This window comes from Benincasa hispida, chromosome 7 (genome assembly GCF_009727055.1).
Source record: "Benincasa hispida cultivar B227 chromosome 7, ASM972705v1, whole genome shotgun sequence".
NCBI classification, from domain to species: Eukaryota; Viridiplantae; Streptophyta; class Magnoliopsida; order Cucurbitales; family Cucurbitaceae; genus Benincasa; species Benincasa hispida.
In genome coordinates this window covers 42,211,427-42,355,605 of record NC_052355.1, presented here as the reverse complement: position 1 = coordinate 42,355,605, position 144,179 = coordinate 42,211,427, and the positions used below count along the sequence as shown (strand labels likewise).

General features: G+C 34.2%; 6 protein-coding genes and 1 long non-coding RNA gene across 15 annotated transcripts; 2 read left to right on the top strand and 5 right to left on the bottom strand.

Annotated features, from left to right (window-relative positions):
- Positions 1-29,082: 29,082 nt before the first annotated feature.
- LOC120082188 (protein PHYLLO, chloroplastic) lies at positions 29,083-47,398 on the bottom strand. 7 transcript variants are annotated; one of them, XM_039037448.1, is made up of 29 exons: positions 47,072-47,393; positions 46,782-46,982; positions 46,416-46,627; positions 45,716-45,830; positions 45,473-45,589; positions 45,128-45,223; positions 43,839-43,898; positions 43,201-43,266; positions 42,430-42,534; positions 42,165-42,359; positions 40,712-40,810; positions 39,547-40,113; positions 38,377-38,601; positions 37,705-38,007; positions 37,197-37,264; positions 36,131-36,289; positions 34,389-34,514; positions 34,129-34,260; positions 33,894-34,017; positions 33,551-33,706; positions 33,212-33,454; positions 32,895-33,062; positions 32,542-32,685; positions 31,600-32,061; positions 31,108-31,416; positions 30,871-31,028; positions 30,680-30,790; positions 29,541-29,824; positions 29,083-29,428 (listed from the first exon to the last, which is right to left on the bottom strand). In XM_039037448.1, exons 1-29 carry the CDS (start codon positions 47,237-47,239, stop codon positions 29,424-29,426), a joined length of 5,178 nt encoding a protein of 1,725 aa, XP_038893376.1. In that variant the 5' UTR covers positions 47,240-47,393; the 3' UTR covers positions 29,083-29,423. The 7 variants fall into 7 exon arrangements, with proteins under 7 accessions (XP_038893376.1, XP_038893377.1, XP_038893378.1 ...); XM_039037449.1 differs by having other exon boundaries at positions 30,680-30,787; positions 47,072-47,392; XM_039037450.1 differs by having other exon boundaries at positions 46,782-46,965; positions 47,072-47,209.
- A 6,892-nt stretch (positions 47,399-54,290) lies between these two features.
- Positions 54,291-60,187, bottom strand: LOC120081325 (ruBisCO large subunit-binding protein subunit beta, chloroplastic). Of its 2 annotated transcripts, XM_039036078.1 has the most exons (13): positions 59,883-60,187; positions 59,681-59,806; positions 58,393-58,530; positions 57,604-57,699; positions 57,202-57,444; positions 56,889-57,123; positions 56,309-56,478; positions 56,062-56,139; positions 55,887-55,958; positions 55,711-55,815; positions 55,444-55,536; positions 55,239-55,331; positions 54,291-54,987 (listed from the first exon to the last, which is right to left on the bottom strand). In XM_039036078.1, exons 1-13 carry the CDS (start codon positions 60,069-60,071, stop codon positions 54,805-54,807), a joined length of 1,821 nt encoding a protein of 606 aa, XP_038892006.1. In that variant the 5' UTR covers positions 60,072-60,187; the 3' UTR covers positions 54,291-54,804. The 2 variants fall into 2 exon arrangements, 1 of the variants encoding a protein (XP_038892006.1); XR_005482788.1 differs by lacking the exon at positions 54,291-54,987 and having other exon boundaries at positions 55,276-55,331; positions 55,444-55,622.
- Positions 60,188-62,376: 2,189 nt separating this feature from the next.
- Positions 62,377-66,208, bottom strand: LOC120081327. The gene is made up of 2 exons (XR_005482789.1): positions 65,845-66,208; positions 62,377-63,092 (listed from the first exon to the last, which is right to left on the bottom strand). It is a non-coding gene; the product is annotated as an uncharacterized LOC120081327 (long non-coding RNA).
- Positions 63,760-65,838, bottom strand: LOC120081326 (basic leucine zipper 43). Its single transcript, XM_039036079.1, has one exon. The coding sequence runs from the start codon at positions 64,494-64,496 to the stop codon at positions 63,894-63,896; it is 603 nt and encodes a 200-aa protein (XP_038892007.1). The 5' UTR covers positions 64,497-65,838; the 3' UTR covers positions 63,760-63,893.
- Positions 66,209-88,134: 21,926 nt separating the features above from the next.
- Positions 88,135-88,860, top strand: LOC120081820. The gene is made up of 2 exons (XM_039036993.1): positions 88,135-88,561; positions 88,720-88,860. Exon 1 carries the CDS (start codon positions 88,400-88,402, stop codon positions 88,541-88,543), a length of 144 nt encoding a protein of 47 aa, XP_038892921.1. The 5' UTR covers positions 88,135-88,399; the 3' UTR covers positions 88,544-88,561; positions 88,720-88,860.
- LOC120081818 (peroxidase 11) lies at positions 88,425-97,196 on the top strand. 2 transcript variants are annotated; one of them, XM_039036991.1, is made up of 5 exons: positions 88,425-88,561; positions 94,007-94,099; positions 94,884-95,075; positions 95,742-95,907; positions 96,576-97,196. In XM_039036991.1, exons 2-5 carry the CDS (start codon positions 94,022-94,024, stop codon positions 97,004-97,006), a joined length of 867 nt encoding a protein of 288 aa, XP_038892919.1. In that variant the 5' UTR covers positions 88,425-88,561; positions 94,007-94,021; the 3' UTR covers positions 97,007-97,196. The 2 variants fall into 2 exon arrangements, with proteins under 2 accessions (XP_038892919.1, XP_038892918.1); XM_039036990.1 differs by lacking the exon at positions 88,425-88,561 and having other exon boundaries at positions 93,072-94,099.
- LOC120081819 (serotonin N-acetyltransferase 2, chloroplastic) lies at positions 88,662-89,828 on the bottom strand. Its single transcript, XM_039036992.1, has one exon. The coding sequence runs from the start codon at positions 89,376-89,378 to the stop codon at positions 88,797-88,799; it is 582 nt and encodes a 193-aa protein (XP_038892920.1). The 5' UTR covers positions 89,379-89,828; the 3' UTR covers positions 88,662-88,796.
- Positions 97,197-144,179: the final 46,983 nt, after the last annotated feature.

Below are 144,179 nucleotides of genomic sequence, written 5' to 3'. Positions count from 1 at the left end.
ACTTTCTTCAACCGCCTCTATTCCAACAGCTAGAGATAATCAAAGTTCATGTTCTTCCTCTTCCTCAGCTAATTCTTGACCGCTTTGCCACCTTAATATCAAGGAAGCCCACCCCAATATCATGAACGCAGAGCGCCGACTGTAACACCCATGATGCTGTCGCATAATAGAAAGACAAAGAAATGAAGCTACCTCAATATCTTTTTATCAAGGGTGAGGTTAGGAACCTAGTCACTTTACACCTAGTTGTCTTTGCTGTGATCAGTTAGGACACCTGGGAATTGACTAGGTACGGTTCCCTGTCGTGGATCTAGTGCCCTTAGGTAAAATGATGCAAGTTTAGGGCCATTTTTTATTGAAAAAAAAAAGAAGAAAAAAATAAAAAGACAAGGCATCTTATTGGACATATTACACTCTTGAAATGTGTGGATGCTTGATGATTGGTGCATGACCCAAAGTAGGGGAAAGCTGGAGAAGCTCTCTTGAACCTAACTTTAGTTCTTGTGTTTTGAATTAAATGTGAATTGCACACACACGTGGGAGATGATGAGATTTGACCTTGGAATCTTTTAATGTTGGGATTGTTGGGGTTGATGCCCTAAACTCTCATTGGGTCTTGTAGTTTATAAAAACTATATTGAACAAACGTTTGTGATGTAATAATATGAGATATTTTCTTCACTGTTGTCTATGAAACATGAGATGTTTTATTTGCTTTACCACAAACCAATAAACTAAGACCCCTGGTTGTCGTTGTAACTTAAGCATGTATATGGGGAGACATACAGGTGGATCATGCCTTAAGTGATGACTAAAATGGCCTATAGTTATCCTGGTGACACAATAGATACGGCCCGTTTTGTAGATAGTTACAAATGTTGTGACGTGCTATAGATGGTCTGATTCTGATCATTCATGTGGAGACATGTGAGCAGAGGTCTCCTATACAAAGGAGTTTGTATAAGACCGGACTACGAAGTGTGTAGTCTCGTTATATAACGTTGTTCATGACAGAGACTTTACTTCATTAGGATGATCATAAGTAACATGACCTTAATCCTGAGTGAGTTGGGAACTCTTGCCTTTGAGGGTGGTCCTATGGTTTGCATGGATATGAGTGGCCAGATTGTCGACTCAAACCTACCACTTTGGGGATTCGTCTGATTTAGAAACTGGAAACTTAGCTACACAAGATGGAATTCACTCATTCCCTGAAGTAGAGGTAAGTAGATAGATTGCTCCCTTAAGGGCTGATTCCGGGGCTTGAACGATGTGGCATCACACACTTTTTCATGGTTTGAGAGGTGTCCATTCATAGTAGGACTATAAAATATTGTTCACTATAGAGATCAATGGTATTTAAGGAGTTAGATGTAACTACAGGGGCAAAATGGTAAATTGGTTCAACTGTACTTACGAGGATCTGTGAAGGGTTATCGTACTGTTGATTGGTTATATCCAATGGACACAGAAATATATATGTGGTGAGAAGAGTGCAGTTGTCGATCTTTAGTGGAGTGCCCGACAGTTAACGGATGGTGGATCTTGTGGTTAAAGAGTTTAGTTAGCTATTCACATATCGTTGGAGTTTCAAGCTACAGGTCCATAAGGTCCCCTTGATAGCTCAATGGATTCAAGTTGAGAATCAGTTTGTGGGTCAGTTTGAAGTGTTCAAATTGACAAGAGGAAGTTTGATTATATATGATATGATTAAACTGGTTCAATTATATATGATATAGTTGACATGATGTATGTGATATATTACCTGGAGGAAAATGATGTAAAGATGATTTATATCAAGTAAAGGAGAAAATGACTATGGTTTAAATGTTGCATATGATGTGATATCAAAACTATATGTCATAAATATAATATGATAAGTTAGTTATTATATTTGTTTATAATTAAAACAATTATGAGATAATTGTTGGTGGTTTTCTCCATAACCATGCGTGAAAGTTGGAGTTTGAATTCAGTTTTCATAACTGAAAGGATAAAATGAATTTTTTTTTTTATTTATAAAGAATCGGATAATCACTTCATAAGTTGTACACTGTTTATCATTTAGCTTATGAGAGCCTACACGACAGCTCAAGTGATTCTTAAACGATCGTGTACACATGCAGTTTCCTAAACGATCGTGTAGCTTTTACTAAGCGATCACATGCCTGAGCGAGATTCACTAAACGATCGTCTAAACGATCAGACCTATTTTACTAAATGATCGTGCACCTTTACTAAACAATCAAGCACCAGTCTATACGATGGACTCTAAACTCTCCCACTTGCTTGGTCGTTGAATACGATCGTTATCTTCTCCTTCTCTCTACCAAATCCAACAGAACCCATACCTCCTGGATTCTCACTCCGAGAATACCAAAGTCACTAAATGGTGGTGTCCAAGTTGCTGCTTGTTCGTGTAAAAGACTGTTTGTTTGCTGAGCGACAGCAAGATTTGCGTAGACGATTGGCTTGGCGTTGCAGCAACAACGAGAGGTGTTGTTCTTGACGAAAGTGAGAGAAAGGCAGAAGAAGAGTTCTTCAAAGGTGAGTCTCTCGGTCCTTTGTATTTAATTTATTGAAAGCATGCCGTAACTTATTCTGAAATGCATAACTTGTATGTATGTTTGTGAATGCTTGTAATTCTGTCACAATAAATTTGGAACGCTCTTGCTTCCTCTCATAGGTTCTCTTTGATAAAAGTTCCTTCAATTGGTATTATCAGAGCCAGGTTCTGATATTTCAAATCCGTTGATGTATAAAATAGCATTTACATTCTTGGTGGGTGAAGCATGTCTACATTCTGTTTAAGTGTTAAATAGTTTTGTGGATGTAGATTAATGGATTTTCTGGGATGATGCCTCTGGTTGTTTAATTCTTTTACATTCAAAGTTAATTGTAAGGGCCATTGTGTATTTAGGCGTATTAACTTGCTATCGAGTCTGTAATTCAAAGAGTTTGAGTCAGTGTGAGTCGCTCGTGATGAAGCTTCAAGGCCAGGAGTTGCATTGTCCTTCGAGGAAGAAGAAGACCAAGCGTTGGTTAGATCATGTAAACGATGGGGTAAGCGATTGTTGAGTATGGGTTACTCGGCAGTAAGGAGATGCGCACGCACTAAACGATCATGTAGCTCAGCAAGCTTCATCGCTTAGTTACTGACTACACGATCACGGAATAAAGGTTATTTAAGCACTTGCTCTATGATTGTTTACACAATTGTGCTTCACAACAACATCGTCATTTAAACGGTCGTTTAGACTTGCGCATTTAATGTTAGTGCGCTAAACGATTGAGTGCTTCATGCTTCATCGCATTGTAAATGGTACTCGATCGTTGCTAAGCGATCGTGGATACTCGGCTAGTTTACTAAACGATCAGGGAGGCTTTGTCCTGGCAGTTCAAGGCTCGGTTTGCCTGTGAACCGATTTACTCGTTGGATTTATGTAATAGATAGAATTTTAATTTCCGATTTTTTAGGCTAATCATCTCAGTCCATTAGTCTTTGGTGAATGTACATAGGATGTATGTTTGATTATATGTCATATGGTACGCCATATAGTTGAAATCCCACCTTAGGTTATACATTAGTCATGCATCATCTCTATATTGTAAGTGTTATGATATAGTAGTTTGTATGACTTAATTACATAAGAGCATACTCATGCATCATATAATATAAGAGTTATATTTATGCATGCATTAAGCATAGACATGCATCATCTTTATATTATAAGTGTAAGAGTATAAGGGTGTACAGAGGCATGTTTGCTTAGTTCACTACCAAGTATAAGCGTTATATATAGTAATGAATGAACATTGCATGAAGCATAACGCATAGATTAAATTTATAAGAGTTATAAATACCTAGTTGTGCATGGCAATGTGTATGGGTTTTGGTTGTTTCTTTTATAAGTGTTATAAGGGAAATTAGAACTAAAATCTATAAGAAAGACATGCATGCGAAATTAAGCTTGAATCATGGTTTTAAAAATGTTTTAAAACTTGGTGGAGATAGATATAAGATCACAGTTCTAATGAGATTAGCAACCTAAGGTTTAATCTTTTAATCAGTTTAATAGGATTAAATTGACTAATAAAATATTAAAGGTGTAGCAAATCTATCTATAAGAGACTTTTTGTCTAAGACAGGTTCTGTCTAGGTTGGGGTATTTAAGCTGACGGAAGCGAAATACCCCTACCTGGAAAGGTGAATTAGATAGATTTGATGCATGCATGAAAATTTGAGGACAGTCCGTTAAAGAGTTTAGTGAGACTACTTGAACTTGTTTAATTTCAAAGATAAAAGTTGTTTTTTTTTAGCAAATTAAGACTTAGATAAAATCAGTAGTTAGATGGTCTAAGTTAATGAACCCCTAGGTAGAACATTCAGTGGGAGGTACTTGGAGTATATGATGCTTCATTTAAACCTCTTCGCGTTTCTCCCTTTATGCTCATACTGTGATATCTATCCTTGGCCTCGTGGCACCCTGGGAGTGTCCCCCCTAAAGGATGGTGTTTAGGTAGGTCAATATCCAGGTGAATAGAGAGAATGTTTATAGTAAGTGGGAGCGGGACGTGTGATAGCATATCCCACGGTCTTTCTCATTAGGTTAGATAACGTTTCTGTGTATCGCCTTGAGGCACCCTGGGAATGTCCCCCTATAGGATGACAGTTTTGCACGACTCTTTATCTGCTTCTGTATAGGATAAAGTCTCTTTAGTCTCTTGGTCTAATCTGTTTTTTCCTTATGGTGGGCGCATTAGGGCGAACTCTAGGGTCGAAAATGAGAGGTTACACTTACGTAGAATTGTTAAAGGTTAACAGTTCTGGACCCAAAAATGGTGACTATTAGGATCAGTTACAAAAGTTGTTTCTGCCTAATGGTTGAGAATGTCTCATCCCAGTGAAGGAGCATCTGATCACCCCACCGGTGATGTTTGTCCTGCCTCGTTGGGGCATCATTGCGAAATAGATGTCTTTTCACTTAGAGTACATGGAAACTATTTTGCTAAAACTAAAATTGGTGTTAAAATGTGGTATTTCATAGACTCATTAAGTTTGTTCGTTTTTCAGCAACGTAAATATGGCTATAGCCACATTAGCTCTTTTAAGTATCGAAAAATTGACTGGCGAGAACTACGCTAGTTGGAAACACACGATCACTCAATTTTGATCATCGATGATCTAGGGTTCGTCCTTACAGAGGAGTGTTCTCCTATTCCACCTCAAAACGCCACTCGAAATGTTCAGAAGGCCTATGAGCGTTGGACACGGGTGAACGAGAAAGCTCGAGCTTACATCTTGGCCAATCTGAATGAAATTTTGGCCAAGAAGCATGAGCCTATGGTCTCAACGCGTGAGATCATGGAGTCCTTACGGGGAATGTTCGAACTGTCATCTGGATAGCTCAAGCGTGAAGCTCTAAAATGCATCTTCAACTCCAAAATGGAGGAAGGCACCTTTGTTCGTGAACTGTGCTGAATATGATGGTCCACTTCTATGTGCAGAGATGAATGGGTCACACATCGATGAGGGCAACCAGGTTAGCATCATTTTGCACTTGTTGCCAGATAGCTTCTTGCACTTTGTTAGTAACACTATACTGAACAAAATGGACTATACCCTTACAACTCTCCTCAACGAGTTGCAGACATTCCAATCCTTGTTGAAAAGTAAAGAGAAGAAGGTAGTTGAGACAAATGTTGCTTCATCTTCAAAGAAGTTTCATAAGGGTTTGATCTCAGGAACAAAGTCTGCACCTTCTACTTCTAATACTTCTAAGTGGAAGAAGAAGAATGGTGGTAAGGGAAGGGGAAGGCATCTGTTGACAAGGAAATTTGTTTCCATTGTAATCAGGATGAGCACTGGAAGTGGAATTGTCCTCACTGGATAAAGGAGAGGAAGAAGGCTAAGGTCAAGGCAAAACAAGGTAAGTATGATTTACTAGTTTTAAAAACCTGTTTAGTGGAGAATAATAATTCTGCTTGGATTATTGAGTTTGGGGCCACTAATCATGTTTGTTCTTCTTTTCAAGGGATTAGATCCTGGAGGCAGCTAGAGGCTGGAGAGATGAAGATGCGATTAGGCACCGAGCACGTCGTCTCAACTGTGGAAGTGGGAGGGCTTCAGTTGACTTTACAGAACAAGTGTATCATTTTGAATGATGTTTATGTAGTTCCCGAGTTAACGCAGAACTTGATTTCTGTAAAGTGTCTGATTCGGTGTAAATATACTCTTAATTTTGATTTGAATAAAGTGTTTATTCATAAAGATGGAGTTGAAATCTATTCAGCAAAAGTGGAAAACAACTTGTATGTGTTAAGGTCGTTAGCAACGAGTTCCCTCCATAACATAGAGATATTTAAAACTATCGTAACTCAAAATAAATGCAAAAGGTTTCTCCTCAGGAAAATGCCCATCTTTGGCACCTTCGATTAGGGCATATCAATCTCAATGAGATTGAGAGGTTGGTGAAGAATGGATGTCACACCCCACACCAGATTACCCTCCTAACCTGGATGGAATGGTGACTGCAGCAGTTACCAACCCTTTTGCTGGCACTTATTGCCTATCTTACCTGTTAAATTTTGCTCAAACCCTGAATACATACATATTAACTCAAAATTTAACACATTTACATTACAGAGTTTCACAACATTATTTATACGTGGATATTACAATTAATGAGCCCCATCAAGAATACTAGTCTCTAGAAAGATACATGTGTACTAACTATTACATATCTTCAAATACGCTTCCTTCAACCTGTTTCTTTGAGTGGCAGAGTAGCAGCAGAAAAGTCTTTTGGGAACTGACCACTACCTGAAAGGAAAACATTTGAAAACATGAGCTGGAAGCCCAGTGGGTGACTTAATAAAACATAAATCTCATGCTTAAACTGAAAACTAAAAAACATAATACTGGAACTAAAATATACCAAGCAAACGTGTACATAAAACCTTTAAAACCATTGTATCTGAAACCTGAATCTTAGTTGAGAATGAACATTCATCGCTCTAATTCCCAACGCCAAGCCATTGCTAGATGAGACCCCTACTTCGATCTCTTCATACTGAACTATGGCTAGGAGAGACCCCTACGTCGATTTCTTTAAATATACTGATGGGCATCTCAAGAAACTTTCTCTAAACATAAACATTGATAACTACACTTAACCACCATTAAACATCATTATTCCTTAATTGAGAATGAGCGTATATCGCTCTAGCTCCCAACGTCTGTTATCGGCCACGAGACCCATGCTTTAGTCTCTCTTTGCTGGTTTATGGCCTAGGAGACCCATACTTCGGCCTCTCCTTCAAAACTACCTACGTGCATGTGGAGGTTTCTATGTACCGTCAACACCTTAGGTACATTTATTCAGATACCTTTCTTACCTTCAGTATTCCTTTTCATTGTGTTTAGGAATACCAACGCATGTACTTTGGCAATCTTAGGTATTTAAGCATAGTACATCAAGCTTCACTCAACCTTAGTTTTAACCCTAACGCATGCTTCATACTTTGTAAAATAAATTGGTTTAAATTGTGTTGAACTAGCTTGTAAAAACCATTAACATGCGTTAGACATGGAATACATACTTGGAAAACTCATACATTAGTAACATCATGTGTTGATCATGCTTTCAATCATAGAAATAAGTTGCTTGGAATCACATAAAATTTAGCATGAGAATAACCTTGCTCAATCCCTCGACGTCGTATTACTTACGTGCACGTGCTCATAATTGAGTACCATCATACCTTAGGTACTTAACTAGGATACTTTCTCATTGTCCTTCAGTATCCTTAGAATACCTTCTCATTGTCCTTCGGTATCCGTTGTATAACTAGTTATAAGCATTTAGCTGGAAACTAAGGCTTAGTGCTCAAATCATCATACTAGTTCATCCATCATATTAGTTCTTCATAAAAATGGAGTTACAAAAACATGCTGAAAGTATTTGGACAAGATAACATGTTTAAATCATGTCAATTTCCATGGAAAACATGCTTTACTTAGCATGAGAAATAGCTTCAAACATACGTTGCTTAGCACTTCATTTAAACACATAGCATGAAAAATAACTTCAAAGAATTTATAGTTTCTAAATCATTAAAACATTAAATCATCACATAGTCACTCACAGCTCGTCAGGGCTCTTAACGGGTTTTACGCCTCTCCTAGCTCTTCTTGGCCTGAAAGGACATAATTCTCGGTTAAATTCCTTAGAATTCTTAGCAAAATACCTCAAAAAGTTCATTTACTAATGGAACTTTCTTCAACAAAGACAACATTACTAGCGAGATAATCATTATGAGTGAATTCATCATTCATGAGCGAGATCAAGCTTTTCCTAGCAAACTTTCATCCTAGCGATATTCATCTTACCAGTGAGATTTAGCTCAATTTCTAGCGAGATCCTTATCACAAAATTAGCGAATGTATCATCCTGAGCGAGATCCTCATCCTCCACATTTCACTCTCGCTCTTCACGGTGAGCTGTTTGCTTGTTCTTCCCAAGCAGCTGTCTACTTCTGCACAGATTCTCTATTTCAACTTCAAAAATTCATAAATCAAAATCCTGAAATCTTTTCAAGAAACTTTCTTCTAAAAACTTGTTTACAATTGAGTTAACATTCTTACCTCAAAATTTCAGCCAAAACTTCCTTATGGTTTGGCTTGGAGCTTCCAATCTTCACCTCGGGCTCTGATTAATCTGAGATTTTGTCTTTTCTGCAAATTCTTCACTTTTTATTCTTCCCTTCTTGCAATCTTTCTCCGACAAGAAACCTCGAAAACTAGATTCTCACAACTTTCAAATGGCACCAATTTCATTAAATTTGCTTATGGCAATTTTCGAAACCATGCTTTTGAAGTTTCATTTCCTTTTAATCTTCCTGCCGCCTCCCGAGTTCAAAGATTAAACCGCCACATCACCCCATGTTTAATGCCTTCAGCCCAAGCCAATAAGTGAGCTTCCCTATTTAATATGTTTTTATTTTCCTTTCTCCACCACTCCTATAAATAACATGGATTTTAACTTATTAGATATTTAATATATCATTCATTTGGCTAAACATACTTGTCTAGGAAATTTAGAATTCGGGGCTTACAATGGACTTCTAAGCGAGTTAGAGCTTTATCGGTGTGAGAATCTTGCTTTGAAGGTAAGATGACTAAAATACCTTTTATTAGAAAAGGTTATCGAGCCAAAAAGCCTCTAGAGTTAGTGCATTCAGACCTTTGTGGTCCGATGAATGTGCGAGCCAGGGGAGGCTATGAGTATTTCATCACTTTTATTGATGATTACTCTAGGTATGAGTATGCTTATTTGATGCAACGGAAGTCTGAATCCTTTGAAAAGTTTAGAGAGTTCAAGGCTAAAGTTGAAAATGCATTGGATAAACGGATTAAAACACTTTGATCGGATCGGGGTGAAGAATTTTTGGATTTGGAGTTCCAGAACTATATAATAGAACATGGAATCATTTCCTAACTCTCAGCGCCGGGTACACCTCAGCAGAATGGTGTAGTGAAGAGGAGAAACAGAACCTTATTGGACATGGTTCGGTCGATGATGAGTTACACTTCCTTACCAGATTCATTTTGGGGTTTTGCAGTGGAGACTGTAGTGTATATCCTCAACTGTGTTCCTTCCAAGAGTGTTACGAGAACACCTTTGGAGTTATGGAACGGGCGTAAAGCTAGTTTACGTCACTTCCGCATATGGGGTTTCTCAGTACATGTGCTTGAGGTTAATCCAAAGAAACTGGAACCACGTTCGAGGTTGTGCCTCTTTGTAGGCTATCCTAAAGGTACACGAGGTGGTTACTTTTATGATCCTAAGGATAACAGAGTGTTTGTGTCAACGAACGCTACCTTCCTAGAGGAGGATCATATGAGGAAGCACAGTCCATGTAGTAAGATCATGTTGCATGAACTTTCCAACGAAGCTACTGAAACTTCAACAAGAGTTGTTGAAAGGCCTGTTCCGTCAATAAGAGTTGTTAATGATAGTTCATCTGGTAGGTCAGTTCCACCTCAGAAGTTAAGGGAACCTCGACATAGTGGGAAGGTTGCGAACCCACCTATTCGCTATATGGGTTTCACGAAAATCTTGGCTATGGTAGTCGATGGAGAGGTTGAGGATCCATTGTCTTATTAGAAGGCAATGGAGGATGTTGACAAGGATGAATAGGTCAAAGCCATGGATCTCGAGATGAAGTCAATGTATTTCAACTCAGTATTGGATCTTGTAGATCAACCTGAATGGGTAAAACTTATAGGTTGCAAATGGATCTTCAAGAGGAAACAAAGTGCCAATGGGAAGGTACAAACCTTCAAGGCTAGACTTGTGGCAAAGGGTTATACCCAGGTAGAGGGAGTTGACTATAAGGAGACCTTCTCTCTGTTGCCATATTAAAGTCTATTTGCATCCTTTTATCCATTGCCACATATTATGACTATGAGATATGGAAAATGGACATCAAGATTGCCTTTCTGAATGGTAATCTTGAAAAGACCATTTATATAGTGCAGCTCGAGGGATTCATAGCCCAAAGTCAAGAGCAAAAGGTTTGCAAACTAAATCGGTCCATTTATGGGCTGAAATAAACGTCTCGATCTTGGAACATTCGGTTTGATACTGCGATCAAATCATACGACATTGACCAAAACGTTGATGAGCCTTGCGTCTACAAGAAATCATCAACAATTCAATAGTTTTCCTAGTGTTGTATGTAGACGATATCCTACTCATTGGGAATAATGTAGGACTACTGACATCAATTAAGAACTAGCTAGCGACCCAATTCCAAATGAAATATTTGGAAGAGGCTCAGTTTGTTCTTGGTATTCAGATCTTTTGGGATTGGAAGAACAATGGTAACTTTGGTAGAATTTCTCCCAATAAGCTTCCTCGATAATCATCCAGATGAAGTATCAGAAGTTATTGCATGTCACACTGTCAGCATAGTGAAGTCGACAACAATAATATAATTGTTAAAGAAGTTGACAACTTAAAAGAAATGAAGCAAAGAGTTTTTGTCTTCGATCTATCAAACCTTCAATTACTTGATCTTCAGTCTTCCAAAGATTGAGTGTGACCATGGTAGAAGAAAAAAACCAATGTCCAACATCTACTTCCAATCGAACATCAACCTTCAAAAGGCTAAGTATCTCTACATCAAAGAAAGATCAACCTTCAACATTTTCTTTTGATCGTCTTAAGATAACAAGCGATCAACATAAAGGATGGATGAAAATTTTGAAGGCAACATCATATTATGAAGGAAATGATGGTGAGAAGATTCACAATCGTGTCTCTTCACGCATGAAGATGAAGTTGTCTGTTGATTTAAATGCAAAAGATTCCTTGATGGTGAAGCCAAAACTCATCATATTGATGAATCCTACAAATGAAGAGGATGATCAAAGTTATGATGGAATTAGAGCTTCTAAAATTTAAATGTGGAAGCTCCTTATTGCAAGAGCCTAAACTGCATGTTTCTCCTGGCCTGCATGAGCTTAAAAGATAAACGACCCAAAAAAAAAAAATCTCTTCATTGAACTACGTTATGACTTAATCCCTGTCATTGTAAAGGGTACGTAAGCAGCTTGAAAGAAACTTCAAGTTCAGTCCAAAAAAAAAAAAAATGAACTACGTCATGACTTGATCTCTTTCTTCAAGAGTATGTTGGAAACTTAAAGAAATTTAAGTTCAATCCATAAAAAAAGGTACCAATCACCCTGCTATGGTGCTACATGACAGATTAAAGATGTTCATCCCTATTTGGGGCAACACAACAAATTGAAGATGTTCATCCCTTCAAGGAGCTAATACAGTAAACTAAAAGCACACACTTAAAATGATGCTTCCTTTCCTCTTCGAAGTCAAGTTCGGAGGCTTCACCACTTCCTCTTTGAAGTCAAATTTGGATGTTTTGTTTCTTCCTCTTTAAAGTTCAAGTTTGGTGCGACTTCCCTACTTTCCCTAAAAACATATTATTCCCAGCAACTTCGTTCATTCTCTAAAAGTTGTTGTAGTTCTGCCTCATCTACAAAGATGTTGGCGCTACTGTTTCTTCATCTCCAAGTTCAAAGATCATACAACTGCTTTGATGGTTGCACCGCTGTTTCTATATCTCTGAATTTGATGGTTGCACTGCTCCTTCCCTGTCTCCAAGTTCGAGGGTTGCACTATTGCTTTTACAACTCTAACTTCGATGGTTGCATTGATGCCTCTTCATCTCTAAATTCAATGATTGCACTGTTACTTCTCCATCTTCAAGTTCAAGGTCGGTGTGCATGGCTCCACTCCATTTTCAAGTTCAAGGCGGTGTGCATAGCTCTGCTCCATTTTCAAGATCAAGGTCAGTGTGCATGGCTCAGCTCCATCTTCAATGTCTCCGTCTACGAAGTCATGACGTGGCTTCGCTTTATCTCCAAAATCGTGGCATGGCTTTGTTTCATCTCCAAACTGATGGCATGACTTCGCTTCATGTCCAAAGTCCGACGTGGCTTGTTTTATCTCCAAAGTCTGGCGTGGCCCGCTTCATCTCCAAATTCTAGCGTGGCCCACTTCATCTTCAAAGTCTGGCGTGGCTCACTTCATCTTCAAAGTCTGGCGTGGCCCACTTCATCTCCAAAGTCTGGTGGGGCTCGTTTCATCTCCCTAGGCTGATGTGACTCGCTTAATCTCCCAAGTCTGGCGTGGCTCTGCTTTATCTTCACAATTCATGTCGATGCAGCTTTGTTCCTTCTCCAAAAGGTTGGTACAACTTCACCCCCTCTCCAAAATTTTGGTGCAGCTTCACTTTCTCTCCAAAAATGTTGGGTTCCACCTCATATGCAAGATCAAGTTTGGTCTGCCTAGCTCTACCTCATATGTGATGACAACTCTAGTCCTTCTAGCTCTGCCTCATATCCGAGATCGACTATGGTCAACCTGACTCCACTCAAAAGCTTGATGACATACTCTCCCCATCTTTAAAGCTTGATGGTGGCATATCTGCCTCATCATCAAAGTCGGATAAAAAAGTGATATAATAGGATAGACCTTTCCGGAGTCATCCGTTGATCGAACGGGGGAGTTGTAAGCCTTTTTGGGGCCCCCATATTGATCGAGATATATAAGGGTAGACCTATCCGGAGCCATCTCTAGGTTGATCCAATGGGGGAATTGTAAGCCTTTCTGGGACCCATGATGATCAGGAAGCATGAGCACAAGCAACGATACAATAGGTAGACCTTTCCAGAGTCATCCCTATGTGTGTTAAGGAGATAATCATGCAGAGGGGCATTGCTGCAAAAAAGAAAACGAAACAGAAAAGATCAAAAGAAAGAAGAAAGAAGAAAGGGAAAAAAAAAAGGAAAAAAGAAGGAAATAAAGTAAAGATTAAAAAAAGAAGAATAAAGAAAACGTTGGAAGAAGAAGAGAGAAAGGAGATAAAGGAAAGTGTAGAAGAAGAGGAGGGGATGAGGATAATGGGGATTTATGTAGAGGTTTCTAGGTTCCATAGCAATCCAAATCAAATAAAGATTTGATTTGAAATATTATATTTTTATTGGATTTCCTAATTTCATTTTATCCTAATTTAAAATTAAATTTAAAAAATTAAATTGAACAAATTTCCTATTTAATTTAATTTTATTAGATTTTGTCTCAAATTTATCTTCAAAAGATTTGGACATATTCCAAATTTTATTCACAATCAAATCAAATGAGATAAAATTTGAATTTTTTTTCTTAAATTAAAAATTTGGTCATACTCCAAATTTCATACTACATTCAAATTTCTAGGCTTTTATCTCTAACCAAATTCAAAATTTTTCCTTAAATTAAAATTTAGTCATATTCCAAATTTTATTCAAAATCAAATTGTTTAATTTGAGATTAAACTGGATATAAAATCTCAAATTAAAATTTAGACATATTTCAAATTTTATCACAAATCTAAATCATTCAAATTTAGACTTTTATTCTTAGGCCAAGATAAAATCTCAAATTGATGTAAAATTCAAATTTTGGCATCTTCCAAATTTTATATCAAACTCATCCAAATTTAGGTTTTTATCTTTATTTCCAAATCAAACGGGAAAGATCTAAAATTCATCCAAAATTAAAATTTTGTGATATTCCAAATTCAAGTTATTCAAATTTGAGTTTTTATCTTCAATCAAAATAAATTGCAGATAAAAAAAATTTCAATTGATCTCTTATTAAAATTTGGGTATATTCCAAAATTTATCTCAAATCCAAATCCAATTGAGATAAAATCTCTATCTCAAATCCAAATCCAATTGAGATAAAATCTCAAATTAAAATTTGGTCATATTTCAAATTTTATCTTTAAGTAAAATTTAGCTTACTAAATTCATGATTTGATTGACACATCAATTGAGGTCAAATTCAAGAATAGATATATATGAATTTTGATTCCAATTTTATATTTTTCGAGATTCATCCACTACACAAATCTCAAAAAGGGTGTTTGTTGAATGAGAAATTTCGACGAATCACGAGTTGCCACATTATCAATGAAAGCCCGAGCCTATTGGAAAAATTATAAGTTGAATTGGGTCAAGTAATTAAAGTCGCTCGGGCACAACCCAATTCAAAACCATGGTGAAATTTTGGGCTAATTAAAAAGTAAATTCTTTGGGCTAATTAAAAATTAAACTCAAGTCCAGTATTTCGACCCAATAATAAAGAGCCCAAGCCCAACTTTAGCCCAAACCCAATTTGAGCCTAATAAAGTAATTAGACCCAAGCCTATGTAATGTCCATGAGAAACCTCTACTAAAGCCTGAAGCCCAGAAGATCTGAAGTTCTGAAAAACACAATTCCTTCAAAGATCAGAAGACATATCTACTAAAGCCTGAAGCCCAGAAGACATATTAAAGCAGAAGACTTAAGCTTCCAAGATCAAGTATTGAAAGAATTTAGAGGGAATTCAGACTCCTTTGACTCCTGAAATTGACCATGCTTGAAAACTGAAGTCCTTTGTTCCTTTGTTATTTGAAAATACATGCATTTTGAAGACTGAAGTCCTTAGACATTACTGAAGTCCTTTGAAAATAGCATTCTGCATTCTAAAGACTGAAATCCTTTGAAGTCCTCATATAGCATTCTAACATACAAACATTCTGACCACGCGCATTCTGGAGACTGAAGTTTTGAAGATACAAGAAGTACTAGAGATTGAAGCATCGCATCAAATCAACATCAACTCAAGTTCACAAGTTTTTCCAGAAATCTCGTGACCACTGAATAAATAAATTCATTTTTGATTTTGGTTGAATTATCGTTCATAATTCGTGGATCGGTTCCCTGATCATCTGAAGAGCGAGAGCAAGAAAGCCGCCATTGATAGAGCAAACACCGACCAACTTATCCAGCAAAAACTTGCCGGAAGGAAGGAGGCCGCCATTAGGAAGAAGATCAACGAGGTTAATACTGAACCGAATTTCTCAAGATTGTTTCCGAATCTCGGAAAGGAATTTCGAAGAAAAACGCCAGAAAACGAAACTCCAAAACTTATTACCATAATTACCACTGCGATTTGCAGGAATCGAGAATGTGGAATCTGTGAAGAGACGACCAATCCTATAGCGGCCTGAAAAGTGAGACTCAAATTCATCTCCCCGAAGCTGGTGTAGCGGTTGGTGCTTGGAATTGGATGGCTCTGGAATTCATGAACGACGTACAATGGAAGAGTGCGATGTTGCAGGGCATCGAATCTCCTTCGATTTGGTGCGATGGCGTGAATAAATCTGGTAATGATCTGAAATCGATTGGCTGAATTAGGTTGGTAGAATTGAGGTGGTAATTTGGATAATATAGAAGAAGTATGCGATAAAGCTTGTTTTATGAGAATGCGAAAGGAAAATGGGCGATGATGTGAAGGAGGAGGGGGTGAATGGGAAGCCATTGTTGTGAGTTTGAATGCTTGACTGCACATTGCAATCACTTATGAGATGATTAAAGCTCAAAGAGATGTGAGTTTTGGAATCAAAAGTTGAATCCTGCTTTCGGCTGTTGAAGTCGAGTCAAAAGAGGAGTCTTAAAGTTGGGGTTTCGTATTATCTCTCAAAACGTTATTGATAAAAAGAAGAAAAAATTTCTAGTACCATACTCCATTTGTGTTTGTACTACTATAAATTTTTCCAAAGAGAAGGATGGAACAAGAAGCTAATAAGTTCCGTTGATTATTTGGTTTTAGGCCAAGTTTACTGATTTGTAATGAAATTTAATATAATCGTCATATAATTCTATTGATAGATTAATTATAATTTGATCGCGTAGAATCATGAAGGTTGTCACATTTACTATTGTTATCGTTACATTTTACCTTTGTGAGTCAAACAATAGCAAAATGTTTCAAAACTCATAATTTATTTTATTAGAAATCATCGATGTAATTTCTAGATGTAATTGGATCGAGTGGATTTATTGTAGATTTAGAAGTGGGTCCTAGATGTTAGTACGGGTGAAGAAGATGTAGGATTGTATCAGCAATAGCGGAAGCAACAAAGATCATTAAGCACTTTAATTCATTAATTTCGACAGAAAATAAAGCATGCTCTTGCAGAAACAGGTGGGTTTCATGACATACCTTTGTAGAACTTCTTCAAAGTTCAATCTCCAGCGGCAAACTTCTCCAAATCTTGTTGCAAACTACCTCAAGATCTTCTCCACTATTTTCTTGGTGCTCTAGATTGCGTTATGGGACTCAAAAAAAAGCTTGAATCAAGGGATTTTAGAGAAGTGCTCAATCTAGTTAAAGAACCCCTTCTTCACCACGAATTTTCAACTAAAATTCTATCGATTGCATGCTTCAAAATCACTCCAATCTCTTCAATATATTGTAGCCCATCATGCAAGGAAGATAGTTGCACGAGGTGCAACTCATGCTTGGAGTAATTGAAGGCAAATGAATGAATTTTGTGTGAGCAACTAAAGAAGGTGATAATGGAATAACCAAAAATTCCATTTATGTGTTTTTCATGTTTTACCAACTTTTCAAATTGATTTCAAAAAACAATTTCATTTATGAAATTGGAAAAATTATTAATTTTACAAAATTAATTTTTCTAATAAAATTAATAAATAACAATTTAAATAATTCTAATTAATTTAATATACATAAATCCACATTCATATATTTAAATCATATTTAAATATTAATTCTCCTATTCCGTTTATTTCTCAAAATTAAACACGTAATTATATCTCATATAATTACTAATTCCCTTAATTCTAATTTGAACATTTTCAAATTAACTTATCACGCTACTCTAGAGCTAATCCATTTATGAGTTAGTAGGGGATCTTGCGGATCTATAAATCATGGGTTTCAATCTAAGATTAATTGACTATACTCATTAAACCAAATTAATCCTCATTCATTAACTAATGGGACTAAAGCCCATAGTATATATATTATGTACACATGATTTAACCATAATTAGTAAGTCGACCCTTCACAAGTTATTCGTAATAATGGTTGGGTCAAATATCTGTTTTATCCAAGAGATTACGTCTTGTTCCTCAAGTTCCTACTGATCCTCTAATGAACAATTGGTTTGTGATCCAATCACTAAACCAAAACTCTCCCAATAAGAGGGTGGGACCCCTTGTTCAAGATCTGGATTCAGTACTAGAGAACAACCTTTCTCCTATCCCTAAATCGGGTAGGCGTGAATTCCATCTTGCACCCTATGTCCCCAGCTATCTATTCAATCTTACCCTTGAAATAAGAGGCTTTTTGAGCCAGCGCTGTTAAGCTAACTCTCACCTATGCAAATCTAAGGATAACCCTAAATAAACAGGAGTTCATAGTTAACTCAAAATTAAGATCGAGTTACCTAGGTCATCTAAGTGAAATAGTCAATCTTATACAGTAAACAACGTTATAAAGTAAGAGTGACTTATTTTTTGGTCCGATCTTATGCAAACTCATTGCATAGGATGCCCCCTCATGTCATAATATGTATGAATTAGGATGACTTCATATGTAACACTTTACAACTCTTTGTAACAACTACAGAGTATGCCACATCCGATAGTATTATTAGAATAAGGTACCTAACCTTATTCATATACTATAAATCATTTTGACTATTTACTCGAATCTGATCCACTCTTATGTCTCTATATAAAGTTCAAGTACTCATGTAATAATCATGGGTCTTAGTTTATTGGATTTAGACTTTCATGTATACAATTTATAAAATCAATAATAAGTTTATTGACTATAGAAAATGTTTATCGTTTTACAAACTTCGAGTTTTAAGACATAAAACCCAACAATACTCCCACTTGGACTAAAACTCCAGTGGATCAATATATACAAATATATATAATGTTGAGTTTATATGGAGAGAATAAATGTACAAATACAATAAACTAGGGCATTACAATATCCATAAATTCTCCCACTTTCCCTAATGATGCAAAACTTGTAGACCTAGTCCTACTAGGTGACCCTCGAACACTTTAGCTGGAGGGCCTTTGTAAATGGATCAGCTAAGTTGTCTTGTGAAGCAATCTGAGTGACAATTACGTCTCCTCTGTGTACAATCTCCCTGATGAGATGGTACTTCCGCTTGATATACTTTTCCCTTTTATGGCCTCGTGGTTCCTTTGAATTTGCAACTGCTCCACTATTGTCACAATAGAGAGTGACAGGTAGGTGCATATTAGGAATTACTTCCAGATCTGTCAGGAATTTTCTGAGTCATACCACTTCTTTTGTTGCTTCACTTGCAGCTACATACTCAGCTTCCATTGTGAAGTCAGCAATACAACTCTGCTTGATGCTTCTCCACACAATTACTCCTCCATTCAGAGTGAATACTGACTCCAAAGTTGATGTCCTCAAATCAATATCGGTTTGGAAGTCAGAATCAGTGTATCCAGTAAGGATCAGATCCTTAGCACCATACATAAGCATATAATCTCCCGTTCTCCGAAGATACTTGAGAATGTTCTTAACAACAGTCCAATGATCATATCCAGGATTAGACTGAATTCTGCTGACTATTCCTACAGCATAACATATATCGAGACGAGTACACAACATTGCATACATTAAACTCCTTACTGTTGATGCATATGGAATTCGATTCATCTCCTCAACCCCTTGAGGTGTCTTAGGACTTTGTTCCTTAGACAGGTAAATTCCATGTCTGAAATGTAACATTCCTTTCTTGGAATTTTGCATTTTATACCTAGACAACATCTTGTCTATATAAGATGCTTGAGATTATGCTAATGTTCTGTTCTTGCGATTCCGAACTATTTGGATTCCAAGAACATATTGTGTTTCTCCCAAATCTTTCATTTGGAATTTCGAAGTCAACCATCTCTTAACGTCAGCTAGAAATTCTACCTCATTACCAATGAGTAGAATATCATCAACATACAATACTAGAAAAGTGATATTTTTGTTAACGATTTTCTTGTATACACAGGGTTTGTCATTGTTCAAAATCATAAGATCTGATCGCAGTGTCAAATCTCATATTCCAGGATCTAGAAGCTTGTTTCAACCCATAAATGGATCGATTAAGTTTACAAATCTTTTACTCTTGATCCTGCTATATAAACCCTTCTGGTTATGATATATAGATACTCTCTTTAAGATAGTCATTCAGAAAAGCTGTCTTGACATCCATTTGCCATATTTCATAATCATAAAATGTAGCTATGGACAAGAGTATTCTAATTGACTTTATCATGATAATTGGAGAGAAAGTTTCTTCATAGTCTACCGTCTCTCTTTGGGTAAACCCTTTTGCCACAAGTCTTGCTTTGTAGGTCTATACCTTACCAGCTTGGCCTTGTTTTCTCTTGTAGATCCATTTGCAACTGATGGGTTTTACCCCTTCAGGTTGATCTACAAGATCCCAAACAGAATTGAAATACATAAATTCCATTTCAAGGTCCATGGCTTTAATCCATTGGTCTTTATCCACATCATTCATTGCTTGTTTGAAAGACAATGGATCCTCTAAACCATCATCTGGTATGATGACTTGAGTTTCAGTCAAACCCATGTACCGGTCAAGCTGTTGCACAACCCTCCCACTACGACAAGGCATTCTTAACTATTGAGAAGGATGTGAAGTCCTAGTTTCATTAACAACTCTTGTTGATAGACCTACTCTATCAACAACTCTTGTTAATACATTTGTTGTTTCTCTGGACATTTCTTCTATTACTAGCTTATTGCGAGGTTGATGATTCTTCACATAGTCTTCCTCTAGGAACGTTGCATTTGTCGATACAAATACCTTGTCTTCCTGAGGATCGTAAAAGAAACCACCTTTTATTTCTTTCGGGTAGCCTACAAATAGGCATACAAATACCTTGTCTTACCAACTTTTTAGGATTTTACACCAACACATGTGCTGGGCAACCCCAAAATCTAAAGTGACGTAAATTTTTCTTTACGTCCTTTTCTAGAGCTCGTAAGGTGTTTCGGAAACACTCTTCAAGGGAACTATGTTCAAAATATACACTGCAGTTTCAATTGCATGTCCTCAGAAAGAATTTGGTAATGGAGCGTAACTCATCATGGAACAAACCATGTCCAACAAGGTTCTGTTTCTCCTTTCTGCCACACCGTTTTGCTGAGATGTGTCGGGGGCTACAAGTTAAGACTGAATTCTATGTTTTATCAAATAGTCTGGAATTCTAAATCTATATACTCACTACCTCGATCCGATCGAAGCGTTTTAATCCTTTTACCTAATTGGTTTTCAACGTCAGCCTTATACTTTTTGAACTTTTCAAAAGTTTCAGACTTTTAGTGCATTAGGTAAATATGCCTATACCTAGAATAATCATCTATAAAACTGATGAAATATTCATACCCTCCTCTTGCTCTAACATTTAGAAATCCACAAAGGTCTGAATGTATTAGGTCTAAGAGTTTTTTTGGCTCTAAGACCTTTTCCAAAAAAAATAAATCTTTTTTTCATTTTACCCTCAAGATAGATTCACAAGGTGGTAATAAACTGTCTTCTAACTTATTTAGATGACCGTTCTTGACCAATCTCTCAATCCCATTGAGATTTATGTGACCCAATCTCAAGTGCCAAAGATAGGCATTTAGAGAAATTTTCCTTTTCTTATGAGTCTCAACAATTTTAAACGTCTCCATGTTCAATACGGCTTTAACCTCAGTTGATTTTAATATATACAAGTTATTTTCTAATTTTGTAGAGCAAATTTGTTTACTTTTTGTATTGATGAACACTTCATCATTTTCAAAATAAACTTTATAATTTTGTTCTAACAAACAAGAGATGGATATTAGATTCCTTTTCATAGAAAGAATGTAATATACATTTTTCAAATAAATGTATTTATCTCCTATAAATAACTTCATATCTCCCACGGCTTTAGCTGAAACAACCTCCTCAGTCCCTACCTTAAAGATTGTTTCACCTTCTGTCAACTATCTCCAGGAACTTGTTTCCTATGAGATAGTACAAACATGATTAGCGACACCTGAATCAATTATCCAGAATTTATCGTTTTCCACTAAACATGCTTCGATAACAAGTAAATCATATTTATCTTGTTGTTCAAATTCTGCATTCTTATCTATATAATTTAAAATTTCAGATAGTTGGGAGATAGAGGACAATCCTATGTTAAAACTTTTTTGGTGTAATCAACTGCTAGTAACTTGTTTGTTGATTTGATTTTACTGTTATTTAATTTGGAAGTGAGTATTCTACAAGAATTCGACATGCTGATAAAATTTAAACAAATTCTAATTAGCAAATTGTAACTAAATCCAAAATAAAGTTTTAGCAAAAAGTAATAATGTACCCATAACCATTATTTAATTGCAACGATACTTTAATAAGTCAAAATATGTGCTCCTTCACTAAAGCAAACAATTTTGACCAAACACTATTTTTAGAATAACTCTTATTCATATAGACGTTTAGTTACGGTTTTCGATAAGAAATTACTAACACTCTCAATAATTCTGTAAGTGTAACCCTCCGTTTTCAGACGTCAGAGGTCGGCCCCAACTATGCTACCGAAATGGAGAGTCAAGGTTGGGAATGGACCTAAGAAATCCTATCTATTTCTGGAGTTTGAGTTGTTCTGAATCCTGTGTTATAACCCTTCGAGAGGATAGTCGTCGTTAAACGACTAGCAAGGGCCGCCTAAAGCAAACCAACAGGCACAACATAGGAATATCATGGTCCAAACTAACGGAAGAAACCGCAGGATATATTGACACATATCCTTCATCCACTTACTAGAAACAACTTCCTCCATTTACCTTGTTATTGACTCATACAAACACTTTCCGTATGGAAGTCACTCCCAGGGTGACACGAAGCGTCATATGAATCTCACGGTGTAAATTATGTGGAGATGTGGCAATTGAAATCTACATATGGAATAATTTATTTATGTTTGAACAACTTCCTCTTATTCACCGCAATCTAGATTTAAGCTAAAAAATACTTTCCGTATGGAGGTCACTCCAGGGTGACACGAAGTACCGCTTAAATCTTGATTGTGAACTCTCAGAGACGTGAGAGCTAAAAATAACATATCATATATGTTATTAATCTCCCACTGAAATGTTCTAATAACTTTATCATATAGAAGTTATTAAACTGCCACTGAAGTGTTCTATTAATGGGGTAGATTTATATTTAAGTTCTTTTTGGCTAATAAAACAACCCTAAGTCTATGTGGTTTATCCAAGTATAACACTTATAATTGGACTTTAACCTACGATGTCTAGGTGATAAACCATTTTATTACCTCACATCGCTCACGTATGCTCATAAAACTGGTTACCAACACTCAATAATTCGACCATAATCCCCAAGTATGAGGTGTTCCGTAGATCGTCAACTTAAGTACCCCCAGCCTTAGATAGGATTATATACCAATTGAGTTTGTAACCCGAGTTTTACAAGTTTTAATTATTAAAACAAGTGGTCAACCTACGTGAGTATGCAACTGTTCTTTATGGATTTTAAAAGTCTAACCCAATTTTATAACAACTTATAAAACTTTAGACATACTAAACATCCATAACATACATAAAGACATTCAATATTTAATATAACACTTATATTAAATACAAGAAATCCTAACATGTATACTATATATTATAACAAATTATAACATACTTTCAATACATGTAACATGATTCCTATGGTGGGATTTTAAATCTAAATGGCATACTGTATGCATATACAAGATTTATTTAATTATAACATATATCAAATACATAAATTATTAAACACAGACCGATATGGTTTCATTTTTAGCATAAACAAGCAAACCGAAACCTAACTATTACAAACAGCTTCAAAACTGTCTTTGAACTGCTCGAACAGCTCCAAACCAAACCCAAGCATCTTGAACCGGACTGTATAAGTCTGAACTAGACTAGCCAAAAACCCTTTGAGGCTGAACTGGATTGGACCTTGAGAAAACCGGTCGAACCAACTGCTCTCAGTCCAAACTCGAAATCTCGTTAAGGTCGATTGTGTAACACTAAAGGCTATCGTCTAACGCCATCGCCTTGTGTTGGGCAGAGGTACACGATCGCTTAATGTCTTCTGTTTATTGCATAGTGCAATCGTTTAGCTCTCGGGTAGAACTACATGATCGCTTAACACCATCGCATAGCGCTTCTTGTCATCATTTAGTGTCCGTCGTAGTTACACGATCGCTTAGCTCCATCGCATAGAACTTCAATGCATCGTTTAGCTCGCATTGCAGCTACACGATCGTGTAGTTCCATCGTATAGCACTTCCAACGCATCGTTTAGTTCCCACACAAAGCTACATGATCGCGTAGTGCTACCGTATAGCATTTTCAATGCGTCGTTTAACTCCTACAGGTACATGATCGTCTAGTGTCTAACATCACAACGACCAGTGCCCATTGCTAAACGATCGTCTAGCTTTTCTTCACATCGTGTAATGCCTGGAACTAGACAATCGTTTAGCATCTGAATCTCAACGACGATTTTGAGCAGAAGCTGAAAAACTGAAAACAGCAGCTCGACCTTCTTCAATTGTTTCTTCAATTACAACTTAATTTCAACTCTAATGACTCCAAATAAATTACAGACTCTTGGGAACACATATAAGCTCATCATACAAGAGCCAATTACAAATTTAATTGAGGAATCAAAGAGAAATTAAAAGTCAAAACTCAGAATACCATATCAGTGCAACAGTTTCATATAACTCATGAAAAAACACCCACCATACCAAAATTAAACCGAATTGAATGCTTATATGATGCTCTAATACCAATTGTAGGATTGTATCAGCAATAGCGGAAGTAACAAAAATCATTAAGCACTCTAATTCATATCTTTATAGAACTTTTTCAAGGTTCGATCTCCAGCTGTAAACTTCTCCAAATTTTGTTGCAGGCCACTTCAAGATCTTCCTCACTATTCTCTTGGTGCTCTAGATTGAGTTGTGGGATACAAAACAAGCTTGAATCAAGGGATTTTTTAGAAGTGCTCACAGCAGCAATCTAGTTGAAGAACCCCTTCTTCACCACGAATTTTCAGCTAAAATTCTATCGATTGCATGCTTCAAAATCACTCAAATCTCTTCAATATATTGTAGACCATCATGCAAGGAAGATAGCTGCATGAGGTGTAGCTCATGCTTGGAGTAATTGAAGGCAAATGAATGGATTTTATGTGAGCAACTAATGAAGGTGATAATGGAATAACCAAAAATTCCATTTATGAGTTTTTCATGTTTTTCCAACTTTTTAAATTGATTTCGAAAAACAATTTCATTTATGAAATTGGAAAAATTATTAATTTTACAAAATTAATTTTTCTAATAAAATTAATAAATAACAATTTAAATAATTCTAATTAATTTAATATCAAATATTAAATTAATTTTTACACAAATCCACATTCATATATTTAAATCATATTTAAATATTAATTCTTCTATTTCATTTAATTCTCAAAATTAAACACAATTATATCTTATATAATCATTAATTCCCTTAATTCTAATTTGAACGTCTTCAAATTAACTTATCACGCTACTCTAGAACTAATCCATTTACGAGCTAGTAGGAGGACCTTGCGAATCTATAGATCATGGATTCCAACGATCTGAGATTAATTGGCTAAACTCATTAGACCAAATTAACCCTCATTCGTTGACTAATGTGTCACTCCACTAAAGCCCATAGTTGTCTCATTCGTTAACTAATGGGTCACTCCACTAAAACCCATAGTTGCACTCCATTATGTCCACATGATTAACCATAATTAATAAGTCGATCATTCATAGATTGTTCGTAATAACGGCTGGGTCAAATATCTGTTCCACCCCCGAGATTACGTATTGTTTCTCAAGTTCCTACTAATCCTCTAATGAACATTTGGTTTGTGATCCAATCACTAAACGAAAACTCGCTCAGCCCAGTGAGAGGGTAGGGTCCCTTGTTCAAGATATGGTTTCAATACTTGAGTGAACAACCTTTCTCCTATCTCTAAATCGGGTAGGCATGAATTTCATCTTGCACTCTATGTCCTCAGCTATCTATTCCTTCTTACCCCTGAAATGGGAGGCTTATTGAAATAATCCCAAATAAAGTTCATAGTTAGCTCAGAATTAAGATCGAGTTACCTAGGTTATCTAAGTGAAATAGTCAGTTTTATACAGTAAACAACGTTATAAAGTAAGAGTGACTTATTTCTTGGTCCGATCTTATGTAAACTCATTGCATAGGACGCCCTCACTCCTCATGTCATAACATGTATGAATTAGGATGACTTCGTATGTAGCACTTTACAACTCTTTGTAACAACTACAGAGTATGCCACATCCGATAGTGTTACCAAAATAATGTACCCAACCTTATTCATATACTATAAATCATTTTGACTATTTACTTGAACCTGATTCACTCTTATGTTTCTATATAAAGTTTAAGTACTCATATAATAATCATGGGTCTTAGTTTATTGGATTTAGACTTTCATGTATACAATTTATAAAATCGATAACAAGTTTATTGACTATAGAAAATGTTTATCATTTTACAAACTACGAGTTTTAGGATATAAAATCCAACAGAACACAAATACACAATACCAAAGTTAATAAAATTAGGTTCAATTTCTAATATTACCATTGATTTATTACTACTAGGATGAACGTGACCTAGAAGAAAATGTTTCTACTAGGATGAACGTGACCTTAGTTTGAATTGATTCTCAAGTGCATTTCTTATAGTTACTAGTACACTACAATTGAATTAGGCTCTTATAGTTACTAGTACACTACAATTGAATTAGGCTCGATTTGATATAAACCATCTCTCACATATCAACCATCTCTCTCCTATATTTTCATAAGCTGAATGTATATATAACATTTTAAACAATAGTTTGCAAAATGTAAGTTATATATATAATAAAAAGTACAAATGTCATTGATAGTAGATTTATTTTATTTATTATATAAAATAAAATAATGTAATATTTATTTACCAAATACTGTGATCAATTGGTTGAGGTCTAAAGCTGAAATTTACCATATATCCAATTTTTCTACCAAAACACATTCCAAGATATTAAACCATGAAACACAAGTTATGATTTTTTCTTCCTTTTTTTAAAAAAAAAAAACAAAAACAAAAATCTCTTTTTTCAAAATATCTATTTTCATATTATTATATAAATCAAAACAAACACAACTCAACTGACATGTAATATATGTTAGCGACCAAGAGGTTCTGATTTGAATCCCTTCACTCCTATTGTACTAAAAAAACCAAACCCACAAATTAAAAATTAATTTCAGAAGCTAGTTATAAATTATAAATCAAAATCAAACTTTGAATGTCAAACGTGTTATTTTCAAAATCTCAATTACACTTAAATATGAAAGATAAAAGTTTTAGTTTTGAAAATTAAGGGTATGTTTAATAGAGAATTTAAAAACAAAAATTTAAAGACAAGGGATTAAATGATAACTGATATATATTTTCATGTTTTCTAATGTGTTTGGTAGCAAAATTTAGAAATTTGATTCTAATTTAAACAATTACAAATTAGTTGTAGTTACCCACTAAATATTAATTAACAATAAACTATTATTAATTTATTTACGAACATGTTTTATATTAAAAAATGTAAAATTTATTATTTTCTAATATTATATAATTTATAGGACAATTTGATAAAAGCTTCATAGAGACTATTTAAGAGGATGTAATAAATTATAGAAACTATATATAGAGTTATATCAAATCATAGGAACTAAAAATCTGAATTTTAAAACCACGTAGACTAACTTTTAAATTTATCCAAATCATAGGGGATCAAATTTGGAATTTAACCTAATTTTATAATACATTAAATAATAAATATTTTTTTAAAGAAAAAAGTTTGAATTGAATTTATAACATGACATCTTATATTAAATATTTTTATTTTCATTTAATATAATTCTACATTTTAAAATTTAAATTTTAGATACAGTGAAAACATAAAAATATTATTTTCAGAATTTATAATATTTAGATCATATTATCTTAAAATAATTTTTAAAAATAGAATTCGGGGTCTATCAAACAGATATTCACTAAACTCATTGAATCTAAAAGCAACCAAACAAGCCCATATCTCAAAATTTTCCTGCCCATTTGTTGTGAATTATGATATCACATTCTGAAGGGGAAAAAAGTTTGATTAACAGTGAATTTATTTAGGAAATTTCTACGTAATTTGCAAGCAAACAAGTCAATATTTTCTGTCGGGAGAAGGATACACATATTTCCATGGGCCATGGCTCTTAGGATTCTCTTTCATTTACTTTTCTTTCCATTTCCACTTTAACTCTTTTCTTTACACTTTACGTCTTCTTCCTCTCTTCCATCAATTCCCAGAAGCTTCAAAAATCAATAGCCATGCTTTAAGGAGTTTCCTGGAAGATTCTCACGAAGACTTTTTTTTTCTCCTCATGGGTCACGTCTATAAGAAATTTCCTACCAGAAGCAGCTTCAAAATACTCTTCTACAACTATAAAATATATCTACATAACACAGATTCCCAATGAAGGTTCCCTTATATTTTCTTGCAATGAAGAACGCTGGAGTTATCAATACAAGTCCAGAAACTTCTTTTGCCCAGCATTTCCATAACCTTGGTCAGAAATATTCAAGCTTGGACATTTCAACCAATCTTCTGCACTGTATATTGTGCTTCTCCTTCAAAACAGTCATCCTTATTCTCTTGTTTCCTTATGAGCAGGTGAATGGGAATCCTGTGCCTGCTATAATCTTCAAAGGCCTTCCATCAACATTTCATGGCTTTCTACTTTCAATTGTGATGGCATTCTCAGGCGCATCCAATGCGTTGATGCTTGCTACTAATAAGCCAAAAATTGCCAAGTTTTGCAGCTATTATTCTATGGGATTTATGGCCTCAGCTGTAGTTTTATTGCTTTGGGCTGTGTTGCAGACAGTTTTTAACTTGAGTCAATGGCAGGATTAAGATATGTTTAGACGTTTCCCCTACTTCGTTTCTTTCTTGACTAAATTGGTTTTAAGGGGGGGCATCTCAGACGTTTCCTGTAACAATAGAGTTCCTACAATCTAAGATTTGTACCAATCAAAAAGGAACCTTTCGAAGATTTTCCAATCCAAGAACTTGTGTTTGTCAATAAAACAGAAAGAACATTGACAGAAGAATGGAAATTCCATTTTCTAGTCAGGCAGAAGAATCTCAATCCTTGGAAAAAAAATTTCTACAAGTTGGATTACTGTTTTCCACCTTAAACTATGAGTACATTGTTCCTTTTGATATTTCTGCTCCAGCACTATATCCTATAATAAAGTTTCGTCCAACTCCTAGTCCAAGTATGCCTCTAAGAAATATTGTTTTTTTTTTTTTTTTTTTTTTTTTTTTTTTTTTTTCGGGGCATTCTATCAACTTAGTATGTTATTTTGGGATCTAACTACGTGATTCTCAAACCTAAATGTATATAACAAGAAACCCCAATACTTCACATCAGGAGGACGTGTTCATCTCTTAGGTGTACATCAAATTCCTTTGTAAAATCAGTTCACAGTAACATACAAGATTTTCAAGGCAGTTCAGAGAGATCATTCCCTTAGTAAAATAACAGAAAAGCAATCAATACTTATAGGCAATCAAAAGAAATTTGTATATGACTGACCCATATAATTGCCTACGAGGCTGTGATGATAAAACGCTAAAAATCTATACATTTTGGCATATGACGTGTCCAGGACTTGAGGAACCACCTAATTTGTAGAATCTGAATCCCTACTCTCTTATTTGATGCCGAACACAGGCAGCGGTGCCCTTACAGAAGGTGGCTCTCATGCGTAATTTCAACTTAGCCTAACAAATAAACGGGACAAATACCAAGCCATTGATTATGCTTGAAGTCATTATATTTATCATCATCAACGTCAAGATTAACTTTTGAATGTCAAAGATTATAAAATGGTACCTCTACCAGCGAAATCCGGATTGTAAGAGCACCGTGTTCTACTCCTTATTAGAAATCTACTCAATGCATTGATAACATCAAGAGGATTCTCCAGATGGGCAGCATGTCCCGAGTCCGGGATCTCAACTATTTCGTGGAGGTCAACAACTGGTTCATCTTTGATCTTCTTGCCCATATCAATTTGAGAGAGAATTTGCTGTGCAATTGTCTTGAATTTTGTATCCTTCTCCCCAACAATGATTGAAAGAGGTATTTTGCAGCATTTTAATTCATCCCACAATTGCCTATCATGCAGAAGAGGAAAAGAATACTTGATATAATTCATCCCACAATTTAGAATCGCTTTTGTTTCATGCATTATTTGGTGAAGTAAACAACCTTTTAAAGATTATAGTATTTCAACTTTAATTTGACCTCCCTTTATTTCATATATCAATGATTTTTTTTTCTCCCCCAAAAATTTAACAACAAAAACTTAACAAATCTGTGGGCAGTCAAGTCAGTATTCGATGCGGTGAGCTTTCTAGCCAAGAATCAGTGGTCAGAACCCCATTCGCTTCCTTCAAGGTCCTAATACGGCAGCTAGCCTACTATGGCCTTGTGAAGGACTAGGGGGAAAAAAATACTTCCATTCAGTTATTAGTTGGCTGTAGATTCAAAAGGAAAACTAGAATCCTTTGGATGAATGCAGTGCAAACATTCACACGTCCATATAGTTAGGAAGCAACTCGCAAATGTTCAATGAGAAGGAAAAAGGTCCAAGAGATGTATATAACAAAGCTAAGTACACTTTTTTCTGTAATTATCTCTACCTGGGGAATCTTCTTATAAACCCCCAAGGAGGTCTAAAATTTGTATTTAACTTTTCACTAAATCAATGAAACCAATGAAAACCTCCTTTCAGAGGGAGGAAAAAGATGCCATAGGTTCAAGTTTTTATTGGCATCTATAATCTACTTGCAAAATCAAAAGTGTTACTTTACGTGTATATCAATCCGTAGTTTGAATATGCATGCAGAACTGTAGCAATAAAGGAGCTTTGGTGCATTTTCACCAACATTGTCCCCAATTGTAATTTTGATTTATATTTTAGATGCTGAAAAATGAAAATATACGATGGTCACCCATTTTAAACTTACGGCTGCCTTCCGATGCTTAAATCAGATAGAGCTTTTGCAAGATGCTGCACGTCATCATGCTTCAATCGGCTGGCAATAATTTGACTATAATGTGGATGTTCTCTTAGACTGCTAAGATTGAAAGTACAAGATCATAGGTATAGGCTAGCAATAGCATTCAAGGTAGTGACAAATCAAACTAATAAACTCACCTTTTCCATAGTTCTCCACAATACCACGCCTCAAGAAATCTTTGTAAGCCATAGACCTTAAGGATTCGTGCTCTAGAGTCATCTTTAACTCTACGGATTCTCCTTGCCATCTTGTCTTTTAATCCAGGGCTTCCAGATATTATAACAGCTCTTCCAATCTTCAAAACAAATATCAATCTTTCTTAAGAACTAAAACATAAATGAAAACTTAGAAAATTAGTAGGGTTCATAAACAACCTTATCACCAAATCTCAGGGCCATGTACATGGCAATCCTAGCCCCCATTGAATATCCTACAAGGTTAACTATACCTTTACCAGGAGCAAGATGATGAATCAACTTGTACAGTAGATCAGCAATAACCTCAATTGAATAACTTGGTTCCTCCACACCATGAACATCACAATCATTCTTTTGTGTTGTTGATTCCCCATGACCAGGAAGGTCAAGAGAAATGCATCTGGCTGAACCTGAGATGCCTTTCATGATTGTAATCCAGTCTTCACCAGTTCCAAGAAATCCATGAAGAAAGAAGAGCACATTATCCTGCACAAGCTCTAAGTAGGGGGAATATAAGCAAATAATGATACAAGTCACGATTATTGTCAAGCAGGCTTAATGATAACAAATAAATGGATGATACAAATGCATGAAGATGCTTATGTTCTAGAAACTAAACTGCGAAACAGAACAGAAATTAAAAAGTACAAAACAAAAACTCTTACTTACGTTTGTTCTTTGTCCAACCTCTAGAACTTTTGTTGAATAAGAGAACCCCTTTGAGTCTACACTTAATTTGTACCTACATACTTGCTCTTCAGTAAATTTTTTACAAACAAACTTCTGGTTGATTTGAAAACCTTTTAGAAGACGATTAGCCTCAGCAACAGATGCTTCAACAATGCCACTATGAGGGTCACGGCTAATTCTGAGAGGATCAAGAGTTACATCTTCTTCAAGCCAACGGTAAGTTCCTAGACCATGAGCTATAGATGGGGCTGGTTGAATATTCATCAGTTTTCTTACTTCTGCATTCTGAAGCTCCAGATAACAGGATAAGTGTATATATCCAGACAAACCTACACCACTTTCAAATGCAGCACTAACAACAGCCATTTTTCCGTGTTGCTGTGCCCACCTTGCTACCAATGCTGCATTTTCAAATCCCCCAATGACACTTGGTTTTATAACCTAGAAGGAATTACGTAACAGACCAAAATCAAGATCAGTACATAATATATGCTGAAGTGATGCGAAGCCTCACAACAGAAAATCTTTAATAACAACACATTGGTTCATATATTTTAACATCATTTATATTTCTCCAGGTTATTCTAAATTGTTTTATAATGAGTTGTCTTGTGAACATATTTTCTTTTCTTCTACGCTAGGCATGAAGTCAGGCCATGAACATATGATACAGGGGACAACAATTCCGTAAGAGGAGAAGAAGAGGAAACGGTTAGCACAATCTCTATCCAAAATACACAACAAATGAAGACCAAGAGAGCATTAGAGGGTCTATAGGGGATCTTCAATATAAAGTTGATAGTACTTGTGTATATTTGACCACTGAATTAGTTCCGGAGAACTACTCATTCTAAATTTGAATAGCTGATTCCAGTCTTCCTAGTGCTCCTTGCAGAAATGGGGGTTTTACAGGTCACTTACTATAGCAACAATTCCTGGATGGGCATACTTCGCAAGTTCTTTCACAGGATTATCTTGAATATGATCGAGAGTTTCATCCAGTGCAACAGGCAAACCACTCTCTTCACAGAATTTAATAATAGCATCTTCATCCATAACTGGTTCCTGAATTGAGAAATTAAAGAGGAACATGACCACACGACGAAATAGTAACCAGATTAGCAAGAAATGCAAAGGAAGTATAGCAGGTACGAACATTTAAATACATGACGACTGTGTATTAAGATCTTAGTATCTGTTTAAAAGTTCATACAATTTAGATGTCACAATCATTTCAGATATATGAGATGTAATCAGACATTCACGAGTAGTACCTCAATATATTGCAGGCCACAGTCCTTCACCAAAGAGCTAAATAAAATAGCTTCTTCATAGCTCCAGTTCCGATTAGCATCAACACGGAGTTCAATTTGGTTGCCAAGCTTCTTCCTTATTTCCTGTACAACTGCAGCATCATACATTACATTCCCTTGTCTGGCTACCTGCAATTGTTTAAGGATTAAACTATTAGTAAGTCAACGTGGTTGCTACAAACCAACATATCTTGAGATACATGATAGAGAGAATACTATGGTTTCTGGTGCAAAAAGAAAATAAGAGAGAATCTTCAGAAAATGGTAATGCAGCTTGCCTTTAACTTGATAGTGGGAAATCCTTCTTCGGCCAGTGTCTTAGCAACATGAGCAACCTCAGATGGAGTTCCACCAGAATCCAACAGCCCACAAATTTGAACTTTTGACGAAGTTGCCAAGTTCTTTTCTTCATCTAACTGATGCTGGAGTACATCTAACAAGCTGCAACCTTTTCTCCCTGCTATGGCATTGAGAACAGCCATTTCCAAACCACATCTAACACTTGGATAGATTGAACTTGGCTGTATATGGTTCACATTGAGAAAGAGTCCTTTTATTGACTTAAAATTTCGATTTTAAAAGAAAAATTGGATGAGCTGGAAAATAGGAGCACCTACTGGTATTCCCAGTTCATGGAAAATCCAAGAAGAAAATGAACCCCGTAGCAGAGGAATGGAGCTCCTGATCTTCGCTCCCTTTAATATATGAATGAGACACTTAAGTTGCTCTTCCACATCTAGTAGGCTCTCTCTGTGGATGTCAAGGGGTGAAATCTGTCGAATAGCACCAGGAAATTAAGTAATTTAGTAATGTACTCACTCTACTCTTTCCCAAGGGGCTATTAGGGTAAAGTACGCAAGGATTGATAGGAAGCTTGAAATTGGCAGGCTCATATAAGGATCATCAATCTTAAATAAAGTGGCACTCAATTGCTTGCCACAACGAATAAATAGAACTAACCTCACCAAGGCCAAGACTCCCATCCTCCAGATACAAAGACAAAATAAAACCTTCTCTGAAGAACTTCCGACTGACTTGATCAATAGAACTAGATGCAGTTGTAGGTGGAGCACATAGTGGGATTCTATCACCCAAAGAAAGAGGGAACGAGGATTTAGTCAACCAAACTTCTCTAATTACCGTTATCCTAGCTACTCAGTGCATCGATAACCTAATATGGTGAAGGGGTAAACACCTGAACAATGTGCATTCCATTCTACTTATCTTGCAAAGGAAGAGTCCAGATGAAACAGATTCTTCAGAATGAAGTCCTGAAAATATGCGTAAACCATGATCTACTGCTTGACAAGTGAACTTCCTCAAGACACTGGCACGATGACCATAAAGTGTTAGCAAATAACAGTTGTAACCTTGAAAGATGTTATATTTTTTGATAACGGGAGGAAAATCTAACAACCTAAAGGAATTTAATTTGAATGATTATTTTTTAAAAACCTGTGGAAGGTAGTATTGGCATCAATGGAACTGTCGACCTCAATTATGCAGTCATTTTCTTCATGATGAGACTGAAATAAAGCATCTTGAAGTTCCATCTTTGTCCGTACATGTAAATGCTTCAAGCTGTATATCAATTTCAGGTTAAAATGAAGCAAGACTGACACAGAATATGGCAGGAGTTAACTGAGATAAAGGCAAACATACACAGCAAAGGAAAAAGGACAACTTCTTCAAACTTTTACCTAGTTGATCGAGTTACAATTCTCCTTTTTGCGAGTTTTTTTGTATGTCATTGTACATTCTTTCATTTTTCTGAATAAAAGTTCATTCTTTTTATTTTAAAAGGTTCCCTAAATTATCATAATGCCTGATGAATTTTTTTCACCCACATAATTTGCTTATTGGGAATTATCCAAGATTATGCTAGCATCAGTAGTATGACCTATTTATATGTAATCATTGAACGCCTAGTGCAAGTTTGCACCTAGGTTGAGGAACTCGTCTCCAATTTAAGATGTGATTCACCATCACTATGGTTGTTCGTCTGGTAATTGTTTCAATGGTAGATCTTTGCAAACCCCACACATGAAACCGAGAGCCTTGATTTGTTTCAATGACTAATTTTCCATTAAGCACCTGACCTTCAATTGAATCCCCAGTACAAAGAGAATCTGACATCAGATTATCACGATTCTTCGGATCCCTACCAGACCCCCCAAACCACCACCAGCCTTCCTTCTACTCTCTCAAGCATGCCACAGCAACTTGCACATTTATACTGCGTCAAGCTCTCGTACTTGACGTGGTTGTGCCCAAAGAAGTAAAATATAATAGAATTAACACTAATCGAGTGGCAACATTTTTTCAGAATCTGATAAATCTAAAAAATTAATTGTTAATTTTATTGCAAAGGAGGCGCAAAAAGAAAATAAAACTTGAGATACTAATGCTTCAGATTTTTAAATAAATGCCGATGTGTTTGACATAAGCCCTACTTTTGCATTATTACTGCATATTAGACGTCATCATGTCAGCATATCACGCTGCTTTCCATTTATTTTCTATCACACTTTAATGTCATTTACAAAATCCTACTAATAAAATTCGCATCTTCTCGAGGTGTCTACTATATGTTCATGGGATAACTATCCACTTGCAAACCAACCTTCTATAATCTTTTACTGTTATTTTAGAGGCTCTTCACCCATAAAATGATCCCACATCAAATGTTGAATTAGAAGTTCACAAGAAATATCCACAATTGAAAATTCAAGATCTAGTAGAAATGGGATCCACAACCCTGCAGTTCAGTACATTAAAAGATGCTAACTATAAAATTAGGCTTAGATTTGAATCTGACAATTTGCTCTAATCAGATACAGCAACAAAAAAGATAAACCCGATGTTAATTTTAAGCTTTTCAAATATTCAAGATATACTGATAAGATACAAAAGCTTAAAATTATTAATGTTGAATGTACAGTGAACATTTTCCCTTTCCATGTTAAAAAAAATAAAGCTTTTTGAATAATAGTTTTAGACTGCTTGTTGGAATCCTGCAGGACCTTATTTGTAACAGTATCGGAAGAATTTACATAAAAAATGTTGTAAGATCTACATAGACCAATTAACTTCCGTCCCAACACTTAAATCATGGTTATGCATGAACAACAAGAGACAAAAGCGTATTAAATGAAAAATTCAATTACAGTATATTTAGGTATATACATATTTCTTACCCATGTGCCATACATAGGCTTCGGAGTGAAACCTTGTGAGAGGTGTGGAAGAATTGGTCTAGTATTGCTGCCTCTACTTTGTCCTTGATAGGAAGGAGACTGAAGATTGCCCCACCATTATTATTGATTACAACTACAGTCACAGGTTTCCTCGCCATCCTTCAGAGACAGTAAGTAACTAAACAATTAGCATGAAACCGTTTTTTAATAAAAGTACAATGAAGGAAAAGTAATAGAAAAAAAACTTAGGTGCATCCCAGGCTGCATCTATCTTTGTGCATCTCACCAAATTGTCCAATCATAATTTACCTACATCAAATTCTACTTCTTGAAATATTTTAATTTATTTTTTTGTGTGTAATAGAAATTTGGATGCATAAAAATGGGTACATCCAGGTATTGCTCAAAATACTATAAGATGCTAAAGAGTGCAAACTTGGAAAAATACACACCCTCCTATAAAGGAAAGAAAAAGATATTGTAAAGACCTCAATCAAGAGAGCTAAATGATAAAATAACACAAAACCCAAAAAAAAGGAAGAGAGAGAGAGAGAGAGAGAAACCCAAAGCTACTTTAAAGGATGTTAATTCCTGAAAATAGAAGCATGGTTTAGGTCACATGTAAGACCCCAATTATGCACATGTAAGCAAGCAAGGGTCAAAAAGAGTCTTCACAGCTAACAAGTCGTTAGTGGAATGTAGAATTCTGTTACATGAGAAGTGTGGGGCTAGCTGGGAACCCGAGTGGTTTATGAAGGTTTAGGAGCCTTGGTTTTGGGGTTCGAAGAGTTCGTAAGTTCTGAACTTGGAGAGGATCTCATGCTCTCTGGAATGTGCCTGGTTTTTATGTTTCTGAATTGTCGTTTATTTTGTTCTTCTTTTTCATTGTGATATAGTTGGAATTGTGGAAAGCTTTGGTATCTTTCTCATACATCAATCTATAGACTATCAGGCAAGTCGTTATTCCCCCCTTTTCTAGCATCCATTGGGTTTTTCTGCTTGCAGGATAAATTGAAACCTAACATAACACAAGGCTAAGAGATATTTTTTCCTTTCATTTTCATACCTCTGGTTCAAAATTGCTAAGCCATTTGTATCATGCAGGAAAGAAATGTCTCCAACTAGACAAAGCACCTGATATTGATCGAAACATGAAAGGATTGAGGAGAAAGAAAGATGAAGAAATAACCATATATATTCTCATGTAAAAAAACCCACAAGATTCATGGAATAGCAACATAAGCAAAATGAAAGTATAATTATTACGTCAATTTGTTCCCTTATGGTTGTCATGCCAAATAATACTCACTCAAAAGGGAAGAAAAAATAGTATGCCCATGACTTGTTTGATATTAACAGAACAAAAGACTTCAGGTATAATAATGCAATATCTATGTAGATTTTGTACATGGCCTGGCCGTTACCTTACTTGAAATATGATATATGGAAAAGGAAACTTGAAACTGCATTAACATGACATATATAATGAATCGTATAGTCCTTTATATAACCCATAAGCCCAGTAAGTGATTTGTTTGCAAATAAAATTGTACAAACAAATTCTAGCGACATACTCGTTTGTTGCATCCGACAGAAAAACCAACTGCTGTGCTAAGAAGTCCGTCAATACCACTGGCTCCTCTATTCCCAGAAGTCCATGTCCAGCAAAATGGAAGTTGTAAGTTTAATTGTCTAGCCGCTACACTGTCGTTGCATTTTGACCAACCATATGCATACATATCTACATCACGGATTGGCATGCTGTTCCCCAGGAACAGAACAGAATCACATGGAAGTGCTTCTGAGATTACCTGAGCAACTTGTGGCTCAGACAGAGAGTAGTTAGCAGAAATTTGAAATTGTATTTCCCACTCAACCTGTAAAATAGGCGAAGTCATTCTGGAAATGAGAAAAATTAGAAAGTGCAACCATGAAATACTCAAGTATCACCATTTTCTTTGACAAGACAAAAATCCACATCTAATTATAACATCAAAAGATTATAAACATTGTCTTCACCATCATATAACACAACAGAAAATATTGCCTTGTAGGAGATGAATAACAAACTGAAGTTCATCTAGTTTGAGAGGAATAACAAAGTACGGATTGTGGCTTTCAGTTTAACAACAGTATACTAGCGTTCTATATTGTAAAACTTTATTCTCAGTTATGCTAGTTCCCCTCAAGATACGACTCCAGAACAAAAAAAATGGAAATCTACTGCTGGAGATCAGTTAAATTACCATCATGTTCAATGCTCGTAAAGTAGTAGTCCACTTGCTCCTACTGAGAGGAAAACCAGCTTTAAGTAAACAACCAACAAATTCTAAGACGGTGCTTTGGATTCTATGGGTTACAATATGTGATGGATCGTGACGACCTGGATACTTATCAACCATGATGTATGAACAGGGACTGCAGTCCTCAAGCATCTTCGAAATGCGTTTGCTTGTTACCCTGCTTCCAATCTGTAAACATTTTGAAATATTGAGCTAATTGACATATGGAAGGAACGTATCAAGGTGATTCTTGGAAGCTTTTTGTTCATCAAATATGACCTAGTGGTAAATTGAAAGTAACAGGTGCCACTGAATAGCTGTCTTCATTTCAGAACCCTAAAACTAACTCCCGAAATGGCTCTAGTTCACATTTAGATCAACTTTTCATGGAAATATATCATACTACTATTTTACAATTCTATATTAAATGAATTTAACGTTGAATCTTCTCATTTATTATAAGCTACCTTACAAAATGTGGATAATGATCAAAAAAATACTTTACTTACAATCATTATTTTCACCTTCAAAAAATGTACTTAGTGTACGTCATCATTATGCCAATACAACTTGGACGTTCGAAATAAGATATATCCTATACTCATTAAGTACATACATTTGTTACATTCCAAGACCTAAGTATTATGCCATGATATTATCCTTTCTCCTTTATTTTCACTCAGCATTCATTCAAGATCACATTTTTTAAACGAGAAGAACAATTTTATTTAAGAACAAATGAAAGACAAGGGCAATGCAATACAACAAAGAAAATCTCAAACCAAAAGGAGCCAAAAGAACAACAAAAAGCAGAAAAAACACATGATAATTACAAAAAGGGGCTCCAATTCAAAAGAATGAGAGATCAAGGGTAATTACTAAAGTCCTTGGTGACAGACACCCAATTGGACGCATTGAACCAAACCAATGCCCAAGCCTCCTCCCAAAGCCTTTCCTCATCATAAAAGACTCATTGTAAACCCACATTAAAAGCCTCCAATGTGCTTTTCCTTAATAATTAAGGGTCCTAATTTTTATTCTGGAAGATAAAGATGCACTACTGTGAGGCTTATGTTGGGCTTTAATTGAGGAGAGTGAAAAGAGAGTATAAGAAGAAAATAATGTAAGTATTACCTGAATAATCACGTCAAATTTTAGCCATTTTCTCACCAAATCAGAAAGCAATGCATGATCAAGGTGATCGACAAAGAAAAAGTTATTTTCCATTTCTAGGAAAGAAGTCAAACTCTTTCTTAATCGTAAACCAGATAATACATCAGCCACTATAGGCCATGAAATATGCTTGGCCAATAGAAAAGCAGCCCATATCTCATCCTCTGATTGAATTGATCCAAGAAGTAGAATTCCATTTTTGGCTCCATGGATTACTTTCAAAACCTCTGCCATATGACCAAAAGTATCAATAGACGTTGGAGACGCTTCAAGTCGAATATATTTTGTAAAAACTTCGGTGCTTGATAACCAAATGTGTAATCCATTTAAGCAACTCAAATTCCATGGACTTGGACTATTTTCCAGTGGCTCTCTAAATGGACAGTTTATGTGAACGGGGCCACAGGGTGAAGAGGTTGCCCAATGTACGGCAGAATCAAGAGTGGTAAGTACCATTCTAGCGGGAATTTGATCAGTTGGAGCAGGAAGACTGAAGAAGAACCTCACAAATGAACCAAAATGGTTTACCTATGAACAACTTCAAATACTTTAATCAGATAAACCATAAAAAAGTTGCAAGTTAAATCATACTGGAAGGCTGGGATCCACCAGACAAGAAATATAACATGAACCAAGCACACAACACTGGAAAGGTAGCCTTCTCAATATCCTGGAAGGTGGTAGAACATGCTATTGCCTCAAATTATAAAAAGAAAAAGGATAATTGATTTTAACTCTAAAATCATTAATCAGACACTAAGATCAGTATAGGTTAGAGACCAAATGAAATGTTAACGGAACTCTTGACAGATATTTATGTAGCCTTCTCATATACTTGTTGAAATGCTAAAGAAAAGTGATAATGAATCTACTATTATCGTTGCATCATAATTACGTAGCCTTCTCATATACTTGGTTGTTGCAGATATAACATTATCTTTTGTCACTACCACATAAGTGATTGTGACAAAAGACATCTTTTTAATAGCAATACAATTTGATCACAATGCAAACGTTAATACAAGGTCATGTTAAATTCTTTTAAACAAAAAACTTGTACCAGTAAGGGGATTGAACAATAAAAGATAGAAATAAAATAGGAAAATCAGCAACTTAGTATAAATACCTGATTAATAGCTTGATTTGCTCCTGCATCCTGTAGCTCCAGGGGACGATCAGCTGTGAGCAATAAAAGAGGAAGAAAATCTTGACTGGCTTCAACAACCTACAAAATTACCAATTATAAATTGAGACAAAATTATGGAACTTCCTCTCATGTAGGCTGCTCAAATAGCTAACTGCTGGCTAAAGAGCCTAGTCATCATAATAGCTACAGCTACATTTTAGTTCTGTTCCTCATAACCAGAAAGGTAAATTTTGTTAACCACCAAGTTTATTGGAGTTTTTTTTATACGAATGACCCATTCACAAGTCCCTTAGTGTTTAATGACCTACCTCCCACATATGTATGAAATCTAACCTTCTGCTTACGTCAAAATGCACTATCGCATTTTAGAACTTATTGCGTTAGGATAGCCATGTCCATCGTAGCCGTAACGCAATGGCCATCTTTATTTTTAGTTTTCTGTTGTGTTTTCCCCATTTTTCTCGAAATTTGTTGTGTTTTTGGGTGAGAAAAATACATATTGCGATAGAGATTATTATCGCGTGCTACATGGTCATCTCTAACGCGATACGTTATAAAATATTTGTTTTGTTTCTCCTATTTTTCTCTAGTTTGTTGGGTTTTTTCTGAAAAAATGAAGATTGTGATAGAGAGTGGCCATCATGTTAACACTGCGATAAACATGACCGATCCTAACGGGATAAGGTATAAAAATGCAATAGTGCATTGTGACGTAAGCAAAAGATTAAATTTCATACATTTGTGGGGGATGGGTCATCAATCATAAAGGTCCTTCTGCAAAAGTCATCCATACAAAAAACTCAAGTTTATTGGCTATTGAGCAATTATATATCTAACTCCCTAATTAGTAATTGTTAACATGTCTATAAGTCATTTTTCAATGTCCAGATACGAGAGTTTTGAATGTATTACTAACTGGAAAATACATTTAAAATCTAAACTAGTCTGATCTGCACCAAAACTGGTATTAAAAGATTCCATTTTGTAACCACTGAAAACGAAGATAGAAAAGCTTCAATTAGGCAAATAGAGCATCTTAGTTTCAAATTCCACTAAGACCAAATATTTAGTGCCAGGATATATATTTGACAACTTTTGAATTTTGGAGACCAAGCATTTCAATGTTAGTCTTTTCTTCTTCAACTTACATACATTCAAACTGATAAGAGACAGATGGAATGTTTCCCATTTAAGAAGAGAGAGAGAGAGGACAACTTTGTTTCTTAAGTATATACAAAAGTCGAGATCCTTAGGCAATGCAAACCTGGGCTTGAATTTGTCAAGCTCAAAAGAGCTTCCTGTCCTCGACAGGATTCAAAGCCTCCAAAGCATTGGAAAGACATAGGTAACTTCATTACATAGGTTAAAAACTGTTTAATTAATTTTCATAAAATAGTGAATATTATTTCATGATATGCTCAATGTGACTCACAGCAGGAAGAAGATTTGAAACAGCAGTGCCTGACGATGTGATTACGACTGCTGGGCTATGAGATCCTTTGGCATATCCAATCGCATGAAAAGCAAGAGAGCGTTCATCAAAGCATGCGATACATGTTATCAGGGGATGACTTGCAGCAGCGACGGCAAGAGGGGATGATCTTGATCCAGGAGCTATGCAAAAATACTAGAGTGAATAACAGTCAGATCTGTCTGCATCCATGTTGATGGAAAATATTTATGAATAGTATACATACCGTCAAACCAAGACGAGAACATTCTTCAACTATGAGCGATGCCCAGACAGCATTAATGTTGGCATGCTCTTGCTCTGAGTGAACATTTTCGTTGATATGATCCAACTGATGGTTGAAAGGGTCATATTAGATGGAGAATAAACAACTTTTTAACAATATTGAACAAATTAGTTTATGGACTCTTAGGCACAAGGATCAGTCTTGCTCAAATCCTCCATAACTGGGAGGCTATGATACTTAGTTCTTTTGGGGAGGGGATTCTCGCCTCTCTGCCTCTAGGCTGTTCATTTTGTGATTAATACATACCTTTCTGTTTCTTACCAAAAGAATAATAACAATAATAAACAACTTCATAACAATAAATCAATAGGTTATGTGCAATCTTGATTCAAAAATCTGGTTGGCTTGAAGCCTCATCCCATTGGGTGCACCAACATCATTGGCTCAGATAATATACAAAACTAACGCATTTTGTCAAAAACCACAGTGAAACACCGCCCAATTCAAAAGTTGGGGAGGCAAAGTCAGATGAGGAAGGGAAAATAACTGATCTCCGTAATAATTTTCAATGAAACTAAATAACAAAACTTTAAAAGAAAGTAGCAGCCACATGAGTACAGTATACAAGCATAAAAAAACCACTGGAAAGACAGAGAAGTCAGATCATATAGTAGTGAATCACTTGAGGATAATCTAAGTAACGAAGGACAGTTATACGTATTTAATCATAATTTTACACCGTTCTGCACTTTCAGAAGCTTGGAACCTCACCATATTACATGCAACGGCAACGTTTGGTGAAACCCTAATGCAGAATTGATGGGAGAGTGCAGACTCCTGCAATGATTGTGATAGTTATTAAAGAATTGAACCATAGACACATCTGTCATGTTGAACTAGCACAAACAACCTTACTTGAACAGGATCTATTCTATAGGTTGTACAACTGTGCCCTTGAATTCTAAAAAAAACTAGCATGAACAATGTCTGTTTTACTGGAGCATGTTCCATTTGTTCTCTTTTCCAGAGGGCTATAGTAGAAATTTTCATCAAAGCCTCATTATTTTTTTACTGTTATTCTTAACTGCATAGCTTAATGAAGAAGGATATGTGAACTGAACTTATTCATACTATTGATTTATGAGACTGGATACTGAAAAGCTATTAGATCCATTTTACAATTTGAAATATAAAAAACATAATAGTTTTCAATTATCACAAACCATCAGTTGCTAATGTGCTTTTGCTTTTGTAATCTAGATGGATCAGCAGACAACAAGCTATAAAACTGAGAGTAAGGTCCATAACTAAAAAAAATATCAGGTTTGAAAACTATAGCAGGAACTCTGCCAAATTAAATCAAGAATCCAATGATTGAAGGATGAAAGATTACCAGAAAGAGAAGATACCATTTCCATGATGCCAGTCCTGAAACTTTCACCAGCTACAGAAAGCACTTTCATGTATGCCTACAATATTTGTACTCTTAAATGAGAATGGTGAGAACCAAAACATACAACTCCATATAATTTCTATGCTTTCTAGGAAATATATTCTTTTGTCTAAGTGATTTTGAGGGAAAAGAAAAACCGTCGTTAAGTTCAATCAAAACCGGAATAGTCAGGCTACTTGTAACATGAAAGAAACATAATAATACTGGAGAAAATAACGTTGTTATCTATGTAACTTTGAGATCCACATGCAAACCCAGATCTCAAGGTAGTTGGACCCACACGTTGAAAGGAAAATGATACTCAGAGGGTACCATCATCTTACAATCATTTCCATCCTCCCAACGCATCCAACATATATATCTCCCTAGATAGAGGGAAAACAAGTGCAAAAGCAAGAAGATGCAAGTCTTGCATTGGCAATATCCGTCTTGAAAGAATCTGGTAGAGTTTTTCTTTAGTCAATCATAATGAGGTGCAATTACGATTTATATATTGTACTTTATAGGAAACAAACCAAACTATTTAATAAGTAAAAAGGATAATTACTATGGCACAAACAGATAGGGAAGCATCGCAAAGAAATACAAAATACATTTCATTTGCCAATCTAAAATAATGGGGGGGAAAGTTTACACTAAAATCTGAAGGTGATGCTTTAGTTTTCACATTGTTCGGCAAAAAATGAATGACTTCAATCCCCTACATGATCAATATTCACACGTTTATCCTCAAGAGCTTTTCTTATTTTCATTTTTACGAACCAAATAGCCAAACATAACGCTGAAACTGCATAATTCTACAATGCCCTCTTCTTTTCAGTGCCCACTTAATAAATCGACCAAAATCTCAACCTTTGTTAAGATAGCCAAACATGTCAAAGTTAATACTACAATTTGTAGTCTCCTTTCCAATCATTTTTTTCGTATAGGAATAGGGCAGGAAATCTAGGCAAAAGATAGGGAAAATAACAAATATTAGTTTTAATTATCTATAATGCACACTAGAGAATTGTGCCTAAAAAATCTACAACATGTACAGTACACACCACTCGCTGACTAGTCACTTCAATTATAAGAACTACTGGTAGCATACATCTTAATGAATGCAACAAGCTCTATTTCAAGTAATTGAAAAAAGTTGTTACCTAATGCATAGACCTGGTTAATCGACTAAATGCAAATAAAATCAATAATTCATACATGACGTTCTATCAAATTAGTATCAGCAAATATTAAAATCTATACCATCTGATTTGTTCTGTCCACAAGTTTTGAAGCTGTTAATGAAGATCTTATATATTTGTACTGGCAGTTTCCTTTAGATGGAAAATTAGTACTGATCTGCACATATGCCACAAAATAATCATTTAGTATTATCAAGCTAGCACATCAACAATATAATATGCAGGTCAAAAGGTCCATAAAAGCTAAATCTCTTCATGTTCTCAATTATCTTGATTATTATTATAGGTTCCATATCCAAGACAAATTAGATCATGGTTATCCGAATCTTGTAAGTGATCTAACAATATTGGACTAGAATGAAATTAGGGAAATATGGCATGAACATAAAGCCGCAGCCCAAGATACCTGGTAGATAGATGAGCCCAAAGAATGGATAGCTTCCTCAAATGTACAAGGAAAAGATTCACTCCAAGCAAGTGTTGCAGAGAGAACAGAAATGCCCTCGTACTCACTCAACTCAATCTATGAAGACAAGAATAATTTAAGGATATTATAAGCACGTATTCCTCCAAAGAATTAACTAATGTAACAGGATGACCATATCAATGGCATAATTCTGGCATCAAATAAATTCAGACAAAAATTTACTTGGGGAATGCAAAAGCATGAATGACCAGCCTCGTTCTTCAATGAAGATATCTCCCCGGTATTATCGTTAACAAAACCATAAGCCATAATAGGAGCTGAATCATTCATGAGATACCTTCGTAAAAAGTAATAGAATAAGCTTGAGTAGGCCGAGATTTCAGGGACATTGAATGGTGAATCAGATACAACAGCATTTTGCACACCCATAATCCATAACAATAGGTATAGTACAATATTCAGTTAGAAGTAATTAAGACATGCAGTAAATGCCAATGTTTTTAAAAACTTAAAACCAGAGATTCAAAAATACAATTCAAGAACAAGGGGAACCAATACATTAATTTTTCATTCAATATGACAAAGATTTAAACCTAAAACCTTTCAAAGAGTTTCTAATGTCTTGATCGATTGAGTAGAGAAAAATAAATTAATTTGTCATGGGCATTTTACCAAAAAAGCTAAATTATGGATCTACTCTCCACAAAACTTTAAAATTGGACCACAGTTGATCTGCAAAAATGCAAATTCCCAACTTATTGGATGACTTGAAAATTTTTTTCAAATTTTCAGGCATAATCTTTTCCATGCCTGCTACCGTAATAGAAAACATATGCAGCAGCATCCTAATACGCTTTCCTTTTAAAATAATGCTGATTCTAGTAACTAAATCAGTAAACTGGAGGTAAAGGATGAAAGGAACCTTTTCAATGTACTTCGTTTTGATGAAGTAGAAGACAAGTTTGCAAAGTAAATTGCAGTACCAATTCCAAAAACACCGCGAGTATCATTCAAGTATAGAGACTTAATGGTGGCGTCCTTCTCATTGGAAAGGAAAAAGATAGGATACACTTCAGATGACTCTGGTTGACAACAGAACCACAAAAGAGCTCTTGTACTCGGGGGAACAGCCACCTGCAAATTCATCATTTGTTCACCGTTGAACAAGGTACAAACCAAACGAAGAAACTGTTGATAACCATTTAAACTTTTGGCTGCATTTTCAGGCTCATTCTACTCCAAATACAAATACCCGAGAGAAGTGAACGAAATACAAACAAAAACTTACCTGAAACCTGAAAACTCCGTGGGAAGAACGTGGAGGTTCTAATTTCAACTTTTCAATGGCCTCACTTATACTCTCCAGCCCCTGCTTAAGCGTCAGAGCCGGTGGTAGTGTATGCGTAATGCACATCTCCACCAAAAACTCCACATCTTCAAGATCAGATAATTCCGTTGCACCCATTACTGGACTGTCATACCGCACACACTAAGCAACCAAAAAGCTCAAATTTTAAACAGAAAATTGGAAAGAAAAAAAAAAAAGTAAAGTTTACAAATAATGATTCAACTATGAACCTTGAAGCAGGAATTCTGAGGCAAGCGGAAGGAAGCTGGTTGGCGGGAACCTTTGGGAATAAGAGCGAAAGAAGAGAAGAGCTTTGAGCGCGGGAAAGAATCTGTAATGAAAGGTCTCACTGGATGCAGAACAGCAAGCTTATGTATTCTTAGACTGTCAGCTTGCATTGTGTGTGGTTGATGCAAAACCCCGCGAGAGAGAAAGGAAAGATTCTCAGAGAGAAGAAGATAACGAAAATGTTTGGGAGAGACGACGATAAGAGAATTTTCAATTTTTAAGGACAATAATATGACTGCACGTTAGCAACAATATCCTCATGCGACAGGTAGGCCGTTCTTTTAAGACTGACTTTTGGCCATCACTATTATCATCTAAACAGTAGCTCTTGAGGTACATTATGAAAAGGGGTTATATTTCTGAAAAGGGTTACCGAAAAAGTAAGGGGCTATTGATGATAATGACGCATTGGAAGTTTTTCTTTAGAAAAAAAATCTTAAAATAATGTATTTTTTATCTCTCAAAATTTATCATTGATGGAAAAAAATCATTTTTCTTTCTTGTGGAAAAATATTCAAAACTTTAAAAACCCAACCATCCCTCCCTCCATTACTATTTTGTTATTCAACCCTTCAAATTCCTTTCAAAACTCCTCACATTCTTTTATTTTTCTTCAACATTTCGATTCATCATCTTCAAATTCATCTTCATTAAGTAAGTATTTATGCACATTTTAGAAGGATTTTGATTTTAGATAATAGTGGTCATTTGATTAAAGAAAATTGATTTTTTTTTTTTAACAAGTTTATGGGTTTTCATGGGGTTTCATAATTTTTTAGATTTTTTTTAAAAAAAAACATTGCATTTTAGAATGATTTTTAGGCCTATAGATAGCATATGAGTTGATTTGTATACTGGAAACTTTTTTTTTGCTTTAAATTCCAATTTTCTAATTTTTGAGACGTCTCCAATTCGATGAAGCCCACTCGGGCTTCTTTAGATCTTGACCGGGCGGGCAAACAGGTGGGACTTTGAATGGATGTAGGGAATCAGGACCGGAAAGGGGGAAGTGGGGCAAAACCCGGGAAGATGGTCACAAACGGGTGGGAGGGGCGAGATGGGGCGGAACCGGGCAAGAAAGGGAAGGGATGTTTTGTCTCGGGCCCGACCGGGTATGGGGTCGGGCCAAAAAATAGTAACATGGCTAGACTGGGCTAGAAAGGGAAGGCATGTTTCTGTTTTTTGGCTCAGTCCCGAGCCCGCCCAGGTATGGGATCGAGCCAAAAGATAGGAACGAGTGGACTGGGCGACTTGGGACTGGGAAGGGGCGGGCGGGACCAAGTCATCTTCGAAGCTAGCTACTAGTTTTTTGCCCAGTCCCGGGCCCGACCGGGTATGGGGTCGGGCCAAAAACCATTAGCTATAAGGGTGTGACCGGGCGACTCAAAATTGGGAAGGGGTCTAATCGGGCAATCTTCGAAGCTAGCTATTGGTTTTTTACCTAGTCTCGGGCTTGGTCGGGTATGGGGCCGAGCTAAAAACCAGTAGCTTACATTTATTTTATTTTTTTATTTTTAAATATTCTGACGCATTGTTGTATTGTGCTAACTTCTAATTTATTTATTTGATGAAAAATGCAGGTTATAATGGAACTAGAAATGAAGGTTCATCCTAATGATCATTTTCCTACAACTCTTTCATATTGTTCCCTAAAATTAAGAAAAAAACTAACCTGTGACACAAACATCATCTTCAATTGACCATTAATTCATTATATTTTTGTTCGAGAGGTAGAGGAACCTAAGAGAGATGTTATTAGTTTTAATCTTATGGGGAATAAAGTATCATTCAACCAAATAGAGTTTAACCTTATTACAGGATTAAAACATCAAACTAGAACTATGAGGGGGAGAAAATTGTTTTGTTAGACTCAAAGCTAAGTATCTAAATGACAATGAGGGTATGAAGGCATATGAGTTGGACTCTATTTTTCCAAAACTTGAGTTCGAAAATAATGTTGATGCAATAAAAATTGCATTGTTTTATTTTATTGAGTTTGCTATGATGGGTAGAGAGAGGAAAAAACAAATGAATTTTGAAAATTTAGTGATAGTAGATGATTGGAATAGATTTTGTAATGAGAACTAGAGGAAGAAAATTTTTTAAAATACAATTAAACGATTCAAACAAGGATTGAAAGATAAAGCACAAGCATATAAGACCAATGCAGATGGAAAACAACAGGCGTACAGTCTTTACGAGTTTCTCCATATTTTTCAGGTAATTTAGTTAATTTGATTTAATGAATATTCATCGAAGTACACCACTAATACACACTTACATTTCATATAGGTATGGGCATACAAAACGATTTCATCATTATACGGTCGCGTTACAAACAGATTGAATGACAATGCAATACCACGCATTTTGAGAAGGTTGTGCTCATATTCTCCTTCATATGGAGTCCTTAGAGACGAGTCTTCAGGTCAGATGCAATATGTTCCTTTTTAAGTTTTTTGAGTTGGAATTTTCTTCATGATTACAGCTTCTTAGTTTATTTATTCATGACTATAATTTTTTTTAGGTAAGGATCACATTGCAACTCGTTCCATATGAGGAAGTGATTCGTTCCATCACATACCATGAAATACTTTTGGGAAGATCGTGATAATTGCCTTTTTTTATATTAAAGTGTCTATTTGATACGATAACTAAATCACGAACTTGCCCAGTTGCACATCTTAATTGTTGGAAAAAAAAACACACCCAAGATTCATCATTTCTCGACCAGATATACCAAACGCGACTGGGTATATTTGATTATTTCCATCGACCCCAATCGCAAGCAAGAGTTTACCATTGTACTTACCCCTTAAATGTGTTCCATCTACAATTAAAACAGGATGAATGCAGTTTAGAAACCCCCTAATGGAAGCACCAAGAGCCATGAAGACGTGCTTGAAATATTTATCTTCTTGTAAATCATATTTAAATGTTGAACCAGGATTTTCGATTTGTAAGGCTTCACCAAGTTTAGGTAATTTTTTGTATGATTCTTCTAGTGACCCCCAAACAAGCACTAACGCTTCTTCCCTTGCCCTCCATGCCTTGTCGTGACTTAAACTCACGTTATACTCTTGTTTTATATCATTCACAATGTTCTTCAGTCTATATGAACGACTAACGTCTTCAAAATTCATCTTTATTAAATATCAGAGAACCCAACTAGAAGCTCGTCTATGATTATTAGTCAATATTTCATTTCTATATGTGTGGACATTGTCATACTTAGAGATCTTAATTATTTCACAATTTTCAATTTAACGACTCGAAGTCTCCATTTGCATTCTTCAACTAAGTATATAACTTTGTATAATGTTGTGGTCGACTTCTTTACCTTAAACTGAAAGTTACCTCTAATTACCAACATAGATAACCACATTTTTGAATAATTCTTAGATATAAAAATATCACCAACTTGCACATCTTCAAAAGATTAAGACTGACTGGCATGACGATTGTGTTACTAGATGGATGTGACAAGTCATGACTTGTTGCATGTGATGAGCTTCCATAATCTTCAATTGTTCATTCTTTTGCATGAGGTGTGTGGTGGATATTTGTTGGGTTTTATGTCCTAAAACTCGTGGTATGTAAACAATGGATCTTATTCTAAAAATTCAATAAATGTGTTGTTGAATAGATCTATTGTTTGATAGAAATCCAATAAACCTAAAAGTCTCTTGACTATTGGATGAGTACTTGAACTTTATGTGGAGACATAAAGATGGATCAGATTCGAGTAAATAGTCAAAATGATCTATAATATATGGATAAGGTTTGGTACCTTATTCTAGCAACACTATTGGATGCGCCCACTCTGTAGTTGTTACAAGGAGTTGTAAAGTATTACAAATGAAGTGATCCTAATTCGTTCATGTTAGACATGAGGAGTGGGGGTGTCCTTGTGCAAAAGAGTATGTACAAGATTGGATCACGAAATGAGTCACTCTTACTTCGTAATGTTGTTTACTGTTTAAGACTGACTATTTCAAAGTGATGACTTAGGTAACTTGACCTTAATCCTGAGTAACTATGAACTCTTGTTTATTCGAGATGTCCCTTAGATTTGCATAGGTGAGGGTTGGCTCAACAGCGCCGGCTCAATAAGACTCCCCAATTCAGGGGTAAAATCGGATAGATAGCTGGGGACATAGGGTGCAAGTGGGAATTCACTCCTACCCGCTTTAGGTATAGTAGAGAGGTTGTTCCCTTAAGTGCTGATTCTGGGGGTTGGACAAGGGATCCTGCCCTTTCATTTGGCATGAGAGAGACTCGATTTTTTTTATTGGATCACATTAAGAGATCGGTGGGGACTTAAGGAACAAAAGGTAATTTCGGGAGTAAAACAGAGATTTGACCTAGTCGTTATTACGAACAACCTGTGAAGGGTTGACTTACTAATCATGGTTATATCGAGTGGACATAATATATCTACAGTAAGGGGAGTTCAACTATGGACTTTAGTGAAGTGACCCATTAATTAACGAATGGGGGTTAGATCGGTCTAATGAGTTTAGTCGATTAATCTCGGATCGTTAGAGCCCATGATCTATAGATCCATGAGGTCCCCTTACTAGCTCGAAAATGGATTAGCTCTAGAGTAGTGTGATAAGTTAATTTGAAACGTGCATATTAGAATCAAACAGAATTGGAGAAAATATATTTAAATATGATTTAAATATATGAAGATGAATTTGTGTAAAAATTTATTTAATATTGGATATTAAATTAATTGAAACTATTTAAATTGTTTAAATAATTGTTTATTAATTTTATTAGAAAATTAATTTATGAAATTAATTTGTAAAATTAATAAAATATAATTTTAAAATCAATTTTGGATTTTGGAAATTAAAATTACACAAATAGGAAAAATGGTTTTTTCCATCTTTTTCTTCTACTTGCTCATTGGGAACACACCACCTTCAACTTCAATAACTCCAAGCATGAGTTACATCTCATGCAGCAAATCTCTTTGCATGATAGTCTGCAATTTATTGAAGAGATTGGAGTAAAGTTGAGTGAGATGAACTGATAGAATTTTAGCAAAAAAAATCTTGAGAAGAAGGTGTTCTTTATTGGATTGGTTCAGTGAGCTTTCTCTATATTCCCTTTGATTCCAGCTTATTTTGAGCCCCACAACTCAATCTAGAGCCCCAAGAAGATAGTAGGGAAGATCTTGTAGTGGTCTACACAAGGATTTGGAGGATTTTGCAGTTGAAAATCAAGATTTCAATGGTTCGGCCAATGTATGTTCTTGAAACCCATTAAACTCTGTTTTAGCATGTTTCTCTTCTGTCAAAATTAATCGATTAGAGTGCTTATGGATCTTGATGTCTTTCGCTGTGTGCTGGTATCGATCCAATAGTATTAATCTTAGGTTCCTCTCCATCATCCTTCTCCCTCCAAGACCAATCATTAAAATATTGACCTTGGTCTAAATCATCCCCTAAATTATGAGTCACCAAATTACTAGGTGATGAAGTAAGTGATGGGTCAAAATATTTGGGGAAAAATTGACTATCCGACTCCATCTTGCAATGTACTGGCCTATATGTCGGAGTTATTTCTTCAGTTCGTCGGATATATGAATTGTTTGGATGAAATCCTTGATTACTTGAACACTTTGGAAGCGTGGATACGTAAAGAGGTATTATCGAAACCTCTTCCCATGTGAGGAATGTGTGTAGACCTTCATCATTCTGAATTACAAATGTTAGGGCTTTGGATCCCAATTGAAGTATACATCTTATAACAAGATTATACTTATCTGACATTATAATACTTATCTTATAAACTTCGGTCAGGAATTCATTATACGTCGTGCCAACCTTAATGTCAAATCCTCGCAGCTCTCATCATAATCCTCTTTCCTTTCTTTCCAAACGCCACCGAAACAAATCTAAACACAAGACATTGTCCTACAATTTATAATAAAAAATGTATTAATGTAGTTAAAGAAAAAGCAAAATACAAAAAAAGAAACTAAAAAGAAAAAAATTGGCCTAGTTGTCCACTCGCTCGAGTACAACAACGGGCCAAAAAATAATTTTCGTACTTTTTGTATGCCCGGCCGGACTAAAGTTAACTCTACCGGGCCTTGGACTAGTCCCAACTCGGTTCCTATCCCGTACCTAGGAAGACCAAGTGATTTCAATCAATTTATTTCATACCTGGTGAAGCCCGACTAGGTATCCAACTTATTTCAACAATTATTTTGTACTCGGTGAAGTCCGATTGGGTAATTTTAACTCATTTTCTTTTTATCTAGTGAAGTCCGGTTGGGTATCTTAAAAAAAAATCTATTTTTTTTCATTTTTTTATTATAAATATCAAATGTAGAGCATTATTTTTTTTTTTTAAAAAAAAAAACAATCAAGAAAGCAAGCATAAATACAAGCAAATAAATTCTAACCTGGAAAAGCAAGCTCCAAAAAGGTACTCTATTTTTGTCAATTTTCCCAGAAATTATCGAACTATTGAATACATACAAAATGAAATACATACATTCTTACGGAGCGTACAATACAACTTCGTGAAATATAAGTTTTGGACTTGACGAAAGACTTTTCGTTCTGGAAATAATTTGGTGAAAGAGAACTTTTTGTGGAATTGTAAACAAATCAAATTTAGTAGAGAAATTTTTGTCAATTAATTTCGGATAGTTGTGAATAAATTTTTGAGGTGGAGAATTTTTGGTGAATTAATTTGATAGGTTGTTGTTGAAATGAAAAGTGAGAATTTAATAAAGAGCATAAGAGAAATTGTACCACAAATATTTTCCATACTTACATCATTTTCATCATCAAGTGAGAAAAAAAAAATTGTTTTTGAAAAATAGGTAAAAAGCCAAAATCAAACTCCAAATAGTTCATTTTTGTCGATTAGTAAAAGGTAAAGGTTGGTTTCTTGCTCATTCTTGTGCTAAGATGAACATTGTATGGAAGGAAATAAGTAATGTTTTTCGCAATATATGCAATAAAATTCACATGATCTCATTCAGATTCCAATAAATTGTATTTATAAATTTGTTTAGATACTACTTTGGTCTCATACTTTTGATTTTAATTCATTTTAGTATATATATTTTTAACTTATGTTTATTATGATATGAATGGACTAATACACGATAGAAATAGAAAAAATGAACTAAAATTGAAAGTACAAAAATCAAAGCAAAGTAGTATTTAGACCTTATAAATTAGTCACCCATGGATGTAAGATTACAGCATTAGTCAGACAAAATCTTTAAGTCGTAGACAGTTCTCAAATACAAACGAGTCTTAAAATTTTGGCCCTCATCCCAGTTACATCCCAATCAACAAAATACATCACAGGAAATTTTGGCTTGCAACAAGTTTGACTGACTTGTGGATTTTCTACCGTAATCAAATGCTCGTCTATGAAGAGAGCATTCTCTCTACAAATTATCGGCCTCCTTGTCTTTGACCTTGTTGCTCAACATGCCTTGTATCAGCTAGTTCATGGCTACAAAATGGGCTACATACCCTTTTAATGGCAGCTCCAGAGTCGAGACTCATTCGTCTGGTGGTGACTAAATACCATAGAATTCCTTCAACGTGGGAATACTCCCGAAATACTTTGATCTCGTCCGTCGAGCTAGAGCCCTATTTGTCTGATGCCGCCTATAACATCAAAAGCAGGGTTGTTAATCAAAACAAATTGATATCAGAGAATAAAGGCTCATATATTTGTTAACCCATTTGCCTGAGATTGGCATCGGTGTTCTTTTTGATATGGGCTCTGGTTCCTTCATATCAACTACAACAGCATCAGATGTCAGAAAAGTTTTGGCAACAGAAGCGGCATGCTCCAGGCAACATCTCACGACCTGCATCAGATTTCAGTAGGGAGCTATAATTAGTGCAATGAATTGTTGGATGAATGAAAACCACTCTTCACAGTTCACTATATTTTTCAATCAACCTCGTTCAATCTACATTTTTTCAAGTTCCTTTAGCCATTAAAAATTTCAGGTTTCACCAAAAGATGGATGCTTTTCTGCTAATTTGAACGAATTCCTTAAAAACTATTCGGAATGGTAAAACAAGACTGTCAGAGCTCTGAAGAAAGTTCATAAACCTTTGATGGATCCATGATTCCAGCTTTCATTAGATCCTCGTAACGATCTGTGGCGGCATTATATCCATAATCCAAATCATTGTTAATAAGAACCTGTGAGATATTAAGTTAATTTTACCATGAAGACTAGACTTAATATGTGAAATGAGAGGGGGAAAAAATTATACACAGCAAATTAGAAGCAAATTCATTTGTTCACAGCGACCTTATCTATAACAACACTTCCATTGACACCGGCATTTCTCGCTATTAGTTTTGTAGGATAGCTCAAAGCTCTTTTGAAAATTTCGGCTCCAATCTGCACTTGACCATTGCAATTGATATAACCCATCGTATGAATTAACGTGATATTCTAGTTGATATGCTAATTAAAACTAAATCTACCTGTAATCATCATAATCAAAAAAACAAGTTAACATTTAATATTAAGAAGTTATAACAGAAAAATTTTGGGGTACACCAAGAGGGATACCATCTGTTCGTCATTTTCCAGGACATTCTTTATAGCATCCACCTTCGTAGACAGCCTTAAAAGACAACAACCTCCACCAACGACAACACCTTCTTCAATAGCAGCCTACAACAAACATAAGGTTATAACCGATATTTGGAACTCATATCCTCAAGGAAAACAGACCAACTATACACCTTTGATGCATTCAAAGCATCCTCAATCCTTAACTGTCTATCCTTCAACTCAACCTCAGTTTGTGCTCCTACCTACAATTAAGTATATGGACAAAGTGAACGAGTATGGTCATGGTGTAAGTTGCTATTTCCCGATGATGATAATAGTAAATATTTTTTCTTAAAATATCATCACCTGAAGTATTGCAATTCGCCCAGATAACCTTGCAATTCTCTCATTCAATATCTTCTTCGGAAATTTTTCCTCAGTATTCTGCAGAATAGACAATAGTATGTCTCTTGGTGTATTCGACTAAACGTCAAAGCTATATACTTCAACATGGAAATTTGTGTTCTATTTTATTACTCAGAAATGGATACTGCAATGCAGAAAACCACGAAATGTAGGATATCTCAGCATAGATAAAGAATGATTCTAGCACCTCCATAAGCTTTTGAATTTGTAAGACCCTTTTTCGAACAGCTTCCCGAGTATTCCCATCTGTAACTATTAGAGTGGAATCTTTTGATATAACAACCTTACTAGCAGAGCCCAATACCTCTTTGCCGGTCTTTTCTAAAGTCAATCCACTATCTTCTCTGACCACAATAGCTGCATAACATATAAAAGAGTTGCACTTTGGATCAAATTTTATAGCAAAAACTTCTGAGAACCAAAAGGAAACTACACGTAGAATGCCTTTTCTTTTCATTATCAACTTGTATATAAGATCAAAGATAAGCTTTACTCCATTCCAGCAAGATGATAGTATATTTTTAGATGATGAATATGATGTTATATTTAATTAGATGCATCATTCTTGAAAAAATTCATGGTATTTCATCGCATTATGAAATGTCTTTAACTGAATTCCCATTATCTCTGATGTACGTTTATGCTGAAATCTCATTGAATATAGATTGGGTTGTTTTTCTTCCTTTTTTCCCTTGTAAATGGTTATTAAGTTAAGAAAAAATGGGGAAAGCACAAGGACTCAAAACTCTCTTCTAATATTCTGCTACCTCCAGTTAAGGTGGCTATGTCATCTAAGTAGTGACTCTTGCGCTCGCCAAAGGCAGGAGCCTTGATAGCAGCTGCCTTCAGCACACCTCTAAGTTTATTCCTAATTACTGGAGCCAGAGCTTCCTGCTCAATGCCCTCTGCCAATATCACAATTGGGTATTTCTCTTTCACAGCACTGTCCAATATTTTAAACATCTCCTTTGGATCTGAGATTTTTTTGTCGACCAATAGTAACTGCAACCAAAAATCCCCATTTCTAAAGATTACTTTTTATATAAAAGAAAAACATATTATTTAAAGTCCGGTTGCTACCTTGCAATCATGGAATTCTACTACCATCTTCTTTCTATCAGTAACAAAGTATGGAGATAAATATCCACGATCAAATTGCATCCCTTCAACAATTTGCAGGCTGTTATCGATACTCTTCCCCTTTTCAATTTGAACGACTCCCTTCCGACCAACTTGACGTAATGCATGTGAAACCAAATTTCCCACAGCATAATCATTCCCTGCACTAACTGCCGCCACATGTGCTATCTCATGATCTTCAACCTACAAATTTGAAATATGTAGCAGTTGAATAGATCACTGACAAACTGTTATTGGACTACCACTTGCGGCTAAAATTGATATTTTTGTCCTTTCATTCACTGTGAAGCACGTCTCAGGGTTTTGAACTTTCCACACTGAAAGAAGCATAATCTTGCATACCTCTCTTGACAGCAATTTCAGCTCAGAAACTAGTGCTTTTGCAGTCTTCTCAATCCCACGTGCAATTTGAACAGGATTCATGCCAGAAGAAATAACCTATAAAGTGCATTTTATTATTAGTACTTAAAAATTGACCAGGCTATTAATTGTGATGAGAAACAATTTATTATTCTTTCATAATACAAAAAATCCTGATTGCTGCCTTTGATAGAGAGTGAAATACAGGTTCATCAAATAGCCCAAGATCGCAATGCCATAGTCCTAGGAAGTCCCAAAGTTAATCCAAACCAAGAGTCAAAGTTTAACTAGCCGACCATACAATCCTTTAAATTTGATATAGGCTAAGTTCATCACGTAGAATTTGGATGGCCCCATATTGACTAGTTTGGCCATTAATCAGCCCAGTTATAAGGCTATTTGGCCAAATCATTAGACTGAGCCCAATATAGCGCCATTATTAAAAAAAATTACATTGTGCGGGTGTGTGTGTAACTTGAATACTTTAGAAATTTAAATCATAAATCGTGTACCATGAAATTAAATATAGAAAAAAAAAATTATAAAACAAAATATGAAAACTTAAATTTAATTATTTATAGAGATATATAACAAATTTGTTTTGTTTTTCACATAGTACGTTCATCTTTTTAATAAAATAACGTTGAATGAATCACAAGTTATTGAAAACTTCCTTAAAAGTTAAAAATCGGATGCGGTGTTCCATGGTCCACATAGCAGTACTAGTTATTCTATATGGCTGATATTCATGCATGGAATTCCATTAACTACCTTCATACCCTCAGCAATCAATCCCTGAGCAAGAATGACAGATGTAGTGGAACCATCACCAGCAAGGTCATTTGTCTTTGCTCCAGCTTGTCTCACCAATTTCACCCCAACGTTCTCTAAAGGGTCTTCCAGCTCAATCTAGCTTTCCGACCAGATAATAATTAGAGTCCAAAAGGATAGGATACACCAAAAGGATAGACGACCTTCAATAACTACTTGTGTCATTATTCATAAGCCTAGACATGCTGAATTATTTGCAAAATAGCTATGTGTGCAACTAGAAAATGCATAATGTTACAGGGTAGGATGCTAGTTTGAAATGTTGTTAATAAAATCTAAGAAGCATGGTCACTTTAGTTCGTTAGCATATTTATGTCCGTGTACGACATGTGTCGAACACTGACATTCTGACACTATTTGGATGAGTATTGAAAACTCATCAACACAATAAATATGTGTTAGACACAAATTGTATAAAGCTAATATAGATTTTTTAGGTACTTATCCCACACTTGTAATATGTATACTAAACAGACTCATAACAATATAGAACAAAAAATAATAGATTTTGAGAGTGAAATATATCAATCTCGTCTTTAAAATATAAATGCATAAACTTAGTGACTTTTAATTTTCTTCCTATATTAAAATAACATATATTTTAAAAAGCATATATTTTAATAAACGTGTACTTGTCATGTTCGTCTAGTAATTTTTTTCTAAAATGATGTGACTTGATATTTGTGTTGTGTCAGTGCCCAAGCTTCTTAGAATAGAATACAAAAAATAAGGCACGAAAGTTACATGCAAATTCACAAGCCAATGAGTGAATTATAGACAAATTGCAGCTGTTAAGTGTTACCAATCTCCCGTTGTAGATCTTATGCAAGGAGATTTACAAACGAATTTCTTTCCCTTTTATCTCTAATCCCAAAGTTATATCATAAAGAAACTTATTATCGAAAACAATTTCAATTTACATTAAGTTGTATGCCTTTGCTGAAATTCTTTGTTGATTATAATATGAGATGTATAAAAGAAATGCGCAAGCTGGCGCATGGCTCATACACTCATAGATATGAAGAAAAAAGATGACATTATGCTTCGTTTCCATATAACTTTCTAACTTTTTAGCCCTTCCCCAACTTAGTTCTTCTTTAATCGAATTCATCCCCCAACTGATCAAGCATTTTAGTTTCAGATGCCATAATAACTTGAAGAGGAAAAAGAAAACGCATAAGAAAAATACCTTAACCAAAAGGTTGAGAAAAAAAAAAAATCAGAATACCTCCTTCAGGACAGTTTCGCCATCGTTAACGATCTTGGGCGGTCCATATTTGTTCTGAAGCACCACATTCCTTCCCTTCGGCCCTAACGTAACACCCACCAGCTCCGCCACCAAATTAACTCCGACCTGTTCATCAAAATCAAACCGTTCAATCATCAAACCGTTAGGGCAAAGAAACAAGTGCCTCGTCCGAGTACGTAACCTGAAGTTTTTTAAAGGTAGAGCCATCGCGGTTGAAGTAAAGTTCCTTGGGCGGAGATTTGGGGGTGGGGTTCAACGCAGGAGGCAACGAAGACGGTGGTCTGTTTGGTATTGGTCTTGGCTTTGTTCTTGATCTTGATGTGGGATTGGGAAAAGATAGTGGAGGGATTGGAGTGGGAGAAGACGCCATGGTTCTGCAATTCGCAGAACAAAGGCATAAAAAATGACGATGAAGATAAGTTGCTATGACGGAATTAACATTTCGCTTGGTGGATAAGGTGGAAGATACGCCTGCATCGCCAAGCGGGAAATATCTGGACGAGTTAATTTGGCGCGATTAGGGTCCGTTATTTAACGGCAAACTAAATTCGTTATTCATTTTCGTATTTATGTTTCCAAAAAAAAAAAAATACAAAGAGAACAATTAAGACGTATTTCTATTTGGTATACTTATATTTAAAAGCGATTTTCAAAAACAATTCTTGAAATGATCCATTTTTATAAATAATAAATTATCGTTTCCTTTGTTTTTTAGAATTTATTTTTAAAAATTATAAACATGAGATATATTATTGTATTTTTAAATTCATAACCAAATACAAAATTTGAATTTTGATTTCAAATGTCGAAACTTTAAATTGCAATCATATGTGTTTTTGAATATAGTAAAAAAATTAATTTTGTTTTCTACTGAATTCTTTATCTTTTAAAATAATTTTCCGATCACAAACCAAATGGAATGTAAGTTTTTTTTTTAATAGATATATATACTTAGGTGTTGCTTGGATGACACCTATTAGCCTAGCTAATTGTCCAATAAAAATTTGTCACATATATTTTTTAAAAAAATAAAAGAAAATTTTAAATGTTTTCTATACTATGTAAACAAAAATGGTTGCATGTATATAGGTTGCACCTAATCATAATCTTTGTTTGGATTAAAATGTCAATTTGATCCCACACATCGATAATTGTTGAATTTTAATTTTAATATTTTTAAATGTTTATTTTTAATTTTATGTACTCGATTAATCCTAATCATAATCTTTTCAATTAATCCTAAAAGTGGTATCAAACTTTGATCTCCAATGACTTCATTTCGTAGTGCTGTTTTTTTGCTTTCCTACAAACAAAAAACTATTAAATATAACTCTTTATGTTGTTACTTCCTTTATACATATATAGCCCATTCGGATCATCCATCAATTTTTTTGTACTTGAAAGTACCTCAATTTTCCGTGATATTGGCGACCATTTTTTTTTTTTTTTTTTTTAAAAAATACTCAAAACAGTTATTTAGCTTTCAAAAAGAAAATGAATTAATTGTTGTTCGTTTTAAAAATTACACTTAAATATATTTACATTTTATTTAAAATTGCGTCCAATTAAAAATTCTCCTTCTAAAATCAACTTGTTCATATCTTAATATCTCCATTATCTTAATATTAGAAGTACTCAAGATACTTACTTATTTGACCCCATGACATAAATTATACTTTTTTGATATATCTAATGGACCATTTGTTTCGCGAACATCTTAAATTTTCATGAAATGGACATCTAGATTACTGTATTTGATTTTCGATATCGTAAGATGTCCTAACATTTTGAGATTTTCGGAAGACATCTGGAGTGTTTTGGATGTCATCCTAAAACATGAATTTTCAAGATTCATGAGTTGAAGGCATCTCTATTTAACATTGATCTTGTCCTTTTTTTTTCTTCTTATTTTACATATATTAATCTTTATTTGCATTATATAATTAAAATAAATATTTTCAACCATATATATCATTAGTTTTGTTATATCGTAATTTTTATTATTTTTTAACAAGATATTCAAATTTAAATTTAAATTAATATTGATTTTATAAAAAAAATCTTGAATTATGATATATTATTTTTTTTTAGAAAAATAACATATAAAAACAATATAAATGTATTAATTTAAAAAGAAATTAAAAATTAAAACAAATATGTTATATAAGTTTAAATTATGTCAAATTAATTATAAATTAATAAACAATCATAAGTGCATTATTGGAACGTTGTGTAAATTTACAACATTTCTGAGTAAAAATCCTACAAAACAAGCATAGTTATCAAAATATTCACAAATATTTACAAAAATATTCATATAAAACAAACATGGTAATCTAAAAATGCTAGACATCTATAATTTTATATATCTATAACTCGGAGCATCTAAGATTCCAGTTATCTACATTCCCAAGAAATAAACGACTCCTAAGAAGAATTGTGGATTCACGTTTACTCAAAAAGTTCCATAATCTATCTTAGCTTTTTACCACAACTTTCTAAAAAGCTGGTGAAAAGTAGTTTGAGTTTGAGCATTCAACATAGTTTTGAACCCAACCTGAGTATGACTCATCTGGTCAAGACAATATACTTTCGACAAATGATAGAAATTTAAATTTATACATTCACATTTGCGGAACTAAAATAACCACATTACCAATATAAATAAAAACACACAAAAGCAAATTTTGAGAACGTATATTTTAATTGTTCAGTACAATAGAGTAGGAGATTCAAACCACAAACCTCTTAGTACCTAATACATCTATTCATCAGTTGAAGTATGCTAGTTTTGGTTAGAACATATATTTCATTTCTCGGCAATAAATAATCCATTGGGCTGTGTGTATGTCAACAGATATTATCATCATGTTGGATCCTTGATCCTTATCCATTAAAACAGATCTATTTTGCTTTAGGATCTGATCAAATTTCAATCTTGTGACAGAAAACCGGCTACTGTTTCATCCTCCACATAGCAGCAACAAGTAAGAAACCTTCATTTTGAGATGTTGTAGAGAGGGGATGAATAAGGAGATTGTGATAGGATTTCCCTATCCAAATCCCCAAGTCGTTCATGGTATTTGGAGCCAAATTTGATTCTGGAGGATGCAAAATCAGACAAAGGGAAAGAAAATTTGACAGCAAATGACTTTTTGGATGACAGTAAAGTAAAGAGAGTTTAATCGTACTACGGCGGCAACAGAACATTATAGTTGAGAAATGAATAAAGGGTGAGAGCAATGTGATGTGATCATGCAACAGCAATTGTCAATGTAAAAAGGAAAGGGAAAAAAATGAGAGAGAGAGAGAGAGAGGGATCACTGTTCAGCCACCACCTGAAACGTCACCTCTGATCCAGACAATTCCTTATGGTTGAAAACAGTGCAGCCTGAAATGGTTCAGTTTAACACCAAAGTTATGCAACAAATTCTAATGCCTCAACTAGCGAAAGAGAGAGGAAAAAAAGAAAAAAGAGAGTCAAATCCTTTGCTCTGAGGTTTTTGCGTGATTGAACAGTATAATTAAGATATAAACTGTTAAGCTTGATTGTTTAAATCAGCTTCCAAAAAAAAAAACTATAATAATCCCCCCCCAAAAAAAGATAAGCAAGGTAATAGGGTGTTTTGTATTAGTGGATACCATTTTCAAAAGTTTGGCCTCTTATGGTATTCATTTCAATGATGAGCCACTAACAGCAGCGCCCTCCACCATGGCTTGTCCTATTGTGCCCCTCTTATATTGTGCAGAACTTTGGCTGTTTTTCCACCATAGACTTTGCTCACTGAACATAAATCTTACTTCCTCTGTTATATTGTTTCCTGTTTCTTATCCATTTCTCTCTTTGGTGGAACTTTAATGATGTAAGCTGGTGGGGTTTTAAAAGGAAAATTATGAAGTTATGATTCAGGCATTCGTGATCTAATATGAATATATCATTTTCAGGTACTTTGGCTCATCTAGCTTCATCATGTATATGCGGCGGGCAGAGAGTACTTTGTATTTGTTTCATGAATGCTAATTTTAACAGATACTGAGTAGACTCCGGATTCAACCTCTGGTTGAAACTTGAAACAATCTTATTCTACTACTGATTTCATACAAGCTCGAGGCAAAGACTGATGACTAATAAGAAAACTAGATAAAAAGAAAAGAACTAGAAGTTCTTATCAGAGAGTTAAAAGATTTATCCTCAATGGAGTAGGTTATCAATGGAGTTGGCGATGGACTGGCATGATGAAGATTCAGCTCTGAGATGTGCAGTGTTGCAGGGAATATCTTCGAGGTTACTCAAGCAAGGAGTGTAAGGGCTGCCAATTTGTAGGTCACTGAGCATCTGACGAAGATCGGAGGCTTCTTCCTTGAGTCTGGCATTCTCCAAAAGAACCTTTTCGTGGCTATCAGATACATGGTTCAACTTGTCTATCAGTTTATGGTTCTCGGTGCGAAGCCGAAGTACCTGAGACCAAAGCTCATCAAGGTGCTTCTGTTTTCTCATCCGCGATCTACGAGCTGATTCTCTATTAGAAATCATTCTCCTCTGCTTTCTCTCATCAATAATACTCTTCTGTTGTTCCTCTGCATCATCAGATGTTGAGTTGTAGCTAAAACTTGAAGATTGTGCAAGGAATTCATGGCTGGGATGAGGGACGTGAGACATCGGAAGGTTGCCTAAGAAGCCATTGAAATGATGGAGAGTCTGAAAGTTGTTCTGCATCATGTCAATGTTTGAAGGAATTTGAAAAGAGTTTTCGGATGGAAAAAACTGGATGCCGGTTATTTCACCTGGAAGCATATTTGGAATTCTTTTGATAGTGGATTCAGAGGGTTTGTCTAGCAGATTACTGATGGTGAGACAAGGAATACAAGCAGGAGGATTGATGGGTTTTTATAGGATGATAAAGTTGGAAAAGTGGGCCAATTTAGCAAAGTAAAGCTACAGTTGTTAGGAGACTTACATGAGCATAAGGTCTAAAAATTATTGCAATGACCCTATTAGTGTGCAGCTCCAGTGCTTGATATGCATCTAATGTGGATATAAACACGCGCAGGCACATATACATATATGCTCATAAGTGACAGAAGAAATCATGTCGTGGGTGAAACAATTCAAAAGTTAAAACAAAAGACTAATGGCGTTAAAAGTCAATTCCAGGCAAGAACTTTTCCTTTGGGATTCTCACCACCAGACTACAGAAGCATAATACATTAAACTCAAGCAGCCAATAACATCTGACCTTATGAACCAATGACGTAATGAAAGTTACCACAAAAAGGCAAATTCTCAAGTAACAATTTTTAAGTACTGATAACCAATTTAATTAGACTTCTGATGACTCACTAAGCACTGAAAGTATTGGGTTGGAGGGACCCATTTAGGTTGTTTGCATCATTTACCTAAATCACCGCTGCATCCATTTCTCTGAAGCATTTCATCAAACACCTTGTCTGTGAAGTATATGCATAACCATACCAAAAATCTGGCTTTGCGTTGGCTACCATTCCATTCATATTGATTGGCTCTGGTTGCGTTTTTCCCTTTTTGTTTCATTCACTTGCATGCGTCATATCGAGAAATACTAAACCTTGTCCTAAACTTAGATGTGTTCTTTCAACGTTGAAAAAGCATAATTGTTGTACCGTATACCAACCCAATAAAAAACTTGGATTAAAAAGTCGTGTCAATCTTCTTCCTCTCCACCCATTTATCCTACTTAAAGTAATAAAGTCGAGAAACTCCAAAAGGAACAGAAAAATTGCTCTTAATGTCATAAGCTCCAATGTTATCCAAATGATTATTTAAGCACACGACTCCACCAAGTGTCCACAATAGCACACCTAAGTCAAGCTTTCCCATAGTTCTAACAATAAATTATTCACATAAATGCTTTAATTCAATTTCTTTCCATTTTGCTTATCTAATCTTTCCTCTTCTTTTCGCCTCTTCTTCTTGAAACCCACTTGCAAACTAGTTTAGTTTACAACAAAGATTAGATCAAAAAGTTGATAGCAATTAACAAACTCTCCTATGACCTACTTTACGAAGCCAAACTTGTTTTTTTTCCTTACAATCAAAAAACTATTTCAAATTCGTAGAAAGATAAACAACATTATAATTCTTTTCATAACAATTAATTACATACCTTCTTTTTGGTTGCGAATGGAGTGGATAAGAGCGTGGGAGAAAGGTTTAAAGTACAGTGTCACATCGAAATCCAGATGTAAGTAGAAGAAGTGAATTGGATGGTAGTTCCCAAATGAAGATGTACTAATTTAATCGATCGGTGCCTTTTTTGTTCTTTTTTGTTTCCCTTTTTAAACTGGAAAATCAGCTTCCAACTCCATTGTTATAATCAATTGCTTCTCGGATTTGGGCGAACAAGATGAAGACAAGCGTACTTCAACTTTAACGTCAATTACTTCTCGTGCCCCAATGCCTTCCGTTTCTCTCGAAAGTGGTCTGCTTAACCATCTTTTCATGTTTGCCCTTTCCTTCCTTCCGTTTGGATCAATACCCATGATTTTTTAATCAATTTAAATATTTTTCAAATGTATTTTAATTTGTTTTTATTAAAACTATATGATTTTTTTTAAAAAAAAAAAATACTCTTTTCACGAATCAATCCAAACAATTCTTTAATTTTTATATAATTAATATTTCTAAGAACGGTTAATAATTTTTTTAAAAAAATTATAGAGATTATGAAATTTTATCAAACTACAAAGACGTGAAAAAGAATAATTAGGTGTAAGGAGCTACACCTATCTACTATGAAGCCTTGATTGTATTTAATAAAAAATTGTTACATGACAATTAAAATTTAAAAGAAAAATATTAAAATTTCATTCTTTTTGTGTAGGTAAAAAAAAAAAAGTAAAGGTATAGGTTGCACCTAAGTATTATTCTAAAGATTAAATTTTAAAATTTAAAATTATACAGATTAAAATCTAAATTTTCTAGAATCATATAGACCAAATTTATAATTTAACCTTTTTATACTACTTCCATTCATTATTTTCAAATTATTTTTAAAATGGCATAAAAATTATAAAATAAGGTGATTCTATACTTCATATTATACTTTTAAATTGTTTAATTTAATCTTTGTAAATTTTAAATTTGATCATTCAAAATTAAATCTTGTCGAAATTGGTTAAATAAAAACAAAAAGATTGAAATACCATTTTGGTTTGTTCAATTTTAATATGTATACTTATAATTGTCTAATTTTAGTAGTTGCACTTTCAATAAAATTTAAATTAAGTCCCTTAATGTTAATTTTTATCGAAATTGGTCAAATAATATTAATGATTTTTATACAAGAAAATATAATATGTGAATATTGTTTCAAAATTTATAATAATAAAAAAACCTTTTTTTTTTTTTTATTTTCCACCATAGCCTCTTTAAAATACGTACTAAGCATGGTTAAATTATTAAAAATGCATTTTAAATTGTTTTGGACTACTAATTTTTTTAAATAAAAAATTAGTGTAAGGTAAGGTTACAATTTTAAAGAGCATTTTATCAATTCAATATACTTTTACAGAAAATCTTCACGGTTAAAAAAAAAAAAAAGGTTGAGAAATTCTAAAAATAAATTACAAAAATCTTTAACATCCAAACTTGGAAACTTGAACATAGAGAATTAGGTTTGCATTTGAGATTACTTGAAAAGAGGGGGGAAAAAAAAAACTTTTGATAAAGTTAATTGTAAGTGAATATGCATTTTTTTTTTTTTTTTACAATGCTTAAATCACTTAATTTAAACTCATGTACCTTTTAGAAGTGGATTCTTGTAAAATCAACTATTACTTCTTAACAATTTTATATTTTAAATTTTATCCTTTTCCAGATTTATTGGTTTAGTCTAGCCATTTCATTTAAATAATATTACAAAACTATACATATTTCTCTTGGTACTTAAGAAATAATCTAGAGCAAATAAAATATAAATTTAGTCATTTGCAAGGATACATATGTATATATAAAAAGTTGATAGTATATATATGATATAATATTTTAAATATCTATTTCTAAATTTATAAATTATCATAAAGAACAAACAGTTATGCAAATTTTAATAGTAGGTATATTTAGTGGAAAATTGTCAGAAATAAACCCTTAAAAGAGCGTTTAGGATGGACCTTTAATATTAATATTGTTGTTTTCAAAACTTATTAGAGAAATATTGTTGTTTTGAAACTTATTAGAGAAATATTGTTGTTTTGGGAGTTCGAGGCTAGAGGTCGAACGTTGAGAACTCGACTGATGTGGAGGTCGAACGTTGAGAACTCAACGAACAAAGAAAAACTTGGAAACAATACATAGGCCGAAACTCCAACCCTCGACAAAGGAAATCTCGCGAATCTCGCTTAGGTTGTCGAATGTTGAAGTTTCGACACACATCCACCCTCGAGATTGCAGGTTTATTACTTTTCTTTTTCCCTCATAGAGGAAATAAAGTAATGAGATGGTATACTACGTGTATCCGTGTACTCGAGCTGCTTTTAACAACCTATGCATTTTGTTATCATTTCGAATTAGACGGAGGCTTGTGGGATTGACGTGAGGGGGTGGAGATGACTATATTTCTGGGAGCGAACTCCATTGCGAATATGAAGCGTATGGATAACAGTATTGCCTGGAATGAAAGACAATTCCGAATTAGCTTTGTCTACAAACAAAATTTTGTATATTTAGGTTGTCGAAGGCTACACACATGTCGAAACTTCAAAGCGATTAAGGAGATAAGTGGGCTGAAGCAGATTAGGAGAGAGCGAGATTCAAAGTGAGATAGTATGAGAGAGCGAGATGTTGAACGAGATTTAAGAGAGCGAGATTCAAAGCGAGATTTTAGGAGAGAGCGAGATTCAAAGCGAGAATGTTGGAGAGAGCGAGATTTAGTTTATATTGACTAATCTGACTAACATTGAACTTGGTCAAATGAAATGGTTGAATAATTGAAAAATAAGATTAGTCAGAATACACAATTGAAATGTAAGATTACGCGTTGAGTTTCTGGTAGTATCCATAATAAAAAAAAGTGTTTGTGATTGTTCCAGAAGAATAAAAGCTAGTAATATTAATGGAAATAACTAAACAATAACAGAGAGAGCGAGATATGAGAGAGAGGCGAGATCTTAGGGGGGAGGAGAGTGAGATAGCGAGATCTTAGGAGAGAGCGATACTGAAGAGCGAGATTAAGAGAGTGAGATCTTAGGAGAGAGTGAGAGTCTTCGCTTTATTTTAACTTTCCATAGAATAATATATAAAAAAAAAGGAGAAAAAAGAGCTAACAATCATACATAATTGAATAATCATTAAACTATAATTGAATATATTAGATTATATAATATAATTGAAAAATCATTAGACAATAAATTGAATATATTATATTATTTACTATAATGAATAATCATTAGACAACAAATTGAATATATTAGATTATTATACTATAATTAAATAATCATTAGACAACAAATTGAATATATTAGATTATTATACTATAATTAAATAATCATTAGACAATAAATTGAATATATTAGATTATTATAATGTAAAACTTTATTGATTATATAAAAAAATGAATATACAGTAGATTATTATAAAAAAAAATTGAATATACGATAAATTATAATAAAAAATTGAATATACAATAAAATGAATATATAATAATAAAAAAAAATTATTTATAATTCAATCCCTAACTATCTGGAGCCCGTCTTAGTAACGAAAGACACTTCCTTCGATTATGTCCTAACTGGTTACAAAATTCACATCGTTGTCGAGTGGCTGGTTCTGTCCAATCCATCTCGTTATGATGACGTGAACTTTTCGTTCTACTAGGTCTTCTCAACAACGATGGATCAGGATGTAAGATGGGCATATTATGGTGCGTGATCCAGTAATCTTCATGCGGTACAGGTTGAAATTGAGGAGAGTAACATTCAGCATACGTTGACAATTTGTAGTAATCCTTGATAAAATCTTCGTAGTTCATGTTAAAATATGAGCGAATGACCATAAAATGCGAGCATAGAATGCCGAATGCTGCCACTTGTTACATGAACAGTACACTATCACTCTACAAGACATAAAAGTGTACATTATCACTCTACAAATTGTCAACGTATGCTGAATGTTACTCTCCTCAATCATCTGATCACAGCCTTGGTCGAGAGATGGAGGCCCGAGATGCATACATTCTATATGTCTGTTTGAGAGTGCGATATCACTCTACAAGACATAGAAGTATTGTTGGGATTACCTGTTGACGGTGAGTCGGTCACCGAAGTGACGTACGATGACTGGTTAGAAGTTTGTCAACTATACCTTGGTGCGACCCCACCTGCCGACAAGATTAAAGGATCGAGGTTAAGTTTAATATGGTTAGGAACACAATTTTGTGAGCTCAAAGATGATGCAGACGAGGAAACCGTCAAAAGATATGCACGAGCATATATACTACAAATGATGGGTGGAAGTCTGTTTTCAGATAAATCAAGTCATTTTGTTTACTTGATGTTCTTGCCACTGTTGACTAACCTCCATGATGCGGGGCGGTATTGCGTGGGGTAGAGCATTGCTTGGCATGGTTGTATAGACAACTATGCAAAGCAAACAAGACCTGAGGTTTGAGAGATAGTCGGGCCTCTCATACTTTTGCAACTATGGGCTTGGGAGCGATTTCCAACAATGGCTCCACAGCTACATCATGTTTAATGACGCTCAGTTAGTTGGACGAGCCTACGGTTCTCGGTATGTTGTTTTAATTCAATTTAATTTTTATATCACTGATCTAGTTATTTAAATTCTAAATTATCAATTTTAAATTTAGGTGGAGAGACAATTTTGTGTGACTAGGACAGCCACATATGTAGTCAACCAGTATAGATACATGTTTGATTGCTTCAACCTGAATAGATACATTACACTAAACCTAATTGATTATTTTATTCACATTTTTATTGTATTTGTCTTTATATTCTCTAATATAATATTTTGTGTTTCAGGTTATTTGGGAGCCGTACAAAATTATTGTGCATATTTTGCCTAATTTTTGTACGAATGGTCAAACATATGGCGGACGATGAGTCCTCTCATATGTTTTCACATTAGTGAGTGACAGTCTTTCTGACAGGGTGATGAGACAATTCGGTTTTCAGCAGGATGTCCCATCGTCTTGTAATACTGAACCCGTACTGCATGATATTGACCTAAGGACTGGAGATTAGTCTGAAAAAGTTGCACATTTGGTAGTGCAATGGCACTATCATGCAAGGTTTATTGCAGTGGGGGTTTCTCTTGAACAGTTTGACACAAATGTCACTCCATAATATATTCATTGGTATAATAATATCACAAGGCGCTACGTCACTCGTCCATGAGCAGCTATGAGTCATCTGGTAAATGAATGAATATTATCTATTTTTTTAATTTAAATTTATTTTAAACATTGTCTAATTGTTTTATAATTCACAGAGATTGAACAACAGTAGACTCCATGAGGTTGCGAATGATCCGAACCAGGTACTTGCTATATGTAGTGACAACCAAAGCTATATGGAGGAAATTCATTATATGTACGATATACCTATTGTTCCTCCACCAGCTTCTAGACGTAGATGACCTGTTCGGGAAGAGGATGAGTTTGATGAGGTTGCACATAATGTGGAAGAGTTGCCCTCTATGACGCAGACGTAGAGTCAAATTGATTATGTTAGTTTGATGATGATGCCAGCATTTGGTTCAGGACATTATGACTCAGAGGCTGGTCCTTCGTCTTCATACGTGCATGGACATGGTTGGGATCGTGGAAAGCATAATGAATATTTATATTGTGAAATACTTGTAGAGGTGCCAAAGCAACATCAAGAAGAACTCGAGCAACCTCAAATTCGAAGTCGACGACGACAACCAGCTCGAAATCGACGACGTCCGCCTTGTGGGACACATTGATTTTTGTAATTATTTTTATATAAATGAGATATTTAATTTACATTTTTTTATTTTTATGAGTTATTATTTTTTTTAATTTATTCTTTTTATATTTTAAATAAAATAATAAAATATTTTTAGAAATTATTTTTATAAAATGAAAAAAAAAGATTAGAAAGAAGAATGTGGAATGTGTAATAATTAAAAAGGGAAAAAAAGGGAAAATTTGTACGGTATTCTCGCGCTCTATCAAAATATCGCTATTTCATTCTCGCTCTCGCTCACACTCAAATTCTCGCTCTCACTCTCACTCAAACTCTCGCTCTCTCAAAATCTCACTCTCTCTCATAATCTCGCTCGCGAATTTGATTGAGAAGTTCAGTGGCAAAAAGAAGGAGATTTATTAGCTCGTTATTTAGTCAGACTTGCTAGATGATAGAATCCGTAAAAATTATTCAATAAGCTCTGGAAAGAATTCCAGGGGGACCTTTGAAAATTTAGGAATACGATATTTTGATAGAGGAAGGTCTCCGAAATGATAATTAAATAGACTTAATAATAATGTTAGGAAGGGCAAGGTCGAGGGTTCAAAGTTCGACCTATCTAGGTCGAATTTTCAACCCTCAACTTATTTAAAAAAACAACAACAACAATATTTTTACAAATAATTTGAAAACAACAATATTTTCCTAAATAGTTTCTAAAAGGACAATATCTTTTTAATTTTCCGACAATGGGTTGGTTATTATACTCCTAGGTTACTATAGTTCAGTTATAATAGTTCTATTTTAGTGGGATAAGAAAATAGTAAACACGGTAGTAAAGAATAAAAAAATGACGAATGTAAAATAGTATAAACTTTAGTAAATATTGTAGCAAATGAAAAATTTAAAATAATATTTATTGTAGCTAATTAGGGTTTTTTGAAATTGTATTTACCCTAGGTTATAGTCTTATGATAATTTTTGTCCCAAATGCCCCCTTAAATATTTTCATCTTTCACAACTAGCACACTTATACAAAATTCATTTTTTCATCTTATATCCCAATTATTGATTTTGTTGTATAAAATCTCGCTCGGATGATCATCGATATATTTTACGTAATTCTTCCAAGTATTATGTACTCTTTCAAAAATTTATACCAAACCTTACAATTTCTTATTCTTCTTCTTTTTTTTCCCCCAAAATTGTGTAATATTTCCCAAATCTTATATCAAATTAAAATTTCAAATTTTACGCTTGATCTACCAATTATCCAAATGTATCCTGGGTGATTGCAGTGTGATTTTAAAATGTCGAAGATTTTTTTTTTTTAGTATAACAATGACTGAGTGGAGATTGAACATCCAACTTTTTGGATTGGAACGCATGCCAATAATATTGAGCGAAACTCACTTTGCATTTATTTACCAAATATTATAAACTAACATTTCAAGCTTAATACTAAAATTTATCATTTATTTTATCTTACAACTGATTTTAAAAACTACTACAATTGCAAACTAAGAGTGTGTTTGAAATACATTTTCAATCATTTTATTTAAAAAACAAGTCATTTTAGAAGAAATTGAAGTATTTAGCAATTATTCAAAATAACTTTTCATGGTTATTTTAATCCATTTTTATTAAAAGTATTTAAATAAACAATTTTTCCCCTCCTTGTGAAGAAATCAACTCTAAGTTGTTGGACCATACATCTTTTAAAATTTGATTTATATTTTTAACTTTTTGGACTGAATTCAATGCAATGTCAATTTGAAAATAGTCAATTGTACGACAAAAATGATTATAGGTCTAGATTATCAATTTTCTCAACAAAATAATAATAATAATAATAATAAATAATAAGTCTATGACCAATGTACCCACTTTTTATTTTCTCTGATAAGACTTCCACCATTTTTGCCCCTCCAAGTCTAATATATGTGTTAATCTAAGGCTTTCAATCCATTAGATTTGACACAATTAGTTTTAGGATCATATTTTCATCTTATAAAATGAGACTGGCTCAAAATTGCTGTAAACTGTGTTACAACTTGTATATCAATATAAAATATTTAATTGCATGGACTTATTTTTAAATATAATACACTATTTTGCTGTACAATTAGAATTATAAAATTGGTTTTTTCTTTTTTAATATTTGAGATTTTCATGTAGATTAAAAATATTATATTTATTGAATTTGTAGTGTTGTGTCTATTTAATCCTTTAGTTCATGTGGTTAGAAAAATTGTTAATATTTAATGAGATTTTTTTTATATATGTAAAATTAATAAGATAGGTTAGTGAAATTAAAATGACTAAATTATTACCTTCAAAATCGAAAGTTTAATAATAATTTCTTTTAACAAATTGATTTTGATCTTTTTTTTTTTTTTTCCTTTTTGAACGTGCATATTTCGATTTTATGGATAAATTGATACAATATTGATATCAACTGGTATTGCTATAAATCAATAAACTATCAAAATCATTGTTTTTACTTTCAAATTTAGCTTTAGATCTTGTTAGTAATATTGTTGGTCTGAAATGACTTAGAAGAAGAAACGTTTTTCAAAAATTCATTTTCATTTAAACAGCTCTGATAAAAACACCTTAAAATAAAACATACATATGTTTGATAACTTTTTTTTCTCAATAGCGTTTTTATATACAAATTTGGTTAGTTTGTTATAAAATAAAAGTGATTTTACTTATGTCAAATTACTATAAAAAAAAGTTTTTGGGAATGATGATAATCGAAGGTCGTGGCCAGTAGCGAGCGTGAGAGACAACGATCAGAGGTTGGCCAACTGCGATTGTCAAAGTGGCTAGAGTTTGTTGGCAATGGTGGATGTAGTTTCTCATATAATTTATGGAGAGACTAACCATTAAGCAATCAAAACTGATCATTTCTCTAAAAGTTGACTTCAAAAAAAAAGCATTTTTAATTTATCGGTGATGTCTATGTTTTTATCAACAATATCAATTAATCTTTAAATAGGTATGGAACTTGTCGGGAATAACTTGTCAATACTTGGAATGAGTTCTCATAAATTAACTTTTTGCTTTTGTCCTATTTAATATATTGATTTTTTTTCCCCAAAACCTTTATTCCCATTTTCCCATTTAACGTGTCAATATAGGATTTTTTTTTTTTAAATAATGTGTTACTGTTTTTAACCGCTAATTTTGGGATCTAAAAGCAATTGTAAACGGATTATTTTGGACTTTGTAAAAAAGATGGGGTGTCTCTACGGCAACAGAGATAGAGATTTTCTCGGCTTTTGCTTATTTTTTTATTCCATTTTTTTTCCGATGACTGCTCATCGGTTAAGGTTGTGACATTAATCTTGAAAGCAATTGACTCAATAATAATTATAGTGATAATTACACATATTATTGCAGTGTAATTGACTGATATTATCACAATGTGGTTGACTAATTTTATTACAATTAGATTGACTCAACAACAATTAACATTCAAGGTAGTGGTAATTTTATCACAATGAGATTTTCTCGGCTTTTGCTTTTTTTTTTGTATTCCATTTCTTTTTCACGAGTGCTCATAGGTTAAGTTTGTAGCATTAATCTTGAAAGCAATTGACTCAACAACAATTAACATTCAAGGCAGTGGTAATTACACATGTTACTGCAGTGTGATTGACTGATATTATCACAATGTGGTTGGCTAATTTTATTACAGACAAAATTCAAACAACATATTAAATACATTGTCATAAACATTGTTACATGTCTGACAGCAGATTCTGTAGTCTTTTCCATATATGTCTGCACGATTTACAAATTTCCACATATCTATCTTCTTTATTTTCTTCCAAAGAATATTTATTCACTCAAGAAATATATTCTCATAGCTACCCTTATTTATATTGTACTCTTATTCATTTTTAGGGTTAGCCACCTTATTAGAAAAGTGTGTATTAAGAGTTTTGAGTGTATGGTTTGTCTAAATCTTAACCTCAATGTATTGTTATTGAAAATGTTTGTATTTGTCATTGAGAATTTTGGTTCAACAATCACTGTAGAGGAGTTTGATTTGATATTGTATTTAGGAGAAGTCTAATTACATTGAATATGATGAAAACTCGTATTTAGGGGTAACCTAAATATGATGAATGTGAAGGGATCCCACTCGGAGGGGGAGTCTAAATATGTTATATTGAGGAGATCTCATACAAAATTTTAAGAAATATTATTGTGGAAGTGAAGGGAGTTCAAACTTAGGGAGCCTAAGTTGAAACTGGTGAAGAAGCTACACGTGAATCACTAAATAGAAAGTCTATTAGATAAGTACTTTCGTTACAATGGCTAAACTCTTTAGAATAAAGTTTCGTTCCATCAGGTATATTGCCTCTGAGACGTAGGTGTTTTTGCACAAAACTCGGTGACCAATCTCTGTATCATTATTATTTTTTATTTGTTTTCATATTGTCCATTTATCATACATATTATTAGTGACGTCGTGCTTGACATTGTATTATATGTTGGGTCCACTAATTTTTCAGCGCAATTCAACAATTAATTTGTTACATATTTTGATCTATAAAATCCTTCGATTGATAATATATTTTATCCGTAAATTGAGATATTTTGCACAGTTAGTCGCACGTTCCTGGCCGTTGGGCGTGGCGCGAACTGAACCTCAATAAGCGGCCTGCCCAGTGGCCAGTACCCACGGCTCCTCTCAACTCTTTAGAGTGTTTCAATCAATTTTTATTTTACTTTTATATTCGGGTGTTTCTAAATCTCTTATCAATAATTGAGGAAAAGAGAGGACAATCGGAACAGAGATAAAAATGGTGGGGTTTTCAGTTGATTTGATTGAGTTTGTCTATTTAACTGTTTCCCCTTCATGTCTCTCTACAACGACATTGGGTCAAATCATTCTAAAACTCAAACAACACTTTTTTTTTTTCTTTTTTAAAAAAATTTAACTTCAAGTCGTCAACAACACTTTACAAACAGTACTTTCATATTTGTTAAGTCAAATATTTTTATAGTACACTTTTACAAACTTAAACCCATTAAAACCAATCATTTTTAAATAATTAAGAGCACGCTTGGATTAAAGACTATCATAAAATTATAATAACCAACTCCTTGTTTCATACGTCCCTAAATGTTTTAAGATTCTAATGATATGTTGTAGATCAGTATCAAATGTTTTTATATAATAATATGTTTTAAGATTCTAATGATATGAGCCATGTATTTTACAATTCTAATATGAGAATGTTTGTTAATTAAATCCATCGCTTCAAACTAGAATATGAAAATCTAAGAAGTCGTTTGATTTTTTTTTTAAAATTAATTAGGTTTATAAACATTTACTTCCACGCATAAATTTATTTAACTTGCTATTTACTTTTTAAGTATGCTTTCAACATTTTGAAAATAAAAAATGGATTTTTTAATTTTATTTTTTACTTTTTTAAATATGACAATGATTTTTTTTTTTAAAAAAGAAAGAAAGACAAAGACCATAATAAATCAATTGTAAAATGTTATGGACAATTGTAGATAAGTAGAGGAATCCATGAAATAGTAAAATTATAAGAGTTACTTCATCTTAAATAGGTCCGAGAATGGCAGGAATAAGATCCAAGAGAGTTCCATAGAGGTGTGAGCAAAAAAATTGGGTCGGTCAGCCTAATAGGCTCACATCGGCCTCGACAACACTGAGGCCTAATAATATAATATAATATATTTGAAATAGAGCTTAATTCAATATTAACATAAATTATGTTTTAAGGATCTATGGTTATGTGATTTGAATCCCTTATCTTTATTATATATTAAAAAAATTAAAAAATTTAGCCTAAACATATATTTATATGTTTTTATTTAAATTTATTATCGTGATTAGCTTACTTAATTGAATAAGATTTTCATTTCTTTAATAATTTTAAATTTATCTATAAGATAAAAAGAAGTTAAAATATAATTTTAATCTTTATAATTCTGAAACTCATTCCAGTTTAATTGATATACTTTCACAAATTTGAATTTAGTTCGTATATTTTACATAATTTTTTGAATTGGTTTCACATTATAATTTAAAGATACATTTTTATAGAACTAGAAAAATAACAATAATCATTCTTGTCTCTACTCAAGGAAAGCCACCACATTAACATGTTTTCAAAATTTATAAATTAACACATAATAGAGACTAAATTTATTTTAGAAAAATTAACCATAGACTAACAAAAGAGATTAGTAAAACTATTAAAATTGTAAGATATATATTTGAACATTTGAAAGCACGTGGATTAAAACAGAATAAGTCTTAAGGAAGAAAGAAAAAATGATATTATAACTTAAAAAAGAACGAAGAAACAAGATTTTGATACTAAACAGGGATGAAGGATACCAACCACAAACATCTTAGTCACTAACGCAATCGTATGTTAGTTGACATATGTTCACTTTGACGACGACGTATCTAAAATTATATTTATACGTATTTATATCTTCTTACATAAAATACTGGATCCGCTACTGTTTGGATAGATAGACTTTTTTTTCTAGAACATCCGTTGAAGGCGGTTGCGATGCAAAGAAGAAGGGTGTGGACTGTGGAGTGGCAATGGGCAGTGGGCAGTGGCAGCCACAAACAAAATGTACGAACAAAGCCCTGTACCTACGTCCACTGTCTCCACTTAAACAGCCCCCTCCACCCTCCTCTCCTTTTATTTTATTTTGCCTTTTTTTCCCTTCTAATTATATATATATATATAATTGACTTATTCTCATTTCCATCTCCTCCTCTCGTTTCTTCCCTTTGGCTTTGACTATCCCATTTTCTTTATTCAGATTAATTGTACGAACTCTCAAGTGTCGGCCATATTTCTTTTCAAGAAAACGGAAAAACACTCTACTAATTATCTATATAACCGTGACAAAAAAATCAAACCGAACCAAATCAATAGCAAACACAACATTGCAAAAGGAAAAAAAAAACCAATGAAAAATAAATATTCTACTAATATTGTTTATGACTAAAAAGAAACGAACAATGACAAAAACCAAACCAACACAAAAATAAAAACACACACAAATGTATCTATATTCTTTCAAGAATTACAATATTATTTTTGATTTTTTCATAAAATTTCACCATTAGAGTAGTAGAAATTCTTTAATTTTTTTTTATGAAAATTCAAATAAGAAAGTTGTGTGGCAATGACTTAGAATGGTATGACGATCCAAATTTTTATTACAGGTCAACACGTACTATTTTCATGTTCTAAAGGATTTCTTCTCCAAATGTAGTTTTGAAGTGTCAGAAAAGTCATGGATAATGTTGCAATGTTTGAAAGTCGTATAATAGTATTTATAAAACAAATGACAAAATTAAGCCGTATTTTCTTTATAATTTAACATATTATATATGTCGAGATGTGCGTGTATATATGAATTTTTATTTTTCTATTTAATGATTGTTAGTCATAATAATCACTTTGTGACATTGAAAAACCATCATAAAATTTTAAAACATTCGAAATCTGTCTTTTCTCGTAAAAAATGCTATTGGGTTAGTTTCTTAAATTCATAAAATTATTAATTAATAATTATTTCTCTTTAATGACTGTTATTTAGGTGACACTAAAAAACTTTCATAAAGGTTCATGCTAACAACAGCGTTAATTACAATACCTTTGCGTAAAAAAAAAAAAAAAAAAAAAAAACATAAACATAAAAAAATCCAAAATCCACATCTCTTTCGGTCAAAGGCACATCATTTTTATTTTCTTAAATTTAAAAAAATTATTATCAGTTAATTATTTCTTATAAATAACGGTTAGTTATTACCATAAATTAAAAGAAAACCTAAAAACCTCCTTTTTTTTGTCCAAGGCATTTGAGTGTAACTTTTATAATAGTTTTTATTCCTCTCTTTTTTAGATTTGACTTTCTTCTCGTATCATAAAAATATCAATTTATTGTCGTAAATATATATAAAGTGATTTTTTTTCACATGTTTGAGACACGTTCCCACACGTGTGTGCACACATAGTTTTTCTTATCTCAAAGTTAATAACAAACAATAAATTAACAATAATATAATATGAATGGGTGGATGTCATGTTTGGTTTTGGAATTTTGTAAATAATATAATACAAATCTATACCTTAAACGCATGTTTGGCTTTCATATTGGTTAAGGTTCAAATCCACTACCGTTTGGCATTTGTGGCTAAGGATATCTTATTTTCCATTTTTGTGCGTACACGTAACACGTAAACGAAATTTAAATATATTTATATACGAAACATGAGCATTATCCTTCTCCTATTATTAATATCTAAGTCTCTATTCAAACCTGTTTTTGAAGGCCAAGAAAATAATTAAATTTGTTAAAATCAATATAACTTGACTAGTGTAGTATTTGTACTAATTTTTATTTGGTCTCTAGATTTTTAAATATTATATTTTTAGTGGTTAAGTTTTTAGTTTGATTTCAATTTAGTCTATAGATTTCAAAATGTTACATTTTTCACTTGAGGTTTGACTTGTGTTTCAATTTGATCACTCAGTTTCAAGATTTACTCTTTTGATCTCGTTTTTTTTTTTTTTTTTTCTAATTAAATATTCATTTTTTATCTTCATTGTTGATGTCTATTAATTGATTTAAAAAAAATTATAATTCATTAATTTTTCACTATTTTTATCACTATTGAAATTAATTTAAATTTACACGGCATGATTATTTAAAATTAATTATTAGTTATTGATGCCAAAGACTAAAGTGAATAATGAGTGAAAATTTGAGTCTCAAGGGTAAAGTTGTAAAAATTGGAATCATGGACTAAAATGAAATTAAACTCAAAACTTAATGACTAGAAGTGTAATATTTTGAAATTTGGAGATAAAAAAGAAACTAAACCTAAAATCTATAGACCAAAAAGATATTTTTCTATGTATTTAGCTTAGTTAGAGCTTTCTAATGTTAAAACTTTTGTTTTTATCCAATTAATTAGACTATAAATATTAATGATTAGCCTTAACTTTAAGGGTCGTTTGATTGACGGGTTTTATGCATGGGAATTGGTACAAGTATCCAATTTCCATGTTTGTTTCACAGTTTTCAACTTTTTGCTTGGAATAAATAAGCTATTCTCAAGCATCCTCATTTCCCATCGATAAGGTTTTTCTATTCCCTTCCAAAAGTGTGGGTTTTCTCTTTTCCTTTATTTAACTGTTTTTCATTTTACATATAGTTTCATTTTGAATATAGTTAATCAATTAATCAATTAATAAAAATAATAAAAATATTTATTTATAAATCAATAATGATCTATTAAAATATTTACTTAACTTATTTTTATAATAAAAGTTTATTAAATGAATGGAATTATTTTTCACATAACTTATTAATTTATTAACTAATAATATCTTAAACATATTTAATTAGTAAACTGGGATTAGTTAAATTTAGTTAGTATTAAACTTCATTTTTCAATAATAATAATTTATTACTTTATTGTTTTTTAATAATCAAGTAATTTATGGAGATTAATTTTAATTTGATCATTCATTATGAACATAGAATCATCACTAATTATTTATAAGAAGTTAATTATTTATTATGATTAATTTTTATTACTCCATTCATTATTAATATATCATATTTATAAAACACTTTTTTAGTATTCTTTAGTAATATATCATATTTTTATCTCATTTTCTTGACAGTTTACATAATATATTGTTCATTAAAATACATTTTCTTATATTATTTAATTAAAAGTAAAATTACTAATGTTGAAATTAATTAATAATAAAAATGATTAAGTGTTAAATTATAATTAGTATGACGTTCATTAAATGCATTAATTGGTTAATTTTAGTTATAAATTACTTAATCTTCAAATATTTATGATTGAAATTATTATCGATTCATAATTAGTTAACTTTTTATTGACATACTGAATATTATTTATTCTTTAAATTATTAATCTATTGCAATTGTAATAAGATTTTCATGTTTTTTCCTAAATTAAACACAAACACAATTTTTTTTCACAAAATTCTGATAGCATTTTCATGTACAACCAAACATAATTATTTTTTATTCTTAGACATCCTATTCCCAGACATATTTTATTCGCAGATATTTAGAAAACCTTAAACCAAATAGTCCATAAGTTTGATCAAAACTCATTAGAAAATAATGTAAAATAATATGACATGTCGTATATAATTAAAACAAGTGATGATGTATTTTTTTTAAGTATAATATAGGTGGGAGATTTAAATTTTAAACCATACATCTCTTAATCATTACCTATATGCATTTTAGATGAATTATGCTTGATTTCACAACAATGATGTATTAATCTTCCATGATGATTTAACAATTTTAAGCTTAAAGATATGTAAGTTTTTTTATCCAAAAAAAAAGAAAAAAAGAAAAAAAAAACTTAGAGATATGTAAAATTAATATCTTAAAAGAACTAAAATCATTAGATGATTAGTATGATATACAAAAAGTGAGATGCAAATAAAAAAAATCTTAAGGACAAAAGAAAAATTAAATACATGACCTAACAATAGGTAGTTAAAATGATAACAATTAGCATCACTTTTCTTTTGGTCGAAATTAGTTCATATTTTTATATTAGTTTTTCTTTTAAGTAATGCAAAGAAAAACGGAGCTAAACAGATACTACATCATTAAATACAACAACATCAATTAATGGGTTTCGTCTTCGAGCCAGACAAGTGTAAGGAGTAAACGAGTCATGAAAATTTTATATCCTACTTTTGTTATAGAAAAAGGGCATAATAAATATATACAAATATTGAATTATTTATGGGGTATTTGGGGGTAAGCAATAAAGTTGTTTAGTTTGATAGTTGTTAAGTGTGAGGAGTTGCCATGAAGCCCATAGTATATATGAAGTTGACAAGTCATGAAATTTATGTTTGTTGTTAAAATACTATCTTGTTATTTATTAATATTTTAATCATGATTTTTTTAAAAAAACATATTCACATATTGTTTGGACAATTCAAAACATAAAGCTAAAATTAAAAAAGAGATTTTTATATAAAAAAATACTCCTTGAACCATATATTTCATAAATATCTTTAAATTTGAAAATTTTCAATAAAATTTTTTAAAGATAATTTTGGACAAATTTACCCATTTTCTATTTTTTATAGCCATTTTTAGGTAATTAATGAGAGAATACACATTTTACATATACCCTCAAAGTTGGAGAGAGAAAATTCATTTATTATGTAATATTAATTAGTTGAGGTTTGCTTCCCATTTTCAAATAGAGAGAGAAAATGTATTTAATATAATTTTGTTTTTCATTTATTGTATTTCACATATCAAGCAACTCGCTTTACTAGCATATTCATGTTATTTTTTAATATACCTTTGAATATTGTATTAGATTTTCGCAAATGTTCTAACCAACATGATGTTAAATTTTGAAGTTTTTGTGTCCGATGAGGAAAATTAATGATTCTGTTGGTAATTTACTTCAATTTCTACATAATATTGTTGGATTTTTCTGGTTGAGACAAAAGACATAAATTCAATCATTTTTAATTCAATTATCGGGACAACATATTCTCTGTAAAGTAAATCTCAATAAAGGTATAACATTGTTTACTTTTATACAATAATTTGTGGACTTCGTTATTAAATAAGCTTTCATTATTTACAGACTTCTTTCCTCGAACAATTTAAACCTTTTTAATAAATGTGAAATACTTAGAGGTTGCTTAGGTAATATGCAGTTTGTGGTGTCAAATTTTATATTGGGTGCAATGTTTTCTTTTTGTCGTTGGAGTGCTAGTTTTATAAGTTAGATTTCTCATGAGACTTGAAAATGAAGTCCTAGGTAATATGAAAATATCTTAGAATGTTGTTGGAGCTAGATTATTCACCTTCAAGAATTTTAGGTGTTAAAAAAGATGTGTTGAGTTTATAAGTATGAGATGTTCAACTATGTAATTTGTTGTTTTGGTTTGATGTCAGTGGATTTCTAAATGACTTGTATTATTAATTCAATAGGTTTCTTTTGTTATGTTTGGTTATTTAATATGTGTCTATGTTTTTCTGTTTAATAGATGTCCATCAAAAGATACAAATCAACCTTCAAAAGAAATGTCCATTGGAATATCAAGAGAATCTTAGGAATTACAAGTGAACAAAGAAGGTTTGCAAAATATTTTATTTTCTTGCAAAAATAAACATGGAAGATACATTACTTTATTTTGTATCATTTGTATACTTTGTTCTTGGAAATGATTACAATGTTTTATTTTTGTAATGTTAATAGATTTATAAAATTTCAATTATGAATCAAAGTCATGGTATTTAATGTGTTATGAAGTATTTAATATGTGTGGGTTGAGTTTGAGTCACGATTTTATTTTTAACACAAATATAAAAAATGATATATAAATTATTCTTGTTGAGAAAAAAATAATTGTACCCCTTATAGCCATGAGCAAAGCTATAACAAAATATATATAGTGAAAAAAAAGTGTTATCAAAAGATTATTAGAGTAAATATACCTATTAGAAAAGACTAAATAACCTTACTATAGTATAAGATTAAAGCTATAAATACTATATTATAGCATTAAAAAAGTGATATTATAAGTTAAAGATAACGTATTATTTTAGCTATATAAACATACTATAGCTTTAATAAAAGACGCTATTAAATGTTTTTATAGCAAAGTAAATAAGCTAGACCTTCATAATTTATTATAGCATCCAATATAGCTCTACAAAAATGCTATAAAAAATCTCAAGACTTTTAATAACATGAGCAGGACCTTCGAAAATGACTATAAAATATCTTTTATAGCCTTTTTCGTTAGCTATCGTATCCGTTATTTTTTATAGTGCAATATATGAAATACACTTGTAAATATATTTGATATGTTCTTAAATACAATTGGTTTCATAACAACTTGTTGGTTTTTCTAGCAGATTCATGAATATTTTTAAATATGCCTTAGAATTTTGTATTAGATGTTTGCAAATAAATCAATATATGAAATATAAATATACTAGTTATACCATTCAATATAACAATACAATATATAGACTACGAGTATATATTGTTTAATCAAATTCATTTATCAGTTATACCACAGTATATATAAAACACACTTTGACTCAGTGTTCAATATATATTGCAGTATATATCATAAATTTCATCTATGTCACAGTACATATCATAAATCCAAAATAGTCGAAAATAAACAAAAATATCTACCACATTATATCACAGATAGATTCGATGTTCAACATCAAACATATATATAAGTGTAAATATCATCAAACAAAAATCTAAATAAAAATCGTCCTCGTTTATATAAACTATACGAATATATATATATACACACATATATGTACATTTATTCATTGGTTTGCATGCACAAGAACACTAATCATCTTCAACTCTTCTTCTTCGTGAAGTCCTAAATCTACCGCCGCTCCTGTCCATCGCCACCTTGCTTATTGCGCCGCCCTACCTATCGCCATTGACAGTCAAATCCACTGCACATCGTGCCGTCGATCATCCCGTGCCGGATCTGTTCGCCCAATGTTTGATCTATTCAATGACTATCCAGTCGTTGTCCAATAATAATAATATAAATAAAGAAGTGGAGAACAACATGAGGACCAAACCAACGCCGGATCTATTCAATTGAAATAAATAGAAGGTATAAGATAATAGTATAATATGAACCTATAATTAATGTTATCTATGTAAAAAGCCCTTGAACAAACTTCAAAAAATGGGCCAAGGAGTAGAGTCAATTCTACTAATTTTAACTCTCCTCCTTAGATCAAACATAACAGCCTTACGTAATTAAGGAGGATAATATATAAATGATACTTGGTTGGTAGTTGGTGTAACCTATTAAAGGTGAGGAGCCTTGTTGCCGAATTGGCAACCACTAGAAGTGTCACTCAATGATCAATCTACATCCATCTAGCACAATGATCAATTCACACGTTCACCAAAAAGAAAACACCACAACTCAATTTTAGTACATAAGAAATAACCATATTAAAGGGAAAAAAACCTTGAAAAGGACATAGCTCAACTTCTCATTGTTTTATTCATACTATTCTAAATAAATTATTATTTATTTATTTATTATTTGATTCCTATAACAAATTTACACTAATTTAATATTAATTTATCAAATACCATGACTATTTTTTTTTATAGTTTAAAATTAAAATTTACTAAACACTATTTTACTTATTTTCAACAAAATTGCCAACAATTATTTTAAAAGTTACAACAATCTCAAATGAAGCTTTAATATTGAAAATTTATCGAGAAGATCTTTTTTTGTCTGATAAATTAAATTTGAAATCAAGTGATAATTTTCACCATCTAATAAGTCTACTTTAGTCATTATAACTAAATTACAACATTTTTATATGCTTTTGCAGAGAATACATGTGATCACAATTTAAAAAAAAAGATTAAAATGTCCATAATAATAATATATATAAAGAAATGGAGAACAACATCAATGTTTTTTTTTATGTGAATCATAAAAATAATTATTTTTACGTACAAGAATTAGAGGCTTTAAAATACAAGATTGCTATAAGTTTAATGGGAAAAATAGATAACATCAACTTTTTTTTTTCTCCCTTCAGTTTTGTCTGTCCTTCAATCAGAACAAAATTTGATCATTTTCATCTTGTATAACAAATAATTTCTATCTTTTTAAAATATAATTTAAAGAAATAAAATGTATAATTGGTAATGTAAAGAAAATTATAAATAAATAACTTATAAAAAAAATCATAAACTCAATATCAACATATAAATAATTAAAACCTAAGTCAAAACGAGTGTAACTTAACTTATATAAACATATGCTAAGTATGAAAAAAAAAAAGAGTTAAAAATTACTTTTGGTCCCTGAACTTTCTCAAGAGTAACAATTTAGTCTTTGAACTTTGATTTTTGATGATTTAGTCCCTGTATCTTTCAATTTTGTAACGATTTGGTCCCTAAACTTTAGTATGTAACAATTTAGTTCTTGTACTTTTAAAATGGTAACAATTTAGTCCCTCACGTAAAAAAAAATTAATCAAAGTTAGATATCAATTTTTAATATTTTATGATGTAGACTTTATATTTTGTAAAAATATTGAGTCTCTAACAAATTAAAGGTTTATGTATGCATGAAATCTCATTAAATTTTATCATTAATTTCTACAATAGGGACTAAATTGTTATAAAATTTAAAGTACAAGGACTATATTCTTATATAGTAACGTATAGAGACTAAATTATTATAAATTAAAGTTTAGATACCCAATAGTTATTTCTATTAAAATTTAGAGACTAAAAGTAATTAGTCTAAAAATAATTTGTGATTCAAATTCCTATGCACGATTTTTTTTGTTTAAACTTGCGCCTTGGTCTACATATAAAAAGCACTCTTTCTAAGCGTTTGATCTAATGGGCCGGTGCGGCGAATATGGAGTTGCGGCCCAATATGAGCACAACTCGTAGGATTTCATTTATTGAAAATATAAAAATATATATTTTTTTGTTTCACATGTATATTAGGCCAAAATATAAATCAACATAGCTTGATGCTAATTAGCTTGGCCTTTCTTTATAGAGGTCTTAATGATTCGATCTTCTATTTTCACTATTGTTAACTTAAAAAAATATATTTATATAAATTCTAATTAAGAAAATAAAAAAATTGCACTCTACACAAATAAAAAAAAAAAAATCGCAAAAAGAAGAATACCGTCTTAAAAAATATTAATATTAAAGTACCAAAAAAACAACTATTTTCTATCACAAAAATGTTAATATCAACACTTGCATTTTAAACTTAGATTGCTCTTAAAATTGTAACTTTTTTTTATAAAAAAATTTATAATTTAAATCTAATTTTAAAGTCAAATAATACATGTTTTGTGTTAGTTGAATTATATATATATTCATATTGGTTATTATACCTATCTTTTTTTGTCTTTAAATGGTAATTTTGACATTTATTTAATGATCAATGTCAATTTGTACCTTAATTAAACTTATTTTTGTACCAAGCTTGATTCCATTGAATTAATAAATTAATGAGTGAATTATTAAAAAGTTAAAAATAGTGTGGAATGTGTATATACTAATTACCGTTCAATTATAATTATTTAGTGTATAGGTTATTATTTTCTTTTTTTTTTTGGGAGAAAGTTGTGGTAAATTTAGAAGAGATTTAACTAATTTTCTCATAAGTAAATAATTTCAACCAATTTGATAATTAAGTCTATAGATACTACTTCCATATTCAATTTTTTTTTATATTTTATTTTATTTCCTATCTACCAATTTAGAAAACCAAACTAAAATTTCAATCCTAAAAAGTAGCTTTTGAAAATTTGTTTTTGTTTTAAAAAATTAACTAAAAATTCAACAATAATTTTCCTAAAAAATAGGAATGAAATAGATTTAATTTAAAAAAAATGAAAAGTGGTTTAATATTACATAATTATCAAATAACAATATCTAAAAGATGTATTAAACGAAAATTTTTTTACTAAGAGACAAGAAATACAGAGGGTGAATGAAAAAGTCGACACGTAGAAATCTACAGTGATTTCCATCGCAGAGCTCTGAGTCGTGTCGTAATTTCGCGGCCTCTTGTTAATGGCTACGGGCTTTTGGCCTTTTGTTCCTACTCTTACACGCAGAATAGGAACTTGACGAAGAAGAAGAGGATGATGATCGGTTTGAGCATTCAAGGCCTATTAGATTTGTTCGTCGCCGGAGTTTCTCTCGTCATCGGTTTGGGAATTTTCGCTCTTATTGCTTCCATTCTTTGCTCTGCTGCTTTCTTGAACTGTGCCAAGGATGTTTCCTAATCCAGCTTTCCATCGGAGGTACGCTATTCTCAATTTTCATCGTGTTCCGATTCTTTTCGTTGTCTGTTTGTTCTGAATCTTTAAGAGTAATATTGATTTCAACGGTAACAAAAATGGCAAGTTGAATTGATTGCTCGTTTGTTGCTTTTTCTTCCTTCGAATTTCACCGGGAAAAGATCGAATGCTTTGGTAATTAAACTTTGATTGATGAAAGGGAAGGGATGGATGCAATTGGATTTGAGGAATTCTGTAATTAGTTTTTCTTTTTCTTTCTCGAATACACCATACCACGGATCCCATCCGGATCCGCGACGAACCCTAGAGGTCTGTAGAACCCTAGCACGCGAGGCTCCGAATACAATGCGATATTGAAAATGCCTTTACGAAGAAGGTCCTCGATAATCCTCTCAATCACAGCCTTACCTAAACCAAGCCCTTGGAAGGAAGGATCCACCACCACATCCCATATAATCGCGTTGAACACGCCGTCGCCTGTAGCCCTAGCGAACGCCACCGGCCGTTGCGTTTTACCGTATTGGATCCAGAGCAAGGCGTCCGTGTTCTCCAACGCGATCCTGATCTTATCCGGATCGCGTTTGGGGAATCCGACGGCGGCGAAGACCGAGTTCAGATGGTCGAGGTTGAGGTCGGAGACGGTACGGTGAAGCACGAAGCCGCGGGATTCGAGGTCCTTGTCGGAGACGCTATAGCTAGAATTCGCCGGCGACGCTTGGGCGGAGGCGGAGACGGCGACGTTACGATGATGGGGGAAGATGGGGTTAGTGAGACGAAGAGAACAGGAGAAAGGGGCGGAGGTGATGGCGGGGAGTAGCATTGTTTGAGGAAGTTAGAAAAGAAGAAGAAGAAGAAGAAGAAGAAGAAGAAGAAGACGGAGCAATGGGAGAAGTGAAAGTTATCTGAAAATGGAAGCAATGGTTGGTGTAAGGGAAGCCATGGAAGTGAGTTCAGAGAGAGGTTGGAATTTGTGGTGGTAATGGCGGCTTCGTATGTAAGATACAGAGCAGTCGTTTGGACTGGGAATTCTAGCTTTTCCACGGATAAGTGGGCCTTTCATTTCGGACGTGTCAACAAGAAATCACTCTTTGATTGCACTTTGATTGCATTTGTGTGCATTCCATCCGTTCATCATAGGCTATATTGACCTTTCATCGTTCGAGTATAATTTGTCTAGTGACAAACACCTCTAACGTCTTCTTTTTATTATTATTATTTTTTTGTGTGGAATGCTCGAAGATTGCTCGTACATAAAACCTCCCTATTTCAGCATATTGCTCACCACTTCACGATGGTTTGAACTCGAAAAGGAAAAGGAAAAGGAAAAAAAAGTTATGGACATAGCTGCAATAGTTGAAGATTTAACTTATAATTTGCCTCTTTAGTAACCATTTGGTATTTGAAAATTAAGTATCTCATTTTTTTTAACAATATTTTACATTTTTCTTGAGTAAAATAGTTAAGTTTTCAAAACTTAGGTTTGGTTTTTAAAACATTGGGAAAAGTAGATAATAAAATTTAGAAATGAGTGTTTATAAGCTTAATTTTCAAAATCTAAAAAACCAAAAATCAAATGGTTACTACCACAACGCCTTAACAATTGAAATATTTTATTATTTTAGTAAATTTTATTGTGAAAATTTATAAGAAATAGTTTTTTCAAGTTTTCACTCTATAAAATTAGCATGTTTTTTGAACACTCATTCAAATAGTTTTTCTGTCCATCTTGAACGAGATCGACATTGAGATTTACATCTTGCTTGTTAGCCATCAAGATTCAGTTAATATTTTCTATATAATCTTTCCTTATACCAAATCGTATATATTTTTAGATTTTCTCGCAAATAGCTTATCTTTACCAAATATTATAATATAATTTTTCAAATATTTAGCTCAATTTATATTTTCACAATTAAATGAATTTTTAAACTTTTAAATGAATTTACCAATTATACAAATTGATCTCAAGTGATTACATTTTAATTTTTAAAATTTTGAGAAAGATTAAATTTTGGAAAAAAATGGTAAGTTAAGAAAAATATATAAAATCTCGATATTACTCTCGGACATATTAACGCCAAAATTTTATATTTTTGAGCTTTCTCGATGAATTTTCGGACAAATTAGAATCGAGATTCTATATATTTCTCATATTTTATTTAATATTTTGTACATTTGTTTTTTTTTTCTCAAAATCTAAAAATTAGAAGTCAATCACTTGAAAACCATTTGGATAATTCAGAAATTCAATATAATTGTAGAAGAGAAATTGGACGAAGCATTTGAAAAGTTATAATATTTAGTTGAATTTGTAGAAATTATGAAAATGTATAAGATTTGGTATAAGATTTTGGAAAATTATATAATATTTGAAAAAATTCTCTATTTCTGACAATTTTCATTTTATTGTGTCAAAATGAGTTTAGTTGAATTGAATGAAATTATTTATTAATAATAAAAGGGTTTGTAGTTCATATGCCCCATTGTTCTAAATTACCGTTGATTTTTACCTTGAGATTGGTATGCAGAATGTATTCTACGTTGAGATTTTAAAAAGTTTTTGAAAGGTATATAACAGATAACGAAATCTGTATGCAAAGGTAAAAACTGCAATATAAAAAATGGTAAAGGGTAGTTCTGTTTTGGAACAACGGAAAAAAAAAAAGGAAAAAAAAGGAGGAAAAAAAATAGTGAAAACGGTTCATAACATAATATATATGAGCAAAACGAGTAAAAAGTTCACTGAAGTTATTATATTTTCCTCAACAATTCTCAAGCATTGAAACAAAATTCAAGCCTACAAATTGGAATATGTTATTGCTGATTAAGATAACTTTCAATGTCGTGTGTGTTTGGATTGGATCCTAATTTGGTTTTTGTACCGTTTCTTTAGATTGTCTTGTTGAGTTGAACTTTTAACTGGTACGCTTGCACCACCTTTAAGCAATTGAATTAACCCACTCAATCTATCCGAGTCTACCAGCTGTTCTAGAGATTGGAAAATAAAAAATATATCCCCCTATTTCATTAACACATTGGCACCTCTCCAATAATAACAATAATTAAGATAAAGCAATTTGAACGGCAAATTTTGATTTTTTCTTCCTTTACACCAACGAATTTCTATAAATTAGACTGTCTTGGTGACACCACACAAGTAAAAAGATACCAGAGTACCATAACTATTTTGCTTTTATAGTTTTTCAAATTTAGTCCAAGTAATCCTTTTCACATAGAAAAAGACTCTGTAAATTTGTTTTTATAATGTTTTCAAAAATTATAAAGAGAATGCTAGTAAAGGCCCCCTTTTTTTTTTTTTTTTTTTTCCAATCTCATTTTTGAAAAATTAATTATAATCTAACAGCATAATATTTTTCTTAAACATCTTTTTTAAGGAAATTGTTGGAAATAACCTTCAAAAGTTGTATTTTTCACAATTAGCATCTATTTTGGCATTTGGCAATTCGATCCTCGAGATTTAAATAAAAATTTATCTTCATATATCCAAACTATTGATTTTTTGGGCTTTAAGATTTTTTTGGGCTTTCTTAGGGTTGATTTCGGTCATAAAGGACCAAGAAAAAATCACTATAACAAATTGCCAAAAATGGTTGCTAGTGGGGTGTTCATGGATTGTATTGGGTTGGGTTGAAAGACATTTTAGACCCAATTCAATGTTCGGGTTAATTGGGTCATTTATTTAAAATTCTATTCTAAAAAGAAACAAAACGTAAATATGTAAAAATCTAATTTAATTATTTTCATATATTGAATAAAGATTAACAATTCAATTTCAATTTATATATTTATAGAGTGAAAAAAACTATTTTTAAGAGTTGTTGGAGAGTAAATTATTCAAAAAAAATATATTGGAATTAAATAAAATTAAATTCAATACATGCATAAATAATTGTATTATAAGTAATATTTTTTTAAAAAATTAATAATAAATTCGGGTTGATTCAGATTGGTTTGGGTTATATTAGGTGAACCCATAAACTAATCAAACCTATAAAATTTTCATTTATTTGAACTCAACCCAACCCAAATGAGTTGATAACCCAACTGGTTGGGTTGGGTTAATCGATTTTTTCGGGTCATCGGGTTTTTTGAATACCCCTAGCTGCTAGTTGTGAAAGATAAAAAGGAAATTGTCAAAAATAGCACATTTAAGTTTTTACTTTACAAAACTAGCATCCTTTTTTAAAACTTCTCAGTCTATCTCGGACGTCGACTACGAGATTTTAGTTAAAAAAATCAACTTTTGACTGTTTGGGACTTTCTCGGTACATCTTGCCAGATTATACACCGAGATTATGTGCATCTGTGTTAATCCGAAGCAAAATACCACCAAGATTTCATATGAAATCTCGAGCATAATTAATATCGAAATTCATATATTTGAGCTTTTTCGGTGGAATCTTGGGCAAGATTAACCTCGAGATTTTATCTATATCACAAATCTTACCCAATTTTTCGAAAAAATTCATCTTTTTCAAAATTAAAAAATGTTCAATCAATTTGAAAAATCTACTTTGATAATTGGAAAACTCCATTTGGATTTTTGGAAAATCATATAATTGTGAAAACAACTATGCTAAAAATTTGAAAAGTTACATAATAATTTGATATAATTTTAATTAACACAACAAAATTTGGAGAAAATTTGAAAATAAAATAAGATTTGGGATGATTACATAAAAAAAAATCAATAAATCTTGGTGTATCATTAGGCTGGATGTATGGTCTAAAATAACTGATAATTGAAAAAAAAATTGATTTTTTAACTAATTTCGGTGTTCGATATGAATCGAGAAAGACTATTTTTACAAATTTTTAAAAAAAGTGTCAATTTTGTAAGGTGAAGTTGTAAATGTGCTATTTTTTACAATTTCCATTCCCCTCTAGCTTTGCTTTGCAAAATCCAAGCCGATGGTGTGTGAAAAGCCGCTTGAAGACACGGCCATGACATGAAAACAGAGAGAAAAAGACAGAGAAGAAACTCAAAAGTTGGTATTATGCTTTTTAAGGATCGATATCTTTGATTATTATTACCTCCATCCACTTTCGTTTGGTTACTTGCTCTAATATTTTTATCCTCATACACCCAATGAGGGCTCAACTCTCTAATATTCTTTTTGGGTTTCGTTTGGGAAAGGGAAGGAAGACCCAACAACCAGACCAATATTAGTTGTTGCATCTTCTCTTGACTAAATCACTCTAACGCAGCCATGCAAGAAATCAGCTTCTTCTATAAAAATTGGATGCCCATTCCCATCTCTCCCACTTTCTTAAACCCCTAAAAAAATGGCAATCTCAAATAAAGTTTATGGAGTGATGATGATAATGCTTTCTGTTTTCTTTGTTGTGAGCCACAGCTTGTTTGAAACAGGGGAGCCCCGATTGACATTGGATTATTATGCCAAAACTTGTCCCAATGTGTTGCAGGTTGTGAGGAAAGAAATGGAGTGTGCTGTGCTTTCTGAACCACGCAATGCAGCTTTTGTTGTCCGATTGCACTTTCACGACTGCTTTGTTCAGGTTCATTTCATCATTCAATTCACTTTTTGTTTTGGTACATCTCTTTATTATACTGAAATTGTCTTGCTTCTTCAAATCAGAGCTTGCATTTTAAGTTTATGGCCTCACTTAGCTTTCGTGAAGCCGGACTTATTTGATAACGTTCTTGTTTTGGATTTTCGGAGTCTTAGTTCTTGTTTGTTTGTTGTTTTCTTTTTCTTTTGAAAAAGAGAACAAAAATATGTAAGGTAATTGTTTGTTTGTTATTACTTTTGGTAAAGTTTAGTCTCTAAATTTTGAAGTTTGTGTCTATTTGGTCGCTAAACTTTTAAAGTGATTATAAGTTCCTAAACTTTTAATTTGTGCTTAACAAGTCCTAATCCTTCAATTTTGTGTCTTATAGGTCCTTGATAAATTCAAAATATTTTTAAAAACTAATTGATCTATTAAGTTTGAATATGATATCTTATGAAACTTATAATTTTCAATTTTGAGATTAGCATATTTGTGATTTTAAAAGATTCGAATGCTCAGGGGTGAAACTTATAATTTTGAAAGTTTAAGAATCAAATAGACACAAATTTTGAAGCTCAGAGAGTAATGAAGTTTGAAACTAGAATTCCGTGATTTTTCCCTCTCAAAACTTGGCTTGAATTTTTAAATATTTTGTGAAAAAGTGAATCATAAAACAAAGAAGCTCATAGGTGGATGTATTGGTTTTTATCTTGTTTTTATTTTATCGAATTGAAAATATAGGCATGATATTCATGTGAACCGAACTCACAATTGTTAGGATTTGAATTAGGGGTGCGACGGATCGGTTCTGCTGGATGACACTATAACATTACAGGGAGAGAAAAAGGCTTCCATCAACATACACTCCCTCAAAGGCTTTAGAATCATTGATAGGATTAAGAACAGCCTTGAATCAGAATGCCCTGGGATTGTTTCTTGTGCAGATATACTCACTATTGCAGTTAGGGATGCAGTGATTCTGGTAATTATTAACCCAAACTTTAAGCTTTCAATTGCACTTCTTGTTTTTTGTTTTCTGAAATTTATGCTTGTTCTCCCAAATCCGTTAATATGATTTTCACATTTCTTAAAGAAACACTTGAATTCTTAGTCAAGTTCTAAGAACAAAAACAAAGAAAGGGGATAAAGGGACAAAGAAACTTATTTGTGGAAATAGTGCTTCTAAGCTTAATCTTCAAAAACAAAAAAACTAAGACCTCGTTTGGTAACCATCTTGTTTTTTTATTTTGGTTTTTGAAAATTAAGCTTATATTCTCTCATTTTCTTACCCTGGTTTGCATTTTTCTTAAATACAAGAGTTGAATTCTTAGCCAAATTCTACAAACAAAAACAAGTTTATAAAAACTACTCTTTTTAGTTTTCAAATTTTGGTTTGATTTTTAAAAATATGGGTAAAAAGTAGATAACAAAACAAGAAACCTAGAGGTGGAAGGGGTGTCTGTAGGCTTAATTTTAAAAAATTAAAAATAAAAAACCGCATAGTTACTAACCAAGGCTTAAATGGTTATTAAACGAGGAGGGGATTATGGAAACATATCATTGTTCTTACTTCTTAAAAATTATATTCTGGATCTAAAATCATTGATGAGTGTGACAAGTGCTAATGATGGAATTGTTTGCTTTGCAGGTGGGTGGCCCTTACTGGGATGTTCCTCTTGGAAGAAAGGACTCCACAACTGCAAGTTATGAACTTGCAAACTCAAATCTTCCCTCTGCCAATGAGGGACTTCTCAGCATCATCTCCAAGTTTCTTTATCAGGGTCTCTCTGTCACTGACATGGTAGCTCTATCAGGTATTACATTTGTGAAATTTTATCTATCAACTTTGGTGATAACTATTAGATTGTATAGTTTGGTTATCGAGTTTATGTCCCTAGACTTTTTAAGTTGTGTTATATATGTAGTTCTTATACTTTAAGAAGTGTCTACTGAATCCCGCTTCATTAATCTATGCAACTTCGATATTTTAACACTTTCTTGGCACATTTGCTGTTTTAGCTAGGAGGTGTGTGGTGGCTTCATTTTAAGAAGATTCAAACTTTTAATAATTTATGGAGCTAACAAGAATGACCTTTTTCTTCATTGGGTTTAACAATTGCAAGCAAAAAGAATGAATCATCAACCTTTGAAATGGTAATCAGTGTCTTGTTTACCGAGCTACTCATATTAGCGCTAACAATAAAGATCTAACAGACACGAAATTGAAAGTTCATATTCTATTATAATCTTTATAAAGTATGCGGACTTAGATAAACATAATTTTTGTGATACAGGACTAACTGACAAAACTTTAAAGTAAGTTCATGCAACCTTACCGTTGCCTTTCTAAATTTTGTGATATATTGAAAATGTTAGCAAAACTATGAAAGCTAAAACAAGTCATTTGTAGAAAGATTTGGGCCAGTTTAAATCTTAGGAAACAGAAGCTTATAAAGGTGAGTTTGGAACTTGTACTTTCCAGGAGCGCACACAATCGGAATGGCGAGGTGCGAGAATTTCAGAGAAAGGATTTATGGGGATTTCGAAGCAACTTCAGATACTAACAACCCGATTTCGAGGTCATATATTGAGAAGTTGAGGTCAATTTGCCCTCTAGTAGGGAAAGCAGCAGAGAACAACATAACAGCAATGGACAATGTGACACCTGAGCTGTTTGACAACTCTTATTTCCACATGTTGATGAGAGGAGAAGGGGTTTTGAATTCAGACCAGGAATTGTATTCAAGCCTTCTGGGCATGGAAACAAGGGCATTGGTGAAGAAATATGCTGCTGATCCACTTGCTTTCTTTCAGCAATTCTCTGATTCCATGGTGAAGTTGGGAAATATTACCAATTCTGATAGCTTTTTCACTGGGGAAGTTAGGAAAAACTGCAGGTTTATCAATACATGAGAACAAGGGGGGAAAATTATTTGTTGTGTCTCTTTTTTTTATAAAGGAATAGTTCTGATATTATACTTATAAAATGTTCATTTTGCAAATTGTATGAGTATGAGTGGGTCTGGGTGTAACCATTCTTAAAGCATAGGAGTTTGATGTAAAACACAGGCAAATCACAATGTATGCTTTTAAATTTTATATCTTCTATACATTATATATGAAATTCTGCATTTGTTTCTTTGGAATTTTGGTTCCTATTGACTACTGCTAGGAAATATTTTTCATATTGCGGCCCTCTGTAAAATAACCATTCAATTTTCTAAAAAGAATAAAATTACTTGCCACGTGGCAAAATTTAATTGGGCAATTGGTTGTCAGCATTTAAGATTTTTTTCTTTTTTTAAAAAAATTTTATTATTATTTTCTTAAGCTTCGATTTAGGAGAAATAAATGCAAAAAGAGTGGAGCAATTTTTTTTTTTTAATATTAAGTATTTGTCAAAATCTTGATAGTAGTTAGTAGAAAATGTTTGGTTGTTGGAAGGCGAAAACAGAAAATTGAAACTGAGGTGGTTGTTTTTAGATAGTATGTAACAATTTGAGTTCAAGAGGGGTATATGAATGAATCGGTATCACGGATCCTAAGGACATGAAAGTATGGTTAAGAAAGGTTTAAAGTTACTATCTATACTAACAAGGTGCACCTTTATTTTTTCGGTGGCTTAATCATAAGAACTCCAAGCACGTTTTATGTTAAAAATTTCTACAATATCATAAAATATAATAACATATAACAAAAATAAATCTAAAATACAATATCAAACTTTTTTGTTAAAAGTATAAATCTGTACTAAAAATTTTAAATTCAAACTACGAATTTCAATTTTTTTAAAAAACCCATCTCCTAAATGCACGTTATCTTAAATATAATAGAGAAACTGTAAAGGATGTCAAATATTGTGAATTGATTTTGAAAAATATCTACCTTTAATAGTGAGAAACGTGTGTATATCTATTAATTTATTTTTTCCTTTTTTGCCCTCTAACTAACTTGTAAGCCAACCTTCACGCCGTTTTTTTTGTTTTTTTTTTAAAAAAAAACTTTAGGTGGTTTATTTGTTAGTTTTGATTTAGATTCTTTTGGACCTTTGTTGGGATATTTTTATTTTTATTTTTTACTTGTTTTGAATTCTAACTAATATTTCATTTTAATTAACCTGCATAGTTTTAATTGTAGGGGTCTTTTTAAATATAAAAAATATTTAAAAGTATTTATACTTTATAACTTAAAGTTTCAAAAGTATAAACTTTTGTGGAGCTTTTTGTTATAAAGTGTAAATGTTTTTAGGATTTTTTTTTATTTATAAGAATTTACTTTTATTGTATTTAACCAACGTGTGAATTGCTCCTTGAAAAAAAAGGAGAATAAGAATACAAATTTGTGGCTTGAAGCTTCTCAAACAACCATTCGACACAAAGATGAATTGAAGTCCATTTTATCTTAAGAATTTGCCAAAACAAACTACTCGTCCACCACCGTCTCTGTGTTGTAGCCCTATCAATGACATCCTCATCTCTCTAAAACCTCCCATTGCAAGAACTCTACCTATCAAACACCTCATCTCTCTCTTAATTCTTCCTCCCTCTTTTAGATTTTGCTGTTTAGACTACTTTGCGAACATGATATCCATGCACAACTAATTAGAGTATTTTGTAGTGTGATAGGTGGGATGAAAATAATCAATACTCTGACTTTAATTTTAGTTTCTTTCCATGTGCCATGTGACTCCGATTTTGAACATTTCAGAGGGTGTATTGGGAGAAGTTGCAACTTGGTGGTAATGAAGGTATTTTCACAATTGACTATGCATAGGAATAGATCGAATAAATGTAACCTAATTATATATATATATCAAAGACAATGGATGCTTTCTAGTTTATGTTAGTTTTGTTGAATGTGACAATATCTTAACTACACCATCTATGTATGGTAACAATTAGGACATAAATGACGTACCTACAACACATCCACGACACAAGCTCTGTCTGGACAGTCACGGCAATGAATTTGGACAGTGGTGGGCTAGTCGACGAGGCTAAACTACAACAGAATAGGATGAACTCAAGTGAGTTAGTTGGATAGTCGTAGAGTGATAACTTGTACAAATACTATTGGGTGAAAATTTAGATTTCAAAATAAGAGGGAACCGACCTTTGGTTGGAGAATCTCACATTGGACAATTTTGATTTGGAAACCTCCTTTTTGTACTCCAACTTTGGGCTTTAGGTTTGGGCCCCAAGGGGTACCCATATTTTGGAGGGAGTGAGGAGATAGACCAATGTGGGCTCGGTGGACGTCCTACATGCGCGCCGCGGTCGGTCAACTGTTGCGATGTGAGACGTGTGTGTGTGATTATTATTATTCTTATTTTAAAATTGGAAAAAGAAAAGTCCTCTCCGGCGAGTCTTCTGGTTGAGTCTTCCACGCGAGTCTTCCGGCCCCTTGCACATTCTGAGGCTCTCCGTCTCTTTCTCACTTGATTGTTCCATGCTGAAAGCCTATAAAAGGCGTGACCCTCAGCAGATCATTCACACAACTTTTCACTTCTATTCGAAAGTTCTCCTCTCCTCTCATACTTTTTCGGCTGTTTTATCCTGGGGACGACGTGGCAGTATTCTTGACTTGCTTGCACACTTGGGCAGAGCCACAAAATGTCTTAAAGAGAACGAGCTTCGCAATTCAGCCAATAACGAGTTTCTGTTTTGTAGGATTTGTTCTTTGCTCAACCGCCGTGCCTTGACCATTTGCTGTTTGTCGTCTGAGGGTCTTGTCGTTTCCAACAATTTTAAGAGGAGTTTACCGCCACATCACTAATGACCCTCACTAGAAACAACGACGTTATGACTTTTGACCTTAACTGTCCATTCCGGTTCGAAGGAGCGAACTTCAAACAATGGAAGTAAAAGATGCTGTTCTTTCTCACCGTCAAGAAAGACACTTGTACCAGAGATAAGCCGATTGTCACTTTAGAAGAACCAACTGAACAACAGATAAAAGAAGCTGTTGACTGGGAGGAGAAAGACTTCCTTTGTAAGAACTTTATTTTAAATAGTTTGACTGATGATCTGTATGACTACTACAGTACAATGAAGACAGCGAAGGAGGTCTAGGATGCCCTCCAAAAGAAGTACGACACCAGGAGGCCGAGTCGAAGAAATATACTGTTAGCCATTATCTCAAGTTCCAGATGACGGATGACAAATCCGTGGAGGCTTAATCCCATGAACTCTAGAAGATAACCCACGAAATAATTACTGAAGGTATACATCTAGACGAACAATTCCAAGTTGCTGTTATTATTGATAAACTGTCCCCTTGTGGAAAGACTTTAAGAACACTTTGAGGCATAAGACCAAGGAGTTCTCCTTGGAGAGTTTTATCACCCAGTTAAGGACCAAGGAGGAAGCTCGGAAGTAGGACTAGAGGGAGGAGGTGAACGTAGTATCTGGGAAACCCACCTTTGCCGTGGTAAAACCCTGACCAAAAATCTAAGGGGACAAAGAGGAAAGGTCAAAACCATGGCTCCAGCAACTAGAACCAACAGAAAAAAATATAACCCTCCTCAGAAGAAACGATACAGTTTCTGTGCTTTAATTGTAATAAACCTAGGCATATGGCTAGAAACTATAGGAATAGGCTTCGTTCTGCTGGTTAGGCAAACCTGACAGAAGAATCGTTAGTTGCCATGATCACAGAAGTAAATGTGATCGGTGGTTGTGAAGGGTGGTGGATAGACACTGGCACTATGCGCTATGTCTGTTAGTCTATTTAAAACTTATACTGAAACTAAGGATAAGAATATTCTGTTGGGGGATCACCACTCCATGAAAGTTGCTAGAACTGGCAAGGTGGAACTGAAGTTTACCTCTGGGAAGACCCTCACATTAAAGGACGTCTTGCACACTCCGAAGATAAGAAAGAATTTGGTCTAGAGCTATCTCCTTAGTAAACCCGGGTTTACTCAAACTATAGGGGCATACCTATATACCCTTACCAAAAATAATGTATTCGTAGGGAAAGGATATGCAATTGAGGGAATGTTCAAATTAAATTTAGACCCCAATAAAATGAAATCTTCAGTGTATATGTTGTGTTCTATGAATGTTTGGTATGCTAGACTTTTTCATGTGAATAAGAATTTAATTAGTAACATGATTAGACTGAAAATGATACCTAAGTTATCCATGAATGATTTTGATAAATGCGAGTATTGTAGTCAGGCTAAAATTACTAAAACTCGGCATAAATCTGTATTTGGGATTTCTGAGCCTTTAGATTTTATTCATTCTGATTTATGTGAATTTGATGACATCTTGACTAGGAACAATAAAACATATTTCATTAATTTTATTGACGACTACTCTAATTTTACTTTTGTATATTTGTTGAAAAACAAAAGTGATGTTTTTGATGCCTTCAAACTTTTTTTTTTTTTTTATGAAATGGAGAATCAATTTTAATGAGTATGACTCAGACAATTTTAATAAGTTCTTTAATTCACATGGAATAATACACGAAAAGACCGCACCTTATTCTCCTGAAATGAATGAAAAAGCCGAAAGGAAAAATAGAACTTTAGTTAAGCTAGTAGTTGCTATTTTACTTAGTTCAAGAGTGCGTCTTATTGGTGGGGTGAAATCATCTTTACCGTGTGTTATGTCCTAAATAGAATCCCAAAGTCTAAAAACAAAAATTCACCTTACAAAATTCTCAAGAATAAGAAAGGAAACTTGTCCTACTTTAGAACATGGGGATCTTTAGCCTTTGTAAGGATTCCAGACCAAAAAAGGAGAATGTTGGCTAGTAGAGGTTACGAGTGCGTCTTTATAAGTTGTGCCTTAAATAGTAAAGCCTATAGGTTTTATGATCTAGTGAACCAAGTGATCATTGAGTCAAACGATGTCGACTTCTTTGAAGATAGATTTCTTTTTAAATCAAGGAATAGCGGGGGCTCGGGATCAAGTGGTCTAACCTTAGTTAAAAATCCTAACCTTAGAGAGGAAACTGACCCATAACCTAGAATAAGCAAAAGAGCTAGAACCGCCAAAGATTTCGGAAATGACTTCCTAACCTATAATGTAGAAGAAGATCCTAAAGATTTGAGAGCTTCCCTGTCCTCACTAGATGCCAACCTATGGCAAGAAGCCATAAATGATGAGATGAACTCACTTGAGTCAAATAGAATTTGGCACTTAGTAGATTTACCCCCAACTGCAAGGCAATAGGGTGCAAATGGATCTTAAGGAGGAAACTTAGACCTGATGGATCTGTTGACAAATTTAAAGTTAGGTTAGTGGCAAAGGACTTTAGAAAAAGAGAAAAAGTAGATTTCTTTGATACCCTTGCTGGGGTTGATGCCCTAAAGTTTCGTGTCCTGTAGTTCGTAAATAGTTTGTACGAATGCTTGTGATGTATAATATATGATATTTTACTTCCCTTCTTGATTTTGCTCAGTTGAATGTTTTATTTGCTTTACCACAAACCAATAAACCTAAAATTCCTGGTTATCTTTATGTGACTTAAACTTGTATGTGGTGACATACAAGTGGATCATGTCTTAAGGGATAACCAAAATGGTCTATAGTATATGGATATAGGAGGGAAACCTTATCCTAGTAACGCTACAGATGCGACTCGCTTTGTGGAATAGTTACAGGTGTTGTGACTTGTCACAGATGGTTTGATCCTGATCATTCGTGTAGGGGACAAGCGAGCGGGGGCGTCTTATACAAAGAGTTTGTATAATACCTGACCACGAAGTGTTAACGTCTTTGTTATATAACACCCATTCATGACAGGGCCGACTTCACCTTCCACTTAGATATGACCATAGGTTAACCTCATCCTGGAGTAAGTTGGAAACTCCTAGCCATTGAAGGGCGGTACCTTTGTTTGCATGGGGTGCAAGTGGGCCAGGTCGACACCGCTGTACTCAAACCTACCACTTTTGGGGATTCGTTTGATTTGGGAGCTTGGAACTACAACTAACACAAGAATGAAATTTCACTTTTCCCCGATGCACGGGCAAAGATAGATAGCTACCCTTAAGGGCTGATTCCCAGTGCTTTAACGGTGAGGCGCACACACATTCTCTTGCCTGAGAGTGTTCACACCATAATTGGGACTATGTTGTATTGTTCATTAAATGAGATCAGTGTAACTTAAAAAGTGAGACTGGTAACTACAGAGCAAAACGGTAAATTGGCCTAGTTGTACTTACGAGCATCTGTGAAGAGGTCCATCGTACTCGCAATGATTGGTATATCCGATGGACACAAAAACCATCAATATGTTGGTAAGCTAGAGTATGCCAGTTGTCGCTCTGTGAGAGGACAATGCCTGGCAGTTAACAGCATGGTGTGATCTCGTGGCTAAAGAAGTTAATAGTAAAGCTTATCATAACTGTACCCGTTGGGGAAGCTTCGCAGCCATAGTGTCCATAAGGTCACCCTTGGTAAGACTTGGCATAAAAGTTGAGAATAAGTTTTTGGGTCAGTTTGAAATGTTCAAATTGATAAGAGGGAGTTCGATTATATATGTATAATTGAACTTGTTAATTTAATATGATTATAATTGACTAAATGTATGAGATATATTATTTTTGGAGGAAATTGGATATAAATCATATTAAGTAGAGGAGAAAACACTATAGTTGATATATGATATTAAACTATAGGTTAAGAATATAATATGATTATATTAATTAATTAATTAATTAGGCGGTTATGAGATAATTGGCTGAGAATTTCTCTAGAATCATGCGAAAGTGGGAAGATCGAATTCAGTTTTTGTAACTGAAGAATAAAATGAAAATTGTTTTCATTTTGCAACACACGTAAGAGACGCAAGTAAAATTGCTCATGGTGTGAATCTACACGATCGCGTAGCGTTGAGAGCCTATACGATAGTGCCTGTCTTCCTAAACGATCGCACACCCACGCACTAAATGATCGACCACGATTTCTAGACGACTGCTTACGTTTACTACACGATCACTTAGGCGCGGAGCAGATCTAAACGATCGCTTACCATTTGATAGACGATCGCTTAGCTAAACCTACACGATCGTGTACCTTTTTCTAAATGACAAACACTCGACTATATGGTAGTCTTCTACTATTTCCTACTTGCTTGTTCGTTCTACACAACCATCTTTTTCTCTTTCCCTCTACTAATTCCATCAAAGTCCATCCTTTGGATTCTCACTCTGAGAATTTTGAGGGCTTCGAGTGGTGGTGTCATCCTCGATTGTTGTTGGATCGTGCGCTGCTGATCGTTAGACGACTGTGGTATTGGTAGGCGACTGTTTGCTGGACGATAAGAAATGTAGAGGAGTTTGCTTTCGCTGGACTGAGTTTGATTGAAGAAAGTCTTCAATTGGTATGTTTCTCTCGGTCTATTGTATTTAATTGTTAAAGCATGGCAGTAATTAGTGTTTCAATGCATATCTATTTGTTCGAATGTATGCATGGTAATTCTGTCAAAATGAAATCGGAAAGATCCGCTTTCGCTCATGGATACTCTTGTTTAAGAGTTCCTTCAACCTTCTCCCCTGTCACTAGAATTACCTCAATCCGTATCCTATTTTAACTCGCTGCCCTTTATAACCTCGTAGTATGTCAGATGGATGTAAAGACTGCTTTCCTAAATGGTGAACTTGAAGAAGAGATTTACATGGAACAACCTGGGTTTTGTAGTCCATGGTCAAGAAAATAAAGTGTGTAAATTAGACAAATCTCTCTATGGACTAAAACAAGCTTCTAAGCAATGGCATGAAAAAATTGACGACCTTATCCTATCTAAAGGTTTCAAGGTTAATGAAAGTGACAAATGCATCTACTATAAGTTTGAAAATAATCTCTGCACTATCTCGTGTCTATATGTAGATGATTTATTGATCTTTGGGTCGAACTTGCACGTCATAAATGATGTGAAATCAATATTGAGTGCAAACTTCGACATGAAAGACTTAGGAGAAGCTAGTGTAATCTTAGGCATAAAAGTGAATAGGTCTGAAAAGGGAATTTCTTTGGATCAATTTCACTATATAGAAAAGATTCTAAAGAAATATAATTACTTTGATTGTAAACTAGCCTGTACTCCATATGACCCTAGTGTTAAGTTGTTCAAGAACACTGGTGACTGTGTTAATCAATCTGAGTATGCGAGCATCATAGGTGGTCTTAGATACGTTGCTGACTACACTAGGCCTAACATAGCTTATGCTGTAGGATTACTTTGCAGGTTTACAAGCTAGTAAAGAGCATGGGAATGCTATATAAAAAGTAATGAGGTACTTGAAGAAAACCTAAAACCTAGGATTACATTATCAAAAGTTTCCCGCTGTCCTGGAAGGGTTCAACGATGCTGTCTGGAACTCTCTTTCAGATGATTCAAAGGCTACAAGTGGCTATATCTTTAATATAGCAGGCGGAGCTATCTCTTGGAAGTCCAAGAAACAGACTATTTTAGCCCAATCTATGATGGAGTAAGAAATGATACCACTAGCGACAACTAGTGAAAAAGCAGGTTGGCTTAGAAGTTTGCTATCAGAGATTCCCTTATGGAAAAAGCCGGTACCAGCCATATTGATCCATTGCGATAGTACTACAGCAATCACAAAAGTTCAAAATCGTTACTACAACAGAAAGAGACAACAAATATGTCATAAACACAGTACCATTAGAGAGTTTCTCACTACTGGTGCAGTTAGAATGGATCATATACAGACTGATGAAAATTTGGTAGATCCTTTGATGAAAGGACTGGCTAGAGAGAAGGTTTTCAGAACCTCAGAAAGGATGGGACTCATGTCTATAGAAAGATGAATCTCGGTGAGGAAAACCCAATCTATAGACTGGAGATCCTAAGAAACAGGTTTAACGGGTAATAACTGATCACGAGTGATATATAGTGAATCATGCTAAACCAAACACAGAGTTCCTTTCCTATGACTTATAGTCTGAGTATGATATCCTGAAGTGTAAGAAAGATTGTACTAAGTTCTTAATGAGATCTATACTTGATGACAAGTGGTGTACCTAGCTACAGGAGTACTCTTGATAAACTCACCTATGTGAATGTGGAAGTGAGGGCCGATTCCTATGGAGTTTTTAGGTAAACTCTCTAGAGCGTCACTAAACCGGGATACACATGCTAGGCCTTAAAGCACGGGCTTTCGTACTACACCCTAACGACACTATGTGTGAGATGTTGTTAGAGAGAGTTCAAAACCAAGGGTTACTCTAGTATATTCTGAATCATCTACACTACGTAAAGGTTCAAGTCGTAAGACACCTTTACTTATGCACAATGTTGTATAGACTGAAACTGCTCGATGAATTTTTTTTTTCTCTTCTCTTTTGTTTAAATTTTCAAGTGGGGGATTGTTGGGTGAAATTTTAGATTTCAAAATAAGAGGGAGCCAACCTTTGGTTGGGGAATCCTACATTGGAAAATTTTGATTTGGAAGCCTCACTTTTGTACTCCAACCTTGGGTTTTGGGTTTGGGCCCCAAGGGGTACCCATGTTTTGGAGGGAGTGAGAAGATAGACCAATGTGGGTTCGGTGGACGTCTCACATGCGCGTCGCGGTCGGTCGGCCGTGGCGAGGCGAGGCACGTGTGTGTTATTATTATTATTCTTTTTAATAAAAATATTATTATTATTTTCTTATTTTAAAATCGAAAAAAGAAAAATCCTCTCCGACGAGTCTTCTGGCCCCTCGCACGTTTTAAGGCTCTCTGCCTCTTTCGCACTCGACAGTTCCAAGCTGAAGGCCTATAAAAGGCGTGGCCCTCAGTAATCATTCACACAACTTTTCACTTCCATTCGAAAGTTCTTCTCTCATCTCCTACTCTTCCATTTTCCGTTTTCCGAGCAGTGAGTTAAAAAGGGTGTATGTTCCGATCGGTAACGGTGCATTTTCGATCGGGTTTTCTTTTTAGGATGTTTTATCTTGGGGACGACTTGATAGTATTCCTGACCTGCTTGCACACTTAGGCAGAGCCGCGCAACGTCTTAAAGAGAGCGAACTTCATGACTCAGCTTATAATGAGTTTCTGTTTTGTAGGTTTTGTTCTTTGCTCGACCGCCGTGCCTTGATCATTTGCTGTTCGTCGTCTGAGGGTCTTCCCGGTTCCAACGAATACAAGTTATTGTATCTCTTTCCTTAGAATAATTATGAAAATTTAGAGGAAAATGTGTCAAATTGATAAAAATTCATTACAAATAATCCTACTATGCGTTCATGTGTTTATAAAACTCATAATCTTGGAAATTATAAAAATGGTCATTTTTGAATGTAGGATTTGAATGAAATGAAGTAAAAATTGCCAAGGAAGCAAAAGTTGTAGCCTCGAATGCATATGAAGAGATCGGCTCAGTGCCCAATTTTGCAATGCAAAAAACTACATGATGATATGAGACATGAAGAGAGAAAATGATAGACGCGTAGGTGATGGACGTTACATCAAGGTGCAAGTTGGTAGCTGATTTAAGACATTCGTAGCAGAGCCAATGAATTTGTGACGCGAGTAGTTGGTACAGAAAGGTATGAAATTAAATGCAAGGTGTCGGTGCATCATTAGAGAGAGGCGAAAAGCTTTCTTTTTTATGCCTATAAATAGCCCATTGAAGATTTGTCTAAGTATGAAATGACATGAGATAAAAGTCAAGAAATTGGCCGAAGCTTTGTTCCATCTCCACCTAAAATCTGCTATTACCGCAACTCTTTCAAGCTTTTTTTTTTTGAAAAATTCTGAGTGAAAGCTCCGTTTTCTTCTTTGAAAAAGGAGAAGAGAGACCACCACCACCATTACAACCATATTGAAATGCCACCATAGAGCCAAAGGGAACAAGAAATTGTGACATGCGGCTTGACATTTTCATTTCTTGTTTTTTATTACCTTTTTCTTGGCATCTTCATTTTGTATTAGGTTGTAGAGCTTGAAAAAACCTTTATTCTTAATATGAATACACTATCTTCTATATTCTATCTATCCATATCTCTTTTCGTAAGCATGGGTAACTAAATTCTTAATAGGTTGAGGAAGATAAACTAGCATTTTTACTAAGTTGTGCATAAGTAGGCGTTCTTCTTGTTTAATGCATACATAATGAATTGCTGAAATCAAATCGAGAGATTAGTATAGGTAGAAATAATCAATTGCTTGAGAGAGTATGAGACTATAGAACTTGTTAAAAAAGGAAAGGAGTAGCTTTAGAGATAAAGTTAACATGTTGCAATCAAAATTCATTGCATGCATCCTAGAGATAGGACATTGTGACTCAAAACACTGAGAGGTGAAGTTCATTACATTATAAGTTTATAGCATGAACACATGACTTATGCACTGCCTAGGAAAATGTTAGTGGATCTTTCTCAAACCCTGTCTAGTTATTGATATTTTCTCCATTTTCAATGCATGCTACTTCATATAGTGACTGTAATTGTCATCACACATTCACCATCATTCAACCATCACCATTCACACACTCGCCATCATCCACTCCATCATACTTGTAAGTGTTTCATTAGTTAGGAAATAACATTTTTCGTGACATAAGCGTTAAGATCAAACAATCATTTCATCACACTTTAGTCGTATGTCCCTGTGTTCGAACTCAGACCTCACCAAGACTACTCTATTTAGACTTGCACTTGGGTCTAAATAGGAAAACAACGCATTTAAATTAAACTATTCATCTCATTTAGGATTCAAAGCACAACTTAAGACTATCATTCATCGCACCATCTTGGAACAAAACAAGTTTTTGACAATTTTGTTGGGGACTAGATAACTGATTTGTGCTAATTTTTTTTTTTCACAAGATCTCAATTTTAGGTATATTGCATCATTGTTTGAGAAGTGGTGCAAAATATTATATGAATGAAGGCATAACACCTGAACCATTATATGACCTTGAGATCGAACGGACTTTCCAGATACATAAGAAAAAATCAGAAGGGACTGCGAAGAAACAAGGCTAAAGTAATGAAAGATCTACAAAATAACTCAATAGCACTAAATGTGATCAACAACGAAGACAATGTAGGGATCGGGTCTCGCTTAAGATCGCCTTGCATCCCGCGATTCAATTTTACATTAAACAAAATTGTCACACTAAACAGAATAAATAAACACATAAATTAGCATGCTTTTAGGGAAAAGGGCTAGAATGATGCTTACCTTTGTATATTTCCTAGCACCACGAACAAGCCCGATCTCGATCACGAATAACTCCTTGAGCGATCTCGAGCACTACTACAAGAGAAACCTCGTTATTCTCTGGGATTCCAATAGAGGGATATGTGGTATCCAACTATCGGGAGAGGGAGAGAAGAATATGGTTTTTGGAGAATTGAGAGGATTCATGGCTTAGAGAAAATTCTACACAATAACACTAGAGAATTGTGTATTGTCAGAGTTTCTCTACAACAAAAGTTATAGGAATGTGTATTTGCAAAGGGCCATGAAGATGTCTTTATATAGGGAAGGGTCAAGATCTTTCCCAATATATTTTCCTTTCCTAATATATATTTTCCTTTTCTGTAAATATATATTTTCTTTTTCTGTAATTAATTAAATGACACTTATTTAATTAATCGGTCCATTTAATCAAATAAAACTTATTTAATTAATTAGCCCATTTAATTAAATAACATTTCTTTAATTAATTAACCTAATTAAATAACACTTATTTAATAATTTGCACAATAATTAAATAACCATTTATACATTAATCCCAATTATATATATATATATATAATTATATAATTATCATATGCATAGCATGTATATGTGCAACACCTCTCTATTAATTCATTCTTTATGAATCTAATTCACTTAAATTAATTAACTTGAATCTTATTCAAAGATTACTTTCCAATTTAATTATAGATCGTATCCATAATTAATTATATATTAATCACATTAATATATAGTTTCCTCAAATTTAATTTGAATAATTCAAATTATCCTTTTTAAGAATCCTCTAGTGAGCTAACGAGGGGACCTAGTAGACATGTAGATCATAAGCTCCAACGATATGAGATTAATTGGTCAAACTCTTTAACCAAGTTAATCAATATTCGTTAACTGTAGATACACTCCACTAAAGACCCACAGTTACACTCTTCTTAATACATATATATTTGTGTGTCAACGGATATTGACCAATAACAGCGAGTTAATCCTTCACGAATGTTCGTAACTTTAACTAGGTCAAATTACCGTTTTACCCTTGGGTTACCTCTGGCTCTTTAAGTACTAGTGCTCCTCTAATGAATAACCAACAAATAAACAGAACCCCCTCTTGGACCAATGAGAGGGTAGGATTCTTTGTTCAAGTCCCGGAGACACCACTTAAGGGAACACTCATCTACTTACCCTTAAGGAAGGAATGAGTGAATTCCATTTTGTATAATTATGTTCCCAGCTCCCCACTCGGTCTCATCCCCAAAATGGTAGACTTATTGGGTCGGCGAGCTGGCCATCCTCACCCATGCAAATCAAAGAATAATCCTTCGTGAACAGGAGTTCATAATATACTCAGGATTGAGACTAAGTCACCTAGGTCATCCTATTGAAATAGGAACCAAACTAGTCAACAGTGTTACATCTAGAGGTTACTATTTCGCAGTCCAGTCTTATGCAAACTCTTTGCATAGGATACCCCCATTCAGGTATCACCTATACAAGCGCGTTGGATCATTACGTTTGTATCGAATACAAAGTGGGTCGTAGCCACAGTGTTACTAGGATAAGGTTCTTAGCCTTATCCCTATAGTATAGACCTTTTAGGTTAAATATTGAACATTGATCCCCATATGTCTCCACATACAGTTCAAGACTCATAAGGCAATCTTGGCTATTAGTTTATTGGATTTAGGGTTATTACGACAAATTAGACAACAATACAATAAAATTTATTCATTGAACATCTATAACTCTTTATTGATGATGATCAATTAATAATATTTACTATTACGAGTTTTAGAGCATAAAACCCAAAAGAAAACAATGCGATGAATAATGCATTGGTGCCTGCCAGTCCCATACTGTAACACTCCAAGTCAAGGAAGGATATATGAATGAATTAATATCACATATAAATGAGAGGGATCCTGAGGATATGGAAGTATGGTGAAGAAAGGCTTAAAAGAATTAAAGTTACTACCTATACTAACAAGGTGCATCTTTCTTTTCGGTGGCTCAATCATAGGAACTCCAAAGTTAAGCGCGCTTAGCTTGGGTCAATACTATGTTGGGTGATCTCCTGGGACTTTTCCTAGGATGTATGTGAGTGAGGATAAAGCATGCTGAAAGAACCAGTGTTGGCTTGTGGGGATATTCTTTAGTCTTTGAAGCAAAAGAAGATAACGTGTTAGGTTGCGAGGGGTGCAAAGGAATGTTGGGGCAAATAAGATTTCGAATCCAAATTCTGAATCTTGGGCTTGGGGCGTTACACATTCTTCTTATAAATGATCGCAACAGACCAATAAAAGATTATGCTTCACCCAACTTATATGAATTTTTACCAGGCATCATGTGATCATTAGCTGAAGGTACCCGATTTGAAATGAAATCAGTAATGCTACATATGATCTGGATAGTTGGACGGTTTTGAGGCGTGCCAAGAGAAGATCCACATGCCTACTTACAAAGCTTCATTGGGATTTGCAATATTTTTGTGATTCCAAATATCACAGTTAAGGAAATTCGATTATTCTTGTTTCCATTCTCTTTGAAAGATGAAGCAAGACAATAGGCGTATGAATCAGAATCGAGTGAAATCACTTCATGGGAACATATGGTGGTTAAATTCATGAAGAAGTTCATCCCTCCTATGGAAAATGCAAAGAGGCAAAGAGAAATCACTAATCTTCAACAAAGAGATCACGAAACCTTGAGTGATGTTTGGAAGAGGTTCAAGAAATTTGTTAAAAACTGCTCGCGTAACAATTTAATAGATTGCATGCAAATGGAAATCTTTTATGATGAACTTATAGAAGCATCACAAACCGCATTTTCCTTTGCAACAAAAGATGGCTTGCGACAAAAGACATACACTGGGGCAAAGGTCATCTTGGATTGGATTTCACAAAACCATAAAGATTGGGATCACAATGGGAGATCATGGTCAAGTTCAAAAAAGGAAAACAATTGGAAACCGGATAATGATATCATCGTAGCACTACAAATACAAGTGACCACAATGATGAAACTATTGTAAGCTATATCAATGAATGGAGATGGCACATGGAATGGTAATCAGTTAGGCTCTGTGAATCAAGTAACTAGCCTTGAATGCATGGTATGCGGTGAACTACACATTTTTTAGATGTGCCAACATAACTCACAATCCGTATGCTTCATCAAGAACAACCCATTCTCGAATACTTACAATCCAGGCTAGAGAAACCGTCCAAATTTCTCTTGAGGGGGAGAGGGAGAAGGGGAAATCAGCAGCCACATGCAGACCAACATGGCAATCTGAATATAAATAAAGGTGAACTACCTGGGTTCCACCAAGGATAACAAAGACACGAGCAAATGCCAAGTTCGGCGCTTCTTAGATGTGTTAAAACAATTGCATATCAACATTTCATTGGTAGAAACATTGGAATAGATGTCATCATATGTTAAATTTTTTCAAGATATACTCTCCAGGAAAAGAAGAATTGGAGTTTGAGATAGTGACTTTGACACAGGAACTAGCGCCATAATACAAGAGAACATCCCAGCAAAGATGAAAGATCCTTGGAATTTTCACCATTCCCTACTCCATTGGAAGCGTTGACATAGGGTAAGCTCTATACGATCTGAGGGCCAACATAAATTTGATGCCCATATCCGCCTTCAAGAAGTTGAGAATTGGAGAAGTAATGCCAATTACAGTGATATTACATATGGCGGATCGTTCTCTGGCGCACCTTGAAGGAATAATTGAAGATGTACTGGTGAAAGTTGATAAATTTATCTTACCTGCAGACTTCATAATCTTGAATTATGGAGAAGATCGAGATGTACTCATCATTTTGGGCAGACCATTCCTATCCCCTGCACGGGCGTATATTGACATACATAAGGGTGAAATAATAATGAGGGTATATGGACAGGAGATAAAATTCAACATCTTCAAGGCATTGGAATACCCAGAAGAAATGGACACATGTCAAGCAATTGATGTAAAAGACAATTGGCCATGTGAAACAGATCCTGAGGGTAATATTGAAGATGAAGAAAGTGATGTAGATATATAGCTCCCTTGTACATGTTATACGGTGAAAGTAATTCAAAGAAATTTTGATCCTCTAGACTTAAGACATCGAGAGAGTAAGGTTAAACCTCTGCTAGAGTAGCCTCCTACATTGAAAATAAAAATTCTTTTTGCTCATTTAAAATATGCCTTTCTCGGTGAAGGAGAAACTTTGTCTCTTATTATCTCAGCTACGCTTAGTCCAGACAATGAAGAAGTCCTTATAAAAGTTTTAAAGAATACATCCGAGCCATCAAATGGACTCTCGAAAACATGGGGGATAAACCCTTCATATTGCATGCACAAAATAAGGTTAGAAGAAGGAAAATAGGACTTAATTGAACATCAACGCAGACTTAACCCTACGATAAAGGAAGTGGTGAAAAAGAAAATAATCAAGTGATTAGATGCGAGAATAATCTTCCCCATTTCTAATAGTAAATAGGAGTCCAGTCCAGTGTGTGCCAAAGAAAGGAGGAATCACAGTGATCCCAAATTAAAACAATGAATTGATACCCAATCGAATTGTCACCGGGTGGAGAATATGCATGGATTACATAAACTTGAATGCAACAACCAAGAAGGACCATTTTCCATTACCATTTATTGATCAGATGCTTGACAAACTAGCAGAAAATGACTTCTTTCGTTTCTTGGATGGATATTCGGAATATAACCAGAATGATAGCACCAGAAGATTAAGAAAAAACCACATTCACATGCCCATATGGGACATTCGCCTTTCGGTGTATGCCCTTTGGGTTGTGCAATGCGTCTGACACCTTCTAAATATGCACGATTGGCATTGTTTCTGACTGTCTAGAGGAATTAGTAGAGATATTTATGGTAGATTTCTTAGTATTTGGAAAATCCTATGAGTCCCGTCTTGCTAACCTCGAGCTGTAGGGTCAGTATAGCAACCCTAGAAGAGGGTGAATAGGGTATAATCAAACTAATTAAATCTTTTTATTAATGTGAGCCCAATTAACAAATTACTTTTTGCTAACAAATAATTTAAATAATAAAATTATACAAATAATTTCACTTTGAATTAAACAAGAAATTAACCATCACACTTTAAAGTACAAATTTTAAATCTAATAAAAGGATTGGAAAATGATATATAAATTGAAGAGCTACCAATCAAAATAAACATAAATGAACAATAAAATTTAAGAACAAATTAATTGCAAAATTAAATAGTTGAAGAATAAAGAAATTGGCACTGAGAATTTTATAGTGGTTCAGCACAACAAGCATACATCCACTTTTCAAGCTCCTCTTTGGTTTGTCACTCAAACTTGACTCTTCCATGACTTAGAGTCAAATCGTTACAACATTCTTTTTTCGGGAGCAAGAACAAACCCGATCCTTTCCATAATTGAGGATCAAACAGTTACGACTCTTTTTTCGAGATCAAAAGCAACCTTTACAATGGATTTGAAATGAAGCATAATATGAACTCTCTCAAAGAGTAGATTTACAACTTAAGCTCTCAATTAATCAATCCTCACAACTTAAAATATATATCTCAAGAAGAAGTTGAAAAGAAGAGAATTGAAGCTTAGAGAGAGCAATAATGGAAGCATTGTATTTTTGTAGAGGATTGAAAATTATGAAACTTGTTCTAAACATTTGGAGAAGAAAATTAGTTTAAATAAAGAAGAAAAATTGTTGGAAACCACATTTAATTTGGACCATTAGATCTTGAAAAAGAAAATTGAATGGTGGAAATTTAAACCCAACTAGCTGTTAGACACAAACAAAATATAATATATATATTTTAAGTCATTTCTTTTAAAACCTAACAAAAAGTAAAAGTTCATCATGTATCCAACTAGCTGTTAGACACAAACATAAAATAATATTAAATTCATTTTCATTTAAAATTAATTCTAAAAATCAAAAGCCTATCATGTGTCATTTCTCTCATGCACCTTTCAATTGGTTCATTTTGATGAAAAAATATTTCATGTCATCAGCTCGGGATTTTTCTATTAAGCTTGTTTAACCTATATCTTCTTCGTTTCAATCCAATTTGGGTGATTCAAATTGCATTGAAATCGTTGTTCTGAGCTTTACACAATTGACACTTCAAGACACTAAAATTATCAATAAATAAAAGTAGATTTGTTATCATCAAAACATTAATTAATTAATTAAAATTAATTAGTTCGATGTTAAGGGCCAAAAAGCCAACACGAGCTAGTGCTACAAAGGCATGGAATCGTATTGTCTAAGGATCAGTGTCCTTAGACACCTCAAGAAGTTGAGGAGATGAGACGAATTCCCTATGCTTCAGCTGTAGAAGGTTTAATGTATGCAATGTTGTGTACTAGATTCGACATTTGTTATGGAGTAGGGATTGTCAGTCATTATTAGTCCAATCCAGGACTTGATCACTGGACTGCAGTAAAGACGAACCTCAATTATCTTCAGAGAACAAGGAACTACATGCTCGTGTATGAAGATAAGGATCTGATTCTTACAGGATACACAGACTCTGACTTTCAGACCAATAGAGATTCTTGCAAATCAACATCGGGGTCAGTGTTCACTCTGAATGAAGGGCCTGTAGTAAGAAGCATCAAACAAGGTTGCATCACGGACTTCACTATGGAAGCCAAATACATAGCCGTTTGTGAAGCAGCTAAGGAGGCTATTTGGCTGAGGAAATTCCTTACGGATTTGGAAGTTGTTCCAAATATGTATTTGCCGATCACTCTTTATTGTGATAACAACGGGGCTGTGGAAATTTCGAAGGAACCTTGGAGTCATTGTTCAGGCAAGCATATAGAGCGAAAATACCATTTGATCAGGGAGATTGTGCATCGCGGTGATGTGATAATCACGAAGATTGCGACGGAGTATAACGTTGTTGATCCATTTACAAAGGCTCTCATGGCTAAAGTGTTCGAGGGTCACCTGGAGAGTTTGGGTCTGCGGAACATATGACATCTTGTCTAGGGCAAGTGGGAGATGATACTGGGGTATGCCCTTGCCCTAGTTTATTGTATATCTGTCTCTTATACACATCTAGATGTGTATAAGAGACAGGGAGATGATACTGGGGTATGCCCTAGTTTATTGTATATTGTACATGTATTTTCTTGTATTGTACGTTAGTCTCCCGAAGCATTAGGACAAGTGGGAGATTGTTGGGATTGGTGTCCTAATTCTCCCAGAGTCTTGTAGTTTGTAATCTATACATATTATTATGAATAAAATAATCTATACAAGTGGATCATGCCTTAAGTGATAACCTAAATAGGTTTGTAGTATAAGGATTAAGGAGGGATACCGTATCCTGGTGACACTACGGACACGACTCGCGTTGTAGAGGTTTGCAAGTGTTGTGAGCTACTACAGATGGTAGATCCTAACCATTGATGTGAAGACATGCGAGCGGGGGTGTCCTATACAAAGAGTTTATATAAGATCGAACCACGAGATGATTTGTCTCTGTATATAACGCCGTTGATATTGGAGACTTACATCTCATCTAAATGACCATAGGTGACATGACCTCACTCCTGAGTGTTTTGGAAATTTCTGATTTTGAGGGGCGGTCCTTTGATTAGTATGGGTGAGAGTGACCAGATTGCCAACTCAACATGCCTACCTTTTTGGGGATTTGTCTGATTTGGGAGCTGGGAACTCAGTTATACAAGATGGAATTCATTCCTTCCCCAAAATAGGGGTAAGTAGATAGATTGCTCCTTTAAGGGCTGATTTCGGGACTTAAACATAGTGGTCAGAACTTCTCTTTGGAAGAGAGGACTCAGTCATAGTAGAACTATGACTTATGTTCATTAGAGGGTTTAGTGGTACTTAAGGAGTTAGATGTAACTATAGGGGCATAACGATTATTGGTCCAGTTATACTTATGAACAATCTGCAAAGGGTTATCGCACTGTTGATTGGTTGATATGGACACATAATATATCTGTAGTAAGGAGAGTTCAGTGGCAGTTAACGGATGATGGATCTCGTGACTAAAGAGTTTAGTTAGTTATTCATGTACCATTGGAGCTTCGATCTACAGGTTCATAAGGTCCCCTTGGTAGCTCAATGGATTCAAGTTGAGCCTGTTCTTGGTGTTGATTTGAAATGTTCAAATTGATAAAAGGTAATTTGATTATATATGATATGATTGATGTGATGTATGAAATACATTAAGTGGATGATTAATGTAAATGAGATTTACATTAAGGACCATGAAATAGAAAAAGAACTATAGTTTACATGTTACATGAGATGAAATATTAAAACTATAGGTTATAAATATACTATAGTAAGTTGGTAATCATATATATTTATAATAATATTAACTATTGGATAATTATCTCTTTTTCTCTAATAACCAATTGAGTGGGAGATTATTGGTGGTTTCATGTTAACCGTGAGATAAAAGAAAATTTTTTCCCTAAATTTAATGGGTATGTTGTGAGATTTTCTATCCTCGAAAAGACTCACGGTGGTTGTCAAGCGAATGAGATTCACTAAACGACAGCTTAATAGAGACTAGACGATCGTGGAGTGATTCTATACGATAGTTCACTCAGCTGGCCTTTAGCTAAACAATCGTGCAACTTTTGCTAAACGATCGCGAAACTTCTTCTAAATGATTGTGCATCGTCTATACGATAGACCTTGTCATCTCCCATTTGCTCAATCGTTTACACGATTGTTCCTCCGGTCTCTTCCTCTAACTAAGTCCACACAGAGCCCACACTTCTGGATTCTGACACCGATAGTACCAAGGTAGCCATTGTGGTGGTGTCATACTCAACTCGACATAGTCAAGTTTATTGGAGGTCGTTCGCTGTGTTCATGGTCTTGGAGTTTGCTGTATTCGTGATCTTGGAGATCGCTGAGTTCGTGGTCACCGTGATCGTGTTGTGGTATGGTCGAAGTGTTCGAGCATTCGTGATTGCCGTCTTGCTGTGAATGAGTGTTCGTGATCAAGAGTGTTTGAAGATGAGTCTTTAAAGGTATGTATAATTCTTCCCTTGACCTTAGTAAAGCATGCTGTAATTTTGTTTTGTGCATAACCTGTATGTTGCCGTTTCTTGATTGTAATTGTTAATGTTCATATACAAATGAAATTTGGAACAATCATTCCGTTGCTCATGGAAATCCTCATGTACGATTTCCTTCATGTAGATACCAACTTATTACTGAATTGGAAAAAATGCCATTTAATGGTAAACGGGGGGACTGTGCTCGAGCTAAATATGGCTTAGAGGTTCATAAAACTAAAATTGAAGCCATGAAAAAATTACCTCCTTTGAAAAATGTGAAGACATTGAGAAGTTTCTTAGGACACATCGGCTTCTATCACATATTTGTCGAAGACTTTTTGAAGATAGCATGTCTGCTAAGCATGTTATTTGAAGTAAATAGACCCTTTGTTTTTTACGATAACTATTTAAAGGCACTTGAAACACTGAAGCAAGCACTAGTCACAACACTTATCTTAATCGCACCTTATTGGTCTCTTCCTTTTGAATTAATGTGCGATGCAAGTCACTACCACTTTAGCGTAAAGATAAAAATCTTCACCCCATTGCATATGCCAGCAAAAATCTCAATGAAATGAAAGAAAATTACACAACCACTGAGAAAGAATTGTTGGCAGTAGCGTTTGCTATAGAAAAGTTCAGAGCCTACTTATTGGGTCAAAAGTCATCATTCGTACTGACCACTTTGGAATCAACTACTTGATAACTAAGAAGGATGCAAAACACCGATTGATCAGATGAATTTAAGGGTACTGAGAACAAAGTAGCTGAATATTTATCCCGTCTTGAGAATCCTGAAGTTGATCGCATGTAACTGGAAGTCAACACATGCTTTCCTGATGAAACAGTATTGAAGATTAATGGTTTTACACCATGGTACACAAACATAGTAAATTTCTTGGTAGGTAAACAATTTCCTGAAGGGTATAATGCGCATCAGAAAAAGAAGTTGATGCACGAGTGCAAATTCTAACTGGGATGAGCCTCATCTATACAAGCGTGAACCTGACCACATCTCCAAGCAGTGTGTTCTTGAGACTGCATACTACCGCATACTATCCCAATTTCATGAATTGCCTTTTTGAGGTCACTTTGGAGGGCAGCGAACAACTGCTAAGGTTCTTCAGTGTGGGTATTGCTGGCTCACATTATTCAAGGATGCCAGAGAGTTTCTGGAGAAATACAACAGCTGCCAATGCACTAGTAATATCTTAAGAAAAAATGAAATGCCACTCCCACCTTCTGTTGGGTTTTATGTCTTAAAACTCACAGATAGTAAATGTCATTAATTGACCATCATCAATAAAGAGTTATAGAAGTTAAATCAATAAATATTATTGTTTGTGTTGTTGTCTATTTTGTTTAAATAACCCTAAATCCAATAAACTAACATCCAAGGCTGCCTTATGAGTTTTGAACTATATGTGGAGATTGAAGGAACTCTTATACAAGAGTACCTATGAGAGGAAGTCGATCTTTCCAATTCATTGTGACAGAATTTCCATATATACATTCATACATATATGTATTAACAACACTAAAATTACTGGCATGCTTGAAGGATGAATAAAAAAGAGATCAAGAGAACATACCAGTTGAATATTTTCTTCACTTGAGATCTTGCTCTCTCTGCAAACGAACTCCTTTTGCTAGAACATCAGGCAATCGTTCAGCAACTCTCTTGTCGTCTACCATGAACGACTTCACACGAACACAAGAAACAGGGACGACACCACCACTCGGAGCCCTCAGTATTCTCGGAGTGAGAATCCAAAGCGTGGACTTTGTTCGGATTTGGTAGAGGTGCGGAGGAAAGAAAATCGTGTACTAAAGATCAAGCAAGTAGGAAAAGTGAAAGACTATCGTAGAGTTGGGTGCTTGATTGTTTAGGCAAGGTACACGATTGTGTAGTAAAAGCTAGGCGATACGATCGTTTAGATCAGCTCAGGCGTTAAGCAATCGTCTAGGAAATTGTAAGCAATCGTTTAGAGAATGCGTGCGCGGGTGTGCGATCGTTTAGTAAACGTGATGCGCTATCATATAGGCTCTCAAATACTATGCGATCGATTGCTAATCACGTCGTGAGCTATCATGCGTCTCTTTTGCAAAATGAAAACCATTTTCATTTTATTCTTCAGTTACGAAAACCGAATTGAATTCCCACTAACACATGATTTCGGAGAAAACGGTGGGCAATTATCCCATAACCGTCCAATTACTAAAATATTAAATATAATCATATTATATTCATCAACTATAGTTTGATATCATATATCAACCATAGTATTTTCTCTTCTACTTGATATAAATCACATTTATATCCAATTTTCTCTAAATTAATGTATCTCATTTAGTCAATCATATCATATATAATTAACCAGTTCAATTATATCATATATAATCAAACTCCCTCTTGTCAATTCAAACATTTCAAACTGACCCAAAAACTGATTCTCAACTTGTATCCAAGCTACCAAGGGGACCTTATGAACCTATGGCTCGAAGCTCCAACGGTACGTGAATAATTGACTAAATTCTTTAGCCACGAGATCTACCATTCGTTTACTACCAAGCATTCCACTAAAGACCAATAGCTAAACTCTCCTTACCACAGATATATTTCTATATCCATCAGATATAATCAATCATGAGTATGAAAACCCTTCACAGATGCTCGTAAGTATAGCTGGCCCAATTTACCATTTTGCCCCTGTAGTTACATCTCACTCCTTAAGTACCACTGATCTCTCTAATGAACAATACAACATAGTCCAACTATGTGTGAACATCTCTTAGGCCAGAGGAAAGTGTGTGGCGCCACATCGTTTAAGACTCGGGATCAACCCTTAAGAGAGTTATCTATCTACTTACCCCTGTTTCGGGGAAGGAGTGAATTCCATCTTGTACAGCTGAGTTCCCACCTCCCAAATCGGAAGAATCCCCAAAGTGGTAGGTTTGAATCGGAGACCTGACCACTCACACCCATGCAAATTAAAGGACCACCCTCAATGGTAGGAGTTCCCAACTCACTCAGGATTGAGGTCATGTTACCTATGATCATCCTAGTGAAGTGAAGTCTCTGTCATGAACGACGTTATATAAGGAGACGTTAATACTTCATGGTCAGGTCTTATACAAACTGTTTGTATAAGACACCCCCGCTCGCATGACCCCTACACGAATGATCAGGATCAGACCATCTGTGACAAGTCACAACACTTGTAACTATTCCACAAAGCGGGCCCCATCTGTAGCATTACCAGGATAAGGTTTCCCTCCTATATCCATATACTACAAACCATTTTGGTTATCAGTTAAGACATGATCCACTTGTATGTCACCACATACATGCTTTTACATAAAGACAACTAGGGATTTTAGTTTATTGGTTTGTGGTAAAGCAAATAAAACATCCAAATGTGAGCAAAAATAAGAAGTGAAGTAAATATCATATATTATGTATCACAAGCGTTCGTACAAACTGTTTACAAACTACAGGACACAAGACTTTAGGGCATCATCCCCAACAATCTCCCACTTGTCCTAAACGAAGTGAGGTGTACAAAAACTAGTACAAAACAATAAACTAGGGCACTAAGGCCCAGTACAATAAAATCTCCCACTTGCCCCAGTCCAGTCGCAAGCGGTCTCATAGACCCATGCTCTAAAGGTGACCCTCAAACATTGTAGCCTGAGAGCCTTCGTAAATGGGTCAGCAATGTTGTGCTTCGAAGCGATCTNTTCAAACTGACCCAAAAACTGATTCTCAACTTGTATCCAAGCTACCAAGGGGACCTTATGAACCTATGGCTCGAAGCTCCAACGGTACGTGAATAATTGACTAAATTCTTTAGCCACGAGATCTACCATTCGTTTACTACCAAGCATTCCACTAAAGACCAATAGCTAAACTCTCCTTACCACAGATATATTTCTATATCCATCAGATATAATCAATCATGAGTATGAAAACCCTTCACAGATGCTCGTAAGTATAGCTGGCCCAATTTACCATTTTGCCCCTGTAGTTACATCTCACTCCTTAAGTACCACTGATCTCTCTAATGAACAATACAACATAGTCCAACTATGTGTGAACATCTCTTAGGCCAGAGGAAAGTGTGTGGCGCCACATCGTTTAAGACTCGGGATCAACCCTTAAGAGAGTTATCTATCTACTTACCCCTGTTTCGGGGAAGGAGTGAATTCCATCTTGTACAGCTGAGTTCCCACCTCCCAAATCGGAAGAATCCCCAAAGTGGTAGGTTTGAATCGGAGACCTGACCACTCACACCCATGCAAATTAAAGGACCACCCTCAATGGTAGGAGTTCCCAACTCACTCAGGATTGAGGTCATGTTACCTATGATCATCCTAGTGAAGTGAAGTCTCTGTCATGAACGACGTTATATAAGGAGACGTTAATACTTCATGGTCAGGTCTTATACAAACTGTTTGTATAAGACACCCCCGCTCGCATGACCCCTACACGAATGATCAGGATCAGACCATCTGTGACAAGTCACAACACTTGTAACTATTCCACAAAGCGGGCCCCATCTGTAGCATTACCAGGATAAGGTTTCCCTCCTATATCCATATACTACAAACCATTTTGGTTATCAGTTAAGACATGATCCACTTGTATGTCACCACATACATGCTTTTACATAAAGACAACTAGGGATTTTAGTTTATTGGTTTGTGGTAAAGCAAATAAAACATCCAAATGTGAGCAAAAATAAGAAGTGAAGTAAATATCATATATTATGTATCACAAGCGTTCGTACAAACTGTTTACAAACTACAGGACACAAGACTTTAGGGCATCATCCCCAACAATCTCCCACTTGTCCTAAACGAAGTGAGGTGTACAAAAACTAGTACAAAACAATAAACTAGGGCACTAAGGCCCAGTACAATAAAATCTCCCACTTGCCCCAGTCCAGTCCGAAGCGATCTTCGTGACGATCACGTCCCCTCGATGCACTATGTCGCGGATCAAGTGATACTTCCGCTCTATGTGTTTGCCGCACCTATGGCTCCTAGGCTCTTTGGAGTTTGCCACAACACCATTATTGTCACATTAGAGGGTGATTGGCCTAGACATATCTAGAACAACTTCCAGTTCTGTCAAGAACTTCCTGAGCCAGACAACTTTCTTAGCAGCTTCGCAAGCCGCTACGTACTTCGCTTCCATAGTGGAGTCGGCGATGCACTCCTACTTAGTGTTTCGCCACACTACGGCTCATCCGTTAAGAGTAAAAACTGATCCTGACGTGGACTTGCGAGAGTCCTTATCAGTCTAATAGTCAGAATCCGTGTATCCAGTAATTATCAAATCCCTAGATCCATATACGAGCATCTAGTCCCTCGTTCTCCGAAGATACTTGAGAATGTTCTTCACTACGGTCCAGTGCCCCTAACCTGGGTTAGACTGATACCTACTGACTATTCCCACAGCGTAGCAGATGTCTGGCATAGTACAGAGCATCGCGTACATCAAAATACCGACGACAAATGCATATGGGACCCGTCTTATCTCCTCAACTTCTTGAGGCGTCTTAGGACACATGTCCTTGGACAAAGTGACTCCATGCCTGAACGAAAGTAGGCCCCGTTTGGAGTCTTGCATTGAATACTTGAGCAACATCTTGTCAATATACGATGCCTGAGACAGTGCTAGCACTTTGTTCTTACAATCCCGAAAGATCTATATTCCCAGAACAAACTGAGACTCCCAAATCTTTCATTTGGAATTGGATCGCTAGCCAGTTCTTAACTGCAGTCAATAGACCTACATCATTCCTAATGAGTAGGATATCGTCTACATACAACACTAAGAAAACTACTGAACCACTTACGATCTTCTTGTAGACACAAGGTTTATCAACGTTTTGGTCAAAGACATACGATTTGATCGCAGTATCAAACCGAATATTCCAAGATCAAGACGTCTGTTTCAGCCCATAAATGGACCGATTCAGTTTGCAAACTTTTTGCTCTTGACCTTGGGCAATGAATCCCTCGAGCTACACCATGTAAATGGTCTCCTCAAGATTGACATTCAAAAAGGCCGTCTTGACGTCAATTTGCTAGATCTCATAATTATAATAAGCTGCAATGGACAGGAGGATGCAGATCAACTTTAACATGGGAACAGGCGAAAAAGCCTCCTCATAGTCGACTCTCTCTATCTGGGTATAACTCTTTTCCACAAGTCAAGCCTTGAAAGTTTTCACCTTCCCATCAGCACCCCATTTGCGCTTGTAGATCTATTTACAACCTATAGGTCTTACCCCATCAGGCTGATCTACAAGATCCCATACTGAGTTGAAGTACATCGACTCCATCTCGAGATCCATGGATTTAACCCATTCATCCCAATCTACATCCTCCATGCTTTTTGATAAGACAACGGATCCTCAATGTCGCCATCTGCTACCATAGCAAGGATTTCCGTGGAACCCAAGTAGCGAACGGGTGGGTTCGCAACCCTCCTACTGCATTCGAGGTTCCTAAACTCTTGAGGTGGAACCGACCTACTAGATGAACTATCATCAACAATTCTACTGATGAAGCAGGCCCTTTAACAACTCTTGTTGAAGTTTCAGTAGTTTTGTTGGAAAGCTCACGTAACATGACTTTACTACGTGGACTATGCTCCCTAATATGATCCTCCTCCAGGAAAGTAGCGTTCGTGGAAACAAACACCTTATTTTTCGATGGATCATAAAAATAACCCCCTCATGTACATTTAGGGTAGCCTACAAAGAGGCATAACCTCGATCGTGGTTCCAACTTCTTGGGATTTTCCTCAAGCACAAGTGCGGGACAACCCCAAATGTGGAAGTGGCGTAAAATACTTTATCCACATTAAAAGAAAGCGTATATTTACACTGTAACAGACACTTTACAGAAATAAGGCTTTTAAGTTCATGAACTACATAAACATCTTTTAAAACTAGAAACCTATTCTGTAAAGATAATTGGATGCCTCCCACTGCCACAGTTGAGAAGACGTGCTCGATGCCTACTCGCATCGTCATCTCACTAGCCTTCAGCTGTCGCCAGGATCTAATCCTCTGAAAAGAAGAACAAACGTGATTAGTCACACCCGAATCAATTATCTAGGCCGAATCATCATTCTCCACTAAACATGTTTCTAGCATAAGTAAATTATATTTACCTTTGTCTGCCTTGGCCTTAGCCTTGGAAGCCTTCCTTTCCTTTAGCCAGCAAGGACAATTCCTCTTCCAATGTCCATCTTGGTTTCAATGGAAACATTTTAATTTTTCAACCGGTGGCGGACGCCTCCTTGGGGCGATAGGTGGCGGGTTAGCAAACTATTTCCCTTTCCCCTTACCACCCTTTTTCTTCTTCCCCTTTACAGAGTTAGAAGTAGAAGGTGCAGACTTTGTTCCTAAGGTTGAACCTCGATGGAACGTCCTAAAAGATGAAGCAATATTTGCCTCACCTCTTTTTCTTTCCTTACTTTTCAGTAAAGATTGGTATGTCTACAACTCGTTGAGGAGAGTTGTAAGGGTATATTCCACTTTGTTAAGAATCGCATTGCTAACAAACTGGAGGAAGCTCTCCAGCAATGAATGCAAAATTATGCTAACCTGACTGCCCTCATTGATTCTAGACCCATTCATCTCTGCCACATTGAAGTGGACCATCATATTAAGCACATATTCACGAACAGAGGTGCCTTCTTCCATTTTGCGTTGAAGATGTATTTCAGAGCCTTATGTCTATGTTGTCCAGACAATTTTCTGAACATCCGCTGCAGGGACTCCATGATCTCATGCACTGAGACCATGGGCTCATGCTTCTTGGCCAACACGTCACTAAGACGGGCCAAGATATAGGCTCGGGCCTTCTCGTTTGCCCGTGTCCATCGCTCAAATGCTTTCCGAACATTTTGAGCAACGTTTGGAGCTGGAATAGGAAGACAGACCTCCGTAAGAGAAAACATTAGATCCTCGATGATGAGTATCGTCATGATCATATGTTTCCAATTGGAATAGTTGTCGCTAGTAAGTTTTTCGGTGCTAAGCAAAGCTATTGTGGTGGTAGCCATTTTAAAACTTGTTGCTGAAAAACGAACAAACTTTTATAAGACTTTTCTAAACTAAATTTTTAACCAATTAGTTTTAGCAAAACAATTTTCAACTACCCTAAGTGATAAGACTTCTATTTTGCAATGATGCCTCAGCGAGGTAGAACAAATGTCACTGGTGGGGTGATCAGATGCCCTTTCACTAAGATGAAGCATTCCCAACCATTAGATAGAACCAACTTTTGGAACTAAACCTAACAGCCACCATTTATTTGGTCCATAACTGTTAACCCTTAATAGCTCCACGTAAGTGTGACCCTTCATTTTTTATGCCGGAGTCCCACCCTAATAAGCCCATCATAGGGAAGAAGCAGATTAGGACAAGAGACTAAGTAACTTTATCCTCTTATTGGAGATCAAATAAAGAAACGCGCAAAACTGCCATCCTATAGGGGGACACTATCAGGGTGCCTCAAGGCGATGCACAGAAACTTTATTCAATCCAGCGAGGGAGACCGTGGGATATGCTGTCGCACTTCCCACTCCCACTTATTATGAACACTCTCTCCATCCAGCTTGATATTGACCTATCCAAACACCATCCTTTAGGGGGACACTCCTAGGGTGCCACAAGGCCGAGGGTAGATCTCACAGTGTGGACTATAAGAGAGAAACATGAAAAGTTTAAATGAAGCATCATATGCCCCACGTACCTCCCACTGAATATTCTACCTAGGGGTTCATTAACCTAGACAATCCGGTTACTGATTTAAACAAGTTCAAGTAGTCACATTTAAACACTTTAATGGACTGTCCTTAACTTGCATGCATGCATCAAATCTATCTAATTCACCTTTCTAGGTAGGGGTGTTATGTTTCTATCAACTTAAATACCCTTGCCTATTATTGATTGGTTATATCCAATGGGCACATAAATATAATTGTAATGCGAAGAGTGCAGCTGTCGGTCTTTAGTGGAGTGCTCAATAGTTAACGGATGGTGGATAATGTAATTAAAGAGTTTAATTAATTATTCACGTACCGTTGGAGCTTCAAGCTACGGGTCCATAAGGTCCCCTTGGTAGCTCAAAAGGATTTAGTTGGGAATAAGTTGAGTTAATTTGAATTGCTCAAATTAATAAGAGGGAATTTAATTATATATGATATAATTAAATTGATTCAATTATATATGATATAATTGTTAATAATATATTTGTTACATTATTGTTTAATTGGAGGAAATAAATATTTGAATAAGATTCAAATATATTTTCTATGATTGTGATTCATAGTTGTTAAAATTTAATATAAATATGATTTATATTAAATGTCATAAAATGGAGAAAATGAACTATAATTTATATTGTATATGATACAATATTAAAACTATAGATTATGTGTTATATTTAATATAAAATATAGTTTAATATAAATAAGATATTATAAGTTGGTTATCACATTTATTTATATTTATTTTATTATTTGGATAATTATTCTTTTTTTTTCTCTCCAACCACTGGGTGGTTAAGTAGTTTTTATGGCAAATGGAATAAAAGAATTATTTTCTTTTCTTCCTAACACAGACACATGTTTGAGAACTATACGACTGAAGTTTTCTATACGATAGAGAGCATAAAAATTCTATATCTTCTTCAATCTTCTTCCTCCTAAAAAACTCAAACTTCCTCCTAACCAAAATAGTTAGAGCCCACAACTTCTAGACTCCCACCCTGAGTATACCGTAGGCTCCTAGTGGTTGTGTCTTCTGTTTTGATTTGAGATTTCTTGAAGAGGGTTTTTAAGTTTGTTGCTGCTTTTGAGTTCTTGACAGTTCGAGGGATATACAAGAGGAAGGGTTCAAAGGCAATATCTCTGAACTCTATTTCTTGGTAAAAGGCATGTTGTGATTTATTTAAGAATGCATATCTTATTTGTTTACTGTAAATTTGTTTTTCAATCAAAATGGAATTTGGACGATCCATTTCTGCTCAAGGATCACTTTAAATCGAGTTCCTTCACGGGTAAGCGTTGAAACACTTCTCAGCCCATGCGAGGTACATCCACTATGAGATGTACTCAGATTGCCTTCGTCGTGGATTTGCTATGTTGTATGCATTAACACATAACCTCACTGAGTCAGCTGCTTGCTTATTCTTCATATGCAGTTGCCTGCTTATTCATCCACAACATTATCTCAAAATCAAACTTCCAGATTTCATAACTTTAATTCCAACATTCATTTAACTAAAGTTCTTTCAAAGAAATGCTCATAAACATCATAAATTTTGCTTACCTTAGAATTTGAACATCATTTCTTCCAAAACCGATAAGAAATTCCTCAAATTTTCTTTGGTTGGCCAAAAATTCTTCAACTTTCAAATTTTTCCAATAGCAGCCACTCTCTCTTACTTAGGTGTTAGGAAAATTTTGGCAAAACAATCTCCTTTTTGGTTAAGTCTATTTATACTTGGGCTTGCATGAAGAGTTAGCTTAATTAATTGCCAACTATCATGCTTATCCCTTTATTAACGTCTACAACGCTGCCATCTGGCTTACTTACTCGTTCATTAAGCTGAATCCTTCAGCTTAAACTTGATCGTATAGCCTTGTATCCATCCAGGACTTCTCCCTTCAACGCATGATTGTCTGCCGCATCACTCATCAGCTCAGCCCTCATCAATGGCATACAAAGTTGGTCACATAAATCCTTCATACCATTTTTTGTATTAATCTCCCTTCTTGGACCCCTAGCCATATCTTTCAACTAGACTGGCCGCATGGTGCCTCATAGTTCTAATGCATGGAACCCTCTCCTCTCTAGGTGTTAACTTGTTCCCACTTCACCTGAGAATCCAACGTTCCATACTTAACATATTTTTCTTGCCTCTTTCTCGCCTACTATTAATAGGTTTCTCAAACTCTCTACGTATCAACCATGTATCATCCTGAACACGTATAGTCATAACACTCAGAAAAATTTTCCGCTTTCTTACATTTTAGGCACATCATTCATTATACATACTTAACTACCCTTTCCATTTACATTAATACACAACTTAACTCATACTTAAGAGGACTTAAACTTAATTAACTAGTAAACTAAATTCAAGGCTTTACAACCACCACCGTTGCAACCACATTGAAACGACCACCATTAGAGCTAAAGGGAACAAGAAATTGTGACCTGCGACTTGACATTTTTATTTCTTGTCTTTCATTATATTTTTCTTGGCATCCTCATTTTGTATATTAAGTTGTAGAGATTGAAAACTCTTTATTCCTAATATAAATACAATGCCTTCCATATTCTTCCATCCATAACTCGTTTTGTAAGCATGGGCAATTAAATTCTTAATGTGTTGAGGAAGATAAAGTAGCATTTTTACTAAGTTGTGCATAATTAGACGTCCATCTTGTTTAATGCATACATAGTGAATTGCTGAGATCAAATCGAGAGATTGGTCTAGGTAGAAACAATCAATTGCTTGAGAGAGTATGAGATTGTAGAACTCGTTAAACAAGAAAAGGAATAGCTTTATAGATAAAGTTAACTTGTTGCAATCAAAACTCATTGCATGCATTCTAGAGATAGAACTTCTGGCTCAAAACACTAAGAGGAGAAGTTCATTACTTTATGAGTTTATAGCATGAATGTATGACTTATGCACTACTTAGGAAAATGTTAGTGGATCTTTCTCAAATCCTGTCTAATTATTGATATTTTCTCCATTATCAACGCACACTACTTCATATAGTGATTGTAATTGTCATCACACATTAACCATCATTCAACACATCATCATTCATACACTCGCCATCATCCGCTCCACCATACTTGTAAGTGATTCATTAGTTAGGAAATAACATTTTCATCGCATAATTGAAAACAACTCATTATGTTAAGATCAAACAATCATTTCATCGCACTTTAGTCCACTACAAGAAATTATACCTTTTCCTATAGAAAAAATTGTCGGGAAAAGTAAAAAAAAAAAAGTGTCAGAAAAGGGTTTTTTTTTGCTTTTTTTTACCGTCGACAAGGTTATCAGGAAAGCTTCGTTAGGAAAATCCTATCCTTACGCAAAAAAATTCATTTGTTAGAAAAACTGATCTCACGACGGCTAAAATTGGAAGGAGATATGCCGACGCCAAATTGGTGGCGTCAACAAAAGTTACCTTTATCGATGCCAAAAATTGATTTATTGCCATCGGGAGATATTTCCTATGCTGACGTCACTTCTTTGGCATTGGCAAAGGGTTGGATATGTGGGAAAAAAACCCTTCCTCGATGCCAAATTCGAAAAGGAGAGGTTACATTTCCTGACGCCAATCTAATTTAGCGTCTTAAAAGGTTACCTTTACCGATGCCAATCTGGTTTGGCGTCGAAAAAAGTTTCAAAATTTTATATATTTTCGTTGTTTTCTTGATGCCTTAAAATTTTGTGTCGCAAATGGTCAATTTTTTATATATAACTTTTTTAATTTACTAAAAATTAAATCGATTAAATTTTTTGATGCAAATATTGAAACCTACTCGAATCATACAAATTTAAGCAAATAAATGAAAGTCAACAACTCTTACATTTAATTAGTTTTCTTACATAACATACAATTTAGTTTCATAAAGTTAATTACAATTATATAATATCCACAAAATATATCTCATTTCTTTTCTACTTCTTCGCTTGATAAACCCTGAGATATCTACAAAATATGAATTCAAATAGTTTCAGTGCTACTATATAATTAACTTTATGCATTATGGATTTTACCTCTATAACAATAGCAACATTAATAGAAAATTATGAGATGATGAAATCTATTCAACTAAGGAATACAAATGCACTTGAAAATTATATGGGAGCCTACAAATACTAATTATCCCTGCAAGAGCTGATGTTGGATCCTTACCTATGTTTTACTATGTATTTATATTGTAATTATAATTGTTTGTCTTTTATTGTAATTTTATATCTCCAAGATTATGGTTTCTTAGGTGCTTGTGTGTGTGTGTGTGTGTGTGTGTGTGTGTATGTGTGTCTGAAGTTACATCCCTGTTTGAAGTCAATTGTCGTTTGGGTCATCCATCGTAGTTCGTGTTGAAGAAAATTTATCCAAAATTTTGTTCTTTATCGTCTTTAAATTGTTATTCGTGTTAGATTCCTAAATTTCATCGTCTCAGTTCAAGTCCTAGAGTTCATAAACGAGCTAGTGCCCATTTTGAGTTAGTCCATTTAATATTTGGGGTCCTTGTTCAGTCATGTCCCAAATAAGTTTTCGTTACTTTGTTACTTTTGTTGATGATTATTCTCCTATGACTTTGTTATACTTAATGAAAAATCGTTATGATTTATTATCTCATTTTTGTGTTTTTCATGCCGAGATTCAAAATCAATTTAATGTCTCTATCAAAACCTTGTGAACAAATAATTATGGTGAATATTTCTCTCATGTACTTAGATCTTATTTATGTGGTCATGATATCATTCATCAATCATCTTGCCCAGACACTCCATCTCAAAATGGAGTTGCTGAAAGAAAAAACAGACACCTCTTTGAAGTAGCCTATGCCTTGTCCTTTCAAATGAATGTTCCAAAGAAATTTTGGGTTGATGTTGTGTCTATTGCTCGCTTCTTGATTAATAAAATGTCTTCATATGTTCTCAATAGAGAGATTCCTTATGAAGGATCTCAATGAAGTGTTATTGAGTGGAAGTGAAGAATTGTCCCAATATTCTCAATTTTACAGAGATAGAAATAAATATGCATTTAACCCAAAAAAAATATATATATATATATATAACATGCATTAATAAAATTGTAGAAAAATAAATTAGGGTTATTACAACCCTCACCTTTTGAAGAATATTTATTCTTTTATGTGAAAAACTTGTACGTAATCCAAATGGGCCAAAAGGATACTACCACTTGGAAACCTCAGTATTAAGCAGAGAACCCAGGAAGAGCGGACGCTGACTATTTTGGATTTTTATGAGGGAAGGGAAAAGGATTGAGAGAAGAAAGGAGGAGGAGCAGGAGAACTTTTTCTTCTAGGAACACTGAACTCTCTTGTGTTGCAGGAAGAAGAAGAAGAAAACACCCACTCCCTCTGTCAACCACCCACAAAATACGTGAGTGGAGATAAAATTGGGGAGAGAAGTTAATTCCCTCCCAATAAATCAAATACAAAATAACTAACTTTAAAAAGTATTTAAATTAGTTTATATATATATTATATACTATATATATATATATATATAATAACTAATTTATTATACATATATACATAACTATATGTTATATCATATATAACATATAACCTATAGTTTTTATATTTTCTCTCACCAATAACTATATGTTATATCATATATAACATATATACATAACTATTTATTATACATATATACATAACTATATGTTATTTCCTCTCATAAATACTTAATATTATAATGTATCAAATACATTATAATAATTATATCACATATAATTAAAATTTAATTAATTATATCACAAATAATTAATTTCCTCAATTAATTTGAACAATTCAAATTAATCCAAAAACTGATTCCCATTTAATCCTGTTGAGCTACCGAGGAGACCTCATGGACCTATAGCTTAAAGCTCTAATGGTACGTGAATAATTTATTAAACTTTTTAGTTAAATTATTCACCATCCGTTAACTATCGGGCACTCCATTAAAGGCCAACAATTGCACTCTTCGCACTACAGATATATTTTGTGTCCATTGGATATAACCTATCAATAGTATGATGGCCCTTCATCAATTGCTCGTAAATATAGCTGGACCAAAATTACCGTTTTGCCCCTATAGTTACATCTAACTCCTTAAGTACTACTGATCCCTCTAATGAACAATAAATTATAGTCCAACTATGATCAAACCCCTCTCAGGCTAGGGGAGGGTGTGGCACCATATTGTTCAAGCCTTGGAATCAGCCCTTAAGGGAGCAATTTATCTACTTACCTCGACATTGAGGAAGAAGTGAATTCTTTCTTGTGTAGTTGTGTTCCCAGCTCCCCAATTAGACGAATCCTCAAAATGGTAGGCTTGTTGAGTCGGCGATGTGGCCACTCCCACCCATACAAATTAAAGGACCGTTCTTATAGGCAAGAGTTCACAACTTATTCAGGATTCAAGTCATGAACGTCATTCTGGTGAAATGTAAGTCTCTATTATGAACGACATTATATAACGAGACCAAACATTTCGTGGTCCGGTTATATACAAACTTCTTTGTATAGAATATCCTCGCTCACATATCTTCATATGAATGATTAGGATCAGATCGTTTGTAGCACTTTACAACAATTGTAACACCTACAAAGTGGGCCATACTCGTAGTGTCACCAGGATAAGGTATCTAGCTTTATCCATCTACTACAGATCCCCTCGTATGTCTCTACATACATTTTTAAGCTACAAGATAACCCTGGATATTAGTTTATTGGTTTGTAGTTAATGCAACTAATTTTGAAATAAAACATCACATATTTTATTACATAAATAAAATATTTGTACATTACAATTATAAACTAGACCCTACGAGATTTAGGGCGTCAACCCCAACAATCTCCCACTTGACTAAACCTAGTGGGGTGTACAGTGTAAAAGTCAATCTATAATATAAAGTACACAAAACAATAAACTTGGGTATAGACCACCCAATACAAATCTCCCACTTGCCTTAGTATAAACGTGGCCTTTCCCATAGACCCATACTCTGCAGGTGACCCTCAAACACCTCAGCCATGAGGGCCTTTGTAAACGGATCAATGACATTATGCACTAAAGCTATCTGCATGACGACCACGTCTCTTCAATACACAATCTCTCAAATGAGATGATACTTCCACTCTATGTGTTTGTCGCACTAGTGACTCCTAGGCTCTTAGAAATTAACCACAACACTACTAATATCACAATAAAGTGTGTGTTGGATTTTATGTCCTAAAACTCGTAGTTTGTAAATTAATAAACATATTTTGTTTTGTTTTTCGATAAAGTTGTTATTGAAATTGTAATCTTGAATCCAATAAACTAAGGTCCTTAGGCTATTTAATGTAGTTGTAACTTTATGTAGTGACATAAATGTGGATCAAATTCAAATATATAGCCAAAATGGTCTATAGTATATCAATAAGGTTGGGCGCCTTATTCTGGGGACACTATGGATGCGGCCCACTTTGTAGTTAGTACAAACGTTGTGATCCTGAATCGTTCATATAGAGATATGTGAGTGGGGGCATCCTATGCAATGAGTTTGCATAAGACTGAACCATGAAATAATCACTTTTTACGTTCTAAATGGCGTTTTATGTATAAAACTGATTATTTCGTTAATTGATGACCTAGGTAACTTAATCTTAATCCTGAGCTAACTATGAAATCCTATTCACTCGGAATTATCCTTAGATCTGCATAGATGAGGGCAGCTCATCATCGCTGGCCCAATAAGCCTCCCATTTCAGGGGGTAAGATCAGGTGGATAGCTGGGAACATAGGGTGCAAGATAGAATTCAGTCCTACCCGTTATAGGGATAATAGATAGGTTGTTCCTTTTAGTACTAAATTCAGGTCTTGAACAAGGGGCCCCACCCTCTCCTTGGCCCGAGAGAGGTTCGGTTTATAGGTTGGACCTTAAACCAATTGTTCATTAGAGGATCAGTGGAACTTAAGGAACAAGATGTAGTCTTGGGTGGGTGTTAAAACGTGAGTTTTCTTATGACCACTGCGAGAATTACGAACAACCTGTTACAGGATTAGTCTACAAATCATGGTTATATATATGGACAGAAATATATCTACAGTGAGGGGAGATGCAACTACGGGACTTTAGTGGAATGACCCGTTAGTTAACAAATGTTGATTAATTAGGTTAAGAGTTTTACCGGTTAATCCGGATTGTTGGAGCCCATGATCTTGTAGGTCCATTAGGTTCCCCATACTAGCTCATATATGGAATAAACTTAGAAACAGTATGATAGGAATAAATTCGAATTGTTCGAATTAAGTGAGAGAGAGAAATCGACAAGTATATGTGTATATAGTGGTCAGGTTTTTCAGTTTAGAGATACAGCTTTAAATATTTAAATGTGATTTAAATATCAAGAATATGAATTCGTTCTATTTGGAAGCTCAGAAATAATGGAAATATGGTCAAAGATGTAAAAAGTCAAAGAGTTGACTTTTCACTTTGAAAAGTCAAAATTTGACCGATCTTATATTCAAATGTGATTTGAATTTCGAGGAAATGAATGCGGATTCATGCTCGGAGGTCAAAATTAAGTCAACATGAAAAAAATCATAAAAAGTCAAAATGTGACTTTTTTTGGTCAAAGTTTGACTTTTGCCAAATGACTATTTGCCCTTTGACTAAAGTTAGTGGGAAAATCCAAACTTTTGTTGGATAATTCCACTAACAAAATAGTGGGCTAGGTGTTGGCTTATAGTGGAGAATTAAGTCCACTTAGATAGTGGATTCTAGGTGTTGAGTTTTTTTTTGAATTTATTTTCATTCAATTGTAGCATGGTTTTTTCTATAAATTGGGCTTTTCAATTTAGTTGAAAAACTTTTGCCCATTTTGCCAAAATTATTTTCAAATTGGGCCTGAAAAAAAATATTTCTTTTCTGAAGAAAAATTCATAACCCAAAACCCAACCCAAAGATCCATTTCTTTTTCCATCTCTTTCTCTCTCTCTGGTTTTCTTCATCCATCGGGCTCCACACAATCCGGTTCTGAGTCCAAGAGGATAGTAGGTCAACTCTAATGGTGGTCGACCAAGAATTCGGATCGAGATTCAACGAGAAAAGCGAGTTTCGGAGCTTCAAAAGTAAGTGTTCAAATATCCTATCCACTTTAATTTTGCATGCTTATTTCCTATTTGTTTAGAAGCAATTAGAGTGTAATTAGGTCCTAATTCCACTTCGTTTGTCTCGTGTTCTATCTAAGTGTATGTGAAGCTTTCAACATGTGTAGAATGGCTAGACTATCAAGAAGTTTCTTGAGCCCAGAACATCTTCCTTAGCAGCTTCACAAGCCGCCACATACTCAGCCTCCATAGTGGAGTCAGCAATGCACCCTTGCTTGATTCTCCTCCAGACTACCGCCCCTCCATTAAAAGTGAATACTGATACTAATGTGGATTTCCTAGAATCCTTAGTCTGAAAATCAGAATTTGTGTATCTAATAAGGATCAGATCCTTAGAACATACACGAGCATGTAGTCCCTCATTCTCCATAGATACTTGAGGATATTTGTAATGACGGTCAAATGATCAAATCTTGGATTAGACTAATATCTACGGACTATCCCCAATGCATAGCAAATTTCAGGTCTAGTACATAACATCGCATACATCAAGCTGCCAACAGTCGACACATAAGGGATCCGTATCATCTCCTCAACCTATTGAGGTGTCTTAGGATACTTTTCCTTAGACAATATCACTCCATGCATGAAAGGCAGTAAGCCTCTCTTGAAGTTCTGTACTGAATACTTGACAAGCATTTTGTCAATGTACGATGCTTGAGACGGAGCTAGCGTTTTGTTTTTTCAATCTCAAAAGATCTGAATTCCCAAAACAAACTGAGTCTCTCCCTAAATTCCTAAAGACATTTCACAATTAATTCCTAAATTGCATTAAACTCATGAGTTTTCTTAACTATGTCAAATCTTGAAATCAAAAGACTGAAAATTCAAGATTGATTGCATGAATGTTCTGAATTAATAGGATATTTAAAGAAAAGAGGAAAAGAAGTCCACATTTTCTATCAAAATTATTAATTCTTGCAACTCTAATTATAAATTCGATATAGAACTATGTAATTTTTGCATACAAAAATTGATTAATCATGAGTTGTCAATTCATTCTTAATCAATTTTATTCGAAATCTCAGCAAGAACATTCAAAAGAAAGTAACTACATGAAAGAAATTCAAAGAAAAGTCTCAAGAAAGTGTCAATCTACATAATTCCCCAAGAAAAAGAAATACCTACTCATGGATGATGAAATTCTCAAGAAATCCATTGATGGTTGCATAATTGGTACAAGAATAGAATAAAAATTGACAGAATCCCCTCGTATGTCTCTACATACATCTTTACAAGAATAGCTCTGTAATTTTGAATTCTCTCTCAAATAATTGAAGTTCCCTTCTTTGAAATATGGAAAATCTAGTTTTTTATATTGAAGAGGGTCGCAGCATCGCGACTCTAGGCTGACGCTGGTCTGATGCTCACTTGCGCAGAGGCATACGTGTGTTTTTATTTTTTTCTGTCAAGTTCCGGAGCGTTGCAACGCTGCCCTGTTTTGCAGCTACTGCCTTCCAGCTTTTAATGACAGACAACACAATGACAGACATTAATATTCACTTTTAATGACGCATAAAAGATGTCAATTGGTAAAAAAATCTACACATCTTCATATTTTCTTCCTTCTTTTCTTCTTTTCCTTTGATCTCTTTTGTTTAATTTGATTCCATTATGATCTAAACTCCTCGAAATAGCTTCAAGAGTGTCAGGATTGTCTTTTAATTATAAAATAAACTTTTTAAGCAAACAAATATGAGAGAATTTAGGGTTTTAACATAGAAAAGATAGTCTTTTACAAGACCTATCAAAATACCCCCAACTTAAGTCTTTATCGTCTCGAGCAAGTTGAAAACTAGAATTACACACTAAATCAATCAAAATATGAATGTTCATTTATTCATCCATTCAAAGAGATCATTAAAACTATTTATACTTTCATACATTCATTCAAATGGTTAAAATGTTCATTTATCTTAGACATTCAATTGTTCATATTGCTCAATGGTTTTACACAGTCAAATGATTCTCATCTATTTCCTCAATAGTCAAGAAAGTAACGATGCGAACATCCAATTAGAAGTTTTAAAATTTTGCCAACAAAGAGTTGAAATTCATTTTTGAAGAAAAAAGGTCATTTGTCTTGTAAAGTCATAAAAAAAAAAAAAAAAAAAAGACTACAAAGTTTTTTAGTTTATTTAAAGGCCAAAAACTAATGGAAAGGTAACATCCAACTCTCAATTCCTTTTTTCCCTACACTGGCCTGGTTATCGGTGTAAGATATACCTAAATTGCATTGGAGAGAAGAAATTCTAATGCAAGGGTGCCTTTTTAAACTCACGCACAAAAAATGTAATTAACATTTTTTTTACTTAGAGGGTTAGCTTTCAAATTCGCACCGCCGGGAACCTATCACTCTTTTCTTGCGGACCCTAACAGTAACACGATGAAGGCAGTTCTTTTCACCTCTACCTATGTACACACACACACGTTAGTGAAAGTCTTTTGTTAACTCGCAAGCTTGCTTTAATAACTCTTCTTTTTTTTTTTATGCTAGCAACTTTTTCTTTTCTTCTCTCCATTTTTTAGAAGGCCCTATTTAATCCTCTTTGCCTAGACTTGTCTCTAAAACAAGATGGCTGTTCTTAGACAAAAATTTATCCTATTGGGGTGACAAAGAAAATTAAGTAGATATGACATTTCTAAGAGTTTTAAGATTCTAAATAAATCTAAAAGACTAAGTATTTCGATTTTTTTATGAAATTAAAAAGAAAAGAAAATTTCTTTTGAAAAATGAGTTTCAAATTTTTTTTGAAAATTTTAAGAGGTTTAAAATTTTATTTGTAGCCTTACTAGAAAGAGTAATTTCATCAATAAGAAATGAGAGATTGAGTAAAAAGCATTTGAGAATATAAAGAAAATGAATGATGATTTTTTAGTGTAATGTTTTTATGCACTCAATCATTCATGCATTTATTGCATTTAAAGAAAAATGATTAAGGAGTCTAAGAATGATCTTTTGGAGCATTAAGGAACCTATGATTATATTTTTAGAGAATCACAGTTGTGCTATGTTATCTAAATGAATCAGACAACCTCAAAATATACATAAAGAGATATTAGATCAGAGTCACAAAATCTGTCTAAGTAACTAACTCGAGCTTAGATGCTCAAGGGTTCTAGACATTTCAGACATGCATATATATGTATGTATCATTTAAGGGCAAAAAAAAGAAAGAAATTTGTAGTATGGCTAATTTTACAAAGCAAAAAATGTAATCAAAGAATGCCAAAAATATGCAATGTTTACCCACCTCCGACTTAAAGATGGAACATTGTTCTCAATATTTAAGATATGTAAATGAATTCAATGAGCAAAAATAATGGATGCAAAGAGGAACTCCCCCCCCCCCCCCTTTTTTTTGGTCATGTTGCAAATTTTTAGCGTAGTTTATTCGACATTGGTGAAGATGGGTGTCAAGTATATAAGGGATTCGCTATTTACATGCCATTCATTGTAAATTTGAGTATGTGCCCATTCACCTTGAAATTTTTTGTGTTTTTCAGGGAACATCGAAATTTTCGGTCTTTTTAGGTTTTTGTTTCTTGGGGTTTTTGGAACAACTTCCCAAGTTCTTACTTTTCTTTGGATTGGCTAAACACAAGTCCAAGTGGACTTGGTTTACATGCTCTTCATTGTAAATTTTGAGTCTGTGCCCATTCACCTTGAAATTTTTGTGTTTTTCAGGGAGCATCAAAATTTTCGGTCTTTTTAGGTTTTTGTTTCTTGGGGTTTTTGGAACAACTTCCCAAGTTCTTGCTTTTCTCTGGAGAAGGGAGAGCTTTGGGCTCAATCCCTTTTTCCTGCACATTGAAAACAGAGCAAAGATTATAAGTTTTGTTTTTGTTTTTGGTATTACAAATAAATTTTGAATTTGAATTATTAGTTGAAGGTTTTTTATTTATACAAATTTTGTTTTGAAAATTTGATTCTACTTTTAAAGTATTTACATTTTGACAAAAATTGTTGTTGAAAGAATTTTCATTATTTGAAGAAGATTCTTTCTTTTAGAAAATTGAAGTGAAGAATTAGAAACATGCTTTTATTTGAATTATAATGGTTGCAAAAGTTAAGAGATATATGAGAAGAATTATGAATAATAAAATCAAAATCATAATGAATGGAAGGGGCTACCAAACAATTAGAACTTTTGTACAACATGGAATCAACAATGTGATCAATTTCATCATATGTGTTTATGGAGCAAAGAGAATAATATTCCTCCAAAAATTTCATGTCATAAATGTTGAAGAATTTTATCTCTCTGTCAAATTCTACTGATAAAGACACTTTATCTACGTCAATTCTAGTTTTCACTATTTTCATGAAGGGTCTACTAAGTAAAATATTAGAGGAAGAAGTAGAGTATAGTTCATCCATTTTTAAAATGTAAAAATCAATGGGAAAGAATAATTCTCCAACTCTCAACAAAACATCCTCTACTATGCCTAGGTTGTATGTATGACTTATCCGCTAGTTGTATTCAAACATTCATTTTTTGTAGGTCATTCAATTTGAGATCTTCATAGACATGAAAAGGAATGATATTTATTGATGCACCTAGGTCTAGCATGGCATGAGTAATTATCCTTTCTCCTATCTTGCAAAGTAAGGTAAACATTCCAGGGTCCTTACATTTCTAAAGCATGTCCTTTTTTAACAGAGCAGACACGTTTTTACTAATTGTAACTTTCTCATCCTCTTTGCCTTTTCTTTTCTTTGTAAACAAGTCTTTTAAGATTTTGCATATCTAGGAATTTTTTGTATTGCATTAAGTAAAGAGATATTGATCTGTACCTTTTTAAACATTTCAATTAGTTCTAAATTGGCTTCTTCTGCTTTAGGCTTAGCTAGTCTACTGGGGAAGGGGGCCTTAGGTACATGGGGGAAAGTAGTTACGTACCTCTGGGAAGATGGAAGATTCCGCAAACTCATTTACCTTGTTATCGTGATCAATTACCTTTTCAGGCTTCTTGGGAGTTGGTTGAACTGGGCTAGCTACTTGAGAGGAAAAAGGAATTACCTTTCCGCTTCTTAGAGAAATTGCACTTACATTTACATGCTACGGTTGAGCGGGGAGCTTGCCGGATGATTTACCCTTAAGTTTGCTTACCACAATTGCAAGTTGAGTGATTTGTGTGCCCAAGTTCGAGAAGCCTTGTCTAGCCTCTTGTCGAAAGGATTTGGTGTTTTGTTGAAATTGTTTGGTTTCTTATTGAAGTTGTATGTTTTCCTTTTGCAAATTGTGGAGTTCCTGTTGAAATTTTAACGGATGGTCAGCAAGGGATTTCACTACATTCTCTAGAGACATTCGTGAGGAGCTTGAGGAAGAGGATGGGTTCCAGTTGTCGAATTGCCCTTGAGATGCCTACTTGAAATTGGGATGATCTTTCCATCCTTGGTTATATGTTTGCCCATGGGGGTCGTATTTTCTCTGAAATCCTCCAATGGCATTGACTTGGGCTTGTGGGCAAGCCTCGAAAGTGTGCCCGACTAATCCACACGCCCCGCATTGTTTGACTAGATTAGATACTTGTGATAGCTCACTTACTTTACTAGGTTGAGAAACATTATGATCGAGAGTTCTTGTCCCAAAATTATGAGAGTTCTCTGCCATGGTTGAAATGAGTTAGCTTGCTTCTGTCGGTGTTTTGTGGGCTAAAGCCCCTCCGGCGACCGAATCTAGGTTTCTCCTCTCCGATGGAAGCAGTCCTAAATAAAAGTATTGAATTAGATATTGCTCAGAAATTTGATGATGTGGGAAAGATGCACATAACTGTTTGTATCTTTCCCAATATTCATATAAAAACTCTCCTACACTTTGTTTTATTTCATATATTTCCTTTCTTATGTTGCGAACCTTAGACATAAAAAAAAAAAAAAAACTTTTCTAAAAACCTTTTTTTTTTAAACCACTCCAAGTGGTGATGGAACCCGCCGGTAGGTAATATAGCCAATCCTTAGCCACATCCTTCAAGGAGAAGGGGAAGGCTCTAAGGTTGAGTTGCTCTTGTATCACTCCGTGTGGATGCATTCTGTCATAAACAAGATGGAACTCCTTCATATGCTTGTGAGGGTCTTCGCTGGTTTGCCCCCTGAATGTAGGATTAAATGTACTAGCCCCAGCTTGAGCTCAACGGGAACAGTTGTCCCTGCATATACAATGCATAGTGATTGTTGATTATAATCCAGCTCCGTTAACTCACACAAAGTTTGCTCTTTTACTTCACCCATGTTGTTTGGGGGAGGTTGTTCTTCTTCTTATTGACTTGATTTTTCAAGTTCTTCTTCTTCTCTTCTAGTCCTTTCCCCTTATAATCTCCTTTCCTCACAGTCAGTATCTAAAATCAAATCATAAAGTAAACTCCGAGAGGAGCGGGTCATATACAAAAGAAGATCTTAAAACCTACTATTTTTTTGGTTTTATTATTTCCTTTATTTTATTTTATTTCTTGTTATTTTCTTCTCAAAAAGAATTCAAAAATTCTAAAAGGCCAATTGCACGACTCTCTGGCAACGACGCCAATTTGTTTGGGCTAAAATATAGGTGTCATAAATTCTATCTTACCCAAAGTAAATGAAATTTATAATACTCTAACTAAAACTAGCACATAGCAATAGTGGAGTAAAAGATTGATCCCAAGAGAACCTCTATTAATTGGCCTAAAATGGACTATTTGAATTCCAAAATGCAAATAATTAAACGGGGGAAATTGTTTGTTTTAAAGAACTAGAAATTAACTAAATGAAAAACAAGATTGATATAGGAAATTTAATAATGAGAGAAATAAGGGAAATGAAATCTTGGAGATTTCATATAAACTAGGCAATTCTATCATTGACTTAAAAAAAATTATTCAATTAGATTATTCAATAGTTCATTAAGAATAAATCCCTAATGCCCTAATTAGCTAATTTAACAATGAACCTTAATCTAGGTCTTAATTTCTTCCTAAAGACATTTCACAACTAATCCTTAAATTGCATTAAACTCATGGGTTTTCTTAACTATGTCAAATCTTGAAATCAAAAGATTGAAAATTCAAGATTGATTGTATGAATGTTCTGAATTAATAGGTTCTTTAAAGAAAAGAAGAAAAGAAGTCCACATTTTCTATCAAGATTATTAATTCTTGCAACCCTAATTATAAATTTGTTATAGAACTATGTAATTTTTATATACAAAAAATTGATTAATCTTGAGTTGTCAATTCATTCTTAATCAATTTTATTCGAAATCTCAGTAAGAGCATTCAAAAGAAAGTAACTACATGAAAGAAATTCAAAGAAAAGTCTCATGACAGTGTCAATCTACATAATTTCCCAAGAAAAAGAATTACCTACTTATGGATGGTGAAATTCTTCAAGAAATCCATTGATAGTTGCATAATTGGTACAAGAATTGAATACAAATTGATAAAATCTCTCCAAAATTTACAAGAATAGCTCTATAATTTCGAATTCTCTATCTAAAAATTGAAGTTCCCTTCTTAGAAATCTGGAAAATCTAGGTTTTCGTATTGAAGAAGATCGCAGCGCCAAGACACTAAGCTGACGTCTGTCCGACGCTCACTTGCGTAGAGGCGCGCACGTATTTTTATTTTTTTCTATCAAGTTCCAGAGCGTCATGATGGTGCCCTGTTTTGCAGCTACTGCCTTCCTGCTTTTAATGACAAACAAACAATGACAGACAACATAAATCTGCTTTTAATGATGCACAAAAGATGTCAGTTGGTAAAAAATCTACACATATTCATATTTTCTTCCTTCTTTTCTTCTATTCCTTTGATCTCTTTTGGTTAATTTGATTCTATTATGGTCTAAACTCCTCGAAATAGCTTGAAGAGTATTAGGATTGTCTTTTACCTATAAAATAGACT

Excerpts from the sequence above, each read along its gene's own strand:
- LOC120082188 (XM_039037448.1), bottom strand. The coding sequence starts at position 47,239 with ATGCAAGCTGACAGTCTAAGAATACATAAGCTTGCTGTTCTGCATCCA. Across the intron at positions 34,515-36,130 it reads AGCCTATGTATGGCACATGG|CTTGAAGCATTTACATGTAC; the intron begins GTAAGAAATATG and ends ATTGATATACAG. Across the intron at positions 32,686-32,894 it reads GTGGCCTGCAATATATTGAG|GAACCAGTTATGGATGAAGA; the intron begins GTACTACTCGTG and ends TTCTCAATTCAG.
- LOC120081325 (XM_039036078.1), bottom strand. The coding sequence starts at position 60,071 with ATGGCGTCTTCTCCCACTCCAATCCCTCCACTATCTTTTCCCAATCCC. Across the intron at positions 57,700-58,392 it reads TGATTGCTGAGGGTATGAAG|GTTATTTCTTCTGGCATGAA; the intron begins GTAGTTAATGGA and ends TGCACTTTATAG. Across the intron at positions 55,332-55,443 it reads GAAGTGTTGTTATAGATAAG|GTTCTTATTAACAATGATTT; the intron begins GTCGCTGTGAAC and ends AATATCTCACAG.
- LOC120081820 (XM_039036993.1), top strand. The coding sequence starts at position 88,400 with ATGATGATCGGTTTGAGCATTCAAGGCCTATTAGATTTGTTCGTCGCC.
- LOC120081818 (XM_039036990.1), top strand. The coding sequence starts at position 93,866 with ATGGCAATCTCAAATAAAGTTTATGGAGTGATGATGATAATGCTTTCT. Across the intron at positions 94,100-94,883 it reads TTCACGACTGCTTTGTTCAG|GGGTGCGACGGATCGGTTCT; the intron begins GTTCATTTCATC and ends GATTTGAATTAG. Across the intron at positions 95,908-96,575 it reads TGACATGGTAGCTCTATCAG|GAGCGCACACAATCGGAATG; the intron begins GTATTACATTTG and ends TGTACTTTCCAG.
- LOC120081326 (XM_039036079.1), bottom strand. The coding sequence starts at position 64,496 with ATGCTTCCAGGTGAAATAACCGGCATCCAGTTTTTTCCATCCGAAAAC.
- LOC120081819 (XM_039036992.1), bottom strand. The coding sequence starts at position 89,378 with ATGCTACTCCCCGCCATCACCTCCGCCCCTTTCTCCTGTTCTCTTCGT.